Below are 144,179 nucleotides of genomic sequence, written 5' to 3' on the forward strand. Positions count from 1 at the left end.
TGCGCCTGCGTCTTCTTCCTGGGTCTAGTCCCCTGGCTTAGAGCGCTCGAGAGCCGCGATTGCGCCTGCGCGACCTCTCTTTGGTCGTAGGTGCGGATCTTGTGGCTCAAGGCAGCACTGTATCCCCTCGCATGGCCTTGCCCAGGTCCCGCTGCCCTTACCGTGTAATAGCCAAAGGAGAGGGTGATGACGGTGACCCAGAACAGACTGCTCCTCTGGAAGTACGTCTCATCTCCTCCTGCCTTCCCCATCGCTGCAGCACGTCCCAGGGAATGCCGAGCAGGCCACCTCTGCTCTGGAGGAAGGCAAGGACGGGGGCGGGGCCATGGCAAACACTCCTCCCTCCTCTCACCTACCTCCCCAGAGGAAGAAGAGTCTGTGGGCCTGGAACTCTGAAAACGAGTCTCCATCGGCTCTGGCCTGGTGGGCTGGTTATCACCTTGCAGGGGAGACCCCTCACTGAGTGTCACTTTCTGGGGCTTAAGATAATGGTGTTGGAATAGATGGTGCTTTATGCTCTTAATGACTATGGATCTAATTTTTGAACTTCAGCTCTGCTGTGCTCTATGGGAAATGTAAAAAAAAATTAATAAATAGAAACTGCAATTAAACAGACTTGGGATACTGGAAGGGGGAACTCTCACACTCTGTGACGTTAGCAGAGGCTGATAGGGAGAAGACCAGTCTTCTTTACTGGCAACGACTCAGCCAAAGAAGACCCAAGGACCCTTTTGTTTTTTATAGCCCTCCCAACTTCCTTTTCTTCTTACAAGTGTTGTAAGAAGAACAACAATGTCCCTGGGGGGGGACACACGATTTGTGCTGTGGCTCACTGTGGTTGCAGACCCTAAAGTGTAATTCTTTGCTTATCGCAGAATAAACCCATCTTTCCTGGAGAAGTATTTGGCAGTCTGTTTGTTTCAGGTCAATAGAAATAATGCTCTTTCTCTTCATTAGTAAAGATGTATGGACCGATATGGTACAGCACTTAAGAGAAGGGGCTGTGGAACAGATACCTGGGTTTACTTTTACCTCCTGGCTCTGCCAGTAACTTTTTGTGCAAGCTTACACTAGTTACATTACCCACCTGTGCCTTAATTTCTCTATCTGTAAAGTGGGGATACATTGGTTCCTACCTCAGAGCTTTTGGGTGGATTAAATGAGTTAGTACTTGTAATAAAACCGCTGTAAAGCAAAGAATGTTTCCCACCATCCAGTTGTACGAGGAGCAAGTCATTAGCCACTGCAGTTGCTGACCTACAGGACACCCTGAAAGGAATTCAGGATGAAGAATAGCATGACGCACTCAGTGCTTTGGGAAAACAGGCAAAACAGGCCCTTAGATGGTTAGATATATTTCAGGAAAAAAATTTTATGAACTCAGATTCTTGCATTTTCCCATACTTAGAAAAGCACTACAATCATTAACTGAGATATCTGTTCCTCTTGACTAGCAGTAACCTTCTACTGAGAGGTGTGCTTGATTGCATGTGCTCATTACCCAAAATCATATATGCTGGCCTCTCCCCCTACCTCCTCAGAGCTATCTGAGAGGCTGTCTCTTGGTCTGTAGTCCCCAGTAAAGCACTGCATAAACTCAACTCGTAGCTCTTACATTGTGCATTTTTCTTTCAGTCAATAGCACTCACAAAAGTGTCCAGCCCATAGTGATTTATAAGTTTTGGTTATTAATATTACTGAGCCTTTGGCGTCTTTGCCAGGCCCCTGTGCTAAGTGCTGTATCATCAGTGCTAGGTGGTAGGCACATCAAGCCAAAGTGTTCTGATGAGACTTCAGGAGAGAAAGGTGGTTTCACCTGGGCTTTAAAAGCTATTGTGAAAGCAATAGCTGATATTTATTGAGCACTTACTATGTTCCAGGCATTGTTTTAGAAGTATTAGCTCACTTAATTCTCAAAACAGCTCTATGCTGTAGACTATTGTCCTTCATTTGAAAGACAGGAAATAGCACAGAGAAGTACCCGAAGTCATGTAAATGGGTAGGTATACTGGAAGTCAGGTGGTAGCTGAGTGTTCCAGTACTCTTAAGGACTACTCTATATATAACGTATGGGATATTTCCAGAACTTTTTCAGTTGACATGGAAACAGCCAAAGTTGTTTCCTAATTTTTCTCATGACTGTATTTGGCTATGTTTTAAAGAATGGTTTCCAGAATGTGTGACACAGTCCATTTCCCAGATAAACCACAGTGCCTGTCAATATCAGGTTTACCAGGGCTCAGCAGCTTTGCCTAGTTCTAATCTTTCTTCATCACATCACCCTCTTGGTTCTCCTCCCTCTCTGAATACCTCTATTTTCTCAGCTTTTCTTTTACTGCTTGTCCCCTACATACAGGTGTTTCCTATTATCTTCTCTGTGTTTACAGTCTTTTTGAACTTTTTCACCTCCGGATGACTAAAGCAATCTCTCCAGGCTCAGCCTCTCTTCAGTTGCCTGCTGGTCACCTTTACTAGGTACGGCACCACACCTTACAGACAAGAAGTCCACTATTATCCACAGAGTCAGTCCTCGCCAAGACTCCCCTATTTACATTAATATCATCTTCATTCTTCCAGGCAACCAGACTCTTCCCTTTGGCTGCCCTCATATCTAGTCATCTGTCAAGAGTTCTGTTGATTAAGTAACATGATATCTCATCTTTCTGGATTAAACTGAAGCCAAGTGCCCCTAAAATCAAGTTACCTTGATGAATTTATGATTTTTTTATTTTTGAAATTTTTATTGAAATATAATTGAGTTATAATGTTGTTTCAGGTGTACAGCAAAGTGATTCAATTATACATATATATTCTTTTTTAGATTCTTTTCCATTATAGGTTATTACAAGATACTGAATTGAATTTATGATTAATCTCTCTATCCAAAACTTTATTTCTTTTCTTTTTCCCATCTGACCATTAATCTAATGAACTAACTAACTGAACACTAATCAACCAGAGTCAGATGACTAAAATTGCTGTTGTAGATATCACCGTTAACGTACAAACTCAGGTTGTTTCTCCAGGATGAGATAAGCTAATACACCCCAGAGCCATGGACCACTTGTCTGAGAATCGTAAGCCAGGGACATCCTGATTCCCCAAACTATGATTAAGAAATGTTACAGAAATATCACAGAATGATGATTAATCCCAGCCTCTCTGTTCTTCCCCTTTAAAAAACCCGTCACTCAGGGCTTCCCTGGTAGCGCAGTGGTTGAGAGTCCGCCTGCCGATGCAGGGGACACGGGTTCATGCCCTGGTCTGGGAGGATCCCACATGCCGCAGAGCGGCTGGGCCCGTGAGCCATGGCCGCTGAGCCTGCGTGTCCGGAGCCTGTGCTCCGCAACGGGAGAGGCCACAACAGTGAGAGGCCCGCATATAGCAAAAAAAAAAAAAAAAAAAAAAAAGTGGAGTGGTTCTGAGACTTGTAATAAATCCTGACTTTGCTGCAAACACCTGCTGCCAGAGTTTGGCTTTCTATGCCACAGGCACATGAGCCTTTGCTGGTTACAAAACCATGGTTTAATTTTTACTGCCTCCCTGGGTCATCCCAAGTGAGGTATGTTCTACCACTTCAAAAATCTCTTTTTCAAATTTGTCCTACAAGTGACAGGGTAATCTTCCACAAGTACAGTTTTTTTAAAAAAAATAAATTTATTTATTTAGGGCTGCATTGGGTCTTCGTTGCTGCATGCGGGCTTTCTCTCGTTGCGGCAAGCGGGGGCTACTCTTCGTTGTGGTGCGCAGGTTTCTCTTTACGGTGGCTTCTCTTGTTGTGGAGCATGGGCTCTAGGTGAGCGGGCTTCAGTAGTAGTGGTGCGTGGGCTCAGTAGTTGTGGCTCGCGGGCTCTAGAGCACAGGCTCAGTAGTTGTGGCACACGGGCTTAGTTGCTCCGTAGCATGTGGGATCTCCCTAGACCAGAGCTCGAACCCGTGTCCCCTGCATTGGCAGGCGGATTCTTAACCACTGCGCCACCAGGGAAATCCCCACAAGTACAGTTCTGATCAAGCCTTTACCTTACCAAAACTTTTCAAGAAATTCCCTAATTTCAAGCTATTTTTGTTTAGTATTTCTCTTCAGGTGTTAAATCTGCAGTGAGGAAGTTATTGGAAAGTAACTCATGTTAGAATAAAAGTTGTTGAAGACAAAATGGCTTGGATCAGAGGACTATTAGAAGCTAGGTTTCATATCTTCCACCACTTTTCTCTGAGCCCAGCAAGTTACTTAGTGTCCTGTGCCTCCTCTTACTATGAAAGGGAAGAGTAGTACAGCCCATGACCAAAGGGTCTTACCATTAACCCATCATGCACACATAAGGAATCCAGAAGAAGGAGCCAGAAGATCTTTACTCAGACGTGAGTAGTTTATGTCAATCTATAAGAAACCCACAGTCAACTGGAGATGTCAGCTGGAGATTCAGAAGGTGTTTCTCTCTTGTATTTAACTCACCCGCTCCCCATGTAACAGGAGTAGCTAATTTTTTTTATCCTCCAGGTATCCTAGACCTCCATCCCCTACGGGTTGGCAGAGAAATCTTTCACTCCTTTACATTTTCTCTCTCTCTCTCTCTCCCCTTTGGGTGTATTAATGACCTAAACATTGAAAACAATAAAGAAAATATGAGAGAAGAATTTTACAACCTTAGAGAATAGGGAAAGAGACTTCTTAGCAAGATATTAAAATTATACACTGTAGAGGGAAAGAAAAAATTTAACTGCTTCTCAATTTAAAACTTCATTCCTTATTTAGAGTTTATAATAAATAACAAAGTTACTTGTTTTACTCTCTTATGTATCACTTACATCTGGTTCCTTGATAACCTCTGAAGTAGTGTTCAGCATTCCCTGCCAGATCCTAGAAAGATCTCGAAGGTTAAAAATGTAATGGAATTTTGCAGGGGTAGGGAGCATTTGAATCTTAGTCATCTGCCATCGTCGGAGTGTCAGGGGAACCAGTTTTGTCACTGAATCTCTCACTTCTTCTGAGAAGCCCCTTTGGGTACAGTAGTATCCTATCCCAATCACACCTGAAAGGGGAAAAAAGTCATAACATTTTGAGTAACAGTTCAAATCACCTAAATGAAAATGAAAAACATTATAATGTAGAGTACAAATATAATTAAACATTTTAATAGTTAGCCACATATTAAAGAAATTTCTATTAAAAATAAAATAAAATAAAACTTCATTCTTCTGAAAGGCACAATAAATAAAGTTGAAAGACCTGGAAGAGGAATTCTTCAATATATATGATAGATAAATAAGTAAAAGACATGAATTGGAAATCCTTAAGAAGGAAGCTTGAACAGCCAAGGAACATGAAAAGGTGTTCAACCTTAATGGCAATTTGGGATGTGCAAAATAAAGCAAAAATAAGATACTTTTGTCCCCCATTAGATTGGCCTACTAGGTATGAAGACACACGATGATAAACTATAATAATTAAAAGCATTTGGTATTCGACATGCGAATCAAATAAACCAATGGAAAATGATACTCTGGAGACAGATCTGATATATACTCAAGCATTTATTTTATGATAAAGATAATGTGCGGGCAGAAAAATATTCTCTTCTTCCCTTCTAGGTTTTTTGGCTGATCTAATAATTTAAACTGATTTAAAACAGATTGTCACCCATATCAGCCCCTGAGGGCTAAAGGATCCTTGCCTTGATTTATCTCTGTGTTTGTTTCAAAAGCACCTGGTATTTGAGAGAGATGTTTTGCAGCTGTGCTTAGAGATATGTAATGGTCAGCCACCCTGAACTGGCTCTGACTTGACCACAGGAACATATCTGCATAGATGAGACCTGGAGGTGTCTGGAAAGTTACCTTTGCTTCATTGCCATGCTAAGATCTCTGCCCCAAGTGGGAGATCTATACTCTGCTAGGCACAATTCATGCATTGTGCAAAGAAGCATGGAAGACTGCGCATGCTCCAGCTGCCCCAGGCTGGCTCTGGAAATCTCTGCCCCTTTCCTAGAGCCCTGATGATATGCCTGCCTCCTACCCCTTAAAATTCCCTCCCTCTCTTAGAGAGAGAAGGTGTTTTGAGAGCATGAGCTCTCTCTTCTCCATTCCTTGATCAATGAATAAAATTTCTCCTCTGCTATACAGAAACTGGTTTTGTTTGATTGGCCTTTGTGACTCTGGGCAAAGAAAGAACCCACTGAGGGGTCACTGACCTGTTGGGGATTGGTAACAAGATTAACAGGATAAAAAAGCAAACAAAATTATACAAGTCCCCGTACAGATTTGAAAACTCAAAGGGTAGTCAGGTCATTGAAACTCACATAACATCCTGACATGAGGAAAGGGGCAGGGGTTTGGGGATACAATGGTGAGGAAGGCCATTCACAGGAAGGCAGAGGAGATGTTTGGAAAACCAAGGCTGCCCTGTTACACAAATAAGTTTCCTGGTAAAAATATGTCTCTGGTAATAGCTCTCTTTCTGGTACAGTCTGCCTTGCCAGTGTAAATTTAGGCAGTTGAGGGAGAGGAAAAGAACTTTTCCTGAATCTTCGGAAATTTGATTGCCTTTAGCAGAAAATAATCCTTGTGCCAAGGTGGCATATTTTGGGGTGACAAATTCTGCTCCCCTTCAGCAACATTTCAAATTAAGGAGGAACAAATAAACTATTGATTGGTTATCTATTTGGGAAAAAATATTTTAAACTCTAACCCCCCCCAATACAAATACACAAGTAATGCAGTATCACAAGGTACAGAGATAATAGTACCCCTAGGCAAGTTCTGATGACATGGCTGTAGGGTAGAATGAGCATGTGCTGATATAGGAAACCCCTCACACTTTCCCAGGATCATGGGGAACAGAGGAGAGCAATATAAACAAATCTATGGAAATATGAATAGAGTATTGTGTATCCAGAGAATTAGGAGCAGTTTGTTGTTGCAAGAAGGAACAATGTGAAATTGAATGAAGGAAGGTGAGGCTGGAAGGGCAGGTAGGGTCTGATCATGAATGGCATTAGGTGTCAAACTGAGGAGTTTTGACTTGATCCCTTAGCCAAGGTGAGTCAGTGATGATTTTTTTTTAAATCAGTGGAGCAAAAATGCCTGGTGTACATTGAAGGTAAAATTTGAAGCAGGGAAAGCAGAGAAGATGAAAGATTGATGGAGCAATACAAAGTGAATAGAGAAAAGTTTGCATCGCTCATTCGAATATTCAATAAACATTTGGTAGGCCCTGGAGATACACCTGTGAACAAGACAAGTGCAGTCCAGGCTTAAGGTTGGGCACAGTGTAGTTCTGATGACAGGCAAATCAATAGGGATGTACTATGAGCAGCATAATTTAATGTTTTAGTACAACCATTTTGACCTTATGAGATCATGCATTCAAGGGTTGCAAACAGAAATATCCTCATGACATTAAATTAAATGAATGAAGGAGGTAGAAGTAACCTAGTAGGGTGTGGTAAACACTGGGGGAGCCAGGGTGTGTTTGTCCTCACCTAAAAAATCTTCAAATTCAAATAATGGTGATGATTGATGATGATGATGGTGGTGGTTATGATGATTAGATTTTTTTTGCAGGATTTTGGCCTATAGGACACTGATTTTTTTTATGTGCTTGGGAGGTGGTTAGTTTAGAGGTAGCGTAAAGTAAAAAATAAATGTTAGCTATTGTTCTTCTTTTGATTGTTCAGTGAACCATCTATTGGTTCTTCTATATGAGAAAAAGAAGCAAGCAAATGGCTAGAATTCAGTCTGAGAAAATCCAATTCATTCAATGGGCAATTTACATAAAATCATCTCAACAAAACCCAGTGTGCTCAGAGCCAATTTGCTGATCATCAGTTTGCCAAATTCACCATTTATGGCATGTGGCTTTAATACTTCAATAGGGCCATTAGATAGCTCTGTCAGACATGTTTATTTTTGGTCACAGATGAACTTTTCTGTTTATACTAATATTTTGTGAATCTTTTACCATGTCATTTCCTGTTTTGTTGACTTTTAGAATTTTTAAGGGATTTTAAAACCAATTTCTCAGACAGTACATTGTATTTGTTATTACGATTAGATTTGGCTCTCACAAATCGAGGTGTGGACTTCCAGGGCTGGTTTGGGGGCTCCCATGGGGCCCTTTGGCCTGTTCTCAGTTGACCCCACTAGGCTTGTGGCCTTGTGATTAACCTCCCCAGACAGCCTCATGTCTGTGTGAATAATTTTACTCCTTTTTGTTCAATATTGCTGCACATGGCATACAGTTTGACAGAGATCAACTCTCATCATGAATAACCAATATTTCAGAATAGGGTAAGGGGTGAGAGAAATTGAAATTGTCTGAAAATTTCCCTTTGATCACATACATTGAGAAAGAAAAAAAGTATTGTCTAGAGGCAAACGCAACATCCTTGTAAAAATAAAAACAGAAAAAAATGAATTTTCTTTTGGTTATTTTCTTCTAAAGTCACCTGGAGCTCTTCATAGCACTTGAAGCAGATGTATAGGCCAGGAGGGCAGAGGGTATCTCAGTGCCTGGAAATGGCCTAGCCTGGTTGGAGCTAAGAGTTTGCAGGACACCACGGAGTCTCAGAGGTGAGGCTGAAATGGAAGTTGTGGCCAGGTCATGAAACTCCTTTTTAGGCATTCTAGAAAGTTCTGACATTTCCTTGCAAGTGATCATTGGGAGGTAAGTACTTTTAAAAGTTCAACCTGAATGTTGGTTTTTTGAGAGCAGAGACTGCATTTGTGCTGTTCACAGCTGTTCTGCAGGACCTTGTATATGTTGGGCTCTTACTGTTATGAGGTGTTTTTTAAAAGTATAAAAGTCTCAGTGGATATCCCTTGAAGCCAAGGTTAATTTAGAGAATTTGAAGTAAGAAAGTTTAAGAATAAAAAAACAATGGCCAATAATGTTTGATGACTTAGTGGGGAAGATTAACCAAAAGCTTGGGCATTTTAGGCGCTGATTTGTTGGCTTTTGCCAGCAACCTCTAAATAATGGAGTGGGAAGGGAGGCAGGATTGACTGGAATTGAGAAAAAAATGTAAAGCAAGGAAGTGAAGGTGTCTGGTAAAAATGGTTTTTGGAAGCAGCTTCATGGAGGAGGCCACCGAGTGTGAATTCAAGCTTCTGAGAGAAAAAATAAAACCAAAAAAAAAAAAAAGTTGAACTGGGGGGCTTCCCTGGTGGCTCAGTGGTTGGGAGTCCGCCTGCCGATGCAGGGGACGTGGGTTCGTGCCCCGGCCCGGGAAGATCCCACATGCCGCAGAGCGGCTGGGCCGTGAGCCGTGGCCGCTGGGCCTGAGAGTCCGGAGCCTGTGCTCCACAGCAGGAGAGGCCACAACAGTGAGAGGCCTGCGTACCGCATTAAAAAAAAAAAAAAAAGTTGATCTGAACTTTGAATTATTGGGGGAAAAAAGTCAGAGAAATCTGGTTAGGTCCACCTTATTTTGGTTTGCTCTGCTCTCTTGGTCTCCAAACTTCTTCAACACTTCCAGCCCCCAGAATATTCTCTTCAACTACCTCAAAGCACCTGGTACCGCCCAAATGGACTGGTTGGGCTATCAATGCCTCTGACTCCAAACAGACGGCATAGAACCCAACTATAGTCATAACTCACTAATGTGACCGCCCAGGATTTCATCTGCCCATCAAGTCTGTTCCTCGTGCTTTTTCTTTATTTTGGTTGGTGAGTCATGATCTATTTTGGAATCAAATCAGAAACACGGTCTCTCCCTCTGCCTGCATCTCAGTTATTAACTTGCTTATTTTAAAAAACCTTACTTTTATCTGCTTTATGGTCCTCTAGGAATTTTCCTCTTCTGAGAATCGATGGGTATAAATGCTATATATCTATATAGGGCAGCTATAAGATTTAAGTAAGGTTATGTGTGAAAGATTTATTCTTTGGGCTTGCCACATAAATTTGTAGTGATTTATTTAAATAGAAAGGGGGACATGTGAATCCTTCTGAAGTCAGATGAATTAATGTGAAACAGCTGTCAAGCATATGATGTTTTTTTTTTTTTTCCATACCTAGGGTATAAAATAACCTCCCACACATTTGGGAAGAAAACCCCAAAGGCCTGAAGTTTCCTCATCTTTAAAATGGAGGTTTTGATTATTTCAAAGTGTTGTCTAAACCTCTCTGCCCCCAGTGTTCTCAAGTCTAACTGGGGATAAAATAATACCTAGTTTATAAGGGTATAATAGGGATTAAATAAGAAAATTAGATTCAGTTGGTCATCAATGAACAGAAGCTGGGTTTTGAAAAGGTGGATTAGGTGGGGTTTTGAAGAGGTGGTTCCAGTAAAGTGATTGAGAGGCGTGTCTGAGGCGGAGCCATGTCTGGGGCTGCATCTAAGGTTTATATACGGTGCGCACCTCCAGGGTGTATTGGTGCTGCTCCAGAGCTCATCACTTTTTCACTCCAAAAGACCCTGGATTAGAGATTCAATATGGGTTCCAATGGTGAGTTTCTTTGGTGGGAGGCGGCCTACCTGGTGTACTAGTGTTTTGCAGGGGTCTGAGCTTTCTTCTTTAAAAAACATAGATTTATAGGCTGGGGACAGCTCATGTCACTGATGCAATTGTCTGTGGTTTCTGTACAGTGGAATTTGGCAGTAGGACTTTCTGAGAGGCTCGGGGATTTAAAGATGAACTTTCTGTTACATTAAAAGGGATTTCTTGGGCTTCCCTGGTGGCGCAGTGGTTGAGAGTCCGCCTGCCAATGCAGGGGACACCAGTTCGTGCCCTGGTCCGGGAAGATCCCACATGCTGTGGAGCGGCTGGGCCTGTGCGTCCGGAGCCTGTGCTCCACAACGGGAGAGGCCACAACAGTGAGAGGCCCACGTACCGCAAAAAAAAAAAAAAAAAAAAAAGGATTTCTTGTCAACTATAGCTCAAAACTGGAAAAAAAGAAAAAGTAGAACAACCTAAATATTCAACAACATGGAGCTGGTTTAAAAAAGATTTCTATATTATATATATATATATATGGAAGTATTTTTGAGTGAAATGATATGTCTGGGATTCACCTCAGAATAATGGGGGCGGGCGGTTGTTGAGGAGATGAGTGGAATGGGTGGGTGGATGAAGTGAAATTGGCCAGGTGTTGCTATATATCAGAGTTGAGTGATGCGGTCATCAAGGTAATTATTTTCATCAGCTCAGCAAAGTAGAAAAAGATACAGGCCTCCCTAACTTGGTCTGAAATAATCCCAAAGCAGTCGACAAAGACTTAAAGATTGCTTAATGGGAAAAATTACCCTGGAGTTTCCAAATTAAGACTTCTTCATGAAGAGCTCCTCTTCACTTTGTGCAAGCAGAGATCCGGATTTGGAGTCTCTCAGTCTGCAGTGAGGGGACTGCCCAGTGAGAACAGCTCACAACCTAAAATAATACTCAGACACTTCAACTTGCTGGAGTGTGAAGATTAGATTAGTTACTGTATGGGGACAAAAATCCAGACAGTGGTCAAGGAATGTCTCAAACACAAATAATGGTAATTTCCTTCCCATTCCCCGTAAATGTTTCCTCAATGAAGACTAGGAAATGAGAATAGTATAGAGTGAACTCTGCACAAACTGGAGGTTAACCCTCCAGTTTGTGCAGAGATGTGGCAGGGAATGTTGTTAATCTCATCTGGGTTGAGCCCAATCCCACAATCAACAGGAAGGGTCAGAAGACAATTAGGGAAAGAAGCCTCAGTTTTGTAAAGTCCATCTCCTTGGGACAAACCTTTTCTGTCTTTTTGTGACCATAAGCATGTCATTTCACCCCTTGGAGACAGTGCCGTAAGTTATACCTCCTTTACCTTGGGACGTAACAGAAGTTGGAAGACAGTAAGTGCCTTGCCCAAGGGCATGAGCAGAAAGAGACAGAGGCTGGAGGTCAAATCTAACTTTCAGACCAGACGGGGCAGTGTTCTGCTCTGCACCTCAGCTGAGGAAGAGCCTCAGCTGAGGAAGGAGGCCAATTCCCCCTCGGCTCAATATAACGTCTTTAGTTCACATATTCTTTCCTTAAGTTTCTTGAAAATCCTGTGCTAACATTGCCTTAACTTGTATGTTTTTTATAAATCCAATATTCTATATAAATTCCCTTTAAAAATTTTTTCTTTTTTCCTGGAAGCACTGAGGAATTTTTTTTTTTTTTTTTTTGCGGTACACGGGCCTCTCACTGTTGTGGCCTCTCCCGTTGCGGAGCACAGGCTTCAGACGCACAGGCTCAGCGGCCATGGCTCACGGGCCCAGCCGCTCTGCGGCATGTGGGATCTTCCCGGACCGGGGCACGAACCCGCGTCCCCTGCATCGGCAGGCGGACTCTCAACCACTGCGCCACAAGGGAAGCCCCCACTGAGGAATTTTTATCTTTACAGTCTAACCGTTTTTTTTAGGATATGTCTTGGTGTTAATCATCCGGAGTTAATTTTCTTCAGTACACTTGATTCGTTCAGTAGATTCAGGTCTTCTATTTCTGGAATATTTTCTTGGATTACTTTATTATGATAAAACACATTAACAAAATTTACCATCAAAACCGTTAAGTGTTCAGTTCAGTGGCATTAAGTATGTTCACATTGTTGTGTTACCATCATCACCATCCATCTACAGAACTCTTCTTGAAAAACTGAAACTTTGCACTCATTAAACAATAACACCTCATTGTCCTCTTCCCTCAGCTCCTGGCAACCAACTCTACTTTAGGTTTCTATAAATTTGATCACTCTAGATACCCCATGTAAGTTGAATCATACAGTGTTTTCTTTTTGTGACCGGCTGATTTCACTTAGCATAATGTCCTCAAGGTTTGTCCGTGTTGTAGCATGTGTCAGATTTTTTTCTTTTTCAGGCTGAATAATATTTCATTTTATGTATATACCACATTTTGTTTATCCATTCATCCGTTTATGGACCCTGGGTGTCCATCTATTGGCTATTGTGAATAATGCTGCTGTGAACATGGGTGTACAAATTTCTGTTCAAGTACCTGCTTTCACTTCTTTTGTGTATATGCCCCAAAGTGGAATTGCAAGATCATATCGTAATTTTATTTTTAATTTTTGAGAAACTGCCATACTGTTTTTCATAGTGGTTACACCTTTTTAGAGTCCCAATGACGGTTCACACGGGTTCCAATTTATCCATGTCCTTGCCAACACTACAGTTATTTTCTATTTTTTTTTGATAGTAGCCATCCTGAAGGGTGCAAGGTGGTATCTCATGATGGTTTTGATTTGCACTTTCCTAATGATTAGTAATATTAAACATCTTTTCATGTACTTAATAGCCATTTGTATATCTTTTTTTGAGAAATATTTATTCAAGTGATTTGCCCATTTAGAAAATCAGGTTATTTGTTTTAATGTTGTTGAGTTGCAGGAGCTTCATGTATTCTGAATATTAACCCCTTATCATATATGGAGATATTTTCTCCCATTCCTTAGGTTGCCTTTTCAATCTGTGGATTGTGTCTTTTGATGCACAGTTTTAAATTTTGATGTAGTCCAACTTATTTTTTCTCTTGTTGCCTGTGCTTTTGGTGTCTAAGAAATCATTACCAAATCCGATGACATGAAGATTTTGCCGTTTTTCTTCTAGAAATTTTATAGTTTTAGTTCTTACATTTATCCCTTTGAGCCATTTTTGAGTTGATTTTGCATATGATGTTAGTGTCTGACTTCATTCGTTTGCATGTGGATATCCAGTTTTCCCAGCACCATTTACTGAAAAGACTAATCTTTCTCCATTGAATGGCCTTGGCACCCTTGTCAAAAATTATTTGAATATATATGTGAGGGTTTATTTCTGGGCTGTCTGTTCTGTTCCATTGGTCTATATGTCTGGGTTTTTTTGTTTTTTTAAATTTTTATTTATTCATTTATTTATTTATTTATTTGTGGCTGTGTTGGGTCTTCGTTCCTGTGCATGAGCTTTTCCAGTTGTGGCGAGCGGGGGCCACTCTTCATCGCGGTGCTCAGGCCTCTCACTGTCGCGGCCTCTCCTATTGCGGAGCACAAGCTCCAGACACGCAGGCTCAGTAGTTGTGGCTCACAGGCCTAGTTGCTCCGCGGCATGTGGGATCTTCCCAGACCAGGGCTCGAACCCGTGTACCCTGCATTGGCAGGCAGATTCTCAACCACTGAGCCACCAGGGAAACCTCTATATGTCTGTTTTTATGCCAGCACCACACTGTTCTGATCACTGTAGCTTTGGGGAGGGAGAAGGGTAAGCTGTGTAATAAGTTTTGAAATCAGAAAGTGTGAGATCAAGTTCTTATTTTTCAAGGTTGTTTTGGCTACTCAGGGGCCCTTGAGATTCCAAATGAATTTTTCTTTATCTGTAAAAGAAATCCCATTGGGATTTTAGTAGGGATTGCATTGACTCTGTAGACCACCTGGGTAGTATGGACATCCTACCAGTATTAGTCTTCCAATCCACAAACACGTATATCTTTCTATTTATTTGTGTCTTCTTTAATTTCCTTCAGCAATGTTTCGTAATTTTCAGTGTATACCTCCTTGGTTAGATTTATTCATAATTTATTCTTTTGATGCTGTTGTAAATGAGATTTTTTAAAAATTGTTTTTGGGTTGTTCATTGTTAGTACATAAAAATGCAAGTTATTTTTGTGCATTGATTTTTGTATCCTGCAATTTTGCTGAATTTGTTAGTTTTAACACTGTGTGTGTGTGTGTGTGTGTGAGTGAGTGTGTGTGATCTTTAGGTTTTTCTGCATATGAGATCATGTCATCTGTGAACAGAGATAATTTTACTTCTTCCTTTCTGATGTGGATGCCTTTTTAATTTATTTTTCTAACCTAATTGCTCTGGCTAGAACTTGCAGTACTATGTTGAATAGAAGTGAAAGCAGGCATCCTTGCCTTGTTCCTGATCTTAGAGGAAAAGCTTTCAGTCTTTCACCCTTGAGTATTATGTTTGTTGTGGGTTTTTCACATATTGCTTTTATGTGGAGGTAGTTTCCTTCTATTCATAGTTTGTTGAGTGTTTTTATGATGAATGGGTGTTGAAATTTGTCAAATGCTTTTTCTGCATCAGTTTAGATGATAATATGTATTTTATCTTTCTGTTAATGTGGTATATTACATTGATTTGGGGGGGTATATTAAACCATCCTTATAAATCCCACTTGGTCATGGTGTAAAACTGTTTAATGTGCTGTTGAATTTGGTTCATTAGTATTTTAAGGATTTTGCATCAATATTCATTAGGGATATTGTTCTGTAGTTTTCTTCCAGTGTTTTTTTTTGGGGGAGTGGGGTGGTCTGGTTTTGGTTTCAGGGTAATGCTGGCCTCTAAAATGAGTTTGGAAGTGTTCTCTCCTCTTTGGTCTTTTTAGGAAGAGCTTGAAACAGATTGGCATTAATTTTTTAAATGTTTGGTAGAATTCACCAGTGAAGCCATCTGGAGATGGCTTTTCCTTTGTTGGGAGATTTTTGATTATTGATTACTTATTCAGTCTCATTACTTGTTATTGGTCTGTTCAGATTTTCTTCATGATTCAGTCTTGGTAGGTTATGTGTTTCCAGAAATTTATCCATTCTTCTAGGTTATCCAATTTGTTGGTGTACAGTTATTCATAGCATCCACTTGTAATCACTTTCATTTCTGTGACATTAGTTGTAATGCTCTCATTTCTGATTTTTATTTGAATCTTTTTTATCTAGTCAAGGACTTGTCAATTTTATTCCTTCAAAAAACAACTACAGTTAACCCTTGAACAACATGAGTTTGAACTGTGTGGGTCCACTTATCTGTGGATTTTTTTCAGTAAATATACGGTTGGCCCTCCATATTCATGGGTTTTGCTTCATGCTGTTCTACATCATTTTGTATAAAGTATTGAGCTTCCTCGAATTTTGACATTTGTGTGGGTTCCTGGAACCAATCCCCTGTGGATACTGAGGGATGACTGTATTAGTTTTGTTGACCTTTTCAATTTTTAAAAAATTCTCTATTTTGTTTATCTCTCTCTGCTTTGTTATATCCTTTTATCTTCTAAGTCTGGGTTTAGTTCTATTTTCTAGTCTCTTGAGGTATAAAGTTAGATTGTTGATTTAAGGTTTTAAAATATTTACAGCTATAAACATTCACAGCTATAAAACTTCCTTTAGCACTGTTTTCACTGCATCCCATAATTTTTGGTGTTATGTTTTTCATTTTCATTTGTCTCAAGGTATTTTTTTTTTTTTTTTTTTTTGCAGTATGCAGGCCTCTCACTACTGTGGCCTCTCCCATTGCGGAGCACAGGCTCCGGATGCGCAGGCTCAGAGGCCATTGGCTCACGGGCCCAGCCGCTCCGCGGCATGCGGGATCCTCCCGGACCGGGGCATGAACCCGCGTCCCCTGCATCAACAGACGGACTCTCAACCACTGCACCACCAGGGAAGCCCTGTCTCAAGGTATTTTCTAATTTCCCTTGCAACTTCTTTGACCCATTGATTGTTTAAGAGTGTGTTGATTGATTTCCACAGATTTATGGATCTTCCAGTTGTCCTTCCGCTATTGATTTTTTTAATAGAAGGGAATTTATTATTTATTATTTTTAAAAGTTTATGACTTTTTTGAATTTTTAATTTTTTATAAAATGTTTAAAGGTTATACTCCGTTTACAGTTATTACAAAATATTGGCTATATTCCCTGTTTGTACTACACATCCTTCTAGCCTATCTTACACCTAGTAGTTTTTAAAAAATTTTTTATCGGGGTATAATTGATAAACAATGTTGTGTTAGTTTCAGGTGTACAGTAAAGTGAACCTGTTATACAAATACATATATCCACTCTTTTATTTATTTTATTTTTTTAACTTTTTTTAATATCTTTATTGAAGTATAATTGATTTACAATGTTGTGTTTTCTGCTGTACAACAGAGTGTATCAGCTATATGTATACATATATCCCCATATCCCCTCCCTCTTGAGCCTCTCTCCCACCCTCCCTATCCTACCCCTCTAGGTCATCACAAAACATCAAGCTGATTTCCCTGTGCTATGCAGCAGTTTCCCACTAGCCATCCATTTTACGTTTGGTAGTGTATATATGTCAGTGCTACTCTCTCACTTCGTCCCAGCTTCGCCTTCCCCCTCTGTGTCCTCAAGTCCTTTCTCTATGTCTGCGTCTTTATTCCTGCCCTGCCACTAGGTTCATCAGTACCATTTTTTTAGATTCCATATATGTGCATTAGCATACGGTATTTGTTTTTCTCTTTCTGACTTACTTCACTCTGTATGAGAGACTCTAGGTCCATCCACCTCATTACAAATAACTCAATTTCGTTTCTTTTTATGGCTGAGTAATATTCCATCGTATGTATGTGCCACATCTTCTTTATCCATTCATCTTTATAGATTCTTAGATTTCTTGTTTCATTCCATTGTGATTGGAAAATATACTTTGTATAGTTTCAGGGTTCTTGAATTTGTTAAACCTTGTTTTGTGGCCTAACATGTGATGTGTTCATGTGTAGTTGAGAAGAATGTATACTCTATTAGGTGGCATGTTTTGTATATGACTGTTATGTTCAGTTAGTCTGTAGTGTTGTTCAAGTTCAGTATTTCCTTATTGATTTTCTGGGTTTTTTTAATCCATTATTGAAAGTGGGGCATTGAAGTGTTCTACTATTACGTTGTTGCTTATTTCTCCCTTCAATTCTGTCAATATTTGCTTCATATATTTGGGAGCTCTGAAGTTTGGTGCATAAATATTTTAAATTGTTATATCTCCTTGGTGAATTGACCCTTTTATCATTATATAATGTCCTTCTTTGTCTCTAACAACAGGTTTTAACTTAAAGTATATTTTATTTGATTAGTATAGCTACCCTTGTTCTCTTTTGGTGACCATTTATGTGGAATATCTTTTTCCATCTTTTCACTTTGAGCCAATGTGTGTCCTTAGATCTAAAATATGTCTCCTGTAGACAGCATATAGTTGAATCCTGTTTTTTGTTGTTTTTATCATGCATATATAAACTTACTACAGAACTTTCCTACTGTTTTCAAATGCCCTTTATTTGATTGCTGTGAAGGGTATGCTACATTTTGAATTTGATTTTGTATAATAAAATTACTTCCAAAATGGTTCTAACAGTTGATACTAACCCTGACACTAGTTTCCTGTTTCCTTTCATCTTTGTCATTCTTCTCCCATTTCACCCCCACACATATAAATTGTTAATTATCAGATGGGTGTGAGCTGGTTTACTTCAATTACACTTGAGGCTGAGCATCTTTTCATCAGTCCTTTCCCTTTATAATGTGTGACTTTTTGTTAGACTAAAGAGATCTTTTCCTACTTTGAAGATCATAAATCTCATTTTTTTCATCATAATTTTAAAGATAGACCTTTAACCCATCGTTAGTTTTATTATGAATAGGTATGAGGTAGGGCTGTACTTTAAAAACATCTTTTACGAATGGTTAACCATCTTTTTCTAGATATTACCAGTATTCCCCAATGCTTTTCTCTTTCCATTTATACATTTTTCATGATCTCCAATTAAAGAAAGTGGTCATCATGAAATAAAAGGAACAAAATGAAGAGAAGAAAAAGAATGTACATTTACTAACGATGAATTGTGCATCCCAATCAGACATTTGAAGACAATCCTTACCCTAGTTTTACCATTTGAAAATAACTGGCAAAACTACAATGCAAAGTATATGTAATTGATGTAAGTGAAATAGTGAAAGCTATGCATTCATATGTGTTTTTGTTGATATGCAACTATTTTTTAAATTTTTTATACAATTTAAAAGTTACTTTCCATTTACAGTTATTGCAAAATATTGGCTATCTTCCCTGTGTTGTACAGTACATCCTTGAGCCTATTTTACACCCAATAGCTTGTACCTCCCACTCCTCTACTCCTGTATTGCCCCTCCTCCCCCACACTGATAACCACAAGTTTGTTCTCTATATCTATGAGTCTGATTCTTTGTTATATACGCTAGTTTGCTGCATTTTTTAGATTCCACATATAATTGATATTGTAGAGTATTTGTCTTTCTCTGACTTCTTTCACTTAGGATAACGCCCTCCAAGTCCATCTATGTTGCTGCAAGTGGTAAAATTTTGTTCTTAGCTGAGTAGTATTCCATTGTGTGTGTGTGTGTGTGTGTATGTGTATGTATGTATATATACACACACCACATCTTTATCCATTCATCTGTTGATGGACACTCAGGCTGCTTCCATATCTTGGCGATCGTACATAATGCTCCTAGGAACATCGGGAGGCATGTATCTTTTCGAATTAGTGTTCTTGGGTTTTTAGATATGTACCCAGGAGTGGAATTGCTAGATCATATGGTAGATCTAGTTTTAGTTTTTTGAGAAACCCCCATATTGTTTTCCACATTGACTGCACCAATTTACATTCCCACCAGCAGTGTACAAGTGTTCCCTTTTCTCCATATCCTCACCAACATTTGTTATTTGTGTTCTTTTTGATAACCATTCTGACAGGTGTGAGGTGATATCTCATTGTGTCTTTGATTAGCATTTCCCTGATGATTAGTGATGTTGAGCATCTTTTCATATGTCTTTTGGCCATCTGCATTTCTTCTTTGGAAAAATGTCTGTTCTTCTGCCCATTTTTTAATTGAGTTGTTTGCTTTTTTTTTTTTTTTGATGTAGAGTCGTATGAGCTGTTTGTAAATGTGGTATATTAATCCATTATCAGTCATATCATTTGAAGAGATATATTCTCCCGTTCAGTAAGTTGTCTTTTCAATCCGTTTTGTGGATGGTTTCCTTTGTTGTGCAAAAGCTTTTAAGTTTAATTAGGTCTTATTGTTTATTTTTGCTTTTATTTCCTTTACTTTAGGAGACAGATCCAAAAAAATATTGCTGCAATTTATGTCAAAGAGTGTTCTGTCTATGTTTTCCTCTGGGAGTATCTGGTCCTACATTTAGGTTTTAATCCATTTTGAGTTTGTTTTTGTATATGGTGTTAGAGAATGTTCTAATTTCATTCTTTTACATGTAGCTGTCTAGTTTTCCCAGCACTGCTTATTGAAGAGGCTGTTTTTTCGCCATTGTATGTTTTTGCCTCCTTTGTTATAGATTAATTGACTGTAAGTGCATGAGGTTATTTCTGGACTCTCTGTCCTGTTCCATTGATCTATGTATCTGTTTTGGTACCAATACCATACTGTTCTGATTACTGTAGCTGTGTAGTATAGTCTGAAGTCAGGGAGCCTGATTCCTCTAGCTCTGTTTTTCCTTCTCAAGATCATTGTGACTATTTGGTGTCTTTTGTGTTCCCATACATATTTAAAAATTATTCCAGAGACTTCCCCAGTGGTCCAGTGGTTAAGACTCCACACTTCCAATGCAGGGGGTGCAGGTTCAATCCCTGGCTGGGGAACTAAGGTCCCATGTGCTGCACAACACGGCCACAAAATAAAAATAAATAAAATAACAATAAGAATAATAAAATAATTTAGAAAAAGGAAATAGTTTTTAAAAATTATTCTAGTTTTGTGAAAAAAGCCATTGGTATTTTGATAGGGATTGTGTTGAATCTGTAGATTGCTGTGGGTAGTATGGTCATTTCAACAAAATTGATTCTTTCAATCATAGAATACAGTATATCTTTCCATCTGTTTGTGTGGCCTTCAATTTCTTTCATCAGCATCTTAATAGTTTTAGGAGTATAAGTTTTTTTGCCTCCTTAGGTAGTTTTATTCCTAGGTATTATTTTTTGATATGGTGGTAAATGGGATTGTTTCCTTAATTTCTCTTTCTGATATTTCATTGTCAGTGTATAGAAATGCAACAGATTTCTGTATACTAATTTTAGATCCTGCAACTTTACTGAATTCATTGATGAGCTCTAGTAGTTTGCTGGTAGCATCTTTAGGATTTTCTATGTATAGTATTATGTCATCTGCAAACTTCTTTCTTTCCCACTTGGATTCCTTTTATTTCCTTTACTTCTCTGATAACTGTGGCTAGGACTTCCAAAACTATGTTGCGTAAAAGTGGTGAGAGTGGGTTCCTTGTCTTGTTCCTGATCTTAGAGGAAATGTTTTCAGCTTTTCACCGTTGAGTATGATGTTAGCTGTGTGTTTGTCACATATGATCTTTATTATGTTGAGGTATGTTCCCTCTATTCCTGCTTTCTGGAGAGTTTTTATCATAAATGAATGTTCAATTTTATCAAAAGCTTTTTCTGCATCTATTGAGATGATCATATGGTTTTTATTCTTCAATATGATATACCATATTAACAAATTGATTGATTTCTGGATATTGAAAAATCCTTGCAACACTGGGATAAATCCCACTTGATCATGGTGTATGATCCTTTTAAAGTATTGTTGGATTTGGTTTGCTAGTATTTTGTTGAGGCTTTTTGCATCTATGTTCATCAATGATATTGGCCTGTAATTTTCTATTTTTGTGATATCTTTGTCTGGTTTTGGTATCAGGGCAGGTGATGGTGGCCTCATAGAATAAGTTCAGAAGTGTTCCTTCCTCTGTAATCTTTCGGAATAGTTTCAGAGGATAGATGTTAACTCTTCTCTAAATGTTTGGTAGAATTCACCTGTGAAGTCATCTGGTCCTGGACTTTTGTTTGTTAGGAGTTTTAAAATTACTGATTCAATTTCATTACTAGTAATTGGTCTGTTCATATTTTCTATTTCTTCCTGGTTCAGTCTTGAGAGATTGTACCTTTCTAAGAATTTGTGTTGTGAATTTGTACCTTTCTAAGAATTTGTCTATTTCTTCTAGATTGTCCATTTTATTGGTATAGTTATTTGTAGTAGTCTCTTATGATCCTTTGTATTTCTCTGGTGTCAGTCGTAACTTCTTTTTCATTTCTAATTTTATTGATTTGGGTTCTCTCCCTGTTTTTCTTTTTCTTTTTTCTTTATTAATTTTTAAAAATTTATTTATTATTTATTTTTGGTTGCATTGGGTCTTTGTCACTGTGCATGGACCTTCTCCATTTGCGGCGAGCAGGGGCCCTCCCCGTTGCAGTGCACAGGCCTCTCACTGAGATAGCCTCTCTTGTTGTGGAGCACAGGCTCTCGGTGCGTGGGCTTCAGTAGTTGTGGCACACGGCCTCAGTAGTCGTGGCATGCGGCCTCAGTAGTTGTGGCTCGTGGGCTCTAGAGCGCAGGCTCAGTAGCGGTGGCACACGGGCCTAGCTGTTCTGCAGCATGTGGGATCCTCCCGGACCAGGGCTCGAACCCGTGTCCCCTGCACTGGCAGGCAGATTCCCAGCCACTCTGCCTACCAGGGAAGCCCCCTCCCTTTTTTTCTTGATGCATCTGGATATGTCTTTTTTATAGACAGTATGGAAAATGTAAAGAATTATAGAAGTTTAATAACATTTTATCATGTAGAACAAAGTGTTGATATCTGGTCACTTTCCTTGTTCATCTCAATGTGGGTAGAATATGTTACGTATGAGTTTTATGGGAGAATATACTATTATGAGGCAAGTCTGGAAGCAGAAATCAGTTAAGAATCTATTGTAACTATCTGGGATAGGGACAATCATGGTTTGGACTAGGGTGCTGGCTGTAGAAGTATAGAGAACTGGGAAGATTTTCATTATTTTGAAGGTGGAGATGATAGCTTGCTGAGAGATCTCTGCATTCTCTCACTGCATATCCAACAAAGACAGCTCCAAAATTTTGGCTTAAGCAAACCAAAGATTGGAGTCACTTTTAAGATAGGGTGGCCTGGGAATGGAGTCATTTTTTACCAGAGGCATTAGGAGTTTCACTTTGAACATACTAATTTTAGTATGCCAGTTAGACCTCCCAGAGGAGATAGAAAGTGAACAGTTGGATTCACAAGTCTGAAGTGCTAGAGAAGGGACTAGGTTTGATAGTGTCCCACCATTTGGCACAATACCTCACAGCTTTAGTATGTATGTGCTTCATGACTCTTTGTTTGGAGAACTCTGATACAATTGTTTTTGGAAATGATTGGCAGTAGCTACATGAAATTTCATTAGAGTTGTACTTTTTTTATTATATACACAATTACGAATTTCCATATTTCTTCTATAATTGTTTGTAGGTCATTGAATTGGTTGCTTGACAATAGGAATAAATTATCTTAGTGGAAATAAGAAAGGGCATGAAAGGGTAGCTTTGGAGGATAAAAGTATAGGCAAATACTATGTATGTAATGATGTAATCATATTATAAAAGTTTCATGAACTGGAAACATTTCAAGGAAAATAATCTTTGGTATTATGTTTTTCATTTTCATTTGTCTCAAGGTATTTTCTACAATTTATACAAATAAGTAGAAAATCTGAATAAGGTAATGTACTTAAACACTGTTAATACTATACATTTTCAGATTTATGATCATTTGGGTTTCGCAAGGTCAAACTGCTTTTTAAATCATTTCTTAATCCTCCATACTTATTAGAGAGAGAGACTTATAACAGGAAGTTCACAGATACAGCCATCCAAATACGTTCAATTGAATTGAGTTCCATGTGTTTAGAGAAAGTGCCCAGGATGTGTTCAGGAAGCAAGCACAACTGGGGGGAGGATCATGGGAGCCTGTTAGATCAGAAAAAGTGAGCACGTGTTTTTCAGTTGGGTCCTCATGAGATCAACCTTCTAATTGGCTCTGTAACATTTGATAAATTGGGTTGAAACTCAACTTTTGCAACTCAACTTTTTGTAAAATTATCTATGTTGTGGAGTTGTGAAGAGAAAATGAGAGCGTGTTTGGAGGTGTCTGGTTCATTGTTCCCACTCAGAGTTTTGCCTTAAACAGTCATCATGAGTGTATTGGAAATCCTTCTAGCTTCAGTGCTACTCCCAGCCTAAAGCAGTTCTGAACTTGGAGATGGTGGGAGGGGGTGCAGTTCCAGGAGTGAACAAATTACAAAAGGCCCTCTGACACTATGGCCTATGCTTCTTGACTCTTAACTGCCTTATAGCAACCATGGCTTATTGGGATGGATTGTCCAAAAGAGAATTTTATCATTTCCACTTCCCACAAAGTCCTAGTGATTATGGTTGGCCTGTATAATCATCCTCATTTTAGGGAGGATAAAAAAAAAATGGAGACTAGAGATGTTAAATGAAATACTTAGGGTCACGTATAAAATAAACAGTCAAATTATGACTCAGTCTCTTGCTTGTTTATATGTAGCCTTTGAAAACAATGGATTTAAGAACATAATTTAGAATACATTCAGTCATGAATTCATTCTGGTGAAGCAGCCTGAGTAAAATTTCAAAATTGTGGGGAAATTTTGCTGGGTTTAGAGAACAGCTGGGAGTCAGTTTTGTCTAAATTCAGAGGATTACAAACAGGTTGAAGGGAGATTTTGAAAGGCCTAGGTTTGCAAGTACAGAAGGACCACTACATATGGTGGAGGGGGTGGGATTTTGGAACTGTGTACAGCATGACTTCCATAATCACATGTGCAGCCGCAGGAAAGATTGCTATTATTTTTTGTCTTACTCAAGGTCAGGAGGATAGTCAGTGATAATGCTGAGCCTAGGCTTAACTACAAAATCCTCTCCTACATTATGGAAATACATTGTGGAATATAAGCAGATAAGTAAATTTGATAAAACACTATTCTCTTCAGAACTGGTTCCAGAACAAAAATGCCCAACTACCACCTAGAGAGAGACACAGAATGTTTGCTGCTAGGAAAGCATGTGAGTTCCTTCTCCAAGGTCATTCACTTTTAAGCCTCCAGGTAGAATCTCCCAACTACATCACTGAACAGACCTTCTCTTCCACCCAGGAGGCTCTGCTGGGTAGAGCTGACTATCCTTCTCTGGAGACACAGGGAGTTACCAGGCAAAAGGATGGCTCATGTGACACTCTGGTCCCAGGTATTAAAAAGGAACCAAGCTGTGCTTTGGACTACCAAAGTGACATGGGAAGTAAACTTGGTCCTGTCTATCCATTTGCCAGTTACAAATCAGCACTCCTTCTTCATCCTCCTACATCTTCTGTGCAGTGTTTTGAGAGGGACTGGCCTGAGAGAGGGGAAAGCCAGCATACAAGGCCCTTCATTCTGCACCATGTTTGTACTGTGCAGGGAGAGGCAGCAGCAACAGAAGCAGAAGGTCCATTGTCATTACTCACTATTTCAAGGACAGCAGCAAAATGGTTTGCTTATATTCTCTACAGCTGCCTCAACAGCCTCAGAATCACCAAGAGAAACGGTAGTCCCAGGACAGCGTCTAATGCACCTGAATCATGGGAGTTTAGGGCAGCAGGTGCCCGCGCTTCAGTCATAACAGCCTGGGGGGGGGGGTGTTCCCAGACTAATGGAGAGCCTCTCTGTTCTCAGCTTCAGCATGTACCTCGGCAAATAATGGTCAGGTCTCTGCCAATACCTCTTGGGCAAGATATACAGCAAGGAGCTGCAGAGCAACCCAGTTCCCAAATGCAGCAGCTTTGGAATGAAGGGTCTACAAAGGTCAACTGCTGGGACCAAGAATGTGGCTCTAGGAAATGATTCTAAGTTTCTGAAATAATAGCCATAGGTCATCCCATAGTCATCCACACAGCAGCTGAAGGCAAAGCCCTCTCCAGAGCCCGCAAATACTGTCTTTGGGAAAGCTCCAAGAGCTGTTGATCCTTTCTGGTAGGGTAGCCATGCCCAGCAGTGTTATAGCCCCTAACCAACAGCTTATAGCAATGTGTAGAAAGCTGGGCTGGAGTATGGAACACAAAACCAACAAACACAATAGCAGCAAGACAACCATCCAACAGAAGTTGCTGAATCCAAAGCAATTACAAGCAACATGAAGGGAACAACTGCAGTAGCCTTTGGATGAGAGGCCTACAAGGCTGCTGTTGCAAAGCTCTCTACTCTGTGGAGCCAGGGCAGCAGCTGCATGTCTTCCTGCAGCCAGTTTCACTGAAGCCCTGACTGTGAAGGACCAACAACATCAGTTGGTCTCCATACATCTGGAAGCAGCCCCTTCACTGAGGCCTCTTGAGCTTTCTCCAGTTAAGGTAGGAACTTCCAATGGAGCTGCAGGCCCAGCTGTTGCACTCTAAAGAGCCCCAGGAGGATGTTGGATCAGCTGTGCAGCCCACAGCATCCCTTTAGCTGAGAGCTGGTGCATGGGACTCAGGTGTTGTGACCAAGTCACCTGTGGATGTGGAGCAACAATATGTCACAAGATCTGAGAGTACCCAGTTGAGCATCTGAATACCACATTGGTAACCTGAGTTCTTGAGGAAAAGCCTGGCGTCTGTGAACCTCTAGCTTTAAAATGGTTTTCATAATTTTGAGCTTTAAGATACAGAATCATGTTCAGTGAAACATCAAGTTGCCTAAATAGTTTTATAGTATGATAATTATGAAAATAAGGGATAAAATAGTAAATAATACTGATTATTCTTGGATACAAATACATGTATACATACACAGCAAAAATTTTAAAAATGTAGACTGAGTTTATATTCACTAGACAGTTGCATTTGGGCAAGTAGGAAAAGCAAAGGTATAAAATATACCTTTTAAGTTATGAAACAGCTTATATAAATGTGAATAAATCTAGCATCTGATTGAATGATGGCATTTTAATTTTATTTTTTATGTTGGTCTAATTAGTATATTTTCTTTAAAAATTTTTATTGAAGTATAGTTGATTTACAATGTTGTGTTAATTTCTGCTGTACAGCAAAGTGGCTCGGTTATAGATCTCTATATATTCTTTTTCATATTCTTTTCCATTATAGTTTATCACAGGCTATTGCATATAGTTCAGTATCCCTATTGAATATAGGACCTTGTTGTTTATCTATCTGATGTATACTACTTTGTATCTGCTAATCCCAAACTCACAATCCTCCCCCCAACCCACCTTGGCAACCACAAGTCTGTCTCTATGTCTGTGAGTCTGTTTCTGTTTCATAGATATGTTCATTTGTGTCATATTTTAGATTCTACATGTAAGTGATATCATATGGTATTTGTCTTTCTCTTTCTGACTTACTTTGCTTAGTATGATAATCTCTAGGTCCATCTATGTTGCTGCAAATGGCATTATTTCATTCTTTTTTATGGCTAAGTGATATCCTATTGTATATATATATACCACATCTTCTTTATCCGTTCATCTGTGGATGGACATTTAGGTTGTTTCCATGTCTTGACTATTCTAAATAGTGCTGCTATGAACATAGGGTGCATGTATCTTTTCAAAATATAGTTTTGCCTGGGTATATGCCCAGGAGTGGGATTGCTGGATCATATGGCAACTCTATTTTTAGTTTTTTGAGGAACCTCCATACTGTTTTCCATAATGGCTGCACCAATTTACATTCCCACTAGCAATGCACAAGGGTTTCCTTTTCTCCACATTCTTGCCAATACTTGTCATTTCTTGTCTTTTTGACAGTAGCCATTCTGACAGGTGTGAGGTGATACCTCATTCATTGTGGTTTTGATTTTCATTTCCCTGATGAGTCATGATGTTGAACATCTTTTCATGTGCCTATTGGCCATCTGTATGTTTTCTTTAGAAAAATGACTATTCAGGTCTTCTGCCCATCTTAAATCAGGTTGTGTTTTTCTGATATTAAGTTGTATGTGTTCTTTATATATTTTGGACATTAACCCCTTATCAGACATATTGTTTGCAAATATGTTCTTCCATTCAGTAGGTTACCTTTTTGTTGGTTTACTTGGCTGTGCAAAAGCTTTTAAGTATGTTTTCCTCTAGGAGTTTTATGTTTCATATCTTACACTTAGGTCTTTAATCCATTTTGAGTTTATTTTTGTATATCATGTGAAAAAATATTCTATTTTCATATATTTACATGTAGTTGTCCAGTTTTCCCAACATCACTTATTGAAGAGACTGTCTTTTCCCCATTGTATATTCTTGCCTCCTTTGTGGTAGATTAATTGATGCCTTGGTTTATTTCTGGGCTTTGTATTTTTTTTAAAGGATAGTTGATTTACAATATTGTGTTAGTTTCAGGTGTACAGCAAAGTGGTTCAGCTATATATGTATTTTTTCCAGATTCTTTTCCATGATAGGTTATTACAAGACATTGAATATAGTTCCCTGTGCTATACAGTAAATCCTTGTTGTTTATCTATTTTATGTATAGTAGTTTGTATCTGTTAATCCCATATTCCTAATTTATCCATCCCCTGCCTCCCTCCTTTCCCCTTTGGTAACCATAAGTTTGTTTTCTATGTCTGTGAGTCTGTTTCTGTTTTGCATATAGATTCATTTGTATTATTTTTTAGATTCCATGCATAAGTGATATCATATAATATTTGTCTTTCTCTGCCTGATTTTCTTCACTTAGTATGATATTCTCTAGGTCCATCCCTGTTGCTGCAAATGGCAATACTTCATTCTTTTTTATGGCTAAGTAATATCCCATTATATATATGTGTGTGTATATATGTATGTTTATATGTGTATGTATATACCACATCTTCTTAAACCAGTCGTCTGTTGATGGGCACTTGGGTGGTTTTCCATGTCTTGGCTATTGTAAATACTGTTGCTATGAACTTTGGGGTGCATGTATCTTTTTGAATTAGTTTTCATCTTTTCTAGGTATATGCCCAGTAGTGGGATTTCTGAATCAGATTGTAGCTCTATTTTTAGTTTTTAAAGGAACCTCCATACTGTTCTCCATAGTGGTTACACCAATTTACATTCCCACCAACAGTGTAGGAGGGTTCCCTTTTTTCCACACCCTCTCAAGCATTTATTATTTGTACACTTTTTGATGATAGCCATTCTGACAGGTGTGAGGTGATACTTCATTGTAATTTTGATTTGTACTTCTCTAATAATTAGTGATGTTGTGCATCTTTTCACGTGCCTGTTGGACATCTGTATGTCTTCTCTGGAGAGATGTCTATTTAGGTCTTCTGCCCCCCCCCCTTTTTAAAGCATACAGTTCCCTGTGCTACACAGCAGGTCCTTGTTGTTTATCTGTTTTACTTATAGTAGTATGTATGTTAATCCCAAACTCCTAATTTATCCCTCCTCCCCCTTTCCCCTTTGGTAACCATAAATTTGTTTTCTGTGTCTGTGAGTCTGTATCTGTTTTGTAAATAAGTTCATCTGTATCATTTTTTTAGATTCCACATATAAGTGATATCATGTGATATTTGCCTTTCTCTGTCTGATTTCACTTAGAATGATAATCTCTAGGTCCATTCATGTGGCTGCAAATAGCATTATTTCATTCTTTTTTATGGCTGAGTAGTATTCCACTACACACACACACACACACACACACACACACACCACCACCACCACCACCACCACCACAACCACCACCACCACCACCACCACCACCACCACAACCACCACCACAACCACCACATCTTCTTAATCCATTCCTCTCTCGATGGACACTGAAGTTGCTTCCATGTCTTGGCTATTGTAAATAGTGCTGCTATGAACATTGGGGTGCATATATCCTTCCGCCCGTTTTTTGATTGGTAGTTTCTTTTTTTGACATTGAGTTATTGAGCTGTTTATATATTTTGGATACTAACCCCTTGTCAGTCACATCCTTTGCAATACTTTTTCCCCTTCCGTAGGTTGTCTTTTCATTTTGTTGATCATTTCCTTTGCTATGCATAAGCTTTAAGTTTGATTTGGTCCCATTTGTTTATTCTTTCTTTTAATTCCTTTGCCTTAGGAGACTGATCTAAGAAAATATTGCTGCCATATGTGTCAGAATATCTTGCCTATGTTCTCTTCTAGGAGTTTTATGGTGTCTTATATTTAGGTCTTTGAACCATTTTGAGTTTATTGTTATATATGGTGTAAGGGAGTGTTCTAATTTCATTGATTTACATGAGGCTGTCCAGCTTTCCCAGCACCACTTGCTGAAGAGACTGTCTTTTCTCCATTGTATATTCTCACCTCCTTTGTTAAAGATTAATTGACCATAGGTGTGTGGGTTTATTTCTGGGTTCTTTATTGGATTCCATTGATCTATATGTCTGTTTTTGTGTCAGTACAATACTGTTTTGATTACTGTAGCTTTGTAGTGTTGTCTAACATCTGGGAAGGTTATGCCTCCAGCTGTGTTCTTTTTCCTCAGCATTTCTTTGGCAATTCTGGGTCTTTTGTGGGTCCATATAAAGTTTAGGATTATTTGTTCTAGTTCTGTGAAAAATGTCATGGGTATTTTGCTAGGGATTGCATTAAATCTGTTGATTGCTTTGGGTAGTATGGCCATTTTAACAATATTAATTCTTCCAATCCAAGAGCATGGGTTATCTTTCCATTTCTTTGAATCATCTTCAGTTTTTTTAAAACAATGTTTTATAGTTTTCAGGTTATAGATCTTTTACCTCCTCAGTTAAGTTTATTCCTAGGTTGTGGTTTTTTTTTTTTTTTTTTTGACCCAGTGGTAAACAGGATTGATTTTTCTACTTTCTCTTTCTGACATTTCATTGTTAGTGTAAAGAAATTCAACAGATTTCTGGATATTAATCTTATATCCTGCTAGCTTGCTGAACTCATTTACTAGTTCTAATAGTTTTTGTGTGGAGTTTAGGATTCTCTTTAGAGTATCTTGTCATCTGCAAATAGTGACAGGTTTACCTCTTCCCTTCCAACTTGGATACCTTTTATTCCTTGTCTGAGCACTGTGGCTAGGACTTCCAACACTATGTTGAATAGAAGTGTTGAGAATGGGCATCCTTGTCTTGTTTTTGAATTTAGTGGGAAGGCTTTCAGCTCTTCACCATTAGTATTATGTCACTGTGGGTTTGTCATCAATGGCCTTTATCGTATTGAGATATCTTCCCTCGATGCCCACTTTGGTGAGAGTTTTTATCATGAATGGTTGTTGTATTTTGTCAAATGCTTTTTCTGCATCTGTTGAGATGATCATGTGTTTTTTTTCTTTTTATTAACATAGTGTATCCCATTGATTTGCAAATATTGAAACATTCCTGCATCCTGAGAATGAATCCAACTTGATAATGATGTATGATCCTTTTTATATGTCATTGGACTTGGTTTGCTAACATTTTGTTGCAACGTTATTTACAGTAACTACGACATGGACGCAACCTAAGTGTCTATCAATTGTTGCAACGTTATTTACAGTAACCACTACATGGACACAACCTAAGTGTCTATCAATGGATGAATGAATAAAGAAGATGTGATCTATCTATCTACAATGGAATACTACGCAGCCATAAAAAAGAATGGAATCTTACCATTGGTGACAACATGGATGGACCTAGAGGGTATTATGCTAAGTGAAATAAATCAGACAGAGAAAGACAAATACCACATGATTTCACATATATGTGGAATCTAGAAAACAAAACAAACAATAAACAAAACAAAAACAGACTCATAGATACAGAAAATGGATTGGTGTTTGATAGAGGACAACAAGAGTGCTTCTGGGCAATGACATATAAGAGCTGCAACCTGGGATGGGTCTTGGAGCTCAAGGGAGCAGAAGCATTGTTGCAGCAATGATGGGTCAAAGCCATGACCTGGGACCTAGGTGTAGGGCTCAGGGCAGCAGCTGGCTAGTCCCAGCAATGATGGTTCAGAGCTGCTACTTGGGATGCAGGGAGTGGGGCTGAAGGAGCAGAGGCTGCCCTGTAATGGGACAAAGATATGACCTGGGGATGGGGTACCAAACCATGACAGCTCCAGACCATATATGGTGAGGTGCTGTGGTGTTCTGATCCCAGAGAATGGGGCATAGCAGAGACTGGGATCCCTGAGGGCAAATCTCACCAGAGTCGGTTCTAGTCAGGAGGAGTAGATGCAGTTAAAGGAACACCAGGCAGCTCCATCAGTTGGGCTCAGTGTTGGTGAAGACTGTCAGAGACCTCTATAGCAAAGGCTGCAAATGTCCATGATGGTGAGGCCTTCTGGGGTCTTCTGCTCTCCATTTCCCCTGATGTGAAATTCCTCTGAGGGCAACCCTTGTGGTGCCATGCTGCTTTTGACTGTATAATGGGATGACACAAAGTAATATGATTCCTATACTTTTCTAAGTGAACTTCCTCAATTTTTGAGCTCCAAAGGGGTTTTGATGCTTCTGCTTTGTAGTTCAGTGCTTTCTCTGGACTATTTTCTTTGGCCTGTAGTTATATGTTGTTTTTGTTTTTTTCTGGGGGAGATGAGCATTGGGACCTTCAAGCCCTCTCTCTTGCTGACATCCTCTTTGACTTTTGGTTTATTTTTTCTTTTTTAAAAAATTATTTATTTTTATTTATTTTTGGCTGCATTGGGTCTTTATTGCTGTGTGCCGGCTCCCTCTAGTTGTGTTGAGCGGAGGCTACTCCTCGTTGTGGTGTGCTGGCTTCTCTTGTTGTGGAGCACGGGGTCTAGATGCATGGGTTTCAGCAGTTGTGGTGCATGGGCTCAATAGTTGTGGCTTGTGGGCTCTTGAGCGCAGGCTCAATTGTTGTGGCGCACGGGCTTAGTTGCTCCGTGGCATGTGGGATCTTCCCAGACCAGGGATCAAACCTGTGTCCCCTGATTGGCAGAATCAAGTCTGATTCTGATGCTTACTCTGTGTTTTCAAATTGAGGGGGGTTGTTTGGTTTTGGTCTTTTGGCATCCTTTGTATTTTTTTCTAGCTTTTTTTGAGATAAATTTACAGGTTTATATGTTAATTATATGGTATACAATGATGATTTGATACATGTATATATTGGGAAATGATTACCAAAATAAGGTTAGTTAACACATCCATCACCTCATAATTACCATTTTTTGTTGTGCCAAGAACATTTAAGATTTACTCTCTTAGAAAATTTCAAGCATATAATACAGTATTAATAATATAGTCACCATGCTGTACATTAGATCCCTAGAAGTTACTCTTTTTATAACTGGAAGCTCGTTCCCTTTGGCCAACATCTCCTCATTGCCCCCACCCTCCAGCCCCTGGCAACCAGTTATCTACACTATGTTTCTATTTGTTCAGCTTTCTTATGATTCCACATGTAAGTGAAATCATACAGTATGTAATTTTTTCCTTAATAGCTGGAAATGATGTACTGAGTAAAAGAACTCCTGTAGATAAACCTTTAGTAATGTGGTAATAGGGTATGGAACTAGGGGGAGCATTCTATCATCCTAAGGTCTCAACCTTTTAGTAAGCCTATGCCTCTGGACTGTGAGCTTCACAATTTCTCAGTTTCTTTTGTTCACCTTTCGGTAGGAGAGGATGGGTAGAGTGGGCTACAGTTGGTATTTCCCTTCTCCCACATGGAAGGCTAGAGTTGGCTTTAGTTAGGGATTTGTCTCCCCCCAGGTCACTTAGGTCTTGATCATACCTCAGCAGGCTAGGATCTGGTTAACTAGTTTCTCCTGAGTGCAGGCCTTATTAAGAATAACAGAATGCTCTAGTGTATTTCAAAATGATTTCCTTTGCCATCCTCCTGGCAAAAGCACAAGGAGATTTTTCTATATTTATTATGGGAACCTGACTGAGCTCCTGGAGGTAAATCTCACAACACTGTGGTGCCCCTCAACAAAATACCAGCAAACCAAATTCAACAGCATATTAAAAGGATCATACACCATGATCAATTAGGATTCGTCCTTGGGATGCAGGGATGATTCAACATACACAAATCAATACATGTGATATACTACCTTAACAGAAGAAAGAAAAAAATCATATGATCATCTCAATACATTTGACAAAAATTTGACAAACATTGCATTTGATGAAACACGACATTATTTCTTGATAGAGACTCTCAACAAATTAGGTGTAGAAGAAATGTACTTCAACATAATAAAGGCTGTATATGACAAGCCCATAGCTTAAATTATACCTAAGAGTGAAAGGGTGAAAGTTTTTCCTCTAAGTTCAGGAACAAGACAAGAATGACCACTCCCACCAATCCTATTCAACATAGTACCGGAAATTTTAACCAAAGAAATTAGGTAAGTAAAAGAAATAAAAGGCATCCAAAATGGGAGGGAATAAGTAAAATTTTCTGTTTGCAAATGGCATGATCTTATATAAAGGAAACCCTGAAGACTCAAACAAAAAATTGTTATCAATAATAAATTCAAGGGCTTCCCTGGTGGTGCAGTGGTTAAGAATCCGCCTGCCAATGCAGGGGACACAGGTTCGAGCCCTGGTCTGGGAAGATCCCACATGCCACAGAGCAACTAAGCCCGTGTGCCACAACTACTGAGCCTGTGCTCTAGAGCCTGCGAGCCACAACTACTGAAGCCTGTGAGCCTAGAGCCCATGCTCCGCAACAGGAGTAGTCCCCGCTCACCACAACTAGAGAAAGCCCGCATGCAGCAACAAAGACCCAACGCAGCCAAAATAAATAAAAATAAAATAAATAAATTTATAAAAAATAATAAATTCAAGAGTAGACCTCAAAAGTTCTCACCACAAGAAAAAAAAATAACTGTGTGTTATAGAGGATGTTAATTAGATTTATTGTGATAATTTTGCAGTGCATACAAATATCAAATCATTGTGTTATAACTGACTTACATACAACATACAGATATATATGTTAATTAAAAAAAAAGATTCTGCATATGCTCCAGTGTTCAGAAAAATGTCTCATCACTTAAAACAAAAGCCCACACTGTTACATGGGCATTGTTATATCTATAACTTTTACAGAGAAAATGACTTATTTTCTAGGAGGGAAAAACCCTTAAAATTCAGTGAAGTTGCAGGATACGAAATCATCATATACTTCATTGTTATAGAAATGCATTTTATCTGAAAAAGAAATAAATAAAACAATCTCATTTACAATAGCATCAAAAAGAATAAAATACTTTAGGAATAAATTTAATCAAGGAGGTGAAAGACCTGTACATTGAAAACTATTAAAAGTAGTGAAAGAAATTGAAGATACAAATAAATGCAAAGATATCCCATGTTCATGAATCAGAAGAATTAATATTGGTAAAATGTCCATACTACCCAAAGCCATCTACAGATTCAATGCAATTCCTTTCAAAATTCCAATGACACTATTCTTAGAAATAGAAAAAAAAATCCTAAAATAAAATAAATACAGAACCATAGAAGACTCCAAATAGCCAAAGCAATCTAGCACAAGAAAAATAAAGCTGGAGGCATCACAGTGCCTGATTTCAATATATACTACAGAGCTATAGTAATCAAAACAGTATGGTACTGGCATTAAAAACAGACACATATAACAATGGAACAGAATTGAGAGCCTAGAAATAAACCCATGTATATAAGGTAAGTTAGTATTTAAGAAGTAAGCAAAGAAAAGTCAATGGGGAAAGGATAAATTCTTCAATAAATGGTTTTGGGAAAACTGGATACCCACATGCAAAAGAATGAAATTAGACCCCTAAATTACACCACTCACAAAAATTAATTCAGTGGGTTAAAGACTTTATTGTAAGACCTGAAACCTGAAAACCCCTGAAAGAAAACATAGGAAAAAACCTTCTTGATATTGGTCTTGACAATAATCTTTGCACATGACACCAAAAGCACATTGCAATAAAAGCAAAAATATGCGTGTGGGACTACAGTAAACTACAGTCCTTCTGCGCAGCAAAAGAAACAACAAAATGAAAAGGCAACCTACAGAATGGGAGAAAAATTTTCAAAACATCCATCTGATAAGGGCTTAGTAACCTAAATATATAAAGAACTCATACAGCTCAATGGTTAAAAAGAGTAACTTGAATAAAAAATGAGCAAATGACCTGAATAGACATTTCTCCAAAGAAGACGAGCAAGTAACCAATAGTACATGAAAAGATGTGTAACATTACGAATCATCAAGGAAATGCAAATCAAAACCACAATGAGATATTACCTCTCACCTGTCAGGATGGCTATTATAAAAAAAATACAAGAGATAAATAAAGCTTGACAAGGATGTGGAGAAAAGGGAACCCTTGTATGTGGTAGATGGGAATGTAAATTGGTACAGTCATAATAGAAAACAGTATGGAGACTCTTCAAAAAATTAAAAATTGTCATTTGATCCAGCATTTCCACTTCTGTGTATATATCCAAAGGAAGTGAAATCACTATCTCAAAGAGATATCTGCACCCTGATCTTCATTACAGCATTATTTACAATAGGGTAAGACATGGAAACAACCCCAGTGTCCATCAATAAAGAAAATGTGATATTCCATTGTGGGTGTGTGTGTGTATGTGTACTAATATATATATATAAATATATATATATATAATTTATCTTTAACAATTAAGGAAATCTCACCTTTGCAGCAAGATGGATGAAGCAGATGCTTAAGTCAGACAGAGGAAGACAAATACTGTGTGATATCACTTATATCTGGAATCTAAAAACAAAAATTGAATTTATGGAAACAGAAGAATGATGGTTGCCAGGGGCTAGGAGCATGGAGGAAATGAGATGTTGGTCAAAGGATACAGATGTTCTATTATACATAAATAATTTCTGATGCTCTAATGTACAAAAGGGTAACTATAGCTAATAATAGCTAATAATACTGTTTTTTTGTTTTGTTTCGTTTTTTTTTGCAGTATGCGGGCCTCTCACTGCTGTGGCCTCTCCCATTGTGGAGCACAGGTTCTGGACGCGCAGGCTCAGTGGCCATGGCTCATGGGCCCAGCCGCTCTGGGGCATGAACCCGTGTCCCCTGCATCGGCAGGCGGACTCTCAACCACTGTGCCACCAGGGAAGCCCGTGTGTTTTATTTTTGAAACTTGCTAAGAGTAAATCATAAGTGTTCTTACAGTACACACGAAAGTAACTATGTGAGATGATGGATGTGTTAATTACTTTAGTTGTGATAATCATTTCACGATATATACCCATATGAAATTATCACTTATAAATGTATACAATTTTATTTGTCAATTATATCTTAATAAAGCTAGAAATACAAATAAAACAATAGAAAATTTTTCTTTTTAAAAAAATTTTATTGAAGTATAGTTGATTTACAATGTTGTGATTAATTTCTGCTGTACAGCTAAGTGAGTCAGTTATACATATATACTTTTTCATATTCTTTTCCATTATGGTGTATCACAGGATATTGAATATAGATACTTCCCTGGGCTATACAGTAGGACCTACAAAAATTTTTCTTCATTTTTAAAGGTAAATAATATACCATTGTATGTTTATATGACATTTCATTTATTTATCCTTCAGTGGAAACGAGGGTTGCTTTGATCTGTTGGTTACTGTGAATATTGCTGCTACAATCATGGGTGAACAAATATTATTTCAAGTCCCTGTTTTTTGTTTTTGCTTTCCTTGGTTTCTGTGCCAGTTTTTTAAATAGATCTTTATTGGAGTATAATTGTTTCACAATACTGTCTTAGTTTCTGTTGTACACCAGAGTGAATCAATCATATGAATACATATGTCCCCATATCCCCTCCCTCTTGAGCCTCCCTCCCATCCTCCCTGTCCCACCCCTCTAGGTCATTGCAAAGCACCGAGCTGATCACCCGGTGCTATGCTGCTGCTTCCCACTAGCTATCTCTTTTACATTCGGTAGTGTATATATGTTGATGCTTCTCTCACTTTGCCCCAGCTTCCCCCTCCCACCCCGTGTCCTCAAGTCCATTCTCTTATGTCTACATCTTTATTCCTGCCCTGCAACTAGGTTCAGCAATATCTTTTTTTTTAGATTCCATATATATGTGTTAGCATACGGTATTTGTTTTTCTCTTTCTGACTTCCCTCCATATGACAGACTCTAGGCCCATCCACCTCATTACAAATAACTCAATTTTGTTTCTTTTTACAGCTGAGTAATATTCCCTTGTATATATGTGCCACATCTTCTTTATCCATTCATCTGTCAATGGACATTTAGGTTGGTTCCATGTCCTGGCTGTTGTAAATAGTGCTGCAGTGCACACTGTGGCACATGTCTCTTTCTGAATTATGGTTTTCTCAGGGTATATGCCCAGTAGTGGGATTGCTGGGTCATATGGTAGTTCTGTTTTTAGTTTTTTAAAGAACCTCCATACTGTTTTCCATAGTGGTTGTATCAATTTACATTCCCACCAACAGTGCAGGAGGGAAACACTTTTCACCACACACTTTCCTGCGTTTATTGTTTCTAGATTTTTTGATAATGGCCATTCTGACTAGCGTGAGGTGGATACCTCATTGTAGTTTTGATTTGCATTTCTCTAATAATTAGTGATGTTGAGCATCTTTTCATATGCCTCTTGGCCATCTGTATGTTTTCCTTGGTGAAATGTCTATGTTTTCTGCCCATTTTTTAACTAGATTGTTTGTGTTTTTGATATTGAGCTCCATGAGCTGTTTGTATATTTGGGAGATTAATCCTTTGTCTGTTGTTTCATTTGAAAATATTTTCTCCCATTCTGAGAGTTTTCTTTTTGTCTTGTTATGGTTTCCTTTGTTGTGCAAAAGCTTTTAAGTTTAATTAAGTCCCATTTGTTTATTTTGTTTTTATTTCCATTACTTTAGGAGGTGGGTCAAAAAAGGTCTTGCTGTTGTTTATGTCAAAGAGTGATTTTTCCTTTGTTTTCCTCCAAGAGTTTTATAGTGTCTGGTATTACATTTAGGTCTTTAATCCATTTTGAGTTTATTTTTGTGTATGGTGTTAGGTAGTGTTTTAATTTTATTCTTTTACATGTAGCTGTCCAGTTTTTCCAACACTAATTATTGAAGAGGTTGTCTTTTTTCCATTTTATATTCTTGCTCCTTTATCATAAATTAGGTGCCCATATGTGCGTGGGTTTATCTTTGGGCATTCTATCCTATACTGTTGATCTATATTTCTGTTTTTGTGCCAGTACCATACTGTCTTGATTACTGTAGCTTTGTGGTATAGTTTGAAGTCTGGGAGCCTGATTCCTCCAACTCTGTTTTTCTTTCTCAAGATTGCTTTGGCTTTTTGGGGTCTTTTGTGTGTCCATTTGAATTGTACAATTTTTTGTTCTAATTCTGTGAAGAATGCCATTGGTAGTTTGATAGGGGATTGCATTGAATCTGTAGATTGCTTTGGGTAGTATAGTCATTTTCACAATATTGATTCTTCCAATCCAAGAACATGGTATATTTCTCCATCTGTTTATGTCATCTTTGATTTCTTTCATCAGTGTCTTATAGTTTTCTGCATACAGGTCTTTTGTCTCCTTAGGTAGGTTTATTCCTAGGTATTTTATTCTTTTTGTTGTGATGGTAAATGGGATTGTTTCCTTAATTTCTCTTTCTGATTTTTGGTTGTTGGTGTATAGGAATGCCAGAGATTTCTGTGCATTAATTTTGTATCCTGCAGTCTTACCAAATTCACTGATTAGTTCTAGTAGTTTTCTGGTGGCATGTTTAGGATTTTCTATGTATAGTATCATGTCATCTGCAAACAGTGACAGTTTTACTTCTTTTCCAATTTGTATTCCTTTTATTTCTTTTTCTTCTCTGACTGCTGTGGCTAGGACTTCCAAAACTATGTTGAATAAGAGTGGCGAGAGTGGGCAACCTTGTCCTGTTCCTGATCTTAGTGGAAATGCTTTCAGTTTTTCACCATTGAGTATGATGCTTGCTGTGGGTTTGTCATATATGGCCTTTATTATGTTGAGTTATGTTCCCTTTATGCCCATTTTCTAGAGAGTTTTTTAAATCATAAATGGGGGTTGAATTTTGTCAAAAGCTTTTTCTGCATCTATTGAGATGATCATATTGTTTTTATTCCTTAATTTGTTAATGTGGTGTATCACATTGATTGATTTGCATATATTGAAGAATCCTTGCATCCCTGGGATAAATCCCACTTGATCATGGTGTATGATCCTTTTAATGTATTGTTGGATTCTGTTTACTAGTATCTTGTTCAGGATTTTTGCATCTATGTTCATCAGTGATATCGGTCTATAATTTTCTTTTTTGTGATATCTTTTTCTGGGTTTGGTATCAGGGTGATGGTGGCTTTGTAGAATGAATTTCGGAGTGTTTCTCCCTCTGCAATTTTTTGGAAGTGTTTGAGAAGGATGGGTGTTAGCTCTTCTCTAAATGTTTGATAGAATTCGCCTGTGAAGCTGTCTGGTCCTGGACTTTTGTTTGTTGGAAGATTTTTAATTACAGTTTCAATTTCATTACTTGTGATAGGTCTGTTTATATTTTCTAGTTCTTCCTGGTTCAGTCTTGGAAAATTGTACCTTTCCAAGAATGTGTCCATTTCTTCATGGTTGTCCATTTTATTGGCATATAGTTGTTTGTAGGAGTCTCTTAGAATCCTTTTTATTTATGCAATGTCAGTTGTGACTTCTCCTTTTTGATTTCTAATTTTATTGATTAGTGTCCTTTCCCTTTTGTTCTTGATGAGTCTGGCTAAGGGTTTATCAATTTTATTTATCTTCTCAAAGAACCAGCTTTTAGTTTTATTGATCTTTGCTATTGTTTTCTTTGTTTCTATTTCATTTATTTCTGCTCTGATCTTTATGATTTCTTTCCTTCTACTGACTTTGGGTTTTCTTTGTTCTTCTTTCTCTAGTTGTTTTAAGTGTAGGGTTAGATTGTTTATTTGAGATTTTTCTTGTTTCTTGAGGTGAGATTGAATTGCTATAAACTTCCCTCTTAGAACTGCTTTTGCTCTGTCCCACAGGTTTTGGGTCATTGCGTTTTCATTGTCATTTGTTTCTATGTATTTTTTAATTTCTTCTTTGATTTCTTCAGTGATGTCTTGGTTATTTAGTAGTGCACTGTTTAGCCTCCATGTATTTGTGTTTTTTACAGTTTTTTTCCTGTAATTGATTTCCAGTCTCATAGCATTATGGTCAGAAAAGGTGCTTGATACGATTTCAATTTTCTTAAATTTTCTGAGGCTTGATTTGTGACCCAAGATGTGATCTCTCCTGGAGAATGTTCCATGTGTACTTGAGAAGACAGTGTATTCTGCCACTTTGGGGTGGAATGGTCTATAAATATCAATTAAATCTATCTGGTCTACTGTGTCATTTAAAGCTTGTGTTTCCTTGTTTATTTTCTGTTTGTATGATCTGTCCATTGGTGTAAGTGGGGTATTAAAGTCCCCTACTATTATTGTGTTACGGTCAATTTCTCCTTTCATGGTTGTTAGTATTTGCCTTATGTATTGAGGTGCTCCTGTGTTGGGTGCCTAAACATTTATGATTGTTATATCTTCTTCTTGGATTGATCCTTTGATCATTTTGTAGTGTCCCTCCTTATATCTTGCAACTGTCTTTATTTTAAAGTCTATTCTATCTGATACGAGTATTGCTACTCCAGCTTTCTTTTGATTTCCATTTGCATGTAATATCTTTTTCCATCCTTTCACTTTCAGCCTGTATGTGTCCCTAGGTCTGGAGTGGGTCTCTTGTAGACAGCATATACATGGGTCTTGTTTTTGTATCCATTCAGCCAGTCTGTGTCTTTTGGTTGGGGCATTTAATCCATTTACATTCAAGGTTATGTTCCTATCACCATTTTCTTATTTGTTTTGTGTTTGTTTTTGGCGTCTTTTTCTTCTGTTGTGTTTCCCGCCAAATAAGTTTCATTAGCATTTGTTGTAAAGCTGGTTTGGTGGTGCTGAATTCTCTTAGCTTTTGCTTGTCTGAAAAGCTTTTGACTTCTCCATGGAATCTGAATGAGATCCTTGCTCGGTAGAGTAATCTTGGTTGTAGTTTTTTCTCTTTCATCACTTTAAGTATATCCTGCCACTGCCTTCTGACCTGTAGAGTTTCCACTGAAAATTCAGCTGATGACCTTTTGGGGATTCCTTTGTATGTTGTTTGTTTTTCCCTTGCTGCTTTTAATGTTTTTTCTTTGAATTTAATTTTTGTTAGTTTGATTAATATGTGTCTTGGTGTTTTTTTCCTGGGGTTTCTCCTGTATGGGACTCTGTGCTTCCTGGACTTGGGTGGCCATTTCCTTTCCCATGTTAGGGAAGTTTTTGACTATAATCTCTTCAAATATTTTCTCAGACCCTTTCTTTTTCTCTTCTTTTTCTGGGACCACATAATTCGAATGTCGGTACATTTAGTGTTGTCCCAGTGGTCTCTGAGATTGTCTTCAATTCTTTTTTTTTTTTTTTTTTTTTTTTTTTTTTTTTTGCGGTACCTGGGCCTCTCACTGTCGTGGCCTCTCCTGTTGCGGAGCACAGGCTCCGATGCTCAGGCTCAGCGGCCATGGCTCACGGGCCCAGCCTCTCCACGGCATGTGGGATCTTCCTGGACCGGGGCTGTCTTCAATTCTTTTCATTCTTTTTTCTTTATTCTGCCCCTTGGCAGTTATTTCCACCATTTTGTCTTCCAGCTTACTTACTCGTTCTTCTGCCTCAGTTATTCTGTTATTGATTCCTTCTAGTGTATTTTTTATTTCAGTTATTGTATTGTTCACCTCTGTTTGTTTGTTCTTTAGTTCTTCTAGTTCTTTGTTAAACATTTCTTATATTTTCTCAATCCCTACCTCCATTCTATTTTTGAGATTCTGGATCATCTTTACTATCATTACTTTGAATTCTTTTTCAGACAGATCACCTATTTCCTCTTCATTTATTTGGTCTTGTTGTTTTTAACCTTGCTCCTTCATCTGTGACATATTTTTTTGCTGTCTCATTTTTTTTTTTAATGAGTGGGATTGTGTTTCTGTCTTACTGGTTGTTTGGCCTGAGGCTTCCAACACTGGAGTTTGTAGGCTGTTGGGTAGAGATGGGTCTTGGTGCTGAGATGAGGAACTCTGTGAGACCTTACTCCATTGAATATTCCCTGGGGTCTGAGGTTCTCTGTTAGTCCAGTGGTTCAGACTCGAAGCTCCCACTGCAGGAGCTTCGGCCTGACCCCTGGCTCATGAACCAAGATTCTGCAACCTGCGTGGGTTGGCCGAAAAAAAAAAAAAAAAGAGATAGCAAGAGAACAATAACAAAGTAAAAAAAAAAAAAAAAAAGAGAGAGAGAGAACAATAACAAAGTAAAAAACAAAATTAGACTAGGAAACTAACAGATGTGTTAGAAAGAATATAAAAATGAAAATATAGATGAATGAGCAGCCAGAAGGTACATCAGTACCACAATCGTAAAAAACAAAAAAAGGAAAAAACAGGGGGGGAAAGACCTTGGCTGTGGAGTGTGGTGCCTAAGCAAGGGTGAGGTTTGGGTGGTGGGTGAGGCCTATGCTTAGGACTCACAGGGCTGGAAAAGGCCCTGGGGGCTGTGGGGTGTGGAGCTTAGGCTTAAGGAACAGCAGAGGCCCAGGCATGCCCCCCAACCCTGGTCTCAGAGGACAGGGGACCTCACCTGGGAGCACAACAGGCTTCCTGGGCTTGAGTGGTCAGGGTAAATGCCCTCCTCTCCTCTCTTGCTCCTCCGGCCTGGGAACACCCCACCCACCTGCCTCTCCTGATCTCCCCGGCCTATGCCCCAGAACCAATTCGGCCGGAGGGTGGGTGGGGGGAGGTCTTGGAGGGCAAGGAACTGGCCTGGGAGCTCAGCAGGCTCCCCGGGCCTGAGTGGGTGGGGTAAACCCCCTCTGCTCATGTCCTGTTCCTCCCGGAGGGCCCCTCCTGCCTGCCTCTCCTGTTCCCCCCTTGGCCTCCTTCCTGTGCCCCCAAGGACCCATGCAGCATGGATGGGGCTTGGGGGGGTGGCGGGTACTGGCTTGGGAGCTCAGCAGACTCCCCGGCCTGAGTGGGCCAGGCAGTCACCCTCCGCTCCTCTCCTGCTCTTTCCAGAGAGTCCCTTCCACCTGCCTCTCCTGATCTCCCCAGCCTCAGGGGGGCCGATTCTGTCTGGCCTTCACTTCTCCTCCCCTGTCAGTCCCCCTACAGTCTACTGGTTCACTTTGGGGTTCCTCCCATCTCCTTGGGCATTAGAGTTCCCCACAAGTGGCCGGCAGCCGCCCTAGTTATGGGGAGACGCTAACTCCATGTCTTCCCAGGCTGTTACCTTGATTCCGTCTCCTCTGCTTTAGTTTTGAAAGGAAATGTAATGCTAGTAAACTTAGTAGTTTCACAGTTGAAGATATTTTTACTACTTACTTTTTTTAAAGATACCATTTTATTTTTCATTTTAACTTTCTTACTGACTTTGTGATATGTAACCTAAGGCACTTCTACTCATGTAATTTAGAAAGTACCACTAATTAAATCACAGAGAAAAATAATATTTTTCTTGGCAGAAGCATTTGGCAAGAATACTGTTTCTTCCTTTCTATTATTTTTTATCTAAGGGACAATATCATTTAAGGAAAGTTTTATTAATGGATGTATAGTTGATTTACAATGTTGTGTTAATTTCTGCTGTACAGCCAAGTGATTCAGTTATACATATATATATACATTGTTTTTCATATTTTCCATTATGGTTTATCACAGGATATTGAATATAGTTCCCTGTGCTCTACAGTAGGACCTTGTTGTTTATCCATTCTATATATAATAGTTTGCATCTGCTAGCCCCAAACTCCCACTCCATCCCTTCCCCACACCCACTAAAGAAAGTTTTAAATGAACAAATTCATGGATCACCTACAATCAGAAATATTATACATTTTCCTTGGTCTATAATAACTTGGATGTATATTGTCTTAAATAATGATAATCAACATTTAGACTTTAGAACCTATTTTATGTTTTGCTTTTAACACTAATATGTCATTTATTTATTTTATAAAAAGATTTTATTTATTTAACTTATTTTTGCCTGCATTGGGTCTTAGTTGCAGCACACAGGATCTTTGTTGAGGCATGTGGGATCTTTTGTTGCAGCTCAGAGGCTCTTCCTTGTGGTGTGTGGGCTTCTCTCTAGTTTTGGCATGCGAGTTTTCTCTTCTCTAGTTGTGGCGTGCAGGCTCCAGCATGCAAGGGCTCTGTAGTTGTGCCACACAGGTTCCAGTGTGTGGGCTCTGTAGTTTGTGACATGCGGGCTCTAGTTGAGGCGCATGAGCTCAGTAATTGTGGCATGCTGGCTTAATTGCCCTGCAGCATGTGGGATCTTAGCTCCCTGACCAGGGATCGAACCCACGTCCCCTGCCTTGTAAGGCAGATTCTTTACACTGGACAACCAAGGAAGTCCCTAATATGTCATTTATTTTCATTTATATTGTCTTCTTAAATAGTAGTTTAAAATATTACATTGTATTCCATTAGGTTGGTATGCTGAAACTTACTAGTTAATTTATTCTTTCACCAGAAGAATTCTCAGTACTTGATTTCCATTCCTCTTTCATATCCCTGATTTTCTGTTAATGCCATGTTTATTTCTGGAAAAGTTTGTATCCCTAGAGGATTATTTTGCCTTGGCAGCTAATTGTCACAATAAAGCATTAGTAGAATAATTTGCTGCAGCAAATATAATTTATTTTTTTTAACACCATCTCAGTGATTCACCCTAGAGTCTGTCATGGCCAGTGCAGGTAACATGGTAATCGCATCCCAAATGGGAAATGAGAACACCACCTATTCCTTATAAGCATGGGCCTGATGGTTCCTCACCAGAACTAGCCTGTCATTCACTTCCCACCTGCACGGGGGAGAGGAATCCCATTCAGATGAGTCACTTCTGCCTCAGCTCTTAAAGGGAATGATAGAGACAGACTCTTCTGAAATTTTTTCTTTTTTCTCCTTTGATGCTTATTGTCATGTTTTTCTTTTTTCCTTCTATTTTTTCTATATATGTCATCTTCTTTACCATCAGTTATCATTGATCTGTCCTGTTTTCTTTCCTCTTTTTCTCGTTTTTTTATTTCATTTTTTTTTTACCACATTGCATATCTTTTCTTAGTCTCTTTCATGCTTCCTTTTCTCATCCACATCTCTCCATCATTTTAAAATTTTTTTCTGATTTTATCTCATTCTCTTTTCTTTGAGGTGTCATAGCACAATATTAGAAGAGCTGTATCTAGCGTCAGGTTTTCTGGGTTAAATCTCACTTCTACCACTTACTAGATGTATGACCTTGGGCAAGATATATGTTCTTATCTGTAAAACAGGAATAAAAACAGTAATTCTCCCCTAAAGTTGTTGTGAAGATTAAATAAATTATTACAGATAAATTGTTTAGAAGTGTGCTTGTCCCATAAGGGTCTACTATTAATATTCTCATTACTTTACACCCTTTATTTGTAGCTCCTTTTAATTCTCTTCAGCACCTCTGTCATTTTCTTCAGCTACACCTTTTTTTCCTCTGTTGATAGCCTAACATGGGTTTATTTTTTAAATTGCTTTGCTTTTACTTGTGTTCTATTACACTCTTTTTTGCTCTTTTAATTCATTTCTATCTTTTCCTGTGCACAGAAAACTTTTACAGTTATAATTTCCTTTCCCTAATTTATTTTTAACAGGTTTGTGGGGGTTTTTGTTTGTTTTTTTAAATTTATTTATTTATGGCTGTGTTGGGTCTTCGTTTCTGTGCGAGGGCTTTCTCTAGTTGTGGCAAGTGGGGGCCACTCTTCATCACGGTGCGTGGGCCTCTCACTATCGCGGCCTCTCATTGCGGAGCACAGGCTCCAGACACGCAGGCTCAGTAATTGTGGCTCATGGGCCCAGTTGCTCCGCGGCATGTGGAATCTTCCCAGACCAGGGCTTGAACCCGTGTCCCCTGCATTGGCAGGCAGATTCTCAACCACTGTGCCACCAGGGAAGCCCTTTCTCTAATTCTTTACCTCTCTTTAATGTCCTTAAGTCCATTTTATTCATCATAGGAATGCAGCCTTCTCTAGGTTTTACATTTACTATATTGTTTGTTTTTAAATCTCTTCTTTTATTGTTTATCCATCATTTAGTAATCTGGCTTAGTTATCCTTAGAGGTGACATTTTTTCACATATTCTCTTGTGTGTTTTACATTTCATTTCTGCTCCCCCATCTCCCATTCCCTTTATAGTTTTATAATGTTATATATCTTCTATTATTTTACATTTTTATTGATGTTTTTCTTCTTTCATTTATTTATCTTGAGATATTTCTATGTATGAGTACTTCTATCTTCTTTATTTCTTTGAATATAAGTTTTCTTCTATCATTTGCTGTGTTTTTTCCCCAAATCACTCTTGATCACTTTATCCTATCTTATTTTCAATTCAATAAATTTGTTTCTCTAGAGAATCTATTTTTTTCTTATCTCACAAACCCCCTTTACCTTATATTCTTTACCCATATTCCCCCTATATTTTCACATTCTTTTCTCTCCTCTTTTTTCTCCATTATAATTTGACTTCCCACTTGCTCTCAATATTTGCTCTTAAATGTTTTAAATTATCACCTATATTTTTTCTTATTATGTTGACAGGTTAAAAAATATCTTCTATGGGATAATCATATCCCTGTTAGCTCAGAAACAGATCTTTCCTATATGGAGCTCAGTTTCCAGTAGAAGCAGCAGAAACCTCAGATACATTTAGTAGTGTGATAAATGCTATGGGAAAGATAGATGAAAATTCCTCAAGAAGATAAGTCTTACATGGAACAGTTTCTAACTTTTAGTGTTAAATTATTTCACCTAATTTATTTTCCTTTTTTATACTTATTTTTTTCCATTAAATATTCCATTACCCTAGGAGTAAATATTTCTATTCCATAGAAGAATATCTATAGTGCTATAGAAATTTATATTAATAACATTCTAAATTCTAAATAAAGATATATTCTATAGACTGCATAGAGGACTTTGTGAATTACTGTTACAATTGAAATTATCACACTTTTTAAGGAGATGAAATTCATAATACAGTATTGTTCTTAAAACTTTGAAAGTAAAATGTAAATGTGAGGATTACTATTTTAAAAAACTAAAAGGAAATTTTCAAATTTGATAACTTACCCTGCCAGATATTTGACTACATTTAAGCAACAATAAATAAACATGTGTAATGATGATTAGCTAACAATTCAATTATTCAATGGAAAGAAGTAGTTCATTAAGAAGGAGATCAGAGGAATTATAAGCAACCTGTATATAATAATTTAGCATTAAGTATTAGGAAAGGATAGTCTCTATATGTGTGCTGTCCAGAATGGTAACCACTAGCCAGTGAGTACCTGAAATGTGGCTAAATCAAACCAAGATGTGCTTTCAGTATAAAATACACACTGAATTTTGGAGACTTAGAATTGAAAAAGAATCTAAAACATCTCTATTTTTATATTGATTATATGTTGAAATAATATTTGGATATATTGAGTCAAATAAAATACATGGTTAAATTATTTTATTTCCACTTATTTTTTCCCTTTATTTTTTAATTGAAGGATAGTTGATTTACAATGTTAGTTTCAGGTGTGCAACAAAGTGGTTCAGTTATACATATGTATTTAAATCTATTCTTCTTCAGATTCTTTTCCATTATAGGTTATTACAAGGTACTGAATATGGTTCTTTGTGCTATACAGTAGGTCCTCATTTATCTATTTTATACATAGCAGTCTGTATATGTTAATCCCAAACTCCTAATTTATCCCTCCCCCCGTTTCTATTTATGTTTTTAAATGTATCTAGTATAAACTTAAAATGACAATATAACTTACATATTTTATTATTGAATAGTGCAGTGCTAGATAATTGTAGGTGAGGTGATGTGTCTCTATCTCCTTTGTATTGGGTTCACCATCATATGCCCCACTTTAAGCACACTGCTTTCATCAGTCCAGAAGTATGTGCAGACATCTACATATTAATACATAATCAGTTCCCGTAAATTCATTCCTCAAATCCTTTTCTCTTGTATAGTAATTCAGAATTCTATTTAATGTGCACGAATTTTGTGTGATATTCCTTGGTCTGATTTTGTCTTTTTATTCGGTGCTATTTTTTCAGATCTTTATATATTAATGATTTAAGTCTAAATCATTCTAACTTCTGCACATTTTTTATTTGCAGCATTCACACTTATATTCATCTATATCTGAATTGGTGAATAGTTGTTTCATGTCCTTGTAAAGCTGTCTATACTGAATATACATTCAAGCATAAAACTGATGTATCAGATGGTATGTACATATTAAATTCAATAAACACTTCCAAATTACACTCTAGAATTAACATACTAGTTTACTACACCACTAATAGTATCTGACAGTTTCTATTTTCCCACATCCTCACTAGCTCTTGAGATTATCTGACTGATGTTCTTGTCAGCATGATGATGAAGTACAATATCTTCCTGTTCTTCTAATACGCATTTTTGTAATTGCTACTGGAGTTAAATATAGTTTCAAAGCTTATTTGGTCATTGGGTAACCCCTTCTATGAATTATTCCATAGATTCTCCAGTTGTCTTTGGGTACCCTGTCTTTCTCTTATAGATTTAAAGGAGATATTAGCATATTGAGGAGATAAGAATAATACATTTTCAGTTCAGGATGCATTGCAAATATTTCACTGTGCCTCCTACTTTTTGATTTTCCATTGCATAACTCTTGGTAGGGGATATTTTATATGAACATATACATACACAAATATATGTACATATATACACATAAATATATCTATATGTATGTATATGTACACATATATACTAATATATACACACACTAATAATTCCAGATTAAAATCAGGTTAATTGTTACTAAATAACTGATAGAAATCTTAGAAATAAATCTCAGAAGTTAGCAGGTAACTTTCTTATTTTAAAATCAACAAATGCCAAAGGACAAAATAATTTTGTGTATAGTAGATTAGGTTCAATAACTTAGAAAAAATATATGAACAAAATTTAATGGCAACATATATTGAAATATATAAATTGAATTGAATATATTTATTCAATAAATTGAATATATTTATTGAATTGAATATATTTATTGAATTGAATATATTCATAAATTGAATATATTTAATAAATTTATTTGATTAAATATGCAAAATATATCAGCCATACAAATGTGCAAATCATTTAAAATCAACACTGTTTTTAAAATTTTTTCACACACACACACACACACACTATATTTTATTTTTACAAGAGACAAATAAACTGACACCAAGCATTGTAAATAGATGACCACAACAAAAGCAACAATGATTGCAATTACCAAACACAAAACACACTCATACTATGTCATAATATTGACATTCAGTCCAGTAATCCTCCACTGTAACAGCTCCTTTACTTTGCAGTAAAATTGATTTGTATATTTTTTGCCTCTGAGTCCTTATGGGATTTTTTTTTATTCAAACAGAAAGTCACAAAAATTATAATCATCCTCATCAGTTCACTCAGTCCCATGTAATTAATTTTTTTTATCTTGATCTTTTGTTAGCACTTTTATGAATTCATCAGTTTTCCATTAGAGTTCTGAAAATGCTTATTCATTCAGTTCAGCAGTATAGTCAGTTACCAGAAACCTGTACTTGTCAGAGTCTTTTCCATCAATTCCTTGAAGATGAAACACTTTTATAGAAACATTTTTTCAAAAACATCAGAGTACACCCAGAACTGTCTGTAAATGCCAAAAGACTTAAAAATGACTACGGTTAAAGATTTGATGAAAGTTCATAATAATGCAATTGACAAGGAAATTTAGTTATTTCTGAGGTATACATTTTAAAGTAATAACTAGAATTATAACTTATTATACCAGAACACATAAGATTTTTAGAAATTTCATGTAATGTCTGAAACATATTAACATATTTCCATACAAATAACCCAAAGAAAGTTTAGTATTAGTTGTTTTTTGTTTGTTTTTTTATACTGCATGTTCTTATTAATCATCAGTTTTATACACATCAGTATATACATGTCAATCACAATTGCCTGATTCAGCACATCACCATCCCCACCCCACCATGGTTTATCCCCCCTTGGTGTCCATACGTTTGTTCTCTACATCTGTATCTCAACTTCTACCCTGCAAACTGGTTCATCTGTACCATTTTTCTAGGTTCCACATACATGCGTTAATATGCGATATTTGTTTTTCTCTTTCTGACTTACTTCACTCTGTATGACAGTCTCTAGGTCCATTCACGTCTCAACAAATGACTGAATTTCGTTCCTTTTTATGGTTGGGTAATATTCCATTGTATATATGTACCACATCTTCTTTATCCATTCATCTGTCAATGGGCATTTAGGTTGCTTCCATGACCTGGCTATTGTAAATAGTGCTGCAATGAACATTGGGGTGCATGTGTCTTTTTGAATTATGGTTTCCTCTGGGTATATGCCCAGTAGTGGGATTGCTGGATCATATGGTAATTCTATTTTTAGATTTTTAAGGAACCTCCATACTGTTCGCCATAGTGGCTGTATCAATTTACATTCCCACAAACAGTGCAAGAGGGTTCCCTTTTCTCCACACCCTCTCCAGCATTTGTTGTTTGTACATTTTCTGATGATGCCCATTCTAACTGGTGTGAGGTGATACCTCATTGAAGTTTTGATTTGCATTTTTCTAATATTTAGTGATGTTGAGCAGCTTTTCATGTGCTTCCTGGCCATCTGTATGTCTTCTTTGGAGAAATGTCTATTTAGGTCTTCTGCCCATTTTGGATTCGGTTGTTTGTTTCTTTAATATTGAGCTGCATGAGCTGTTTATATATTTTGGAGATTAATCCTTTGTCTGGTGATGCGTTTGCAAATATTTTCTCCCATTCTGAGGGTTGTCTTTTCGTCTTGTTTATGGTTTCCTTTGCTGTGCAAAAGCTTTGAAGTTTCATTAGGTCCCATTTGTTTATTTTTGTTTTTATTTCCATTACTCTAGGAGGTGGATCAAAAAAGATCTTGCTGTGATTTATGTCAAAGAGTGTTCTTTCTATGTTTTCCTCTAAGAGTTTTATAGTGTCCGGTCTTACATTTAGGTCTCAAGTCCATTTTGAGTTTGTTTTTGTGTATGGTGTTAGGGAGTGTTCTAATTTCATTCTTTTACATGTACCTGTACAGTTTTCCCAGCACCACTTATTGAAGAGACTGTCTTTTCTCCATTGTATATCTTTTCCTCCTTTGTCATAGATTAGTTGACCATAGGTGGGTGGGTTTATCTCTGGGCTTTCTATCTTGTTCCATTGATACATGTTTCTGTTTTTGTGGCAGTACCATAGTGTTTTGATTACTGTAGCTTTGTAGTATAGTCTGAAGTCAGGGAGTCTGATTCCTCCACCTCCGTTTTTATCCCTTAAGACTGCTTTGGCTGTTCGGGGTATTTTGTATCTCCATACAAATTTTAAGAGGATTTGTTCTATTTCCATAAAAAATGCCATTGGTAATTTGATAGGGATTGCATTGAATCTGTAGATTGCTTTGGGTAGTATAGTCATTTTTACAATATTGATTCTTCCAATCCAAGAACATGGTATATCTCTCCATCTGTTGGTATCATCTTTAATTTCATTCATCAGTGTCTTATAGTTTTCTGCATACAGGTCTTTTGTCTCCCTAGGTAGGTTTTTTTTGTTTTGTTTTGTTTCTGCTTTATAACAAAGTGAATCAGTTATACATATACATGTGTTCCCATATCCCTTTCCTCTTGCGTCTCCCTCCCTTCCACCCTCCCTATCCCACCCCTCCAGGTGGTCACAAAGCACCGAGCTGATCTCCCTGTGCTATGCGGCTGCTTCCCACTAGCTATCTACCTTACGTTTGGTAGTGTATATATGTCCATGCCTCTCTCTCGTTTTGTCACAGCTTACCCTTCCCCCTCCCCATATCCTCAAGTCCATTCTCAAGTAGGTCTGTGTCTTTATTCCTGTTTTACCCCTAGGTTCTTCATGACATTTTTTTTCTTAAATTCCATATATATGTGTTAGCATACGGTATTTGTCTTTCTCTTTCTGACTTACTTCACTCTGTATGACAGACTCTAGGTCTATCCACCCCATTACAAATAGCTCAATTTTGTTTCTTTTTATGGCTGAGTAATATTTCATTGTATATATGTGCCACATCTTCTTTATCCATTCATCCGATGATGGACACTTAGGTTGTTTCCATCTCCTGGCTATCGTAAATAGAGCTGCAGTGAACATTTTGGTACAGGTCTCTTTTTGAATTATGGTTTTCTTAGGGTATATGTCCAGTAGTGGGATTCCTGGGTCATATGGTAGTTCTATTTTTAGTTTTTTAAGGAACCTCCATACTGTTCTCCATAGTGGCTGTACCAATTCACATTCCCACCAGCAGTGCAAGAGTGTTCCCTTTTCTTCACACCCTCTCCAGCATTTATTGTTTCTAGAGTTTTTGATGATGGCCATTCTGACTGGTGTGAGATGATATCTCATTGTAGTTTTGATTTGCATTTCTTTAATGATTAATGATGTTGAGCATTCTTTCATGTGTTTGTTGGCAGTCTGTATATCTTCTTTGTCTATTTAGGTCTTCTGCCCATTTTTAGATTGGGTTGTTTGTTTTTTGGCTATTGAGCTGCATGAGCTGTTTATAAATTTTGGAGATTAATCCTTTGTCAGTTGCTTCATACGCAAATATTTTCTCCCATTCTGAGGGTTGTCTTTTGGTCTTGTTTATGGTTTCCTTTGCTGTGCAAAAGCTTTGAAGTTTCATTAGGTCCCATTTGTTTTTGTTTTTCTTTCCATTTCTCTAGGACATGGGTGAAAAAGGATCTTGCTGTGATTTATGTCAAAGAGTGTTCTTTCTATGTTTTCCTCTAAGAGTTTCATAGTTTCTGGCGTTACATTTAGGTCTTTAATCCATTTTGAGCTTATTTTTGTGTATGGTGTTAGGGAGTGATCTAATCTCATACTTCTACATGTACCTGTCCAGTTTTCCCAGCACCACTTATTGAAGAGGCTGTCCTTTCTCCACTGTACATTCCTGCCTCCTTTATCAAAGATAAGGTGACCATATATGTGCGTGGGTTTATCTCTGGGCTTTGTATCCTGTTCCATTGATCTATCTTTCTGTTTTTGTGCCAGTACCATACTGTCTTGATTACTGTAGCTTTGTAGTATAGTCTGAAGTCAGAGAGCCTGGTTCCTCCAGCTCCATTTTTCGTTCTCAAGATGGCTTTGGCTATTCGGGATCTTTTGTTTTTCCAAACAAATTGTGAAATTTTTTGTTCTAGTTCTGTGAAAAATGCCAGTGGTAGTTTGATAGGGATGGCATTGAATCTGTAGATTGCTTTGAGTAGTAGAGTCATTTCCACAATATTGATTCTTCCAATCCAGGAACATGGTATATTTCTCCTTCTATTTGAATCATCTTTAATTTCTTTCATCAGTGTCTTATAATTTTCTGCATACAGGTCTTTTGTCTCCTTAGGTAGGTTTATTCCTAGGTATTATATTTTTTTTTGTTGCAATGTTAAATGGGAGTGTTTCCATAATTTCTGCTTCAGATTTTTCATCATTAATGTATAGTAATGCAAGAGATTTCTGTGCATTAAGTTTGTATCCTGCAACTTTACGAAATACATTGATTAGTTCTAGTAGTTTTCTGGTAGCATCTTTAGGATTCTCTATGTATAGTATCATGTCCTCTGCAAACAGTGACAGTTTTACTTCTTCTTTTCCAATTTGTATTCCTTTTATTTCTTTTTCTTCTCTGACTGCCATGGCTAGGACTTCCAAAACTATGTTGAATAACAGTGGTGAGAGTGGACATCCTTGTCTCATTCCTGATCTTAGAGGAAATGCTTTCAGTTTTTCATCATTGAAAATGATGTTTGCTGTGGGTTTGTCATATATGGTCTTTATTATGTTGAGGTAGGTTCCCTCTATGCCCACTTTCTGGAGAGTTTTTATCATAAATGGTGTTGAATTTTTTCAAAAGTTTTTTCTGCATCTATTGAGATGATCATATGGTTTTTATTCTTCAATTTATTAATATGGTGTATCACATTGATTGATTTGCATATATTGAAGAATCCTTGCATTCCTGGGATAAATCCCACTTGATCGTGGTGTATGATGCTTTTAATGTGTTGGATTCTGCTCGCTAGTATTTTGTTGAGGATGTTTGCATCTATATTCATCAGTGATATTGGTCTGTAATTTTCTTTTTTTGTAGTATCTGTCTGGTTTTGGTATCAGGGTGATGGTGGCCTCATAGAATGAGTTTGGGACTTTACCTTCCTCTGCAATTTTTTGGAAGAGTTTGAGATGGATGGGTGTTAGCTCTTCTCTAAATGTTTGATAGAATTCACCTGTGAAGACATCTGATCCTGGGCTTTTGTTTGTTGGACGATTTTTAATCACAGTTTCAATTTCATTACTTGTGATTGGTCTGTTCATATTTTCTGTTTCTTCCTGGTTCAGTCTTGGAAGGTTATACCTTTCTACGAATTTGTCCATTTCTTCCAGGTTGTCCATTTTATTGTCATAGAGTTGCTTGTAGTAGTCTCTTAGGATGCTTTGTATTTCTGCGGTGTCTGTTGTAACGTCTCCTTTTTCATTTCTAATTTTGTTGATTTGAGTCCTCTCCCTCTTTTTCTTGATGAGTCTGGCTAATGGTTTATCAATTTAGTTTATCTTCTTGAAGAACCAACTTCGTTTTATTGATCTTTGCTATTGTTTTCTTTGTTTCTATTTCATTTATTTCTGCTCTGATCTTTATGATTTCTTTCCTTCTACTAACTTTTGGTTTTGTTTGTTCTTCTTTCTCTAGTTCCTTTAGATGTAAGTTTAGATTGTTTACTTGAGATTTTTCTTGTTACTTGAGGTAGGCTTGTATAGCTATAAACTTCCCTCTTAGAACTGCTTTTGCTGTGTCCCATAGGTTTTAGATTGTCGTGTTTTTATTGTCATTTGTCTCTAGGTATTTTTTGATTTCTTTAGTGATCTCTTGGTTATTTAGTAACGTATTGTTTAGCCTCCATGTGTTTGTGTTTTTTACATGTTTTTCCCTGTAATTCATTTTTAATCTCATAGCCTTGTGGTCAGAAAAGATGCTTGGTATGATTTTAATTTTCTTAAATTTACTGAGGTTTGATTTGTGACCCAAGATGTGATCTATCCTGGAGAATGTTCCATGAGCACTTGAGAAGAAAGTGTAATCTGCTGTTTTTGGATGGAATGTCCTATAAATATTAATTAAGTCTATCTGGTCTATTGTGTCATTTAAAGCTTTTGTTTCCTTATTTATTTTCATTTTGGATGATCTGTCCATTGGGGTAAGTGAGATGTTAAAGTCCCCCACTATTATTGTGTTACTGTCAATTTCCTGTTTTATAGCTGTCAGCAGTTGCCTTATGTATTCAGGTGCTCCTATGTTGGATGCATATATATTTATAATTTTTATATCTTCTTTTTGGATTGATCCCTTGATCATTATGTATTGTCCTTCCTTGTCTCTTGTTACATTCTTTATTTTAAGGTCTATTTTATCTGATATGAGTATACTCCACCTTTCTTCTGATTTCCATTTGCATAAAATATCTTTTTCCATCCCCTCACTTTCAGTCTGTATGTGTCCCTAGGTCTGAAGTGGGTCTCTTGTAGACAGCATATATATGGGTCTTGTTTTTGTATCCATTCAGCAAGCCTGTGTCTTTTAGTTGGAGCATTTAATCCATTCATGTTTAAGGTAATTATGGATATGTATGTTCCTATGACCATGTTCTTAATTGTTTTGGGTTTGTTTTTGTAGCTCCTTTTCTTCTCTTGTGTTTCCCACTTAGAGAAGTTCCTTTAGCATTTGTTGTAGAGCTGGTTTGGTGGTGCTGAATTCTCTTAGCTTTTGTTTGTCTGAAAAGCTTTTGATTTCTCCATTGAATCTGAATGAGATCCTTGCCACGTAGAGTAAACTTGGTTGTAGGTTCTTCCCTTTCATCACTTGAAGTATATCATTCCACTCCCTTCTGGCTTGTTTTTAGTTTCTGCTGAGAAATCAGCTGTTACCCTTATGGGAGTTCCCTTGTATGTTATTTGTCATTTTTCCTTTGTTGCTTTCAATAATTTTTCTTTGTCTTTAATTTTTGCCAATTTGATTACTATGTGTCTTGGCATGTTTCTCCTTGGGTTTATCCTGTATGGGACTCGCTGCGCTTCCTGGACTTGAGTGGCTATTTCCTTTCCCACGTTAGGGAAATTTTCGACTACAATCTCTTCAAATATTTTCTCTGGTCCTTTCTCTCTCTCTTCTCCTTCTGGGACCCCTATAATGTGAATGTTGTTGCATTTAATATTGTCCCAGAGGTCTCTTGGGCTGTCTTCATTTCTTTTCATTCTTTTCTCTTTAGTCTGTTCCACAGCAGTGAATTCCACCATTCTGTCTTCCAGGTCACTTATCCATTCTCCTGCCTCAGTTATTCTGCTATTGATTCCTTCTAGTGTAGTTTTCATTTCATTTATTGTATTGTTCATCTCTGTTTGTTTGTTCTTTAATTCTCCTAGGTCTTTGTTAAACATTTCTTGCATCTTCTCGATCTTTGCCTCCATTCTTTTTCTGAGGTCTGGGATCATCTTCACTATCATTATTCTGAATTCTTTTTCTGGAAGGTTGCCTATCTCCACTTCATTTAGTTGTTTTTTCTGGGGTCTTATCTTGTTCCTTCATCTGGTACATAGCCCTCTGCCTTTTCATCTCGTCTATCTTTCTGTGAATGTGGTTTGTGTTCCACAGGCCGCAGGATTGTAGTTCTTCTTGCTTCTGCTGTCTGCCCTCTGGTGGATGAGGCTATCTCAGAGGCTTGATGGGAGGAAATGGTGGTGGGTAGAGCTGACTGTTGCTCTGCTGGACAGAGCTCAGTAAAACTTTAATCTACTTGACTGTTGATGGGTGGGGCTGGGTTCCCTCCCTGTTGATTGTTTGGCCTGAGGCAACCCAACACTGGAGCTTACCTGGGTTCTTTGGTGGGGCTAATGGCGGACTCTGGGAGGGCTCTCGCCAAGGAGAACTTCCCAGAAGTTCTGCTGCCAGTGTCCTTGTCCTCACGGTGAGACAGAACCACCCCTCCACGCCTCTGCAGGAGACCCTCCAACACTAGCAGGTAGGTCTGGTTCAGTCTCCCCTGGGGTCACTGCTCCTTCCCCTGGGTCCCGATGCACATGCTACTTTGTGTGTGCCCCCCAAGAGTAGAGTCTCTGTTTCCCCCAGTCCTGTCAAAATCAATTCCCACTAGGCTTCAAAGTCTGATTCTCTAGGAATTCCTCCTCCCTTTGCCAGACCCCCTGGTTGGGAAGCCTAATGTGGGGCTCAGAACCTTCACTCCAGTGTGTGGACTTCTGTGGTATAAATGTTCTCCAGTCTGTGAGTCACCCTCCCACCAGTTATGGGATTTGATTTCACTGTGATTGCGCCCCTCCTACCATCTGATTGTGGCTTCTCCTTTGTCTTTGGATGTGGGGTATCTTTTTTTGTGAGTTCCAGTGTCTTCCTGTCAATGACTGTCCAGCAGCTAGTTGTGATTCTGGTGTTCTAACAAGAGGGAGTGAGAGCACGTCCTTCTACTCTGCCATCTTGGTTCCTCTTCTAAAATCAACACTTTGAATTGACATTTAACAAGATGCAAGGCAAATCAACAAGTTTGTTTTAAAAGCTCAACCTAATACAAAATTAATCAAATTACAGCAGCAAAGCCATATTTTTCTTCAAAGAAAAATTGGCAAAGATTATCAAAAGTTACTCTATGCCAGTTTGTTTAGAGTTAGTTAGATACTTTGTTGAATATGAGTTTATTTGGGTATAACTTTTCTGGAAATAACTTGGCAATTATTGCCATTTATACATAAAGCTTTGTACCTGAAGAACACAGCAGTATTTCTAGTGAGGAAATTTCAAATATGAAAACAGTGTCAGAAATTATGAAATATTAAATATTTATTTTAAAAATATATTTAAAATTATGTTTACAAGGCACTCTACATGGAGAACTCTTCTGTTCTCAATTACAAACATGATACAAAATTCTATGTTATGTTATCATTTCTTTAAAAAATTATAAAAAGCTGCAGTTAAGTATCAAATGTTAAATGTGTTTACCTCTATATGGGTAGGATTATGTAGATTTTAAAATATCACATTATAATTCTTTTTTCCCCAAATTTCTGCAATTTTAATTTTAATAACTCTTAGAACATAATACTATTTTAATCCATGCATTGATCACAAATGTTTGCTTTTCTCTGTAGTCTGCTTTCTTGTGGAAGCAAATAAAATTGTGTGATATTTACAGATCTAGTTATTTCTGATTATCTTATACTCTGGTCCTCTAGTGATCTCACAAATGCCAAAAAACATGTTCCCTTATGTAGCATATAGTGTTTCAAGATCTGGGATAGTGTTTCCTTTAGTCTTAGTACAATTTTCCACTATTTTATTTTCTGTGTATCAATTGATTTTATCAACTTATATCTAATTCTACTTCTAGGTATTTGGGCATTGTTTTTAATCCTAACAAAGGCACAAAAAAATGTTTTCAAGCAATGTGATCCTTGGAATTTTGTTCCTCTCCGAAACCTGCATTGGAGTTGTAGGGAACTCATTGTTCACTGCATATGCTTACATTTTCTTCAACACATGTCAGAAGAAGGCCACAGATAATATTCTCATCCATCTGACTTTTTGTAATGGTTATCATAATTTGTAGAGGCATTCCAGAAGTGATGTTTATTTTGGAATTAAACATATTCTAGATGATGTTGGATGTAAGGCAGTGCTATTCATTATTATAGAGTTGCATGTGGACTTTCTATCTGCTCCACATGTCTCCTGAGCATCTTCCAGGCCATCACCATCAGTCCCAGCCACTGCATGCTGCTATGGCTCAAACTCAAAGCATCCAGTTTAATTTTATCTTCTTTCCTCTTCTTTTGGACCTTCAACATCTTGCTCAACATCCAGATCATAAGAGGTAGTATGGCATCAAAAAATGTCCCTTTTCTTGGGCACGGATTTCCTCTGAAATACTGTACAACATTTGGATCTCGTGTTGCATTTATAAGAGTTATTCTTACTAATGACATTCTCTTTGTGTTCCTTATGGTCTGGACCAGTATTTACATGGTGACTCTCCTACACAGACAGCAGAAGAAAGTCCAGGTTTGGCCCAAGAGCAAGAAAACCCAGAAAATCTCCCCAGAGTGGAGAGCCACTCAAACAATCCTTTACCTGGTGACATGGTTTTTTTTAAAATTAATTCTTTCCTCATTATGCACATTTCCTTTTCACATCACAAAGATTTTAATCAATAGGGCATCAGTGTCTTTTTCTCATCCTCAGTGCTCTGCCTTTTGGTGCTGATGAATAGTGACAGCAGGGTTTTCAAAGTGCTCTGTGCTCTTCCAAAGAGGAGAAGGTAGCGTCAAAAGTAGATAAAGATTTTGAATATCATTCATCAGTTAAGTTGCATCTAAGGGGTCCATGAGGAGCAAAATTCTTCTTTATCATGATAAGGAAAGTTTCAGCACACAGAATTGTAATAGACATACCTGTTCTCTTATGTCTCTAATTCCTGTAGAGGTGTTTTCAGGAGATTTTTCACTCACCAACGGAATTGAAGGTAAAGTTTTGGAATGGTACAAGCAATAGAGTCTGGGTAGACTCTTTGAGGCAACTGAATGAGACATTTAAAGGTGTGATTATTTTATGTCAATGAAAGACTACCTTAAATCGTTGAATCAATTGTTAGCTTTGGTGTTAAATTTACCAATGCAATGTTTTCTAATCCTACCACATAGTATAAGTGATTTAATTAACAGCTAATGATAATTTAACAGAAAACGATGAAAAATAGAGGTGCAGGCCATATCAATAAAAATTACTGGAAGTTTATGAAAGCTACAGAACAGCCTGTCTTCAATACTGAGAATTTCAGTACTTCGTTATATCTCTTCCTTATTTAAGTCTTCCTTAATCTTACTAAGTGACGTTACCTAGTATTCAGTATAGAAGAGAACATCAGTTCTGGATTTATACCTAAATATGTTTAGTTTTATCATTGTAATTAGCACCTTTTTTCAAAATAATTTTAAAGTATAAATCTTCCCACTTTACCTAGTTCCCTGTTAACTTTTTAAAACTTTTTTTTAAACTGAAGTATAGTTAGTTTACAATGTTGTGTTAAGTGTACAGCAAAGTGATTCAGTTATACATACGTACATATATACATTTTTTTTTCAGATTCTTTTCTATTATAGGTTATTACAAGATACTGAATATGGTTCTTTGTGCTATACAGTAGGTCCTCGTTTATCTATTTTATACATAGCAGTCTGTATATGTTAATCCCAAACTCCTAATTTATTCCCCCCTCCCCTGCCATGCCTCCTCCCTTGCTATTCCCCCAGTAACCATAAGTTTGTTTTCTATGTCTGTGGGTATATTTCTGTTTTGTAAATAAGTTCATTTGTATTGTTTTTCTAGATTCCATATATAAGTGATATCATATGATATTGGCCTTTCTGTCTGGCTTACTCATTTAGTATAATAATCTCTAGGTCCATCCATGTTGCTGCAAGTGACATTATTTCGTTCTTTTTTATGGCTAATATTCCATTGTATATATGTACCACATCTTCTTTATCCACTCCTCTGTCAATGGACATTTAGGTTATTTCCATGTCTTGGCTATTGTAACTAATACTGTAATGAACATTGGGGTGCATGTATCTTTTCGAATTATAGTTTTCTCTGGATTTATGCCCAGGAGTGGGATTGCAGGATCATATGGTAGCTATTTTTAGGTTTGTTTTTAAGGAACCTCCATACTGTCCTCTATAGTGGCTGTACCAATTTACATTGCCACCAAGAGTTCAAGAGGGTTCCCTTTTCTCCACACCCTCTTCAGCATTTATTGCTTGTAGATTTTTTGATGATGGCCATTCTGACCCGTGTGAGGTGATACCTCATTGTGGTTTTGATTTGCATTTCTCTAATAATTGGCGATGTTGAGCATCTTTTCACGTGCCTCTTGGTCATCTGTATGTATTCTTTGGAGAAATATCTGTTTAGATCTTCTGCCCACTTTTTGATTGGGTTGTTTGGTTTTTTGATATTAAGCTGTGTGGGCTGTTTGTATATTTTGGAAATTAATCCCTTGTTGGTTGAATCATTTGCAAATATTTTCTCCTGTTCTGTAGGTTGTCTTTTCATTTTGTTTATGGTTTCCTTTGCTGTGCAAAAGATTTTAAGTTTAATTAGGTCCTATTTGTTTATTTTTGTTTCTACTTCAGTACTCTAGGAGATGGATCCAAAAAAATATTGCTGTGATTTATGTCAAAGAGTGTTCTGCCTATGTTTTCCTCTAGGAGTTTTATAGTATTTGGTCTTACATTTAGGTCTTTAATCAATTTTGATTTTGTTTTTGTATATATGGTGTTAGAGAATGTTCTAATTTCATTCTTTTACAAGTAGCTGTCCAGTTTTCCCAGCACCACTCACTGAAGAGACTGTCTTTTCTCCATTGTATATTCTTGCCTTCTTTGTCATAGATTAATTGACCATAAGAGTGTGGGTTTATTTCTGGGGTTTCTATCCTGTTCCATTGATCTATGTGTCTGTTTTTGTGTCAGTACAACAGTGTTTTGATTACTGTAGCTTTGTAATATAGTGTGAAGTCAGGGACCCTGATTCCTCCAGCTCTCTTCTTTCTCAAGACTGTTTTGGCTATTCGGAGTCTTTTGTGTTTCCATACAGATTTTAAAATTTTGTTCCAGTTCTGTGAAAAATGCCATTGGTAATTTGATATGCATTGCATTGAATCTGTAGATTGCCTTTGGTAGTACAGTCATTTTAACAATATTGATTCTTCCAATCCTAGAACACAGTATATCTTTCCGTCTGTTTGTATTGTCTTCAGTTTCTTTCATCAGCATCTTATACTTTTCAGAGTACAGGTCTTTTGCCTCCTTAGGTAAGTTTATTCCTAGGTATTTTATTCTTTTTGATGCAATGGTAAATGCGATCATTTCTGTAATTTCTCTTTCGACATTTCAATGTCAGTGTATAGAAATGCAGCAGATTTCTATATATTAATTTTGTATCCAGCAACTTTACCCAATTCACTGATGAGCTCTAGAAGTTTTCTGGTGGCATCTTTAGGACTTTCTATGTATAGTATCATGTCATCTGCAAACAGTGACAGGTTTACTTCTTTTCCAATTTGGATTCCCTTTATTTCTTTTTCTTCTCTGATTGCCATGGCTAGGACTTCCAAAACTATGTTGAATAAAAGTGGCAAGAGAGGACATCCTTGTCTTTTTCCTGATCTTAGAGGAAATGCTTTCAGCTTTTCACCATTGAGTATAATGTTAGCTTTAGGTTTGTCATATATGGCCTTTATTAAGTTGAGGTAGTTTCCCTCTATGCCCACTTTCTGGAGAGTTTTTGTCATAAATGGGTATTGAATTTTATCAAAAGCTTTTTCTTCATCTATTGAAATGATCATATGGTTTTTATTCTTCAATTTGTTGATGTGGTGTATCACACTGATTGATTTGTGGATATTGAAAAATCTTTGCATTCCTGGGATAAATCCCACTTGATCATGGTGTATGATCCTTTTAATGTATTGTTGGATTTGGTGTGCTAGGAGTTTGTTGAGGATTTTTGTGTCTTTGTTCATCAGTGATATTGGCCCGTAACTTGTGTGTGTGTGTGGTATCTTTGGTTTTGGTATCAGAGTGATGGTGGCCTCAGAATGAGTTTGAGCTTGTTCCTTCCTCAGATATTCTTGGAATAGTTTCAGATGGATAGGTTTTAACTCTTCTCTAAATGTTTGATAGAATTTGCCAGCGAAGCTATCTGGTCCTGGATTTTTGTTTGTTGGAAGTTTTTAAATCACAGTTTCAATTTTAGTACTTGTGATTGGTCTGTTCATATTTTCTATTTCTTCCTGGTTCAGTCTTGGGAGATTGTACCTTTCTAAGAATTTGTCCATTTCTTCTAGGTTGTCCATTTTATTGGTATATGGTTGCTTGTAGTAGCCTCTTATGATCCTGTGTATTTCTGTGGTGTCCCTTGTAACTTCTCCTTTTTCGTTTCTAATTTTATTGATTTGAGCCCTCTCCTTCTTTTTCTTGATGTATCTCACTAAAGGTTTATCAACTTTGTTTCTTTTCAAAGAACCAGCTTTTAGCTTTATTGATCTTTGATATTGTTTTCTTCATTTCTATTTATTTCAGCTCTGATCTTTATGATTTCTTTCCTTCTACTAACTTTGGGTTTTGTTTGTTCTTCTTTCTCTAGTTCATTTAGGTGTAAGGTCAGGTTGTTTATTTTAGATTTTTCTTATTTCCTGATGTAAGATTGTACTGTTATAAACTTCCCTCTTAGAACTGTTTTTGCTGCATCCCATAGGTTTTGGATCATCATGCTTTCATTTTCATTTGTCTCTAGGTATTTTTTGATATCCTCTTTGATTTCTTCAGTGATCCATTGGGTGTTTAGTAGCATACTGTTTAGCCTCCATGCGTTTGTGTTTTAACAGTTTTTTTCTTGTAGTTAATTTCTAATCTCATAGGACTGTGGTCGGAAAAGATGCTTGATATGATTTCAATTTTCTTAAATTTGTGAAGGCTTGCTTTGTGGTCCAGCATGTGATCAATTGGGGTGAATGTTCCATGTGCATTAGAGAAGTGTGTTCTGCTGCTTCGGGATGGAGTGCTCTATAAATATCAATTAAGTCCATGTGGTGTAATGTGTCATTTAAGGCCTGTGTTTCCTTACTGATTTTCTGTCTGGATGATCTGTCCATTGATGAAAGTGGGGTGTTAAAGTTCCCCAGTATTACTGTGTTACTGTTGATTTCTCCTTTTATGGTTGTTAGTATTTGCCTTATGTATTGAAGTGCTCCTATGTTGCGTGCATATATATTTACAATTGTTATATCTTCTTGGATTGATCCCTTGATCATTATGTAGTGTCCTTCTTTGTCTCTTGTAACAGTCTTTTTTTAAAAAAAACGTTCATTTTGTTTTTTGGCTGTGCTGTGTGGCATGTGGGATCCTAGTTCCCTGACCAAGGATGGAACCCCTGCCCCCTGCGTTGGAAGCACGGGGTCTTAACCACTGGACTGCCAGGATAGTCCCATAACAGTCTTTATTTTAAAGTCTATTTTGTCTGAGTGTTGCTACTCCAGTTTTCTTTTGATTTCCATTTGCATGGACTACCTTTTTCCATACTCTCACTTTCAGTCTGTGTGTGTCCCTTGATCTGAAGTGGGTCTCTTGTAGACAACATATATGCAGATCTTGTTTTTGTATCCATTCAGCCAGTCTATGTCTTTTGGGTGGAGCATTTAATCCATTTACATTTAAGGTAATTATAGATATGTATGTTCTTATTGCCATTTTGTTCACTGTTTTGGATTTGTTTTTGTTGGTGTTTTTTCTTCCCTGCCTCTTTTGTTCTCTTCTCTTGTGATTTGATGACCAACTTTAGTGTTGTGTTTGGATTCCTTTTTCTTTTTTGTGTGTACCTACTGTAGATTTTCAGTTTGTGGTTACCATGAGGTTCCGATATGGCAGTCTGTACATAAACAAGATTCTTGTAAGTTGCTGGTCTTTTAGTTTCAAATGCATTTCCAATATCATGCATTTGTGCTCTCCTCTTCTCATAGTACCTGGTTTTGATATCATATTTGTGGGAAGATAATTTCCTACCTTTACTGTATGTTTGTCTTTACTGGTGAGCTCTTCCATTCGTAATTTTTAAATTTATAGTTGTTACCTTTTCTGCCTAGAGAAGTTCCTTTAGCATTTGTTACAAAGCTGGTCTGGTGGTGCTGAATTCTCTTAGCTTTTGCTTGTCTGCAGAACATTTGTTTTCTCCATCAAATATGAATGACAGCCTTGCTGGGTAGAGTATTCTTGGTTGTAGGCTTTTCCCTTTCATTGCTTTAAATATATTGTGCCACTCCCTTCTGGCCTGCAGAGTTTCTGCTGAGAAATCAGCTGATAACCTTGTGGGAGTTCCTTTCTATGTATTTGTTGTTTTTCCCTTGTTGCTTTTAATATTTTTTCTTTGTCTTTAGTCAGTTTGATTACTGTGTGTCTCAGCATGTTCATCCTTGGGTTCATCCTGCCTGGGACTCTCTGTGCTTCCTGGACTTGGATGACTGTTTCCTTTCCCATGTTAGGGAAGTCTTCAGCTATTATCTCTTCAAATATTTTTTCAGGTCCTTTCTCTTCTCCTTCTGAGACCCCTATAATGTGAATCTCCAGTGTCCCTGTCCCCACAGTGAGCCATAGCTGCCCCCCCCGCCTCCACAGGGCACCCTCCAACACTCACAGGTTAAGTCCAGCCCAATCTCTTATGAGGTCACTGCTTTTTTCTCTGGGTTCTGATGTGCACGAGACCTCACATGCACCCTCCAAGAGTGGAGTTTCTATTTACCCCAGTCCTGTGGAATTCCTGCTGTCAAACCCTGCTGGCCTTCAAAGCCAGACTCTGGTGACTCGTCCTCCTGTTGCCATACCCACAGGCTGGGAAGCCAACGTGGGGCTCAGAACATCACTCCTGTGGGAGAACTTTTGTGGTGTAATCATCTTCCAGTTTTTGGGTTGCCCACCTGGTGTGTATGGGATTTGATTTTATCGTGATTGTGCCCCTCGTACCATCTTGTTGTGGCTTCTTCTTTGTCTTTGGATGTAGGGTATCTTTTTTGGTAGGTTCCAGCATTTATTTTGTCAATGGTTGTTCAGCAGTTAGTTGTGATTTTGGTGTTTCCATAAGAAGGGGTGAGCTCACATCCTTCTACTCTGCCATCTTTCCTCCTCCTCAATCATAAATTCTTGCAACTTTGTATGAATGTTTACAAAGTTCAAAATGCTTAGAAAAATTTTTGCGCTCATTCAATACAAAATAAGATAGGAGAAATAAAGGAGTAAGAACAAAGAAGATAAATAGAAAAAGAACTTCAAGTATGAAATAAAACCAAAGGAAGTAGAGATAAACCAGAGATCAATGAAATAAAAAATGAACAGGAAATCAAAGAAAAGTAGGCTCTTTAAAAGTTTAGTAAAATTTATAAGACTACCAAGATTGATTGAGAAAAAGGACAAAAACATTACTAATATCAGGAATAAAACCAGAACCATTAATTATTCTACAGAAACTAAAAAATAAAGAGTAATCTGAACAACTCCATGTCATTAAATCCAACAACTTAAATGAAATAGATAAATTCTGTGAAAACCCAACTTATGAAAACTGAGAGAAGATGAAAAAGAAATCTGAATTGGCCTATACCAATAAGAAATACTACTTTTATAAACTTTCTACAAGTAAAATTCTAGGATAAGATCCTTTTACCAGTGAAACCTATCAAAAGTTTTAAGAAATAAAGAACAGTCTTATAAAAACTCTTTCATGAAATAGATGAGAAAGGAGTATTTTAACTTACTTTATGAGGCCAGTGTCACTCTAAAAACAAAGCTGGATGCTGAAATTTACAAGACATTGTTAAGAGAAATTAAAGACAATCTAAATAAGTGGAGAAATATACCAGGGTTACATATTGGAAGACTCAGTACTGTTAAGATGTCAATACTCTTCAAACCAGTTTATTGATTCAGTGAATAAAATCCAAACAGCCTTTCTAATAAAAATTGGCAAGCCTGTTCTAAAAATTATATAGAAAATTTTAAATCTCAGCATTGTCAAAAGAATCTTGAAAAGTCAGAGGTCTTACACCACCTGATTTCCAGTCTTTTAAGTTTGTTGGAATCAATTCAGTCTGGTTTACTTGTAAGCATAGACATATGGATTAATGTAACATAATACAAAGCCCAGAAATACACATGGCCAGTTGATTTTGACAGTGTCACCAATATAATTCAGCAGGAAAAGAAAATTCTTTTCAATTACCTGTTAACTAGATGTCCATTTGAGAAAAAAAAAAATTTGCTTTCACCATATTTCAAACTGTAAACAAATTAATTTGAGATGGATCATAAAATTAAATGTAAAGGCTAAAACAACATAATGTAGAATTAAACATAAAAGGATATTTTTGTGACCTTGGAGTACTCGAAGAATTTTTTTTAGCAGGATGCTAATGTACTAACAATAAAGAAAATCTGCATAAATTTACTTTATCAAGATTTAAAATTTCTGATCATGAAAATACAATGTTAATAAAATGAAAAGACAAGGCACTGACTAGGAGAAAATATTTGTGATATATATATCTTTATAAGGGCATGTATTCAGAATATATAATTACTACTTCAAATCAGTAATAAATAGGTGAAACCAGTGAAACATTATAATTTGAACACATACTTCATAAACAAGATATACAAACTGCTAATATGCACATGGAAAGTTCTCAACATTATTAGGAAAAGTGAAAATAAAACCACACTGAAATTCTGCTGCCTGCTTATAGAATAGCCCAAATTAGAAAGACTGACAATACCAAGTGTTGATGAGGGTGTAGAGCATCTGGGGCTCCCATACACTTCTTTTGAGAGTATGAAGTGTTACAACCACTCTGAAAAACTTTACAAGAAACTATCCCAAAGTTAAGTGTACACTTTCACTATGAATCTGTGAAGATGCCTATAAAAAATGAAAATGTGAAAAGACTGTACATCATTCATAACACTTTTATTCATAATACTCCACACTGGAAAAAACCTAAATGTCCATTAACAGATGAATGGGTAAGCAAATTGTGCAGAATACTCCAAAATCAAAAGCAATGAATAGAGGTAAATATATCAATTTAGGTGAATCTTAGAAACCTTATATTAAGCAAAAGAAGCCTTGCACACAAAGAACAATGCAAGATTCTATTTGCATAAAGTTTAAGTACAGGGTAAATAAATCTGGTGGTGACAAAAATCATAACAGTGGGTGGAATATCTAGACACTTCTCCAAAGAAGACATACAGATGGCCAGAAAGCACATGAAAAGATACTCAACATCACTAGTTATTAGAGAAATGCAAATCAAAACTACAATGAGGTATCACCTCACACTGGTCAGAATGGCCATCATCAAAAAATCTACAAAACAATAAATGCTGGAGGAGGATATGGAGAAAAGGGAAACCCCCTACACTATTGGTGAAATCTAAATTGGTACAGCCATTATGGAGAACAGTATGGAGGTTCCTTAAAAAACTAAATAAAGAACTAATATATAATGCAGCAATCCCACTCCTGGGCATATATCTGGAGAAAACCATAATTTGAAAAGATACCGGCAACCCAATGTTGATTGCAGCATTATTTACAATAGCCGAGATGTGGAAGCAACCTAAATGTCCCTCAACAGAGGAGTGGATAAAGAAGATGTGGTACATATATACAGTGGAATATGACTCAGTCCTAAAAAAGAATGAAATAATGTCATTTGCAGCAACATGGATAGACGTAGAGATTGTCATACTGAGTGAAGTAAATCACACAGAGAAAGACAAATATCATATGATATCACTTATATCTGAAAACTGAAACAAATGAACTTATTTACAAAACATAAATAGAGTCACAGATGTAGAAAACAAACCTATGGTTACCAAGAGGAAAGCAGGGACAAGGGATAAATTGGAAGACTAGGATTGACATATATACTCTACTATATATAAAATAGATAACTAATGAAGACCTACTATATAGCACAGGGAACTCTACTCAATACTCTGTAATGACCTATATGGGAAAAGAATAACTGATTCACTTATACCTGTATACCTGAAACTAACACAACGTTGTAAATCAACTATATTCCAATAAAAAAATCATAACAGTGGTTGCCCTGGACGGGGAATGAACTGGAAAAGGTTAAGGAAACTTTCTGAGGTTATAAAAATGTTCTAATTATTGAGCCTGACCTTCTTACATAAGTGTACATGTATGTCAAAACAAACTGTTTGGTTAAATGTATTCATTTTATTGTATGTAAATTATATCTTAATTTGGAAAGGGCAAAAAGAAAGAAGAATATTTATAAAAAATAAAAAGATAATACTTTATACCTATTAGGTTTGCAAAAATAGGAAATCTGTAGTACCCCATGTTGGTAGACATATGAGGATATAGGCATCCTCATATACTTCTGGTGGAAACGTAGATTGGTATAGACATTCTGAAAAGCAAACTAGCGCTACTTAGTCAAATTGAGTCTAAACAGAAATCATGACCTGACATCTCTAATCCAGGGGAAAATATGCAATAACAGAAGTAAAAATATTCACTGGAGGGAATGAATGGAAATAGCAGAGGAAAGAGTCAATTAACTTGCAGATGGTTTACTAAGAATTATCCAATCTGAGCAAACAGTAAAAAAACTAAAAAAAAAAAAAATGAACAGAGCCTAAGGGACACATGTTAAATTATCAAAAGTCTAATATTCATGTCATTGGAGTCACAGAAGGAGAGGAACAATACTAATGCAGACAAAAAATACTTGAAGAAAAAGAAGACTTCTGATTTCAAAACCACCATGTAAAGAACTTGGAAGTAACCACAAGAAAAATAAGGCAGTCAAACTGAAAATCAACAACTTCCTTGTACCCATCAGAGAACTGAGCATTCAGAGAAACCAGAATCTGAATCTTGACAGAAAGATAGATCCAGAGTTACAGCCAAGATATGCTTACTTGGAGCATATCTATGCAGCCTATTTATTACTGGAATTATAAACTGGTAGGAACACTTAAATGATAATGTTGAGGAATTTCTGGAACTGTGTGTGAGCTAAAGTGAGAGTGAGAAAACTCCTAGATGCCATAGTCTTAGGCAAGATCCCACATAGACATGGGCTGTACCTTAGGGAAACACATCAGGTTCTCAGAGTAAAGACCAGAGAAAGATCCTCTCATGGCTCTGGAAAGCGATATATACCCAGAATCTTCTCCATACAAAGGTCTATACTCCAGGGTAAAAGACTTTGCCAGAACTTTATCCCAATTGAGAAAAAGGTATTTTCTCACTCTAGATGCTAGCATCCCTATCTCACCTAAGGGGTAGAGGGCTATACAGGAAAAAATGCTTGTGAAGGTCACAGACACAAAAGAAAGGATTTAATTAGATAATAGGGTGCCTCCCCCCCATTCATCTTACCACCACATCAACAGAGCTTCAGTATAACAATAGTGGATTACAGCTGAAAGAGCTGCAAAAAACTGACACTTTCTAAAGAGGAGTACTTGAAGAAGCTCAAAGTCAAGAGGGGAGACAGAAAAAAAAAAACACTGGTTGAATTTGGAGTTTATGGAACCTAAGTCTGCAGGAAACATGAACAAAGCCAAACTCTTAGACAGTTTAACATAATTAACATAAATCAGGTGTGAGAACTTATCAGTTTCTATTATCTGATAGAACATGTTTGTCTTTCAACCAAATGTAACAGGGCATACCCAAAGGCAAGAAACCAAGCTGAAGAGACAAAGCAAGCAACACAACAAGATTCAGTTATGACACAGATCTTATAACCATAAGGCATGAAACTTAATTATGATTAAAGAGAATGATGTCAGCAAGATGTCAGACCAGGAGGTCCTAACCCTCATACTCCCATGAAAACAATATAACTATGTAGGTCAAAAAATACCTCTTGTATGTCAAAAATCTCTCTTGGAGAGCTCTGGATTACAATTAAAATGCTGCATCAGACCGATGAAGCACAAACATTGAGGATAGTTATATAAAAAGTGTAGGAAGCACTCTACTAGCATCAACCTATCTTCCAAGCTGGTATTGCTCAGTGCCATGAGGGATTCCCCTCAGCCACTACTTCCTCATTTGAGGGAAAAGGAGAACAGGGGGACTGAAAGAGCCTTTAATGACATAGGCCTGCAGTAACCCATGGCATCACTGTGGACACCCACAGCTTTTGCCACTGAGGACTCCCATACGCCTTCACGATCCAGACCTGAGCCAATGTAATTCCCTGTAGTCCTCACTGGGGCACTCTCCTGAGAGCTGGAGCCACTACTGTGCATACCTGGGGCCTGGGCCACCACACCCATCCACTCCAGTCCTAGTGCTGCCTAGGTCAGGGCACGCATGTGCCCAGACCCCAGTGCAAAGACAGGTCCCTTTCACAGTGAGTTCCCCGTGCAGGGAGAAGGAGAAAAGGAGACTCTCAGTGTCCTTTGCCACCAAGGACTTAAAAGCCCTAGTCATCACCATGGCCTCCCTCAGTCAGGACTGGTGAAGTCTTTGCCAGTGCTGATGCCAGCTGATGGAGATGCCCAGAGTCTAACTGCTGCACCTCCCCAGGAGTGAGAGTCACCAATGTGCCCCCGTTGGGCCTGGAGCTGCTGCACCCCACGCATCTGGTTCCCTCACACCCAATCATAAGTGAAGGTCTTTCTGTACTGAAACTGGACGATAATGTCTGTATGAGGGGGCCCTCCCTTCAGATGCATGGACACAAGTAACACACACACACAAATCAGGGAAATATGACACTACCAAAAAAACACATTAAGTTTCCACTGACTGACCCCAAAGAAATGGAGATCTACAAACTGCTTTGCAAAACCTTCAGAATAACTCTTTTAAAGGAGTTCAGTAAATTTTAAGAAAACACAGACTGCTCGATGGAATCAGGAAAACAATGCGAACCAAATGAGAAATTCAAAGAGAAGTTATAACACGAACCAAACAGAAATTCTGAAGCTGACGAATACAATAAATAAAATGAAAAATGCAATGGAGAGATTCAATAGCAGACTCAATCAAGCAGAAGAAAAATATCTGTGAACTCGAAGACAAGTAATTTGAAATCATCCAAGCAGAGGAGAAAAGAGAATAAAGAAAAGAAATCTTGCATGATTTATGGAATACCATCAAAGAACTGCTGCACATTATGGGAGTCCCAGAGAGAGAAAAAGGAGATGTTTATTTAAAGGGAAAATGGTTGAAAATTTCCCAAATCTTGGGAGGAAAAATGGACAAGCAGACTAATGAACCTCAAATGACCCCAAATAGAATCAACCCAAAGAAGATTACACGGAGACATATTGTAATCAAATTGTCAAAGTCAAGGACAGAGAATTTTGAAAATAGTAATAGAAAAGCTATGTGTCATATATAGGAGAACCCCCATAAAACTATCAGCAAATTTTTCAGCAAAACCTTGCAGTCTAGGAGAAAGTGGCATGATATACTCAAAATACTGAAAGAAAAAATTTTCAACCAAGAAGACTATACCCAGAAAATAATCTTTTCAAAGGAAAGAGATAGTCTTTCTCAGACAAATAAAAACTGAGGGATTCCAGGAATGCAAGGATTCTTCAATATACGCAAATCAATCAATGTGATACACCATATTAACAAGTTGAAGGAGAAAAACCATATGATCATCTCAATAGATGCAGAGAAAGCTTTCGACAGAATTCAACACCCATTTATGATAAAAACCCTGCAGAAAGTAGGCATAGAGGGAACTTTCCTCAACATAATAAAGGCCATATATGACAAACCCACAGCCAACATTGTCCTCAATGGTGAAAAACTGAAACCATTTCCACTAAGATCAGGAACAAGACAAGGCTGCCCACTCTCACCACTCTTATTCAACATAGTTTTGGAAGTTTTAGCCACAGCAATCAGAGAAGAAAAGGAAATAAAAGGAATCCAAATTGGAAAAGAAGAAGTAAAGCTGTCACTGTTTGCAGATGACATGATACTATACATAGAGAACCCTAAAGATGCTACCGAAAAACTACTAGAGCTAATCAATGAATTTGGTAAAGTAGCAGGATACAAAATTAATGCACAGAAATCTCTGGCATTCCTGTACACTAATGATGAAAAATCTGAAAATGAAATCAAGAAAACACTCCCATTTACCATTGCAACAAAAAGAATAAAATATCTAGGAATAAACCTACCTAAGGAGACAAAAGACCTGTATGCAGAAAATTATAAGACACTGATGAAAGAAATTAAAGAGGATACAAATAGATGGAGAGATATACCATGCTCCTGGATTGGAAGAATCAATATTGTGAAAATGACTCTACTACCCAAAGCAATCTACAGATTCAATGCAATCCCTATCAAACTACCACTGGCATTTTTCACAGAACTAGAACAAAAAATTGCAAAATTTGTTTGGAAAAACAAAAGACCCCGAATAGCCAAAGCAATCTTGAGAACGAAAAACGGAGCTGGAGGAATCAGGCTGCCTGACTTCAGACTATACTACAAAGCTACAGTACTTAAGACAGTGTGGTACTGGCATAAAAACAGAAAGATAGATCAGTGGATCAGGATAGAAAGCCCAGAGATAAACCCACGTACATATGGCCAACTTATCCTTGATAAAGGAGGCAGGAATGTACAGTGGAGAAAGGACAGCCTCTTCAATAAGTGGTGCTGGGAAAACTGGACAGGGACATGTAAAAGTATGAGATTAGATCATTCCCTAACACCATACACAAAAATAAGCTCAAAATGGATTAAAGACCTAAATGTAAGGCCAGAAACTATCAAACTCTTAGAGGAAAACATAGGTAGAACACTCTATGACATAAATCACAGCAAGATCCTTTTGGACCCACCTCCTAGAGAAATGGAAATAAAAACAAAGATAAACAAATGGGACCTAATGAAACTTCAAAGCTTTTGCACAGCAAAGGAAACCATAAACAAGACCAAAAGACAACCCTCAGAATGGGAGAAAATATTTGCAAATGAAGCAACTCACAAAGGATTAATCTCCAAAATTTATAAACAGCTCATGCAGCTCAATAGCAAAAAAACAAACAACCCAATCCAAAAATGGGCAGAAGACTTAAATAGGCATTTCTCCAAAGAAGATATACAGACTGCCAACAAACACATGAAAGAATGCTCAACATCATTAATCATTAGAGAAATGCAAATCAAAACTACAATGAGATATCATCTCACACCAGTCAGAATGGCCATCATCAAGAAATCTAGAAACAATAAATGCTGGAGAGGGTGTGGAGAAAAGGGAACACTCTTGCACTGCTGGTGGGAATGTGAATTGGTACAGCCACTATGGAGAACAGTATGGAGGTTCCTTAAAAAACTAAAAATAGAACTACCATATGACCCAGCAATCCCACTACTAGGCATATACCCTGAGAAAACCATAATTCAAAAAGAGACATGTACCAAAATGTTCATTGCAGCTCTATTCACAATAGCCCGGAGCTGGAAACAACCTAAGTGTCCATCATCGGATGAATGGATAAAGAAGATGTGGCACATATATACAATGGAATATTACTCAGCCATAAAAAGAAACGAAACTGAGCTATTTGTAATGAGGTGGATAGACCTAGAGTCTGTCATACAGAGTGAAGTAAGTCAGAAAGAGAAAGACAAATACCGTATGCTAACACATATATATGGAATTTAAAAAAAAAAATATCATGAAGAACCTAGGGGTAAAACGGGAATAAAGACACAGACCTACTTGAGAATGGACTTGAGGATATGGGGAAGGGGAAGGGTAAGCTGTGACAAAGGGAAAGAGAGGCATGGACATATATACACTACCAAACGTAAGGTAGATAGATAGTGGGAGGCAGCCGCAGAGCACAGGGAGATCAGCTCGGTGCTTTGTGACCGCCTGGAGGGGTGGGATGGGGAGGGTGGGAGGGAGGGAGATGCATGAGGGAAGGGATGTGGGAACAGATGTATATGTATGACTGATTCACTTTGTTATAAAGCAGAAACTAATAAAAAAAAAAAAAAAAAAAAAAAAAAAAAACTGAGGGAAAACTGAGCCTCGACGTGCTGGCAAGAAAGGAACAACAAAACAGTAGCAAAAAAAAGTAAGAAAATAATGAACAAAATGAAAGAAATAAGTCCATATCTATCAATAATTATTCAATGTAAATGGATTAAATTCTCCAACCTAAACAAAGAATGACTGAATGGGTTTTAAAAAAACAAACCACAAGAGCCAACTATATGCTTCCTATAAGAAACTCACTTTAGCTTGAAGGGCACATCCAGGGGAAAGCGAAGGAACGTAAAAAGTTATTCCAAGCAAATGTTAATAAGAGAGAGCAGGGTAGTCATAATTATACTGGATAAAATAGAGTATGAGTCAAAAGCTGTCACAAGAGACAAAGAAGGTCATTATATTTATGATAATGGGGCAATTCATCATGAGGGTATAAAAACCAAATAGCTGAGTACCAAAATACCTAAATATTAACAGAACTGAAGGGAGAAATAGGCAGCAATACAATAATAGTAGGGGACCTTAAATACACCAGTTTCAGCAATGGATAGATCATCCAGACAGAATAATGAGGAAAAAAATGGACTTGAGTGACACTATAGACAAAATGGACCTAACAAACTATACAGAACATCCATGCAACAGTATCAGAATACACATTCTCAAGCACACACAGGACATTCTCCAGCATGGATCATATGTTAAGCCATAAAATAAGTCTTAACAAATTTCAAAAGATTTATATTATACAGAATAACTTCAACTACAGTGGTATGAAACTAGAAATGAATAACAAGGAAAAACTGAAAATTCACAGTAGGTTAAAATTGAACAGCATACTCTTGAACAACCACTGGGTTAGAGAAAAATCAAAAGGGAAATTGAAAAGTATCTTGTAATGAATGAGAATGAAAACAGAACATACCAAAACTTATAGAATGCAACAAAAACAATTCTAAGAGGAAAGTTTATAATGATAGACACTTACATTAAGAAAAAACCCAAATACTTTTACTAAAACACAAAAACTTTACACTTTGAGAAGCTAGAAAAATATAAACTCAGCCCAAAATTAGCAGAAGGTAGGAAATAATAGAGGAGAAATAAATGAAATAAAGATTAGAAAAATAGAAAAGGTCAACAAAACTTAAAGTTGGCTTTTAAAAAAAATAGACAAAAATAACATTTAGCTGAACTAAAAAAGAGAATACTCAAAATTATAAACAAAAGGAGAAATTACAACGGATACCACAGAAATACAGAGGGTCATAAGGGACTACAATAAAAAATATATTCCAACAAATTGAAATAATTTATTGAAATGGACAATGAAGAAATGGATAAATTCCTGGAAACCTACTAATGCTGAGTCACGAAAAAGAAGTCTGAACAGACCAATAAAGAATAAGGAGGTTGAATCATTAGTCAAAAACCTCCCAACAAAGAAAAATCCCAGGACCAGATGGCTAGAGTGGTGAGTTCTACCAAACATTTAAAGAAGAATTAATACCAATCCTTTTCAAAGTCTTCAAAAATTGAGAAGGAACTCTTCCACAATCATGTTAAGAGGCCTGCATTACCCTGATACCAAAGCCGTATAAGGACCGAAAGGAAAATTATAGGCCCTAATGAACATAGACACAAAAATCTTCCAAATACTAGCAAACCTAATTCAGCAGCACATTAAAAGGATCGTACACCATGATCAAGTGGGATTCATGCCTGGAACGCAAGGATGGATTGACATTTGTAAGTAAATATTAACAGAATGTAGAATATATTATAACAACAGATGGAGATGAAGCACTTGACAAAATGCAAGATCCTTTAATGATACAAACTCTGAAGAAATTAGGCATATAAGGAGTGCACCTCAACGTAATAAAGGTTTTGTATAACAAGCCTACAGCTAACATTATACTGGACAGTGAAAAGCTGAAAGCTTTTCCTCTAAGATTATGAACAAGATAAGACGCTCACTCTAGCCACTTCTGTTCAATATGGTACTGGAAGTCCTAGCTAGATAAGTTAGGCAAGAAAAAAAGGAATAAAAGGCGTTCAGATCAGAACGGAAGAAGTAAAACTGTCTGTTTGCAGATGACATGATGTTTTATGAAGAAAAAACCCAAGACTCCACCGAAAACAGATCTAATGAATGAGTATGGTAAAGTTGCAGAATAGAAAATCAATATACAGAAATAAGTTGTTTCTATACACTAAAATGTACATTATAAACAATAATTTAAGAAATCTTTCTCAGTTACAAAAACTTTAAATAGAATAAACTACATAGGAATAAATTTAACCAAGGAGGTGAAAGATCTGTAAACTGGAAACTATACAACGTTTTAGGAGGATACAAGTAAATGAAAAGTTATCCTGAGTTCTTGGATTGACAGAATTAATATTGTTAAAATGTCCCTGCTATCCAAAAGTGATTTACAGATCACAACAATCCTTTTCAATATTACAATGGCATTTTTCACATCCATAGAAAAATCCTAAATCTTTATATGAAACTGTAAAACACTCCAAATAGCCAAAGCAAACTTGACAAAGAACCAAGGTCAGGGGCGTCACACTTCCTGATTTCAAATTATATTGCAAAGCCATAGTAATTTTTTAACCTATTTTTTAAAAAATTTAAGTATATTTGATTTACAATGTTGTGTTAGTTTCAGGTGTGTAACAAAGATATAGAAATTTTTAAAAAGTGTTCTACTGTCATAAAAATACTTACATAGACCATTGGAACAGAACAGAGAGCCTAGAAATAAACCCTTACATATATGGTCAACTAATCTTTAACAAGGGTGCTGAGAATACACAATGGGGACAGGATAGTCTCTTCAATAAACGGTGTTGGAAAGACTTGGATATCCACATACAAAAGAATGAAAGTGGACACTTAACTGACACCATTCACAAAATCATCTGAAATGTATTAAAGGCTTAAAACATAAGACCTGAACCATAAAACTCCTAGGAAAAACACAGAAAAATTTCCTTAACGTTGGTTTTGGCTATGATTTTTTGGTTATGTTGCTAAACTCTCAGGCAAAGAAAGCAAAACTAAAGTGGGACTACATTAAACTAGAAATATTCTGCACAGCAAAAGAAATAATCAAAAAAGGGAAAGGCACTCTATGGAATGGGAGAAAATGTTTGCAAACAATGTATCTGGTAAGGGGTTAATATCCTAAATACGTAATCAACTCATACAACTCAACAGCTAAACGAAAGAAAACATTTAACCCAGTTTAAAAGTGGGCAGAAGACCTCAGTAGGTATTTCTCAGAGGAGATATACAAATGAACAGCAGATATGTGGAAAGATACTCAACATCACTAATCAACAGGAACACACACACACACACAAACAGGAGATCAACTCACACCTGTTAGAATGGCTATTATCAAAAAGCAAAGATAATGATGGTGGTGGACAGGGAAACTTTGTATACTGTTTGTGGAAATGAAAATTAGTAAAACCTTTAGGAAAAAAACAGTTTCTTCAAAACATTTAAAAAACTGTTACATGATCTATCAATATCACTTCTGGGAATTTAAAAGAATTGAAGTCAGGATGTTGAAGAGATATCTGTACTCCCATGTTCGTTGCATCATTATTCACAGTAGCCAAAACAGAAACTACTTAAATTCTCATTGATAAGTGGATAAAGAAATGTAGTATATACATAAAATGGATTATTAAGCCTAAAAAAAACAGGAGAGTCCTACCATTTGCAAGAACTTGGCTGGAACTGGAGGGCATGATGCTAGGTGAAAATAAGCCAGATACAGAAAGACAAATGCTGCATGATCTTAGTTATAAATGGAATCTAAAATAGTCAAACACGAAAGAAACAGAGTCGAATGGTAGTTGCCAGGGAATAGAGATAGTGAGAAATGAGGAGGTGAGGTGATGGTTAAAAGGTACAAAGTTTCACATATATAATATAAATTCTGGAGATCTATTAAACAACAAGAGCGTTTAAGCTAACAGTACTGTATTGTATACTTCAAACTCGCTAAGAAGTAGATATTATAATGTGTTCTTACCCTAAAAAAAAAAAAAAATTGTGTGGAAGGAAACTTTGGCAGGTGATGGATGTCTATATACTTGATGGTGGTGATATGTATCCACCATGGATGTATACTTATCCATGTATCCATGGATGTATAATTCTCTCCAGTCTTATTTCATTGAATACATTGAAGATATAATTACATGTCAAACATACCTAAATAAAGTGCTTTAAAAGAACCCAAAATGTTGGCAAAAAGTAAACAATGAGAAGATTTTCCATCATGCAGCTCCTCAACACACAACTTACACAAACATCTCTCTTTTCTTAATAGAGGGGCCTCAAATTTTCCATTAAAAACGTTTATTACAACCTGCTTAGAGGCCTCCCACCCACAGGACTTGCTGTGCTGTAAGCATCATTTAAACAAGCCCCAGCTGAAAACTAAGTTTGGAGAGTGACCTACTGGTTCCAGCGGACATTACTTCAAAAAAAATTTTTTTAACATCTTTATTGGAGTATAATTGCTTTACAATGTTGTGTTAGTTTCTGCTGTATAACAAAGTGAATCAGCTATACGTATACATATATCCCCATATCCCCTCCTTCTTGTGTCCCTCTCCTACACTCCCTATCCCACCCCTCTAGGTGGTCACAAAGCACCAAGCTGATCTCCCTGTGCTATGCAGCTGCTTCCCACTAGCTAGCTATTTTACATTTGGTAGTGTATATATGTCAGTGCCACTCTCTGACTTCGTCCCAGCTTACCCTTCCCCCTCCCAGAGGACATACTTTTATTTAAACTAATAATGTTTCCTTCAGTTAAAGCAGGGGCTAATTCTGGTACTTAAACACACACCCACACACACCCCTAGCATTACTGTAATCTAATGGAATACATTTAGTCCCTGGTGTAATTAGTCCTATCCCCAACTGATTCTGGATATGTTTCCTTGTATTCATCTTAGTACATGTAACTTGAGTTTCTCAGTTCTCTGGGGCAAAAGTATACACACCATGTTATTTTTCTAATTTTCTGGAGCTCGTGCACCACAACTACTGAGACTGCATGCCACAACTACTGAAGCTCATGTACCTAGAGCCCGAGCTCTGCAACAAGAGAAGCCACTGCAATGAGAAGCCCATGCACCACAACGAAGAGTAGCCCCCACTCGCCACAACTAGAGAATGCTTGCGCACAGCAACGAAGACCCAATGCAGCCAAAAATAAACAAACAAATAAATTTTTTAGAAGTTGGTACTCTACATACAGAGAACAGGACATGATTATCAACATTTTAAAGTTTATAAAAATACAAGTTTAACTTCATAAACCATATTTTATAGTTTCTTAAAAATTTAAACTTGTTACATTTTCCTTTCATTGATGGCTTTTCTTTTTGCTTCCCTTTTTCTTTCCATGTTACTTTATGGACTGTTTGTTAGTGGTTGGTATCAATACCTAGTTCACTGATAGTTACCCTTTCTAATATACATATATCACACCCTGTGTGCAATTCAGCATGACATAAGGTGTATCCATACAGTAAAAATAGATTCCATTAGAGTTTGAAGGTTTCCACATGGCATAAATAGAAGGCATGGGCTCACACCACAAATTTGAATAGATATCAACTGAAGTCTTTCTAATAATCTTACCTTTTCTTTAAAACAGGCTCACTCCCGAGAAGATCCTGATGAAGGAAGATTGTTTTGAAGTTTAACCAAAGAGCACTCTGCAGCATTATTTCACAGAACCCCTACCCTGGGCTATCTACCAGAGAATGATTGATCAAAGAAATGGGCATTCCAAAGGACTAATGTCAGCATCATGTGGCATAAATCATTTTCCCTCTTCTTTTTTAAGCAAAACATTAAATGTCCATAATGAAACAAAAGTGCCTCCACATATTGCACCAATGGATCCTTGAGGTTTCTAGCCTACCTGTGCATCCAAAACTAAATAAGACCTCAGAAAGGACTGTGGATCCAAAGGAGTTGTTGAACCTGTCCTACCCCAGCTCACCAGGCAGCCAGGAAAAAGAAATGTAACCTACAAAGGAACCCCTATTAGGCTATCAGTGGATTTCTCAGCAGAAATTCTACATACCAGGGGAGAGTGAAATGACATATTCAAAGTGCTGAAAATGAACATTTTCACCCAGGAATACTTTATCTGGCCAAATTACCCTTGATATATGGAGAAATAAAGGTTTTCCTAAACAAAAGCTAAGGGAGTTCAGCAACATTAGATTTGCCATGCAAGAAATTCCGAAAGGAGTTCCTTGAATTGAAATAAAAAGATGCTAATTAATAACATGAAAACATATGAAAGTACACAACAATCTGATAAAGGAAAAATACAGACAGAATCTGAAAACTGTTTTTCTATATTAGAATGGTATCTTAAGTATATAGTATAAAGGTTAAAAAAGTATTAACAACTACAGTTATTATAATTTGTTAACAAATATACAACATAAAGAGGCAAATTTTGATATCAATTTATAAATGGAGAGGAGTAAAAGGATGGAGACTTTATAGGTGAATAAAGATAAAACTACATTTTATGCTGATAGCAATTTATCAAGGAGATGTTTTATATTACCCCTCATGGTAACCAAAAGCAAAAATGTAGAGTAGATTCATGAAATGCAAAAAAACAGGGAGGCAGAGCATACCACCATGGGAAACCACCAATGTATAAATGTAGGCAGAAACAGAGGGGAAAAGAAACAAGAGATGTGAACCAACCAGAAGAAAAACAATAAGATGGCAGTAGTTAGTCCTTACGTATCAAAATAACTCTAAATATAAATCGATTCAATTTATCAACCAAAAGTCACAGATTGGCTGGCTGAATGAAAAAGAGGGAGAAATAGAAAACAATATAACAATAGTAGGGGAGGAATTCCCTGGCAGTCCAGTGGTTAGGCCTCCACACTCCACTGCAGGCGGTATGGGTTCCATCCCTGGTCAGGGAAATAAGATCCCACAAGCTGTGTGGTGCAGGCAAAAAACAAACACAAAACCCCAAAAAAACAAACAAACACAATAGTAGGGGACTTCTGTACTGCACTGTCAGCAATGGATAGACCATCCAGACAGAAAATTAACAAGAAAACATTGGAGTTGAACCACACTTTAGACCAAGTGAATGTAACATATATAGAGCATTCCATCCAACAGGAGCAAAATACACACACTTCTCGATTGTACATGTAACATTCTCCAGGGTAGAGCATATGATACGACACAAAACGAATCTTAGCAAATTTAAGAAGTTTGAAATTATAAAGAGACCTTCAAGATGGTGAAGGAGTAAGCCGTGGTGATCACTTTCCTTCCCACAAATACATCAGAAATACATCTACATGTGGAAAAACTACAGAACACCTACTGAATGCTGGCAGAAGACCTCAGACTTCCCAAAAAGCAAGAAACTCCCCACATACCTGTGTAGGGCAAAAGGAAAAAGAAAAAACAGAGACAAAAGAATAGGGACAGGACCTGCACCTCTTGGGGGGAGCTGTGAAGGAGGAAAAGTTTCCACACACTACAAAGCCCCTTCACTGGCGGAGATGGAGGGTGGGTGGGGGGGAAGCTTTGGCGCTACGGAGGACAGCGCAGCAACAGGGGTGCAGAGGGCAAAACAGATTCCCGCACAGAGGATCGGTGCCAATGAGCACTCACCAGCCTGAGAGGCTTGTCTGCTCACCTGCGGGGGCGGGTGGGGGCTGAGAGCTGAGGCTTCAGCTTCGGAGGTTAGATGCCAGGGAGAGGACTGGGGTTGGCTGCATGAACACAGCCTGAAGGGGGCTAGTGCACCACAGCTAGCTGGGAGGGTGTCCGGGAAAATGTCTGGACCTGCCTAAGAGGCAACAGACTGTTGTTTCAGGGTGCGCAAGGAGAGGGGATTCAGAGCACCACCTAAACGAGCTCCAGAGACGGGCATGAGCCATGGCTATCAGTGTGGACACCAGAGATGGGCATGAGATGCTAAGGCTCCTGCTGCAGCCACAAAGAAGCCTGTGTGCAAGCACAGGTCACTATCCACACCTTCCCTCCCGGGAGCCTGTGCAGCCTGCCACTGCCAGGGTCCCATGATCCAGGGACAACGTCCCCGGGAGAACACACGGCGTGCCTCAGGCTGTTGCAATGTCATGCCGGCCTCTGCCACCACAGACTCGCCCCGCATTCCGTACCCCTCCATCCCCTAGGCCTGAGTGAGCCAGAGCCCCCGAATCAGCTGCTACTTTAACCGCGTCCTGTCTGAGGGGGGAACAGATGCCCCCTGGTAACCTACACGCAGAGGCGGGGCCAAATCCAAAGCTGAATCCCGAGAGCTGTGCGAACAAAGAAAAGAAAGGGAAATCTCTCCCAGCAGCCTCACGAGCAGTGGATTAAATCTCCACAATCAACTTGATGTACCCTGCATCGGTGGAACACCTGAATAGACAACGAATCATCCCAAATTGAGGTGGTGGACTTTGGGAGCAACTGTGGACTTGGGGTTTGCTTTCTGCATCTAATTTGTTTCTGGTTTTATGTTTATCTTAGTTTAGTACTTAGAGTTTATTATCATTGGTAGATTTGTTTATTGATTTGGTTGCCCTCTTCCTTCTTTTAAAAAAAATACAGATATATATATTTTTTCCTTTTTCTCTTTTTGTGAGTGTGTATATGTATGCTTCTTTGAGTGATTTTGTCTGGATAGCTTTGCTTTTACCATTTGTCCTAGGGTTCTGTCTGTCCATTTTTTTTCTTTTTTTAATTACTTTTTAATTTATTTTTAATTTTTTTATTTTAATAACTGTATGTTTTCTTTCTTTTCTTTTCTTTTCTTTTCTTTCTTTTCTTTCTCCCTTTTCTTCTGAGCTGTGTGGCTGACAGGGTCTTGGTGCTCTGACTGGCTGTCAGGCCTGTGCCTCTGAGGTGGGAGAGCTAAGTTCAGGACATTGGTCCACCAGAGACCTCCTGGCTCCATGTAATATCAAACAACTAAAGCTTTCCCAGAGATCTCCATCTCAATGCTAAGACCGAGTTCCACTCAATAACCAGCAAGATACAGTGCCGGACACACTATGCCAAACAACTATCAAGACAGGGACACAACCCCACCCATTAGCAGAGAGGCTGTCTAAAATCATAATAAGGTCACAGACACCCCAAAACACACCACCAGATACGGTCCTGCTCACCAGAAAGACAAGATCCAGCCTCATCCACCATAACACAGGCACCAGTCCCCTCCACCAGGAAACCTACACAACCCAGTGAACCAAACTTAGCCACTGGGGGCAGACACCAAAAACAATGGGAACTACGAACTTGCAGCCTGCGAAAAGGAGGCCACAAACACAGTAATTTAAGCAAAACGAGAAGACAGAGAAACACACAGCAGATGAAGGAGCAAGGTAAAAACCCATCACACCAAACAAAGAGGAAATAGGCAGTCTACCTGAAAAAGAGTTCAGAGTAATGACAGTAAAGATGATCCAAAATCTTAGAAATAGAATGGAAAAAATACAAGAAACGTTTAACAAGGACCTAGAAGAATGAAAGAGCAAACAATGATGAGCAACACAATAAATGAAATTAAAAATTCTCTAGAAGGAATCAATAGCAGAATAACTGAGGCAGAAGAACGGATAAGTGACCTGGAAGATAAAATAGTGGAAATAACTACCACAGAGCAGAATAAAGAAAAAAGAATGAAAAGAATTGAGGACAGTCTCAGAGACCTCTGGGACAACATTAAACACACCAACATTCAAATTATACAGGTCCCAGAAGAAGAAGAGAAAAAGAACGAGACTGAGAAAATATGTGAAGAGATTATAGTTGAAAACTTCCTTAATATGGGAAAGGAAATAGTCAATCAAATCCAGGAAATGCAGAGAGTCCCATACAGGATAAATCCAAGGAGAAGCACACCAAGACACATATTAATCAAACTATCAAAAATTAAATACAGGGCTTCCCTGGTGGCGCAGTGGTTGAGAGTCTGCCTGCCGATGCAGGGGATGCGGGTTTGTGCCCCGGTCCGGGAGAATCCCACATGCTGCGGAACGGCTGGGCCCATGAGCCATGGCCGCTGAGCCTGCGCATCCGGAGCCTGTGCTCCACAATGGGAGAGGCCACAGCAGTGAGAGGCCCGCATACCACACACACACAAAAAAATTAAGTACAAAGAAAAAATATTAAAAGCAGCAAGGGAAAAACAACAAATAACATACAAGGGAATCCCCATAAGGTTAACAGCTGATCATTCAGCAGAAACTCTGCAAGCCACAAGGGGGTGGCAGGACATATTTAAAGTGATGAAAGGGAAAAACCTACAACCAAGATTACTCTACCCAGCAAGGATCTCATTCAGATTCTACAGAGAAATTAAAACCTTTACAGACAAGCAAAAGCTAAGAGAATTCAGCACCACCAAACCAGCTTTACAACAAATACAAAAGGAACTTCTCTAGGCAGGAAACACAAGAGAAGGAAAAGACCTACAATAACAAACCCAAAACAATGAAGAAAATGGCAACAGGAACATACATATTGATAATTACCTTAAATGTAAATGGATTAAGTGCTCCAACCAAAAGACATAGACTGGCTGAATGGATACAAAAAATAAGACCTGTATATAGGCTGTCTAAAAGAGACCCACTTCAGACCTAGGGACACATATAGACTGAAAGTGAGGGGATGGAAAAAGATATTCCATGCAAATGGAAATCAAAAGAAAGCTGGAGCAGCAATTCTCATATCAAACAAAATAGACTTTAAAATAAAGACTATTACAAGAGACAAAGAAGACACTACATAATGATCAAGGGATCAATCCAAGAAGAAGATATAACAATTGTAAATATTTATGCACCCAATATAGGAGCACCTCAATACATAAGGCAAATGGTAACAGCCATAAAAGGGGAAATTGAGAGTAACACAATCATAGTAGGGGACTTTAACACCACACTTTCACCAATGGACAGATCATCCAGACTGAAAATAAAAAAGAAAACACAAGCTTTAAATGCCAATAAAATGGACAACCTGGAAGAAACGGACAAATTCTTAGAAAAGCACAAACTTCCAAGACTGAACCAGGAAGAAATAGAAAATATAAACAGACCAATCACAAGCACTGAAATTGAAACTGTGATTAAAAATCTTCCATCAAACAAAAGCCCAGGACAACATGGCTTCACAGTTGAATTCTATCAAACATTTAGAGAAGAGCTAACACCTATCCTTCTCAAACTCTTCCAAAGTATAGCAGAGGAGGAACACTCCCAAACTCATTCCACGAGGTCACCATCACCCTGATGTCAAAACCAAAGATGTCACAAAGAAATAAAACTACAGGCCAATATCACTGATGAACATAGATGCAAAAATCCTCAACAAAATACTAGCAAACAGAATCCAACAGCACAATAAAAGGATCATACAACACAATCAAGTGGGGTTTATCCCAGGAATGCAAGGATTCTTCAATATATGCAAATCAATCAGTGGATACACCATATTAACAAACCAAAGGATAAAAACTATATGATCATCTCAATAGATGCAGAAAAAGTTGTTTTGTTTTTTGGGGGGAGGGGGAGGTACATGCGCCTCTCACTGTTGTGGCCTCTCCCATCGCAGAGCACAGGCTCTGGACGCACATGCCCATTGACCATGGCTCACGGGCCCAGCCGCTCCGCAGCATGTGGGAATCTTCCCGGACTGGGGCACGAACCTGTGTCCCCTGCATTGGCAGTCCTCAACCACTGCGCCACCAGGGAAGCCCCAGAAAAAGCTTTTGACAAAATTTAACACCCATTTATGATAAAAACCCTCCAGAAAGTAGGCAAAGAGAGAACTTACCTCAACATAATAAAGGCCATAGATGACAAGCCCACAGCCAACATCGTTCTCAATGGTGGAAAACTGAAACCATTTCCACTAAGTTCAGGAACAAGACAAGGTTGTCCACTCTCACCATTCTTATTAAACATAGTTTTGGAAGTTTTAACCACAGCAATCAAAGAAGAAAAAGAAATAAAAAGAATCCAAATCAGAAAAGAAGAAGTAAACTGTCACTGTTTGCAGATGACATGATACTATACATAGAGAATCCTAAAGATGCTACCAGAAAAGTACTAGAGCTAATCAACGAATTTGGTAAAGTAGCAGGATACAAAATTAATGCACAGAAATCTCTGGCATTCCTATACACTAATGATGAAAAATCTGAAAGAGAAATTAAGGAAACACTCCCATTTACCACTGCAACAAAAAGAATAAAATACCTAGGAATAAATCTACCTAAGGAGACAAAAGACCTGTATGCAGAAAACTATAAGACACTGATGAAAGAAATTAAAGATGATACAAACAGATGTAGAGATATAGCATGTCCTTGGATTGGAAGAATCAACATTGTGAAAATGACTATATTACCCAAAGCAATCTACAGATTCAGTGCAATCCCTATCAAACTACCAGTGGCATTTTTCACAGAACCAGAACAAAAAATTTCACAATTTGTATGGAAACACAAGAGACCCTAAATAGCCAAAGCAATGTTGAGAAAGAAAAACGGAGCTGGAGGAATCAGGCTCCCAGACTTCAGGCTATACTACAGAGCTACAGTAATCAAGACAGTATGGTACTAGCACAAAAACAGAAATATAGATCAATGGAACAGGATAGAAAGCCCAGCGATAAACCCATGCACATATGGTCACCTTATTTTTGATAAAGGAGGCAAGAATATACAATGGAGAAAAGAGAGCCTCTTCAATAAGTGGAGCTGTGAAAACTGGACAGCTACATGTAAAAGAAAGAAATTAGAACACTCCCTAACACCATACACAAAAATAAACTCAAAATGGATTAAAGACCTAAATGTAAGTCCAGACACTATCAAACTCTTAGAGGAAAACATAGGCAGAACACTCTACAACATAAATCACAGCAAGATCCTTTTTGATCCACCTCCTAGAGAAAAGGAAATAAAAACAAAAATAAACAAATGGGACCTAATGAAACTTAAAACATTTGCACAGCAAAGAAAAACATAAACAAGATGAATAGACAACCCTGAGAATGGGAGAAAATATTTGCAAATGAAGCAACTGACAAAGGATCAATCTCCAAAATTTACAAGCAACTTATGCAGCTCAATATCAAAAAAACAAACAACCCAATACAAAAATGGGCAGAAGACCTAAATAGACATTTCTCCAAAGAGGATATGCAGATTGCAAAAAAACACATGAAAGAATGCTCAACATCACTAATCATTAGAGAAATGCAAATCAAAACTACAATGAGGTATCACCTCACACCAGTCAGAATGGCCATCATCAAAAAATCTACAAATAAATGCTGGAGAGGGTGTGGAGAAAAGAGAACCCTCTTGCACTGTTGGTGGGAATGTAAATTGATACAGCCACTATGGAGAACAGTACGGAGGTTCCTTAAAAAACTACAAATAGAACTACCATACGACCCAGCAATTCCACTACTGGGCATATACCCTGAGAAAAGCATAATTCAAAAAGAGTCATGTACCACAATGTTCATTGCACCTCTATTGACAATAGTCAGGACATGGAAGCAACCTGAGTGTCCACCAACAGATGAATGGATAAAGAAGATGTGGGGGGGACCCGGAGGAAGATGGCGGAAGAGTAAGACGCGGAGATCACCTTCCTCCCCACAGATACATCAGAAATTCATCTACACGTGGAACAACTCCTACAGAACACCTACTGAACGCTGACAGAAGACCTCAGACCCCCCAAAAGGCAAGAAACTCCCCACATACCTGGGTAGGGCAAAAGAAAAAAAAGAATAAACAGAGACAATAGGATAGGGACGGGACCTGCACCAGTGGGAGGGAGCCGTGAAGGAGGGAAGGTTTCTACACACTACAAGCCCCTTCGCGGGCGGAGACTGCAGGTGGCGGAGGGGGAAAGCTTCGGAGTAGCGGAGGAGAGCACAGCAACAGGGGTGCGGAGGGCAAAGCGGAGAGATTCTGGCACAGAGGATCGGTGCCCTCAGGCACACACCAGCCCGAGAGGCTTGTCTGCTCGGCCGCCGGGGCGGGCGGGGCTGGGAGCTGAGGCTCGGGTATCGGCTTTCAGTCGGAGCGCAGGGAGAGGACTGGGGCTGGTGGCAGGAAGAGAGCCTGAAGGGGTTAGTGCACCACGGCTAGCCCGGAGGGAGTCCGGGGAAAGGGTCTGGAGCTACCGAAGAGGCAAGAGACTTTTTTCCCTTTTGTTTCCTGGTGCGCGAGGAGAGGGCATTAAGAGGGCTGCTTGGGGAAGCGCCGGAGACAGGCGCGAGACTCGGGTAAGGCGCGGACCTCGGAGACGGGCGTGGGACGCTGGGGATGGGGCGGCCGCCGCCGCCGCCGCGGCCGCCGCCGCCGCCGCCGCCGCCGCCGCCGCGCCTGTGTGCGAGCGCGGGTCACTGTCCGCCCCGCCTTCCGGGGGGCCTGTGCACCCCGTCACTGCCGGGGTCCCGGGACCCGGGGACGGCTTTCCCGGGAAAGCGCACGGAGCGCCACGGGCTGCTGCAACGTCACGCCGGCCTCTGCCGCCACAGGCCCGCCCCACACTGCGCGCCCCTCCCTCCCCTCGGCCTGAGTGAGCCAGAGCCCCCGAATCAGCGGCTCCTTTAAACCCCTCCTGTATGAGCGAAGAACGGACGCCCGCCGGCGACCTACGCGCAGAGGCGGGGCCAGGTCCAAGGCTGAGACCCGGGAGTTGTGAGAGCAGAGACAGGGAAATCTCTCTGTGCAGCCTCGGAGGCAGCGGATTAAAGCTCCACGGTCCATTTGATGTGCCCTGCGTCTGTGGAGTGCATGAATGGACAGCGAATCATCCCAAATTGAGGAAGTGGACTTTGAGGACAAGATTTAAGACTTTCCCCCCTTTTTCCTCTTTTTACAACGAATTATCCCAAATTAAGGAGGTGGACTTAGCAAGATTTCAGACTTCTCGCCCTTTTCCTCTTTTTACAACGAATTATCCCAAATTGAGGAGGTGGACTTGGAGAGCAAGATTTTTGATTTTTCCCCCTGCTCTCTTTTTGTGAATGTGTATGTGTAATCTTCTGTGTAAGATTCTCTCTGTATAGCTTTGCTTCCACCATATGTCCCAGGGTTCTATCGGTCCGTGTTTTTCTTCAATAATTACTTTTTAATTTTAATAACGCTACTATATTTCATACTTTATTCTATTTTACTTTACCTGCTCTTTCTTTTTTTCAACCTTCCCTTCCTCCCTCCCTCCGCTCCTCCTTTCCTTCTTTCTTTTTCTTTCCTCCCTCCCTCCCTCCCACCCTTCTTCTTTCTACTTTCTTTTTCTTTCCTTCCTCCCTCCCTCCCGTCTTTCTTTCTTTCCTTCCTCCCTCCCTCCCTTCTTCCATTCACTCTTCCTTTTGCTTTCATTCCTCCCTCTCTCCCTCCTTTCTTTCCTTCTTTCTTTCCATCCTTCCTCCCTCCCTCCCTCCTTTCTTTCTTTCTTCCTTCCTTCCTTTCTTCCCTTCTTCCTTTCTTTCCCTCTCTCTTTCTTTCTTCCACTAATTCTTTCTTTCTACTTTTTCTCCCTGTTATTCTGAGCCGGGTAGATGAAAGGCTCTTGGTGCTGCAGCCAGGAGTCAGTGCTGTGCCTCTGAAGTGGGAGAGCCAACTTCAGGACACGGGTCCACAAGAGACCTCCAGGCTCCACATAATATCAAGCAGCGAAAATCTCCCAGAGATCTCCATCTCAACACCAGCACCCAGCGTAAGTCAACGACCAGCAAGCTACAGTGCTGGTCACCCTATGCCAAGCAACTAGCAAGGCAGGACCACAACCCCACCCATTAGCAGAGAGGCTACCTAAAAACATAATAAGGCCATAGGCACCCCAAAACACACCACCAGACGTGGACCTGTCCACCAGAAAGACAAGATCGAGCCTCAACCACCAGAACACAGGCATTAGTCCCCCCCACCAGGAAGCCTACACAACCTACTGAAACAACCTTAGCCACTGGGGACAGACACCAAAAACAACGGGAACTACGAACCTGCAGCCTGCAAAAAGGAGACCCCAAACACAGTAACATAAGCAAAATGAGAAGACAGAAAAACACACAGCAGGTGAAGGAGCAAGATAAAAACCTACCAGACCTAACAAATGAAGAGGTAATAGGCAGTCTACCTGAAAAAGAATTCAGAATAATGATAGTAAAGCTGATCCAAGATTCTATTTCCAAGATCCATAATCTTGGAAATAGAATAGACAAAATGCAAGAAACAGTTAACAAGGACCTAGAAGAACTAAAGATGAATCAAGCATCGATTAAAAACACAATAAATGAAATGAAAAATACTCTAGATGGGATCAATAGCAGAATAACTGAGGCAGAAGAACGGATAAGTGAGGTGGAAGATAAAATAGTGGAAATAACTGCTGCAGAGCAAAATAAAGAAAAAAGAATGAAAAGAACAGAGGACAGTCTCAGAGACCTCTGGGACAACATTAAACGCACCAACATTCGAATTATAGGGGTTCCAGAAGAAGAAGAGAAAAAGAAAGGGACTGAGAAAATATTTGAAGAGATTATAGTTGAAAACTTCCCTAATATGGGAAAGGAAATAGTTAATCAAGTCCAGGAGGCACAGAGAGTCCCATACAGAATAAATCCAAGGAGAAATATGCCAAGACACATATTAATCAAACTGTCAAAAATTAAACACAAAGAAATCATATTAAAAGCAGCAAGGGAAAAACAACAAATAACACACAAGGGAATCCCCATCAGGATAACAGCTGATCTCTCAGCAGAAACTCTACAAGCCAGAAGGGAGTGGCAGGACATAATTAAAGTGATGAAGGAGAGAAACCTGCAACCAAGATTACTCTACCCAGCAAGGATCTCATTCAGATTTGATGGAGAAATTAAAACCTTTACAGACAAGCAAAAGCTGAGAGAGTTCAGCACCACCAAACCAGCTTTACAACAAATGCTAAAGGAACTTCTCTAGGCAAGAAACACAACAGAAGGAATATACCTACAATAACGAACCCAAAGCCATTAAGGAAATGGGAATAGGAACATACATATCAATAATTACCTTAAATGTAAATGGACTAAATGCTCCCACCAAAAGACACAGAGTGGCTGAATGGATACAAAAACAAGACCCATATATATGCTGTCTACAAGAGACCCACTTCAGACCTAGAGACACATACAGATTGAAAGTAAGGGGATGGAAAAAGATATTCCATGCAAATGGAAATCAAAAGAAAGCTGGAGTAGCAATTCTTATATCAGACAAAATAGACTTTAAAATAAAGACTATTAGAAGAGACAAAGAAGGACACTACATAAGGATAAAGGGATCGATCCAAGAAGAAGATATAACAATTGTAAATATTTATGCACCCAACATAGGAGCACCTCAATACATAAGGCAAATGCTAACAGCCATAAAAGGGGAAATCGACAGTAACACAATCATAGTAGGGGACTTTAACACCCCACTTTCACCAATGGACAGATCATCCAAAATGAAAATAAATAAGGAAACACAAGCTTTAAATGATACATTAAAGAAGATGGACTTAGTTGATATTTATAGGACATTCCATCCAAAAACAACAGAATACACATTTTTCTCAAGTGCTCATGGAACATTCTCCAGGATAGATCATATCTTGGGTCACAAATCAAGCCTTGGTAAATTTAAGAAAATTGAAATTGTATCAAGTATCTTTTCTGACCACAATGCTATGAGACTAGACATCAATTACAGGAAAAGAGCTGTAAAAAATACAAATACATGGAGGCTAAACAATACATTACTTAATAACGAAGTGATCACTGAAGAAATCAAAGAGGAAATTAAAAAATACCTAGAAACAAATGACAATGGAGACACGATGACACAAAACCTATGGGAGGCAGCAAAAGCAGTTCTAAGGGGGAAGCTTATAGCAATACAATCCCACCTTAAGAAACAGGAAACATTTCGAGTAAACAACCTGACCCTGCACCTAAAGCAATTAGAGAAAGAAGAACAAAAAACCCCCAAAGTTAGCAGAAGGAAAGAAATCATAAAGATCAGATCAGAAATAAATGAAAAAGAAATGAAGGAAACGATAGCAAAGATCAACCAAACTAAAAGCTGGTTCTTTGAGAAGATAAACAAAATTGACAAACCATTAGCCAGACTCATCAAGAAAAGAAGGGAGAAGACTCAAATCAATAGAATTAGAAATGAAAAAGGAGAAGTAACAACTGACACTGCAGAAATACAAAAGATCATGAGAGATTACTATAAGCAACTCTATGCCAATAAAATGGACAACCTGGAAGAAATGGACAAATTCTTAGAAATGCACAACCTGCCAAGACTGACTCAGGAAGAAATAGAAAATATGAATAGACCAATCACAAGCACTGAAATTGAAACTGTGATTAAAAATCTTCCATCAAACAAAAGCCCAGGACCAGATGGCTTCACAGGCGAATTCTATCAAACATTTAGAGAAGAGCTAACACCCATCCTTCTCAAACTCTTCCAAACAATATCAGAGGAAGGAACACTCCCAAACTCATTCTACGAGGCCACCATCACCTTGATACCAAAACCAGGCAAGGATGTCACAAAGAAAGAAAACTACAGGCCAATATCACTGATGAACATAGATGCAAAAATCCTCAACAAAATACTAGCAAACAGAATCCAACAGCACATTCAAAGGATCATACCCCATGATCAAATGGGGTTTATTCCAGGAATGCAAGGATTCTTCAATATACACAAATCAATCAATGTGATACTCCATATTAACAAGTTGAAGGAGAAAAACCATATGATCATCTCAATAGATGCAGAGAAAGCTTTTGACAAAATTCAACACCCATTTATGATAAAAACCCTGCAGAAAGTAAGCATAGAGGGAACTTTCCTCAACATAATAAAGGCCATATATGACAAACCCACAGCCAACATTGTCCTCAATGGTGAAAAACTGAAACCATTTCCACTAAGATCAGGAACAAGACAAGGCTGCCCACTCTCACCACTCTTATTCAACCTAGTTTTGGAAGTTTTAGCCACAGCAATCAGAGAAGAAAAGGAAATAAAAGGAATCCAAATTGGAAAAGAAGAAGTAAAGCTGTCACTGTTTGCAGATGACATGATACTATACATAGAGTATCCTAAAGATGCTACCGAAAAACTACTAGAGCTAATCAATGAATTTGGTAAAGTAGCAGGATACAAAATTAATGCACAGAAATCTCTGGCATTCCTGTACACTAATGATGAAAAATCTGAAAGTGAAATCAAGAAAACACTCCCAGTTACCATTGCAACAAAAAGAATAAAATATCTAGGAATAAACCTACCTAAGGAGACAAAAGACCTGTATGCAGAAAATTATAAGACACTGATGAAAGAAATTAAAGAGGATACAAATAGATGGAGAGATATACCATGCTCCTGGATTGGAAGAATCAATATTGTGAAAATGACTCTACTACCCAAAGCAATCTACAGATTCAATGCAATCCCTATCAAACTACCACTGGCATTTTTCACAGAACTAGAACAAAAAATTTCAAAATTTGTTTGGAAAAACAAAAGACCCCAAATAGCCAAAGCATCTTGAGAACGAAAAACGGAGCTGGAGGAACCAGGCTCCCTGACTTCAGACTATACTACAAAGCTACAGTAATTAAGACAGTGTGGTACTGGCATAAAAACAGAAAGATAGATCAGTGGATCAGGATAGAAAGCCCAGAGATAAACCCACGCACCTATGGCCAACTTATCTTTGATAAAGGAGGCAGGAATGTACAGTGGAGAAAGGACAGCCTCTTCAATAAGTGGTGCTGGGAAAACTGGACAGGGACATGTAAAAGTATGAGATTAGATCATTCCCTAACAGCATACACAAAAATAAACTCAAAATGGATTAAAGACCTAAATGTAAGGCCAGAAACTATCAAACTCTTAGAGGAAAACATAGGTAGAACACTCTATGACATAAATCACAGCAAGATCCTTTTGGACCCACCTCCTAGAGAAATGGAAATAAAAACAAAGATAAACAAATGGGACCTAATGAAACTTCAAAGCTTTTGCACAGCAAAGGAAACCATAAACAAGACCAAAAGACAACCCTCAGAATGGGAGAAAATATTTGCAAATGAAGCAACTGACAAAGGATTAATCTCCAAAATTTATAAACAGCTCATGCAGCTCAATAGCAAAAAAACAAACAACCCAATCCAAAAATGGGCAGAAGACTTAAATAGGCATTTCTCCAAAGAAGATATACAGACTGCCAACAAACACATGAAAGAATGCTCAACATCATTAATCATTAGAGAAATGCAAATCAAAACTACAATGAGATATCATCTCACACCAGTCAGAATGGCCATCATCAAGAAATCTAGAAACAATAAATGCTGGAGAGGGTGTGAAGAAAAGGGAACACTCTTGCACTGCTGGTGGGAATGTGAATTGGTACAGCCACTATGGAGAACAGTATGGAGGTTCCTTAAAAAACTAAAAATAGAACTACCATATGACCCAGCAATCCCACTACTAGGCATATACCCTGAGAAAACCATAATTCAAAAAGAGACATGTACCAAAATGTTCATTGCAGCTCTATTCACAATAGCCCAGAGCTGGAAACAACCTAAGTGTCCATCATCGGATGAATGGATGAAGAAGATGTGGCACATATATACAATGGAATATTACTCAGCCATAAAAAGGAACGAAACTGAGCTATTTGTAATGAGGTGGATAGACCTAGAGTCTGTCATACAGAGTGAAGTAAGTCAGAAAGAGAAAGACAAATACCGTATGCTAACACATATATATGGAATTTAAAAAAAAATGTCATGAAGAACCTAGGGGTAAAACGGGAATAAAGACACAGACCTACTTGAGAATGGACTTGAGGATATGGGGAGGGGGAAGGGTAAGCTGTGACAAAGCGAAAGAGATGCATGGACATATATACACTACCAAACGTAAGGTAGATAGATAGTGGGAAGCAGCCACAGAGCACAGGGAGATCAGCTCGGTGCTTTGTGACCGCCTGGAGGGGTGGGATGGGGAGGGTGGGAGGGAGGGAGATGCATGAGGGAAGGGATGTGGGAACAGATGTATATGTATGACTGATTCACTTTGTTATAAAGCAGAAACTAATAAAAAAAAAAAAGAAGATGTGGCACATATATACAATGGAATATTGCTCAGCCATAAAAAGAAATGAAATTGAGTCATTTGTAGTGAGGTGGATGGACCTAGAGTCTGTCATACAGGGTGAAGTAAGTCAGAAAGAGAAAAAGAAATACCGTATGCTATATATATATATATATATATATATATATATATATATATATATATATATATATATGGAATCTAAAAACAAAAACGGTTCTGTAGAACCTAGGGGCAGGACAGGAATAAAGACACAGATATAGAGAATGGACTTTAGGATGGGGGAAGGGGAAGCTGGGATGAAGTGAGAGAGTGGCATGGACATATATACACTACCAAAAGTAAAATAGATAGTGCGAAGCAGCTGCAGAGCACTGGGAGATCAGCTTGGTGTTTTGTGATCACCTAGCGGGGTGGGATAGGGAGGGTGGGAGGGAGATGCACGAGGGAGGGGACATGGGCATATATGTATACATATAGCTGATTCACTTTGTTATACAGCAGAAACTAACACAACATTGTAAAGCAATTATACTCCAAAAAAGATGTTAAAAAAATTATACCAATTATATTTTCTGACACAGTGGTTAGAAACTAGAAATCAACAACAAGAGAAAAGCTGGAAAATCTACAAATATGTGGAAACTAAACACCAGCTTTCTGAACAACCAATGGGCCAAAGAAGAAATAAAAAGGGAAATAAAAAATTATCTCCAAAGAGATGCAAGTGGAAACACACATATTGAATCCTTGGGGGTGTGGCAAAATCAGTTCTGAAAGGAAAGTTTTAGAGATAACTGCAAATATTAAGAAATTAGAAAGATCTCAAATAAACAAGCTAACTTTACACCTCAAGGAACTAGAAAAGAACAAATTAAGCTCAAACTTAGTAGAAGGAAGGAAATAATAAAGATCAGAGCAGAAGTAAATGAAATAAAGACCAGAAAAACAATAAAAAGGGTCAACAAAACAAAGATCTGGTTTTTCAAAAACATTTTAAAAAATCAATAAACATTTAGTTAAAGTAAAAAGACTAAACTTGTAAATGAAAGAGAAGACATTACAACTGACACTATAGAAATACTTAGGATCATAAGAGGCTATAAACAATTATATGCCAACAAATTAGATAACCTAGATGAGTAAATCCCTAGAGACACACAACCTACTAAGACTGAATCAGGAGGAAATAGAAAATTTAAACAGACCAGTAATAAGAAACTGAAACAGTAATTTTTAAAAACCCAACACAGAAAACCCCAGGACCAGATGGCTTCACTGATGAATTCTACCAAACATTTAAAGAATTAATGCAAATCTTCTCAAACTCTTCCAAATGATTGAAGAGAAGGGAATACTCCCAAACATATTCTACAAGGCCAGCATTACCCTGATACCAAAGCCAGATAAGGACAGTACAAGGAAAGAAAACTACAGACCAATATCCCTGATGAATATAGATGCAAAGAATATTAGTAAACCAAATTCAAGAACACATTAAAAGGATTATACATGATGAGCAAGGGAGATTTATCCCTGGGATGCAAGGATGGTTCAATATATACATATCAATAAATATGATACATCCCATTAATAGAATGAAAGATAAAAATTACATGATCACCTCCATAGATGCAGGAAAAACATTTGACAGAATATAACATCCTTTCGTGATGAAAACCCTTAACCTACTGTGTATAGGAGAAATACACCTTAACTTAATAAAGGCCGAATATGACAAACCCACACCTAACAATCTACTCAATGGTGAAAAATTGAAATTTTTTTCTCTAAGATCACTGTCAAGGCAAGGATACCCACTCTCATCACTCTTATTCAATACAGCACTGGAAGTCCTAGCTAGAACAATTAGGCAAGACAAAGAAATGAAAGGCTTCCAAATCAAAAAGAAGTAAATTGTCACCATTTGCAGATGATATAATTTTACATATAGAAAATCCCAAAGACTCAACCCAAAACTGTTGGAAATAACAAAATCAGTAAAGTTGAAAGATAAAAAAAGAGAAAAAATCAACATACAGAAATCAGCATTTCTATATATGAATAATGAAACATCTAAAAAAGAAATGAAGGAAACTAGCCCATTTTAATAACTTTAAAAACAATAAAATGCCTAACAAAGATTTTAACCACTTAAGTGAAAGATCTGTACAATGAAAAGTACAAGACTTTATTGAAAGAAATCAGAGGGAAAAACAAATGGAAAGACATTTGATGTTCATGAATTGAAAGATTTAATATTGTTAGAATGGTCATAGATTTAGGTATAGATAACAGATTTTAGATATAGATAACAGATTTATAGATATAGGTCACCATCGATAGATTCAATTCTATCCCTAAAAGAATTCTAATAGCATTCTTCACAGAAATAGAAAAAAAAATCTCCAAATTTGTATGGAACCACAAAACACCCTGAATAGCCAAAGCAATCCTGAGAAAGAAGAACAAAGTTGGAAGTATCACACCTCCTGATTTCGAAATACACTACAAAGCTATAGTCATAAAAACTGTATGGTACTAGACTAAAAATAGACACACAGACCAGTAGAGTAGAATAGACAGCCCAGAATGAAACCCTCCTAATATGGTCAAAATATTTGACAAGGGAGCCAAGAACACTCAATGGGCAAACGATGGTCTCTTCAATCAGTGGAGTTTAGAAAACTGGATCAACACATGCAGAATAATGAAATTGGACCCCTATCTTACAACACTCACAAAAATTAACTTGAAATCAATCATAGACATAAGACCTGATATCATAAAACTCCTGGAAGAAAACATAGGATAGAAGTTCCTCAGCATCGGTCTTGGCAATGATTTTTTAGATATAACACCAAAAGCACAAATGATAAAAGCAAAAAAACAACCGATGTGACTACATCAAACTTAAAAGCCTCTGCACAGCAAAGGAAACAATTAAATGAAAAGGCAACCTACAGAATGGGAGAAAATTTTTGCAAACCATGTATAGGGGTTAATAGCCAAAACATATAAAGAACTCATACAACTCAATAACAATCTGATTTTTAAATAGGCAAAGGGATGAAACAGACATTTCCCCAAAGAAAACATGCAAATGGTTAATAGGTACATGAAAAGATGTACATGAAACATGTACATGTTAATAGGTACATGAAAAGAGAAATATAAATCAAAAGCACAATAAGCTATCACCTCACACCTTTAAGAATGGCTATCACCAGGAAGACAAGGGATAGCAAGTGTTGGCAAGGATGAAGAGAAAAGGGAACACATCGTGTCCACTGGGAATGCAAGTCGGTTCAGCTACTATGGAAATCAATATAGAAGTTTCTCAAAAAAATAAACAGATCTATGATATAGCAATTCCATTTCTGGTTATATATCATAAGGAAATGAAAAGAGGTTTTTTAAGAGATATATGCACTCCCATGTTTTTTATAGCATTATTCTTAATAGCTCAGATATAGAAACAACCTAGGTGCCCATCAACAAATGAATGGATAAAGAACATGAGGTATACACATATGTGCAATGAAATACTATTTAGCCACTTGCAACAACATGGATGGATCTTGGGGACATTAGACAGAATGACATAGTCAGACAGAGAAAGACAAATACTGTATGACAATCACTTATACATGGAATCTAAAAAAAGCCTAACTCATAAAAACAGAGTAAATGGTTACTAGGAGATAATGAGGGGGGAGTTAGAACATGTTTTTTTAAGTGTACAAACTTGCAACAAGCAGTAAATACATCCTTGAGATCAAATACATAGTATAGTGAATATAGACAACAGTATATTGTAATCAAACATGCTAAGAGACTAGAACCTAATATTCCATCCACTATAAAGAAATTATAATTATGGTTTATGTTAAAGGGGCTAATTATCACTACAATGGTAATCATATTACAATATATAAATGTATCAAATTAACATGTTGTACACCTTAAATTTATACAATGCTGTATGTTAAGTATATTCCAATTAAAAAAAAAGAAATTGGCTTTCCAGAAACTAGAATCCAGGTATGCTTGAATTTCTCTTTCATTATGTCTCAGGGTCAAGGTAAAGAGACAACCTGGGCTAGCAATTTTGACTCAATACCTTATATCAGGTATTTTGCTAAGAAATTTTTGCATGTTATATCATACAATGTAAAGGATTAAATACAAAAAATAAATTTGTCTATATCTTCTACCAATGGAGGAAAACTTGGTTTGGGGCATTCACTGATGGGGGAAGGGAATTGTACTGGATATTCACTTCACAATAGAAAATTAAGTCATATGTGGACACTGTAGAGAATGTAAGCAATAGGGTCAACTTGATCATGGTACATTGTCATTGATCACTGCAATCAATACTACAGAATAATGAACAATATATAGTATAAGGACTCTGGATGAAAATAATACCCATATTCCCAGTTTTCAGACCAGGATTCCTTTTTTGTACTACTTTTTTGACACAGGACAGTTTACAGACCAGTAGAATAATTTTGAATGGAATAATCAATATAAAAAAGAAAGAAAACAATACATCTAGAGATCAAAGAGACAGCTGGAAAGAAAATAGTTATTCTAGGAGAAGCCATATTCAGACTACCAACAAATAAAGTAAAGCAACTTATTAGAGATAGGGTTTTTTCAAATGTTATAGTTCTCAATAAGCTACGGGTTACAGGAACTTCAATCTGAGGGCATGCTGGGGAGAAGACATTTCTGGTTTTTGTGTTTTTTTGGGGGGTGGGGTGGGGTTGCACCACGAGGCTTGTGGGATCTCAGTTCCCTGACCAGGGGTTGAACCCTGGCCACAGCAGTGAAAGCCTGGAATCCTAACCACTAGGCCACCAGGGAACACCCAAGATGACGTATTTCTCTTCATGTTCCCCTTTTGGGTGTCTGAGACAGCATTTACTCAAATCCTAGTAGTGAATGTGTATCCCTTGGGAACACATGGCCATAGGTGGCTGAGTGGCTCCAGGCCCATTTGAATGGATGGTCCAAAAGGAAGGTCCATGAAATCATGAAGGATTAGACTCGTTAGGAATAAAGAAACAAACAATATGTCCATCTCCAAGGTACTACCTGTGCTGAAGACTGCATCTCTGGTAAGTTCTGAAGTTATTATGGAAGCAGAGGTAATATTTGTTTATCAGCATCTTGGGCCTGAGGGGCCTAGGGGCCCATACAGACCCTGCCCAAAATCCACATCCATCCTCCCCTACCCCTAATAACCTAATCATGTAGGGTCATTGACCTTATCCTTGGTTGGGGGTGGAGACACAGTTGCCCCTGGTTGAGAATATTTGTTCTCCATAAGTTATGAAGATAGTGGTTTTGGGTATATCAGAGTCTCGAAAGACTCATTTGTATCCAAGAACCTGTGATTGTGCTTCAACTGGCTTGCAAGACCAGGTGTCCTTACCTCTGTTCTCCATGGATGGAGAGGAAATTCAACCTCATCAGGAGAGCTCCTTTCCCAATACAACCCTGAAAGAAGAGTGTTGATTCTATACTCAGGTGTTTTTCATCTGGACTTGGTGGCTGCCTGTGTCTGAACGTCTGTCCGTAAGAGATGGGCTTGTAGTCATATCAAGTGGGCACATTCACTGAAGGCATGAATTTCAACCATGCCTGAACCGGGACATCCATCTGAGCCAGAGAAGGTGATTTTTCATTTGGATCACAGCTCTTAGCAGACGGGGGAAAGGTTTTAAGGAATGCTTCTATACCTGAGGACTTGAGTATTCTGGGTAGGGAAGGGGAAGCAGATCACTATTTGCCCTAGGACTCATTAAGTGGGAGATATTAAGACATCAACTTTCAGGAAACGAAAGGGCAAGAGAGGTAATAATGTATGAGGAGCCCGGCATTCTAGCCAACCAATGTAGGAGCCACTCCTAGCCAGGTGTGGAGAGTTGCCCTGAATTTGCACCTAGTTTGCAAGGACCAGGTGAAAGATATAAATACGATCCCCAAGATTAGGCCTAACAGACATTGCCCTCTGCCTGACAGATCAGAGGGCAACTGAGCTGGAATCTTACTTCTTCTGAGGTCCATGTCTCCTTTTTTCTACACTAGATATGGTTTCAGAACCAAAGAGCTCAGCACCCAGAGCAGAGCAGAAGTGGGTCCGTGAATGCCCCGGCAGAAGGCCACAATGCCAGACCTCCCGTGACTGTTCCCTGGGACCCAAACCAAAGCAACCTGTCCACCATTGTTGGGCTGTACCTCACAGGCCTGCAAGCCTTGTAGATACCCAGCCTTGAGACTCAAGAAAGAGCCAGAGACAGTGACAAAGACATCAATGGTTTATTGGACAGGGGATCTTACACATCCAAAGCAGAAGTGTCCTAGAGCAACACCCCACCATGTACGGCAGCAGGACATGGCTGCAATCTTTGACACTGGGGGAGAAGGAGGCTACCATTTATAGGGGGAATTGATGTCAGGTTGGCTTATCAGTTACTGTGGAAACCAGCAGCTGGGCAGGGGCAAGCATGTAGGCAGATACTAGTTAAGCCCTATAATTAAGAGGATTGGATAGTCATGTGAGTGAAGCAGGGACTGTTGGAGCAGGGGGACGTAGAGAGAGCAAGAGAACAGCCATCTTGAATGACCTGCCCATACACTCCCCGCCTACATATCCCACATGACCCTTGTAATCTTAGTCCGCCCCTCTTCCACAATATCCCTGGGGTCAGCTATGTAGAGGTGCACTGCTACCAGATACCACAAATTCGATACAGACAACAGCAGCTAGAGAGTACTGAGAGTCCAAAATGTGGGTAAACTTTGGGGCCAGGCGCTTATCGGGTCAGTTGTTCATGGAATTCCAGAGGAGGACAACAGTGGTATCTCACTGTAGACCCACCAATCAGACTCATTTTGCAGTGAGGCCACCGTTGTCACCCAGTCTGCAAACAGATTCCCTCCGCTCAGACTAGAGACGAAATGTAAGATGTCTAACCAACTCGATACAGGGAAGATCATGACCATTAAGCAAAATACAAGTGGTAACAGCATTCTGACATAACAGCACCCCTGCCTGTGGGTTTTTTGTTTGTTTGTTTGTTTGTTTTTTTGCGGTACGTGGGCCTCTCACTGCTGTGGCCTCTCCCGCTGTGGAGCACAGGCTCTGGACGCGCAGGCTCAGCGGCCATGGCTCACGGGCCCAGCCGCTCCACGGCATGTGGGATCTTCCTGGACCGGGGCACGAACCCATGTCCCCTGCATCGGCAGGCGGACTCTCAACCACTGCACCACCAGGGAAGCCCCTGCTTGTGGTTTTTGTCCTGAGCTGCAGTACCATACCACCTGTCCACCCTCAGTCCCCACGGCCGGTGCCAAATACTGGAGAGGGGGTTTAACAGACCATAGGGTTAATATAATGGCGCCTTTCTACAGTAAGTGGCCTGGATTTATTACCTTAGTAGTCTTAAGTGGGGCTGGGTAGAAGAAAGGTGAAATCTATAAATTCCTTTCTAGTCCTAATCTCCATGGGCCGGCAAACCCAAACCACCGGGGACTTAGCTGCCAGTCCCAGGGCCATTTATAATATGTTCCCCTGGGGGCAGATCCTGTGGGAAGGGCAAAAGTGAGTTACTGTCCTGATCATTAGTTGGCAACGGTCCTGGGGTGCTCAACAGTTGAACTCGTATAGTATTGACTAGTTGCCTCTGGGTTAACACGGCATAGGCACTGGGATGATTGCTGCTGGGATGTTTAGCTATAAATTTGTGTGAGCTGAGTTAGCCTCCTGGTCCACAGGTTGAGACAGCAGGTCTCCTGTCTCAAATGTTGTTTAAGTAGGTCGCTCATCCTTCAATTAGCCTGGCAGCAGTGGGGTTGAAGAGCAGCTGAAAATGCCAGTGTATGGCATTTTATCAGCCCAGGCCTGAACTTCATGGCCGCTAAAGTGGGGTTTTTTGCATTGGTTGACAACTCGGGTAGGCCTTTTGTAATATCTTCCACCTGTTGTAAGGCCTTGTAGGCTGCATATAGCTTTGCTCCATCACCCTGTATCGCTGCTCTGCCCCCTGCCATAGCTGGGACCAGAAGCCCAAGAGAGGGCCTACCAAAAACCACAAGCAGGGGCTTCCCTGGTGGTGCAGTGGTTGAGAGTCCGCCTGCCGATGCAGGGGACACGGGTTCGTGCCCCGGTCCGGGAAGATCCCACATGCCGTGGAGCGGCTGGGCCCGTGAGCCATGGCCGCTGAGCCTGCGCGTCCAGAGCCCCTTATTGTTTTGCCATTGTCACAGGTCCCAAACAAACCCTTCAGGGTAACTGGCCACTTCCAATTCACAAGCCTGTCCCTCAGTTAATATCCTTAAAGCCTGTGTCTGTAATTGTTTGGGGGTGGCAGATCAGGGGTATGTTTGTATTTTGTAGATAACAACAACAACAAAAACCCCAGAAAGGCTCTTGCATTTTGTCTGTATGCACCAGCCCTCCTCATGCAGTCAGATGAACCACAAGCACTGGGCTGCTGCTTTTAAACTGGAAAGAGACTCTAAGGTTAACAGGATGTCATCAATACAATGCAACAGAAAGACAACTCTCACAGTAGTCAGCTGCCATGGGGCCCCACACGCTGGTGGACGGCCACCCCAGGATTACCCCCGCAACTTTCCATTCCCTGTCCTTTTTTTTTTTTTTTTTTTGCGGTACGCGGGCCTCTCACTGCTGTGGCCTCTCCCGCTGCGGAGTACAGGCTCCAGACGTGCAGGCTCAGCGGCCATGGTTCACGGGCCCAGCCGCTCCGCGGCATGTGGGATCCTCCCGGACCGGGGCACGAACCCGTGTCCCCTGAATCGGCAGGCAGACTCTCAACCACTGCACCACCAGGGAAGCCCCCATTCCCCGTCCTTACTCCCCAGCATCTCAGCTCTCCCGGGAGTTTCCTCGGCGTTTTGGCTGACTCACCATTTGTTGGGCTGCACCCCGCAGGCCTGCAAGCCTTGTTGATGCCCAGCCTTGTGACCGAAGAAAGTGCCCGGAGATAGTGACAAAAACATCAGTGGCTTATTGGACAAGGGATCTTACACGTCCAAAGCAGAAGGGTCCCAGAGCAACAACATACCGTGTTCGGCAGAGAGCAGGAAAGACATAACAATCCTCACTTGGGGGAGGAGGCTACCATTTATAGGGGGATGTTGGCTCATCAGTTACCAAGGAAACCAACAGCTGGGGCAGTGGGTAGGCAGTTACTAATTAAGCCCTATAATTAAAAGGATTGGATAGTCATGTGAGTGAAGCAGGGACTGGTCGAGCAGGGGGAATGTAGAGAGAGTGAGAGAACAGCCATCTTGAATGGCCTAACCCTACATGGACCCACTGAGCTGGGTGTTTCAACAGTGATGTGGACAAGCAGCCGGTAAAATACCAGAGGCTACAGCTTAGCTCTGGCAAAAGTGCAGCTGGTGAAGTCCACCATGGGGGTGCAGATATTTCTGCGGCTGCAGTACAGCACCAGTGACCAGCTCCCAAAGAAACTGTGCAGTCAGCCTGGACTTTGTATTGGGAAGAGAGCGTGGTCCAGTGATCCTCTGCATGAAAGCCATTGTGATTCTTCTCACCTGTGTTGGTGGAACGAGAAAAGCAAAGGTTATCATTGCAACACAAGTGTCTGGGCTGGATCATAAATAGAACTGGATTCTGTTGGAATGTGAAGTTAGACAAAGGAAACACCATATTCTGTGCTATAATGGGGCCTGAGGGCATCATGAGGGATGTATTTGACAGTCTAGGAGGTGGCAGTTAATAGAAGCCAGCTTGCAGGAAGAGACAAAGTATAGGACTCCTGAAATAAAAGTCACCATAAATAAGGAGAGTTTGTCTAGCCACCGGGATAAGACTTGACAATTAGGCTTTGTGGGGAGAGAAGAGCAAATGTTCAGTTCAACCTCCATGCTGACCTACATCTCTAGGGGGCACATGAACACCCTAGAATAGAGAGGGCTGTGTGTTAATAATGGAAGAGCTCAAGCATTAGGGGCCCAGGTTCTCTACTATGGGATCCTCCTTCAAAAAATTGCAGTATGGAAAAGAGAAGGCCTTTCCTTACCAACTGAGGAAAGCTGGCATTATAGATTCCATAATCTACACGGATCATCAAAACCCAGGAGCAAGTCAGCACCTCCAGTGGGGTGGCCAAAGGAGAGGATTGGAGACCTGGGGTTGCTGGTGTGTAGACCTAGACGAAGGGTTGATGGAAGAGATAAAGTCACAGGGATCTAAAAGCAAGCAGAGATGCCAGCAACTGCCCCACAGTCACTGGAAGTTAGAGTTTCCTTGGGGATGGTTACAACAGTATATCAGCAGCTCAGGGATCCAAACTGGCCACTAGAGCCATGTAATGGACAAACACTGGCTAAAAAAGTGGAGAGATTCGGGCAACCAAGTTAAGGGAAGGCCATCCCATAAAAGGCAAGTGGGAGGCTGTCCTACATCTACAGCAGGAAGCAAAAGAGTGACCCCTGCCGGGTGGCAGCTCTCCCAGCCACCGACTCCCACAGGCTGCTGCCTTGGCAGCCCTTCCACCTGCCCCACCCCTGCTCAGATATGCCAAGGAGCTCCCACCTCTTTGCTAATATCTGAGACGTAATGTGGACATGAAGGAGAAAGAGAAGTGGGCACAGCAGGTGCTGGCTCTTGGACTCTGTAGATGCAAGCTGCTTTTGCAAGAGGTGGAGGTAATTGTACAACTTGCTGGTCTTCTCTGGACCTTGGATTCCTGGACATCTGTGAATACAGACACTGATGCTGCCACTTAACTCACAGGGCTGCAGTGAGGTGCAGATGAAATCGTGGGCTGAGGGTGCGCTATGAACTCTAAGGTGATGTGTGTGTAGTTTTATCAACATGAGTGGCAGGTGTCCGGAACCCAGGTGGGGTGAAATTGAGTGTGTCAACAAGAAAGTAAATTGCCCTACTTCTTGATGAGAGTTCTCAGGAAACCGGGGCTGGGAGGCTTACGTTACAGGGCGTGAATAAATAGCCAGTGCCTGCCCAGGGAACTCTAATTTGCCTGGAGATTCTGGAGCCCTAGAGGATGCAACTGTGAGTGTGTCTGTCCTTGCCTCTCATTCTGTTTTCCCAATGTCTGGTGAATATCTTCCTGCCTGTCTGGGTGGTTTACCCTAGTGGTGTTGAGGAAGGCAGGTCTGTGTAGCTGCTCCCGTCTCGGAGGGTAGCTGTTGGGGTACTAAGTAGCATTCTTCATTCTGCTCCCTTTGCTCGGTAGGAGATGTGTTTCCTGGGCTGGGAGAGGTTGGGTGAGTTGGATGTAACAACCAACCAGACCTCAGATGCCATTGTCTGGAAGCCCCTGTGGAAAATGCAATTCATCTTCCTCTTGGAAGGAGACACTTCTCTGTCCAGGAAGCCTCTCCCCTTCCTCTACCTCAGCCTGCCTGGTGACCCCCTGTCCTTTGCACAGGTCCTCAGGCTTTGTTCCCAGCCTCTGCAACTCCCATGAGCCCTTACCATGCTCGTAACTTTACAGTTTCTGAGAGAGGAAAGAAGCCCAATATTGGGAGTGAGCCAGGTCCTGCACCCACCCTGACCTCACTTAGTTTCCGAGTCCCTTTCCGATGGTAACCGGGTGCACTCTTGGACATCTGCTCTTTCCTCCCCCAGACTAGCCTTCCCCTGACTGTGCCCGTCTCACACGTCCCCTTCCTCCATGAGGCCCCTGTTCCAAGTCCTCTCAGGAGGCCTGGACAGGACTCTAGGTGTCCCATGGACTTTCCTCATGGAGCCCGGGAATGGCAAATCACCTGGCAAACATGCAGTCATGCACCCATCCAGTGCTCGGGACTCTGGCTTTTTCTCAGGCAGCACTTGAGACCACCAGTACTAGTCCATCCAAGGCAGCAAGTGAGAGGAAACAAGTTTGCCTTGTTGGAATTAAGTCAACCAACTTACTGGTACAGAAAGGGAGAAGGAGGTCCAGAGATGGGAAGGGTCCCTCCCGAGAGCTCTCAGTGAGTCCTTCCTGGTGTGACAGATGGCCTCAGTGAGGAATTCTACATCCTTGCCACAGTGCCCATGGCATTGCCCGAGGCAGTGCCCAAGGGGAGGCACAAGAAGGGATGACACAGAGCATCTAAGAATAGGTTCTTGCTGCTGGTCACCCCTGTCAGAAGTCCAGCTGGTCAACTCATGCCCTCTCAGTCCAGACCTTATGCCCACCTTGTCCCTAAACTGCTTTCAGAGCTCTGCTGCTCTTGGCCCCAGAGCAGAGGAGAGGAGGTGGAGGAAGTGCTTCTCCTCACCTCCAGGAGCTAGGCCAAGCCCTAAAATCCACATCCTCGCACCAAAAGCATGTCCCCTTTCTTTCTGTTCCTCTGCCTAGGACATGCTTCTCCTCCCTCTCTCCATGCTGATCCTGCTCTCACAGCCCCCAAGGTCTCTGGGGGCAGAAATGAAGACCTATTCTCGGGAAACACTGGCCAACGCCTGCACCCTGGTCATGTGTAGTCCCCTGGAGAATGGCCTGCCTGGTCGTGATGGACGAGATGGGAAAGAAGGCCCCCGGGGCGAGAAGGGGGATCCAGGTAGAGCTGGGACCATGGGCTTGTCCTGGTGGGAAGGGGTGGGCATTGGAATTGTAACCAACCCAGAAACTCTGGATTTTCTGCTGTGTAGACCTTGGAGATGGTCTTCTTCATCCCGCATGGGGGGTTTCCCCCAGATATTCAGCCCACTTAAAACACAGCCTTACTGGTTGGCAAAGACGGGCTGCCCCGAGTCCCCAGCTCCATCAGCAGCTGCCCTGATTCCTCCCCTAGGATCTTGACTCCACCCACCCCAAGAATGAGCAAACAGTGAGTAAATGACTGGTATTTGGGGTCCTCTAGAACCGTACTCCAGAACTTAACTGTTGTTCATTCTGCTTAAATGGTGCCTCTGCAGGATGTTAAATATTTTTAATATGCAATTAAACTGTACTCCATGAGGGGTGGGAAAGGATGAGGCTCTGTGGCCCCATACTCAGGCCTGGTCAAAAGGATTTTCCCTAAATACATTATGGAGAGAGGAGAGAAGGAAAGGCAGCTGACATTTCTTTGTTCAGCCCCGTGCTTGGGTGTTCACTTGAGCGGTTTATTTAATCTCACCGAAAGTCTTATAAGGGATGTATTAATCTCATTTGATAGGTAGGAAAATTGTGACACAAAGATGCTACGTGAAACCCAAACTGGAAAATGAAAAGGACATGGGCTTCTGCATCAGACACATCTGTGCTTGACTGCTAGCTCCAGCTCCACAGCAGGGACCCCCAGAGACAAGCCACTCAGTGTCTCTGAGTCTCAGTTTGCTCATCTGTAGATGGGAATAATATCTACCATACAGTGACAAATAATTGAGCCAAGGCTTCATTTTCCTGTTGAGTCTTCAGGATAAAGTTGCATCTTCTTGCTGTACCAATCAGGTGAATTCTCCTGAGGTTTCCAAAGGTACTGATTATTAAGGGAATTGTCCAAGAAATACTGCCCCACCGGGGAGGATCTGGGTCTTACTGGCAAGAAGTGAGAATTCAGTGAACCAGCAACAAGAACAAGGGGCCACTAGGCCAGGGTTATGCAGGGATCAACTGAGGTCTTTATCTTTCTGGAGTTTGCATTTTGGCTGGGGAGGAAGAACATGAACAGCATTTAAGCTGGAGAGAATAGGTAACATCCCCAGGCTTTGTAGGATAAGGGATAATTATCGGTCTGTCCTTAACAGACAGAAAGTAGTTTCCAACATAACTGGGCTGGGGCTTGGAGGTTGCCTGGAAGTGAACTCAGGAGAAGGGTGGTATTCAAGGTGCCAGCTCTCTCTAGCTCCCAGTGGGGCCCTGAATTGAATCCTGGGCAGGGTGTGGGGTAGGGAGCCTTTCCTACAGTGGCCCTCTGAGCAGCATGGATGTGGCTGAGCCCTCCCCTTCTTGTGCATTCCAAGCCTGGCCTTGAGTTGGTGCTTGGAGAGAGAACACTGCACAGCTGGACCAAGGACCAGGCTCCGCTCTGGCTCCTCAGTCCCAGGCACTTTAGTTATTCAACTGTTATGGGTCTGAGGATTTCCTGGAGATCAGAGCATCCTCAGAATCCTGACCCAGTAGGTCTGGGTGGGACCAGAGTCTGCACTGGTGACAAGATTCTGATGCACGTGGTCCCAAGAACCTGCTGTAAAGGACAAGATGGGCCTGAGAGGAGAGACCCTTGGGCAGAGGTAGAGGGTGGAGCTGGATCACTTGGTGATGCTCCAGACATTTCATGCAGGGCCAGTAAGACCTGGACCCTGCGTGGGGGGCTGAATTTCCAAGGACCATTCCCTCATTCCTCAGCACCTCCAAGACCCCCGCCCGAAAGGATTCAGTGAGAGAGTCCTTCCAGGGGTGCACATCTCTCTTGGAGTAAAACCTCACACCCCACAGCAGTCCCCAAGACCACCCTCCACCCCCGCTGATCTCTCTGATCTCACTTCCTTCCACTCCTCTCATTCTCCCTGGGCTCTGACCACACTGGCTTGTCGCTGGTCCTTAAGCACGCTTGGCCCCCTGCCTCCTCAGGACCTTGCTCTTTCCATACACATCCCCATGGCTCACTCCTCACCTCCTTCATGGCTTTAGTCACAGGCAGAGTCCTTCTCTGGCCCTCTTATTGGAGAGAGGACACTGCAAAGCCCCACTAATACTCTATGCTTTATTTTTCCTCTGTGGCACTTATTCTGATCTGATAAATTATCATATGTTGTACATTTTAATTTTGATTATCTATTTCTATGCAGTTGAGTTTAAGTTCCATGAGGAAGGGATTTGGTTTTTGTCTGTTTTTTTCACTAATAAAATCCCAGCATTTAGGACAGTGCCTTGTACCTAGTAGCAGCTCAGTGAATACTTGTGGAATAAATGAATGTAAATTGCCAAGAGAGGAGGAATTTTAATACAGTTAAGACTGGTCAAATCGGCGGTGCATAAAGCTTCACTTCGGGTGGCAGTAAGGTACAGGGCTAGGACTTCGGGGGATGCTAGGATGCAAAATGAGTGCTTTGGGAGGCATGGTGCTTGCTGCTGAAAAGGGTGCTCTCGTGGCCTCCACAGTTTGTGCACAAGGATGGGCAACCTCTAACGCTCCCCTCTAAGGAGTGGCTTTTTTCCCATGTACCTGCTGCCACCCCGGCCAGTGGGGAGCCCAAGAGAGGCTTGGCCTGGGACCAGGGTATCTCTGCCTGAGCACGGCGCACTGTGGGATCGGGATGTGGGGCCCACCCTCTATGCTTCCATTTCACGCCTAGTGAGGATCGTAACTAAAAGCAGAACACAATGCCCAGCACAGAAGCTCTCAGCCACCCATCAAATGCACAGTCTCCCACCACCAGCACATGCTTGGCCCAGGCAGGCCCTGGCCTTTCTTACCCTGGAGCATGGTTTCCAAATCTGAAATGTCACCTCTCTTCTCCAAGTCTCTCTAAATCCTCTTCAGCCTTGAAGTCCTGTTTCCTCCGACTATGTGTGTGTGCTGGGGTTGGAGGTGCTGGGATGGGATAAGGGACGTCTCATAAACTGTCTTCCTTGCTCGTTACCAATGCCTCACAGTTTAAAATTCAGTGACAAATCCCCTGCAGACCAGGACCTTGTGCTAACATTTACATCCTGCTCAGTGCTAAGCAGAAAGTTATGTTCCATAGTTCGTTTCCCAGCGAACAAATAAATGAAACAATGAGGACATGAACAAATAAGTGAATGAATAAGTTAGCAGCACCTGACATGTGTCACTTCTTCTCTTGTCTTTTTGCACATGAATGCTTTATTCACAACAGCCAAAGGACGGAAACAACCCATGTGTCCATCAACGTTTATCCGTGGTGAATGGATAAACAAAACGTGTTGTGTTCATACACTAGAACATTGCTCAGTCACACAAAGGAATGAAGTGCTGAGACGTGCTACGAATTGGATGAGCCTCAAGAACGTCACTCCAGGGCTTCCCTGGTGGCGCAGTGGTTGAGAGTCCGCCTGCCAATGCAGGGGACGCGGGTTCGTGCCCCAGTCCAGGAAGATCCCACATGCCGTGGAGCGGCTGGGCCCGTGAGCCATGGCCGCTGAGCCTGCACGTCCGGAGCCTGTGCTCCGCAACAGAAGAGGCCACAAAAGTGAGAGGCCCGCGTACCGTAAAAAAAAAAAAGAACATCACTCCGAGTTAAAAAAGCCAGACACAAAAGCTCATATATTGTATGTATTTACATAAAATATCCAGAATAGGTAATAGAGACAGAAGCAGAATAGCGGTAGCCAGGCCTGGGAAGAAGCAGGAACAGAGTGATAACAGATATGAGGTCTTCTTTGGGGTTGATGAAATATTTTTGAACTAAATAGAGGTGGTAGTTGCACACCGTTGTGAATGTGCTAAACGCCAATGACTTGTAAAATTTAAAAAGGTTAGTTTTAGGGAATTCCCTGGCGGTCCAGCGGTTGGGACTCAGCCCTCTCACTGCCGGGCCCCAGGTTCGATCCCTGGTCAGGGAACTGAGATCCCGCGAGCTGCACGCGCAGCCAAAAAAAAAAGGTTAATTTTATATTATGTGAATTTCATCTCAATGAAAAAATAACCAAACTCACAGAATTGAGTGTAAAATTCTTAAATTGAGGTAGATCTCATATAATTTCAGACTTAGGCAGTCTTTCTTGAGGTAACAAGTTTAAAATATTTGGTCATTTTTCCAATAAAAAATAATATGTGTAAAAAATAATAATATGTGGTCACTAAAGATAAAAGGAAGAAAATTAAAAATACTTTAATTGTACCACTTAGAAACAACAACTGTTAACACTTTTGTATGTGCTGTTCTTGTGGTTTTTCCAATGTGTTTTATGTGTACACACACCCTACACATTCATGGACATATTTAGGAAACAGAATCATATTAAATAGAGTGTTTATAGCATACTTTTATCACTTAATGATGCATAATAATTTGGTCTAATTTCTATAGTTTTAAGAGCATGTTACATAGTTTTTTCTCTTCTTTTTATTACAGTATAATTGATATATAATATTATATTACTTTCAGGTGAACAACATAATGATTTTATATTTGTATATATTGTGAAATGATGATGACCATAAGGCTTACCAAAATCCATCAACACACAGAGCTACAATTTTTTGTGTGCATGATGAGAACTTTTATGATCTATGCCGTTAACAACTTTCAAGCATGCAACACAGTATTATTTACTATAGTAACCTCACTGTACATTACATTCCTAGGACTCATTTATTTTATAACTGGAAGTTTGTACCTTTTGGCTACTTTCACCCGTTCTGCTCACTCCCCAACCCCACCTCTAGCAACTACCAATCTGTCCTCTGTATCTATGAGCATGCTGTTTTTTAGATTCTACATATAAGTGAGATCATATGGTATCTTTCTCTGTCTGACATATTTCACTTAGCATAATGCCCTCAAGGTTCACCCAGTTTGTTGCAAATGGCAAGATTTCATTCCTTTTTACAGCTGAATAATGTTCCATTGTATATATGCCTTGCATTTTCTCCATCTATTCATCTATCCATGGATACTTAGGCTCTAGGCCACCTCCAGGTCTTAGCTACTATAAACAATGCTGCAATGAACTTGGAGGCACATAAATCTTTTTGCGTTAGTGTTTTCCTTTTCTTTGGTTAAATATTCAGAAGTGGAATTGCTGGATTGCATGGTCGTTCTATTTTTAATTTTTTAAGGAACTTCCATACTGTTCTCCATAGTGGCTGTACCAGTTTACATTCCCACCAACCGTGCAAGAGGGTTCCCTTTTCTCCACATCCTCCAACACCTGTTATTTGCTGTCTTTTTGATAATAGCCATTCTCACAGGTGTGAGGTGATAGCTCATTGTGGTTTTTATTTATATTTCTCTGGTGATTAGCATCAGGTGTCATTTCTGATATAAACTTTGGTTCTGGGAAGGGGGAGGGCAAGGAGTCCATGATCAAGGGCAAAAGCTAACAGACTTGCCTGCCATAAATACTGTGGCCTTGGGGCAGGGGAAGGTGCATTGTATGGAAAGTCAGGCAGGTCTTAGTTCCATCTGCCTCCAACTCTGGCAAGCCTGTTTCTTCACCTGTAAAATGGGGATGTGGACGCCCATTTCCTGGATCACCACTGGACCGGGTCTTGTGGAGGCGAAGTGTCTACACCTTATAGAACCCTGAAGGAATGTCATCTGGCTCCTCCGGGGCCTGGGGCCAGGTTTATGCCCATTTCTTCTGCTGCCACAGGTTTACCAGGACCTGTGGGAGGAGCAGGGATGCCTGGACCAGCTGGCCCAGTTGGGCCCAAAGGGGACAATGGCTCTGCTGGAGAACCCGGGCCAAAGGGAGACACTGGACCATCTGGTGAGCAGCTGGGCATGGAATGCAGATGTCTGCAGGTGGTGTGCTGTCGCTAGGACATACCGGTAGGCATGCACAGATTCTACCCCAGGAAGGAGGCAGAAGGTTGTTTTCAAGGTGGCACTGGGTTATTTCAGGGAAGACTGGAGCTGCTGTGGTGCAACACCTTTAGGAGGATGCTGCCTCTCAGACTTCTATTACTGCCCTCACCTTTTATGCACTCCCACTTCCAAGGAGATTCAGTGTCACTAACTGGGCTGGTCCTTTTCCCCAGGGCCTCCAGGACCTCGAGGTATGCCTGGTCCAGCTGGAAGAGATGGTCCCTCAGGGAGGCAGGGGAACATAGGACCTGCAGGTGCACCAGGCCCCAAAGGCGAGACTGGACCCAGTGGTAGGTGGCTGGTATGTGACAGGTGTGGGAAGGAGGCGTGGCAGTCTGTGATGGGGCCTAAGGCATGCGCACAGTGCCTGGAAAAGCCCGGACCACCTGCAGCGGGTAGGCCTTGCTAGGGCCTCTCCCCGCAGATTCCCACACTAACCGTATTTCCCTGATACCCTCCCCAGAGGAGGCCAGGCTGTAAGGAGCACCGTCTCCCAGTTCATTCTCTCACCTGGAGCTGTGGGTGAAAAGCTCCACTTCCGAGGCAATGATAAGTGCTGAGCGCACTCTCAGCCTTGTTCGTCCCAATTTGTTCCTTCCTCAGGAGAAGTGGGTGCCACAGGCATGCAGGGCTCCCCAGGGACACGAGGCCCCGCAGGTCTTAAAGGAGAGAGAGGTGCCCCCGGTGAACGCGGAGCCCCTGGAAGTGCTGGGGCAGCGGGTGAGAGGCGGAAGCTGGGCTCCTGTTCCCCTGTGCCCCCCATCACCACCCGGCAGGTCAGAGCTAGCACTCCAGGGCCACAGCCAGTGTTGGGCTCTGGGAACTGTCTGTCTCTAGGGAGAGGGTAGGGCGAGTAGCAGGGACCGTCTATGTACAGGGAAGGTTGGTTGTTGGGTGACGGGGACAGTCAGTATACAGAGAGGATGCAAGGCTGGGTTCAGGGCACAGAGGGACATATGTATATGGGGAGGGTGTATTGCTGGGTGATAAGATAGTCCATGTACTGGGGGAGGTGAAAGTGCTAGAAAATGTGGTCAGAACTCACCCAACTCTTCGTCTCTGATCCCAGGGCCTTCTGGAGCCATGGGTCCACAGGGACCTGCAGGTGCCAGGGGCCCCCAAGGACTGAAGGGGGACAGAGGTGCTCCTGGAGACAGAGGAGCGAAGGGAGAGAGTGGACTCCTAGGTAAGGAAGCTCTGGGGGCCACACCAGGGCGCGGGTGGGGACGGAGGGTGGGAGGAGGCCCTCCCAGGCCCTCCTCTCAGGCGTCCCCCTTAGTTACAGGTGGGGGGCTGGAAGTCAAAGCAGACGCTGGTCTTAGCCTCTATGACTCGCTGGAGGGCAACCTGAGCAGTTTTTCCGTCTGATCTTTGGGACGAGCACACCTCCCTTCCCAATTCATCAGATAGCTTTGAACTTCAAATAACCCAGTGGATGGGAAGTACTTGAGCTACATGTATTCCTCTACTCCCACCCCCCAAAAGGAAGTGTTATCAGGTTCCTAGAATTTGGAATTACAGTGTCACCTGGTTCAGTGTCAGTGTGGTGCAGGGACCTGCTCAGAGAAGAGTGTTCATAGCAGAACCACAGAAAATCCTGTGGGCAGCAGAGGCCCACCTACGTCAGCAGATGTGGGCTTCCTAGGGGTCCATCCCAGTTCTTTACCCCCACCCCAATATGTGTCTGCAACTGGGCACCCTTCCCTTGAGGCCCGGGCTCTGAGCTGATCCCAGGCTGTGCTGGACCTGTCTTCACTCGACCTCTCTGCCCTGCAGACATCACTGCTCTCTGGCAGCGGGTGGAGACCTTACAGGCAGCTACAACGCCTCCAGAATGCTTTCTCTCAGTATAAGAAAGGTGACTTTCTGGACCTGAACCTGAGCCGGACTCCAAGGGTGGGCCTCATACTAGGTCTGGGTCTTGGCTTGGAGTTGGCTGGGCTTGGGTCTAAAATTGAACTTGGCTGGGACCATGTTTAGGACTGGACCTGGAAATGGGGCAGGGAGTGGGGCTAAGGATGGGCTGGGACACAGCATTGCAGCCACATCATCCAGGAGCTGCAAGTAGATGCAAGGGAAAAGGAGGAGGATGCAGTCCTTGTCACCAGTGCAGTAGACCTTCACCCCTGCCTACTCTGGGCATGTCCCTGTGATAGACAAGGGGACACCCAACCCATGATGCATCTCTTCCCTCTGTGGAGCCAGGTATGCAAGTACCCAGAGATGCAGCTGCACAGCCCAGGCAGCAGAGAATCCAGACATAGTCCTGTGAGCAGGGGCTGGGATGCTGCTCATGGGGTTCAAGTCTGGTGGGGCCCAACCTTGCTGTGTGGCCACTGAGTATCTCACCCTAAAGATGCCCCTGGGTCTGGCAGGGGCAGGCTGCCTCCAGTCTCTGGTCAGTGCTGGACACTCCCTGCATCTCCTTGGGTGTTTAAAGCAGAGATTCTTCCCTAAGCCTGGAATCCTAAGGAGGCAGAGGCCTCCTGGAGTGCGCACCTGAGTGCCCGGTGCCTTCGGGATTCTGCCTCAGGCCCCAACTGCCCCTCCCCCTTCTCTGCTCTCCCTGACATCATCAGCTTTGAGTCCACATCATTCATCAAACCTCATGATGCAAGAAAAGAAGACTTTTCTGAAGGAATAGAGCATAAAGGGGTGAGATATAGGGTTGGTTCCTAAGGACTCAAGCCAACTAAGTACCTAAGTAGTAAGGATGAGAGTTTCCAGCATTTGATGTTTTCCTCCCTCCACAAACATATTTGCATACCCATTCACTTGCTCATATGCACACTGATGCAAACAAAGGAGAACATGGGCATATGCACCGGCCACATGTGTGGGTACTTAAACACCATCACTCACTCCACACCATCTACATACATGAGCACACATGCACACGTATGCACACACAAATATGCACACCCATCCAGATGGACCTTAAGTCCACCCGCGTACCTTCAGATGGATATATGGACATATTCACGCATGCACATGCATACCCACCCAGATGCATGGGACGTAAACCCAATTATGGCACACGAACTTGCACTGACCTTGCCCAGGGCTGCTCTGGGTGCCATCCTGACCCCGTGGAGAATCTGGCCTCTGAGTCCTTGTTGAAACTACTCAGAGGAGAAGGGCAGTGGGTCAGGGTGTAGTCTGGGTTCCTACCCAGTCCAGTGAACCCTCTTAGGAGCCCTGAAGATTTCCATGCATGAGCCTAGAAGTCAAAGGGATGGGGATAGGATGGAGTAATAAGAGATATTTAACATGTCACACAGGTGATGCTTTTATGTAGTGTACACCTACTTTAGAAATAAGGAATGGGAAACCCTGAAAAGGGAAGTGACTTTCCCTTGCCCACCTGGACCGTCATTGTCAGGTTGGGGCTGAACACGTGGCCTTCTGACTCCCAAACAGGGGTCTCTCCAGCACCCATCCCACTCCTGCCCCCCATTCCCACACACACCTCTCAGATGCCTTCATCCCCTGCCCAGCGGTCCAGGGAGGCTGACTGGCTGGGGCATCACCCGTAAGCATATCAAGAGGCCACCACTGGGCTGTCCCCAGTGCAGAGATTAGCATGTCGCTGCTCTCAGATGCCCCACCCTCTCCTCTCCTTTCCCCTCACCCCTTCACACAGCACAGACCCCCTTCTGACAACCCCACATGCCCAGCCATCATGCAGGGGTGAGAGCGAGCCCCCTGCATGGTGTTTTCCACACTGTTAGGAACTGCCCTGGGCAGCACCGTGTCGTTTCCCTGACCAAAGTCATTCCAATCTACACAGTAATTGAGAAACCAATTCTGGCATACGACATAGGGAGGAACAGAAAGTGCACATCTAAGCTTTAGTGTTACATCCAACAAGGTTTGATCCTCACTCTACATTTGACAGCTGTGTGACTTTGGGCCTCTTATGTAAGCTTCCTGAGTTCCAGGGTCCTCACCTGTAACTGGAGACCACAGCACCACTCACAGGGCGCATCGTGGAGCCAGGGCTGCTCTGGAACCAGTGCCTCGCTTTCATCCTATCTGGTGCCCTGGTACCCTGGATGGGAGGCTGGGGGGCTCTGGTTGGAGCACAAAGGTCCAGGTGCTGCCACACCCCAACCTGACTATCCTCTTCCCCTAGCGGAGCTCTTCCCCAGTGGCCGGGGTGTCGGGGAGAAGATCTTCAAGACGGGAGGTTTTGAAAAAACTTTTCAGAATGCACAGCAGGTATGCACACAGGCCGGGGGACAGATGGCCTCCCCACGCTCTGCAGCCGAGAACGAGGCCTTGAGACAGCTGGTCACATACCAGAACAAGGCTGCTTTCCTGAGCATGACCGACGACAAGAAGGAAGGCACGTTCACCTGCCCCACAGGGGAGCCCCTGGTGTATTCTAACTGGGCCCCCGGGGAGCCCAACAACAGCAGAGACGCAGAGAACTGTGTGGAGATCTATTCCAATGGCAAGTGGAACGACAAGGCCTGCGGAGACCAGTGCCTCGTGATCTGCGAGTTCTGAGCCCCTGGGGAGGGTGGGGTACTGCTCAGAGCTGTGTGCTGCCAATGTCCCAATAAAAAGGTGACCCTCGGGCTTCCCTGGTGGCACAGTGGTTGAGAGTCCGCCTGCCAATACAGGGGACACGGGTTCCCACCTTGGTCCGGGAAGATCCCATGTGCCGCAGAGCAACTAAGCCCGTGAGCCACAACTACTGAGCCCACGTGCCACAACTACTGAAGCCCACACACCTAGAGCCTGTGCTCTGCAACAAGAGAAGCCACCGCAATGAGAAGCCCGCGCACCACAATGAAGACCCAACACAGCCAAAAATAAATAAATAAATAAATAAATTTTATAAAAAAGAAAAAAAAATAAGGTGACCCTCTGCTGGCCAGGGCTTCTCTACAGAGCCATGGGTGAGCCCAGAAGGCAGGGCTGCTATGGAACGCCTCCCTCAGAATAAAGTTTGAAACTGGCTTCACACCAGGAAGACCTATCAGAGGAAAAGGGGGGCAGCCTGCTTTCCCAGGGCAAGGGCTAAGATGAGGTCTCCGAGACCTCCCTGTTGCAAAATCCAGCGTCTCCTCCTCTGCCCTCCGCCTCCTCCGGCCATCGGCCGCATTTGACCCAGCTGATCACTGCCTCCTCCTTCCCTTTTCCTCTTCTGCTTGCAATTTTCTTATCCTTCTGGCTTCTCTGCATCAGTCTCATCCCTCCTCCTCTCCTGGACTGCTCCACAGAGGAGCACGGGAGCCTCAGCTCCAGTTCCCCTCTCTCCTTATTCTCTCTCCAGGCTTGGGCTCATTCTCTCCCATGGCTTCAAATCCTTTCTATTGATGCCTCCCCCATGTAGAACCCTGTTCAAGACCTCTCCCCAAACCCCAGACTCCTCCAGCCAATGCAAACTGGAGCCCCGGGGCTGGGAGGTCTCAGTGTCTGCCTCTTGCTTCAAGCCCTGAGCCTAGGAAGCTGCACAGTTACAGAGGGATGACCTGGCAGGGAGGCACCTGCCTCTCTGGCCAGATTGAGTGGCCTTACACCCAGTAGACTCCCCTCACCCTTGACCGCCTAGGATCTCTCTCTACCCATGACAGTGTGACTGTGGTTGGCTCAGGGGAGAACATACCATCTGCACAATCCTAATCCCTTCTGAAATGTCAGGCACAGAGGGTGCCCAGCCATGTTCAAATTCATCCCCAAACCTCTTCTTGCCTGGCAGTTCCGGGGATGGTCTTCTCCACTCTGCCGCAGAGATAATCTACTCAAACCCTTCTCATTTTACAGACATGGAAACTAAGACACACAGAGAGAGGGAACTTGCACAGGTAGTACCGGTGCTACAGCTTGCTCATGAAAAAGGCCATCTGACCCCAGAGCTTATACTTCTGGCCTGTAAATTTTTAGGCCAAAGGTCTCTGTACATTTAGTTGATTTTATTGACACACTGCTGCAAAGAAAGATTTAAATGACGTCTGTGCTTAAAAAATTGGAATGATGCCTGGATGAACCATAGGCTCATGTGAGGGGGCAACAAATACCCCTCTCCCAGACAGGAAAACTACCACTCTTTCCTTTGTTCCCAGGGACCAGGCGGACTGCCCTCTCTGGCCCTTTCTCAATGGGACCCCCGAGCCCTACCCATCTTCCCAACACTCTTGCAGCCACACTTCATATATGGGACAGCACATCTGAAAACAAAAGCCACACGTCTCAACAGCATGCAGCTCAGCCTCCCTGTTCATATCTCTCCCCTGTTACTTGAAAAAATCCCCAATTCCTGGTAGCCTCTGAAATATAAACAGTTACACAATAATGAGCAAACAACTCTACAGTACAAAGGCCTGGAGCTTAGAACAGACTGCTTTTATTGCAAATAAGAAAAACAACTGGATCTAGTTAAGCCAAAGAGAGGGTGTTTTTAAAGAACAGAGAATTCTGAATTGACTTACGAAGGGCTGGGGGTGCACAGGCACCGCTGTGCCACCTCCCTGGCTTCTGCCTCTCTCTGCCCATCCTCACCTCTTTCCCTCCTTTACACACCATCTTCCTCCACATCCAGGTCTCTCGTGTGTCCCAGAGGTCAGAAACTCTTGCTTGATATCAATTCAAAACTATGTAGAAATGCATCTACTTGTCTCAGATGCCCACCTCTGATCCAATCAACTCACCCTGGGGGCTGGGGAGGAGCCACATTGTACAATATGGCCACTGGGATCCTTGCGAGGTCATGGTGGTCTGGACAACGCTCTATGGGTGATCACTACTCATCCCAATATGTAAGCCAAGCTTATTTCTTGACAAGAGGGAAGGAAAGAGTGGCAGAACTATGTGACTCCATAGGAAGAAAAAAAAATCTCCTGTGTTGGTGAAGGCCAGGAATGCTGAGACCCCAAAGCCTAGGAAGAAGCTTCAGATCAACCTGCACCATGGGCCACGGGGGTCTGGTTTGCTTTCCAGCACAGAGAATAAGTAAGGAGGGTTCTTTGGGTGCTGCAGACACAGCCCAATTAAAGCAGAGGACAGAGGCGAGTATTTCAGAAAATGCAGGTCCTTACCCATTCTTGAGCACAGAGGTCTCTCCTACACCATTATTCATGGGCAAAGGTCAACATAGATCTTAAACAATGTCAGCCCCACCCCAACCATAGTAGCCGTGTCCCTAGTTTGGTAGCCTAGGTGCCAAATGAAGCCAGGGCTGTGTGACCCTTATTCTCAAGAGATGTTATGACACTCGCAATGCCAGGTGACCTCATGGGAGCAAGCTGGAGCCTTCCATACCTGGAGAGGGGACAACCACACAAGGAAGTCCCTGTTTTATAGTATATTCTCAAGTTGCCTCCTGGTTCTCAACCCTCCTGTCACCAGATCAGCCCACATCCCATACTGAACAGCCTATGGGAAGCCCTCTGATGTCTACTTTTCTAGGATTCTATCTTTGCTCTGAATTCCACTGACATAAAACACGGGTATTGGGATTTCCCTGGTGGCGCAGTGGTTAAGAATCTACCTGACAATGCAGGGGACACGGGTTCAATCCCTGGTCCAGGAAGATTCCACGTGCTGTGGAACAACGGAGCCCGCAAGCCACAACTACTGAGCCCACGCACTGCAACTACTGAAGTCCAGATGCCTAGAGCCCGTGCTCCGCAACAAGAGAAGCCACCGCAATGAGAAGCCCGCGCTCTGCAACCAAGAGTAGCCCCCGCTTGCTGCAACTAGAGAAAGCCCGTGTGCAGCAGTGAAGACCCAACGCAGCCAAAAAAATATATTAATTAATTAATTTAAAAAATACTTAACTTTAAAAAACAAATAAATCACTGGCATTTGAGTTGCTTACATTCAGAGCATTTTCTTTTTTTTTTTTTTTTTTTTTTTTTTGCGATACGCGGGCCTCTCACTGCTGTGGCCTCTCCCGTTGCGGAGCACAGGCTCTGGATGCGCAGACTCCAGATGCGCAGGCTCCGGATGTGCAGGCTCCAGACGCGCAGGCTCAGCGGCCATGGCTCACGGGCCCAGTCGCTCCGCGGCATGTAGGATCTTCCTGGACCGGGGCGCGAACCCGTGTCCCCTGCATCGGCAGGCGGACTCTCAACCACTGTGCCACCAGGGAAGCCCCATTCAGAGCATTTTCAATCACTATTACCTTCCAGATGTCCTTAATTCAAGTTTAATGGTGTACTGGACCTTTTTTGGTTACTTGTGTTTTATATAGTAGAGCAAAGATACCAGGTACCTATCAGAAGAAATAAAATATTAATTTATATGCCAAATACTTATCCAGGCACTGGATACACAGATGGAAACAGCTGGTCATGCCCTCACATATGCTACAGCCCTGAACTTCCTTAACATTAGAGATCAGCTGTAGAATTGTGCTTCAGCAACGGGCAGTGAAGGTGCTCAAGGGGTAGATTGGGAATGAGTGGATGGATTATAGAGCCTTTTAACCAGGAGAATAGAGGAGAGCCATCTTTTTGTGAAGGCACCAAGATACTCAGAGACCAAGACGCTTATTATTGTTCAATCTCATTGCCTGTGACTATTAGGCCTCTGTATAGCTAATAACTGGTATCTTTTGGTAGATTTTATTGTTTTTCACTGTTTCAATAAAAGAGGCCTTGTGGAGGCAGGCATTACCCTGTGACATGTATTCCTTCTGGATGGAAGCAGTTGAGGGCAAGTGCACATTTCTGAAATGCCCAATTTTCTGCTGCCCTGGTGAGCACAGAAGTGTTGGTGGTTATAAGGTTGGACGATCCAGGATTCTGGACACCTGAGCAAATGGATGGAAAACAACTGCCCTTGGGGATCACCCAGATCCACTTGGATTTTGAGTGGGGTTTGGGGGTTGTTACTGCAGCATGTGTAGCCCATCCTTACTGGATACATTTTGAATACTCACATATTTGACCTCCATTTACTTAAGCAGTATAGTCTCTTTCAGACTGCCTGGCTGAAACAACTTGGAGCCACAGAAGGGCTCAAGAGGGCCCTGCCTGAGCAAAATGATACTTTTCCTATTTATTTAGTAAGGAGACAGAATGAATGAAGTGAATAAGTAGAAGAGTTGAATGAATGAAATCCTTAATTCCTACTTATAAATCTATTCGTAGGCCTGAAGAAAGTGCCTTCAAGATGTTTCCAGGCTCTTTGATATGAGGAAATAGTGCCATGACCTCACTGCCAGACTTTCTGCACATTTATTAAACCCCTGAATACTTCATTCATTTCATGGGTAAGTGGCTGGGGCCAGGCCAGGGCCAAAAGGTCAGATGACAACTTCAGGCCAAGCAAACGCATCCTGTAACCAGAAGGATGGACCAGGGCAGGAAAGGGAAGAAAACCAGTGGTGGGTTTTGAGCAAACCTGGGATGCCTGGTCCCCAGCTACCAGAGAGTCTGAGAGGGATGTGAATTCTCCAAAGATTCAACCCCCCCAAAAAAGAGTGATTGAGGCTGTGAGGACTTCATCAAATGATTCCAAAGCTCTGATGAAAGAATAAACATCCTAGAACAGTCATAAACGTTAATTTAAAAACATAAGGAGAATGGACATGGTCATTTTATTTTAAAGGGTTTTAGAAAGCTAACATAATTACAACAGTGTATTACTGACACAGGACTAGATAAAACAATGTAAAAAACCACAGACTCCAAAAATGGGTCCAAATATACATATATACATATATAGCCTGATAGAAGATAGAAATAGAATACCCAAATTGTAGGAGAATAATGAATTGTTCAATTAGTAATGCTGAATTAAAAAGTTAAGCTTTTGGAAGAAAAATGAAATCAGATTCTTTTAGTTGTATATAAAAATCAAAATCAGAAGAAAATGTAAGTAATGATTTATGTAGTCTTAGAAGGGAAAAGAGCTATCTAAGACTGTCAGAGAAGAAAATCCAAATAAAATATTGATATATCTACACAAAAAATATATAAAAGGTCTCTGTCAAAAAGTAAAACACAACATAAAATCAAAATTAAAAGTCTGATTTATTTGCAAAGTACATAACAGATAAATCAATAAGAAAATATCTAAGTAGAAAAAATGGGATAAGTAAGAATGAGAAGAGGGAATTCATAAAAGAAGAAATACTGATGGCCAATAGTATGGAAACATGAAAAAATGCACAATCTTAGTAGTAATTAAAGAAACTCAAATTAATCAGTAATAAGTATCCAAAATCTATGAGCTATAGTTAAAGCTATAGTCAGAGGAAAATATACTTTACTTTTGTTATTAAAAATTAAAAAACCGAGACTTCCGGGTAAGATGGCGGAAGAGTAAGACGCGGAGATCACCTTCCTCCCCACGGATACACCAGAAATACAGCTACACGTGGAATAACTCCTACAGAACACCTAGTGAACGCTGGCAGAAGACCCCAGACCTCCCAAAAGGCAAGAAACTCCCCACATACCTGGGTAGGGCAAAGCGGAGAGATTCCCGCACAGAGGAGCGGTGCCGAGCGGCACTCACCAGCCCGAGAGGCTTGTCTGCTCGCCCGCCGGGGCGGGCGGCGCTGGAAGCTGAGGCTCGGGCTTCGGTCAGACCGCAGGGAGACGACTGGGGCTGGCGGCGAGAACTCAGCCTGAAGGGGGCTAATGTGCCACAGCTAGCCGGGAGGGAGTCCGGGAAAACTCTGGAGCTGCCGAAGAGGCAAGAGACTTTTTCTTCCCTCTTGGTTCCCTGGTGCGCGAGGAGAGGGGATTAAGAGCGCTGCTTAAAGGGGCTCCACAGACGGGCGCGAGTCACGACTGAAAGCGCGGAGCCCAGTGACGGGCGTGGGACGCTGGGGCTGCTGCTGCCGCCGCCAAGAAGCCTGTGTGCGAGCGCAGGTCACTGTCCACACCGCCCTTCCGGGAGCCTGTGCAGCCCGCCACTGCCGGGGTCCCGGGATCCAGGGGCGGCTTCCCTGGGAGAGCGCACGGCGCGCCTCGGGCTGCTGCAACGTCACGCCGACCTCTGCCGCTGCAGGCTCGCCCCGCACTCCGTGCCCCTCCCGCCCGCCCGGCCTGAGTGAGCCAGAGTCCCCGAAGAGGCTGCTCCTTTAACCCTGTCTTGTCTGAGCGAAGAACAGACGCCCTCCGGCGACCTACATGCAGAGGCGGGGCCAAATCCAAAGCTGAGACCCAGGAGCTGTGAGAACAAAGAAGAGAAAGGGAAACCTCTCCCAGCAGCCTCAGAAGCAGCGGATTAAAGCTCCACAATCGACTTGATGTACCCTGCATCTGTGGAATACATGAATAGACAACAAATCATCCCAAATTGAGGAGCCAGGAGTCAGTGCTGTGCCTCTGAGGTGGGAGAGCCAACTTCAGGACACTGGTCCACAAGAGACCTCCCAGCTCCACATAATATCAAACGGCGAAAATCTTCCAGAGATCTCCATCTCAACACCAGCACCCAGCTTCACTCAACGACCAGCAAGCTACAGTGCTGGACACCCTATGCCAAACAACTAGCAAGAGAGGAACACAACGCCACCCATTAGCAGAGAGGTGGCCTAAAATCATAAAAAGTCCGCAGACACCCCAAAACACACCACCAGACGTGGACCTGCCCACCAGAAAGACAAGATCCAGCCTCATCCACCAGAACACAGGCACTAGTCCCCTCCACCAGGAAGCCTACACAACCCACTAAACCAACCTTAGCCACTGGGGACAGACACCAAAAACAACGGGAACTACAAACCTGCAGCCTGCAAAAAGGAGACCCCAAACACAGTAACATAAGCAAAATGAGAAGAGAGAAAAACACACAGCAGGAGAAGGAGCAAGATAAAAACCCACCAGACCTAACAAATGAAGAGGTAATAGGCAGTCTACCTGAAAAAGAATTCAGAATAATGATGGTAAAGATGATCCAACATTCTATTTCCCAGATCCAAAATCTTGGAAATAGAATAGACAAAATGCAAGAAACAGTTAACAAGGACCTAGAAGAACTAAAGATGCATCAAGCATCGATTAAAAACACAATAAATGAAATAAAAAGTACTCTAGATGGGATCAATAGCAGAATAACTGAGGCAGAAGAACGGATAAGTGAGGTGGAAGATAAAATAGTGGAAATAACTGATGCAGAGCAAAATAAAGAAAAAAGAATGAAAAGAACAGAGGACAGTCTCAGAGACCTCTGGGACAACATTAAACGCACCAACATTCGAATAATAGGGGTTCCAGAAGAAGAAGAGAAAAAGAAAGGGACTGAGAAAATATTTGAAGAGATTATAGTTGAAAACTCCCCTAATATGGGAAAGGAAATAGTTAATCAAGTCCAGGAGGCACAGAGAGTCCCATACAGAATAAATCCAAGGAGAAATACACCAAGACACATATTAATCAAACTGTCAAAAATTAAACACAAAGAAATCATATTAAAAGCAGCAAGGGAAAAACAACAAATAACACACAAGGGAATCCCCATCAGGATAACAGCTGATCTCTCAGCAGAAACTCTACAAGCCAGAAGGGAGTGGCAGGACATAATTAAAGTGATGAAGGAGAAAAACCTGCAACCAAGATTACTCTACCCAACAAGGATCTCATTCAGATTTGATGGAGAAATTAAAACGTTTACAGACAAGCAAAAGCTGAGAGAGTTCAGCACCACCAAACCAGCTTTACAACAAATGCTAAAGGAACTTCTCTAGGCAAGAAACACAACAGAAGGAAAAGACCTACAATAACGAACCCAAAACAATTAAGAAAATGGGAATAGGAACATACATATCGATAATTACCTTAAAGGGAAATGGACTAAATGCTCCCACCAAAAGACACAGATTGGCTGAATGGATACAAAAACAAGACCCATATATATGCTGTCTACAAGAGACCCACTTCAGACCTAGAGACACATACAGACTGAAAGTAAGGGGATGGAAAAAGATATTCCATGCAAATGGAAACCAAAAGAAAGCTGGAGTAGCAATTCTCATATCAGACAAAATAGACTTTAAAATAAAGACTACTAGAAGAGACAAAGAAGGACACTACATAATGATCAAGGGATCGATCCAAGAAGAAGATATAACAATTGTAAATATTTATGCACCCAACGTAGGAGCACCTCAATACATAAGGCAAATACTAACAGCCATAAAAGGAGAAATCGACAGTAACACAATCATAGTAGGGGACTTTAACACCCCACTTTCACCAATGGACAGATCATCCAAAATGAAAATAAATAAGGAAACACAAGCTTTAAATGATACATTAAACAAGATGGACTTAATTGATATTTATAGGACATTCCATCCAAAAACAACAGAATACACATTCTTCTCAAGTGCTCATGGAACATTCTCCAGGATAGATCATATCTTGGGTCACAAATCAAGCCTTGGTAAATTTAAGAAAATTGAAATTGTATCAAGTATCTTTTCCGACCACAATGCTATGAGACTAGATATCAATTACAGGAAAAGAGCTGTAAAAAATACAAACACATGGAGGCTAAACAATACACTACTTAATAACGAAGTGATCACTGAAGAAATCAAAGAGGAAATTTAAAAATACCTAGAAACAAATGACAATGGAGACACGATGACCCAAAACCTATGGGATGCAGCAAAAGCAGTTCTAAGAGGGAAGTTTATTGCAATACAATCCCACCTTAAGAAACAGGAAACATCTCGAATAAACAACCTAACCTTGCACCTAAAGCAATTAGAGAAAGAAGAACAAAAACATCCTAAAGTTAGCAGAAGGAAAGAAATCATAAAAATCAGATCAGAAATAAATGAAAACGAAATGAAGGAAACGATAGCAAAGGTCAATAAAACTAAAAGCTGGTTCTTTGAGAAGATAAACAAAATTGATAAACCATTAGCCAGACTCATCAAGAAAAAAAGGGAGAAGACTCAAATCAGTAGAATTAGAAATGAAAAAGGAGAAGTAACAACTGACACTGCAGAAATACAAAAGATCATGAGAGATTACTATAAGCAACTCTATGCCAATAAAATGGACAACCTGGAAGAAATGGACAAATTCTTAGAAATGCACAACCTGCCAAGACTGAATCAGGAAGAAATAGAAAATATGAACAGACCAATCACAAGCACTGAAATTGAAACTGTGATAAAAAATCTTCCAACAAACAAAAGCCCAGAACCAGATGGCTTCACAGGCGAATTCTATCAAGCATTTAGAGAAGAGCTAACACCTATCCTTCTCAAACTCTTCCAAAATATAGCAGAGGGAGGAACACTCCCAAACTCATTCTACGAGGCCACCATCACCTTGATACCAAAACCAGACAAGGATGTCACAAAGAAAGAAAACTACAGGCCAATATCACTGATGAACATAGATGCAAAAATCCTCAACAAAATACTAGCAAACAGAATCGAACAGCACATTAAAAGGATCATACACCATGATCAAGTGGGATTTATTCCAGGGATGCAAGGATTCTTCAATATACGCAAATCAATCAACGTGATACACCATATTAACAAATTGAAGGAGAAAAACCATATGATCATCTCAATAGATGCAGAGAAAGCTTTCGACAAAATTCAACACCGATTTATGATAAAAACCCTGCAGAAAATAGGCATAGAGGGAACTTTCCTCAACATAATAAAGGCCATATATGACAAACCCATATCCAGCATCATCCTCAATGGTGAAAAACTGAAACCATTTCCACTAAGATCAGGAACAAGACAAGGTTGTCCACTCTCACCATTCTTATTAAACATAGTTTTGGAAGTTTTAACCACAGCAATCAAAGAAGAAAAAGAAATAAAAAGAATCCAAATCAGAAAAGAAGAAGTAAACTGTCACTGTTTGCAGATGACATGATACTATACATAGAGAATCCTAAAGATGCTACCAGAAAACTACTAGAGCTAATCAATGAATTTGGTAAAGTAGCAGGATACAAAATTAATGCACAGAAATCTCTGGCATTTCTATATACTAATGATGAAAAATCTGAAAGTGAAATCAAGGAAACACTCCCATTTACCATTGCAACAAAAAGAATAAAATATCTAGGAATAAACCTACCTAAGGAGACAAAAGACCTGTATGCAGAAAATTATAAGACACTGATGAAAGAAATTAAAGATGATACAAAAAATGGAGAGATGTACCATGTTCTTGGATTGGAAGAATCAACATTGTGAAAATGACTCTACTACCCAAAGCAATCTACAGATTCAATGCAATCCCTATCAAACTACCACTGGCATTTTTCACAGAACTAGAGCAAAAGATTTCACAATTTGTATGGAAACACAAAAGACCCCGAATAGCCAAAGCAATCTTGAGAACGAAAAATGGAGCTGGAGGAATCAGGCTCCCTGACTTCAGACTATACTACAAAGCTACAGTAATCAAGACAGTATGGTACTGGCACAAAAACAGAAAGATAGATCAATGGAACAGGATAGAAAGCCCAGAGATAAACCCACGGACATATGGCCAACTTATCTTTGATAAAGGAGGCAGGCATGTACAGTGGAGAAAGGACAGCCTCTTCAATAAGTGGTGCTGGGAAAACTGGACAGGGACATGTAAAAGTATGAGAGTAGATCACTCCCTAACACCATACACAAAAATAAGCTCAAAATGGATTAAGGACCTAAATGTAAGGCCAGACACTATCAAACTCTTAGAGGACAACATAGGCAGAACACTCTATGACATAAATCACAGCAAGATCCTTTTTGACCCACCTCCTAGAGAAATGGAAATAAAGACAAAAATAAACACATGGGACCTAATGAAACTTCAAAGCTTTTGCACAGCAAAGGAAACCATAAACAAGACCAAAAGACAACCCTCAGAATGGGAGAAAATATTTGCAAATGAAGCAACTGACAAAGGATTAATCTCCAAAATTTATAAGCAGCTCATGCAGCTCAATAACAAGAAAACAAACAACCCAATCCAAAAATGGGCAGAAGACCTAAATAGACATTTCTCCACAGAAGATATACAGACTGCCAACAAACACATGAAAGGATGCTCAACATCTTTACTCATTAGAGAAATGCAAATCAAAACTACAATGAGATATCATCTCACACCAGTCAGAATGGCCATCTTCAAAAAATCTAGAAACAATAAATGCTGGAGAGGGTGTGGAAAAAAGGGAACACTCTTGCACTGCTGGTGGGAATGTGAATTGGTACAGCCACTATGGATAACGGTATGGAGGTTCCTTAAAAAAACTACAAATAGAACTACCATATGACCCAGCAATCCCACTACTGGGCATATACCCTGAGAAAACCATAATTCAAAAAGAGACATGTACCAAAATGTTCATAGCAGCCCTATTTACAATAGCCTGGAGATGGAAACAACCTAAGTGTCCATCATCGGATGAATGGGTAAAGAAGATGTGGCACATATATACAATGGAATATTACTCAGCCATAAAAAGAAATGAAACTGAGCTATTTGTAATGAGGTGGATGGACCTAGAGTCTGTCATACAGAGTGAAGTAAGTCAGAAAGAGAAAGACAAATACTGTATGCTGACACATATATATGGAATTTAAGAAAAAATATGTCATGAAGAACATAGGGGTAAGACAGGAATAAAGACACAGACCTACTAGAGAATGGACTTGAGGATATGGGGAGGGGGAAGGGTAAGCTGTGACAAAGTGAAAGAGCGGCATGGACATATATACACTACCAAACATAAGGTAGATAGCTAGTGGGAAGCAGCCGCATAGCACAGGGAGATCAGCTCGGTGCTTTGTGACCGCCTGGAGGGGTGGGATAGGGAGGGTGGGAGGGAGACGCAAAAGGGAGGGGATATGGGAACATATGTATATGGATAACTGATTAAATTTGTTATAAAGCAAAAAAAAAAAAAAAGCAGCATTTAGCTTTGAAAAGTAGAATATTTAGCTTCATCACAGGCAGAGCACAGTTATTAAAATGGGCTTATGTGTGTTCAGTATTCTGACTTATTCAGGCACAAGCCAGTTACTCTTGTATCATCTCTGAAAAAGATATATTATTCTTGCAATAAAATGTAAGGTGAACTGAAAACCAGGAGAATGATTTGCTTAGATGAAATAAACTGTTTCCACACAATGTTAAAAAAAAAAAAATTAAAAAACCATAAAAAGGTGCACTGAAAATAATTGAATTGAGTGTTCATCTTTTTAAAACAAATTTTAAAAACAACAAAAAATAAAGGCCAAAACAAATAAATATAAAAGTGAAATTAATGAAATATTTAAAAAATAAAAGAAAGAAATGATAAACTAACCCAGAAACCAGATGTTTTAAAAGGCAAATTAGAAAAATGTATCCTGATAAATATATATAAAAAAACAAAAAGACACAACACCAACAGGCAGAATAGTAGAGATAAAACAGGTGCTATAACCACAAACATGAAAAAGATTAAAAGAACTTTAGAACAATATATTCATCTCCTTTCAGGCACTGGTCATAATTAAACAGGGCAAGGATGAAGGGAATTTGGCATCTCTCCTCAGCCCTCCCTTAACCTTTACTTTGTGGCCTGGGGTCAGATTTGACACCTGTTGCCTCGGGGCTCTAGGTGGTTTACAGCTCCCTGGTCCAGGGAGGAGGAAAGTGGCACTGCTTTTTCTCTTATCTGGAATTTAGCCCATAGCCTCAGTGCATTGATCTAGAATGACCATGTAACTGTGAGCATGGTCTTAAGCTGTCTGGGTCCAGGGTGCCGGAGACGTGTGGTCACCCAGCAGGCGAGGACATCTGGTCCTGCAGGGTAGGGACTTTTAGGGAAAGGCATTCCAAGGGAGTGTAGCAACCAGGGGAAAGGGGGAGGGGAGGAAAACAGGATCATCTGAAGTCGCAGACAAGGGCCTCACGGGACCCCACCTCTCACCTGGCTCGCCATATGATCTGTGAGTTTGCTGGCCCTGTCTTAGAGACACCAGCAGAGGGCAGCAGGAGGCTGTAGCTCGCGGGGTACAAAGCCACTGAACCCAGTAACCCGAGAACGGAGGCTGTGCCCACAGCCGTATTCCAAAATAAATTTGGCTGCTTCTCTCATTGATCCAGCTTGGAGCTGAGTCAAGCTCCAGAGAAGGAAGTTGGGTCACACACACTTCGGGGGAGGACTTAGATTCAGTCATTCATTTGTTCATTCTTTTATTTATTCAACAGTTATTGAGTGTGCATGTGGTTCCCAGTCCTTTTCTAGGCCCTGGGACTGCAGAGGTGAGTGATGGAATTTCATAATAATCACAAGAGCAGCAAGAATGAATGCCTGCATGGCAGTTACTGCAGGCCAGTGCTAACCTCAGTGCCTTATTTGTATCTTCATTTATCCCTCATGACAACCCTGTGGGGTGAGCACTATTATTATTCCAATTTTACCAAGAAGGCAACTAAAGCACAGAGAGTGTATGTGACTTGCCCAGGGTCACACAGCTACAATGTGGTAGAGCCAGCGTTTGAATCCAGGCAGTCTGGCTCTTCATTGACTTTGCTACACTGACATATCTTAAACAAGTAAATGGTCAAGATGATTTCAGGTGACCATAATTGCTAATAAGAAAATAAAATAAGGCATCATAATGGTGACTGGGGTTGGGTCAATCTTGATTCAGTGGTCAGATAAGGATTTTGGGGTGGGGGGTAGTGGTGACATACAATCCAAGACCTGGCAGGGGCGGAGGATCATATTAGCACCCAGACAGTCTCTGTTGAGCCCTAGCGGGCCCCAGCACACAACTCACAGCCACTTGTGGACCCTTTAGTCCATAACCAAGCACCCACACACCTTACCCAGAGCCCCTGGAACCACTCAGAGCCAGTGGTCCTCAGTGAAGGGTGTGCAGAGAGTAGCTTGGACACAGGCTGGGGCAGAGGCTGAGCCCCCTAACAATAGGATATTGGGAACTTCAAGCTCTGAGTCTGTTGGTTTTCCTACAGACGCTCACACATGCTCAAAAATACACGCGAATACCCCCAAGTCCATGTACACACAATTCCCCACTCAGAGTCTCACCTGCCCAGGGCCTCACCTTCTCTGACGCTCCCCAGGGCTGTTCCAGGCCCAGACCCACTCCCAAGGGTCACAAGAAGACCCTGGAAATGCATAGGGAAGGATTTCAGTCAGCAGCTGCTTTTTACCAGCGGCATCGATCAGCTGACAGGAGATTATTTCAGGTCCGACAATATAGAGTGAAGCACTATTTATATGTGATGATGGATGTTCCCTAGATTTGTTGTGGTAATCATTTCATGATGTATGTAAGTCAGATCATCAGGCTGTACGCCTTAAACTTACACAGTGCTATATGTCAGTTATATCTCAACAAAAATGGAAGAAAAAATATACAGAGTGAAGCAGGACGCCCTTCACCTCATGAAGGGTCTGCAAGGAAAGGAGAAACCTGGCTTCCTGCTTCTAGGCCCTCCTGCAAAAGTGAGGGGGAGGCAGAAAGCAGCTATGGTGACTATATTTCTTAGAGCAGTCCTTTCCCAAACTGACAAAAAACCCGGGTCACCTAGGGGGCTCGCGAAGGTAACAGATTTCTGAGATTTTGATTCACTGGGTGCAGGGTGGAGCTGAGAGCCTATGACTTTGGCTAGCATTCCAGGCAATTCTGCAGGTTGCTGCTCTGAGAGCTGCAACAGGTGGCATAAACGCTGTGCTTGCCAGGACAGGGCAGGCTGGATTTGGGGTCGGTGGTGGCTGGCCCAGCCCAAGGCGTTTGTTAGGCTGATAAATGGCTACTTGCATTTCACTGCTTTTGAGCATGACACTTGTATTTGCTTAGACAAATCACGGGTCCGTAGTTAGAGATACTGTTCTCCTCCCAACACAGGTTGCCACCAGGGCTAAGAGCACCCAGTCCAGGTGGACCCCGCCCCCAGAGATCCTCCTCGTTTCCCAGCACCCCACCAGCCACTTAGGGTTAGGAGGACAACATCAATTTTCAAAGTCCACTTCCCGGCATCTCCAGCCCACACTCCATGATAATGTTCAATCCCTTCCTGGTTAATGAGAAAAGAAAAGAAAAAACAAATCCCTGATTCCTGGAAGGTTCTAAAGCATAGTTCAGTTACACAATAATGAGCAAACCTTGACAGCAATGAGCAAACTGTGAATCCTGGTTCCCGCCCACCTCTGACAACCAGAGAAGGGAGGCAGGCTGGTCCTGGGCAGAAAGGGGATTTGAGGAGTGTGGATGCTAGGCCTTCAGCTGGTACCCCAAGCCCCTGTCCTCTGGCTTGGGCATGGCTAAAAAGTGAGAACAGTAGAGCTGGAAGACTCCAAAGAAAGACTGTCCTGTGGGAACAAGGCCTTGCCGTACCAGGATCCAGAATCCAGGCCAGAGCCCGGGCCTTGTATGTTGCGAGTTTTGGTAGTTATTTTCATTCTAGTACAGGAAGCAAATTTCAATCACATTGGCTGTATCTATATACCTTCATGGGAGACTGTTGACTTATAGACATAATTTAAACTCAAAGGCCCCATCTCAAGAGCAGGGTGTGTTTGCCATTCTAACTCACTCAGACTGACTTTCTATGGAACTGAGAAATTGGTGGTAAGTGTTCAGGGCACAGTGAGTTTGGAAAAAATTGGCAGGTAAAAAAACAGAAGACAGTTCTCAGATCCTGCAGCTTTGCCCCTGAAATGGGCCCTGCAGGTCTGCATCTGTGTGTGATCATTGATTCATCCAGCTTTAAAAGGGAGAAGCCATTACTGACCAATTTACAGATAGGGAAACTGAGGCCCAGGGAACCAGTATGCCATGGCGAAGACTCCTATTTCATGAGAACAAACAACGGGGCTCAAGAAGTTGCTCAGAGTCCTGAAGTCCCAAGGGGAATGTGCTGTCCGAGGCCCCTGAGGTCTGTCCTTGGAGCACCTGGCTTCATTAGGTCCCCTGTGCAAGAGATGTCAATCATCATATGTCCCTTAGCAAAGGAAAACAGCCTGCCCTCAGCCCTTGAGAGAGTGAAAGAGATGATCTGGACAGTATTCTTGAATCCATAATTTCCCTCTTGTTTTAGGTCTTGGGAAGCCTGAATGAACTGTAGTTTCTATCTTTGGACTCTCATGAGAATCCATTTTTAGGTTAACTCCACCTTCTCTTGAGCTGATTTGCCTGGGGCCCCACTGCTTGCTGATAAGAATTGGGAAGTAAATATAGGGAGGTTGTTGCCTCAATCCTAGACTGAGGGAAGAATGCCGGCCAGGGGATACATTTAGAGAGAGGAGATCTGAAAAGACGATCAGGTGCTAGATCAGGGGAAGAACAAACTCTACATGCCCAAGAGCCTGGGGAGAAAGCTTCATGTCCACTGGGGATGACTTAAGGGTAGGGGAGCAGGGTGAGGTCTTGGGTGGCATAGAAAGCTCTCAGAGTAGGAATGTGAGGCTCTAGTGATTGAGGGATGAAGGGAGAAGGGAGCACCATGGAAGGAACTAGAAGGAGAAGACTGAAAGGGAAATGGAAGAATTTGAGCTCATCCACACATTTTTATTGCATTTCCCTGACTGAGGGGGCACTCATTACATGCTGGGAAACAATTCCTGTGAAGCACATGACTGCGTCTTGTACGCTGACCTTTATGCACAGTATAAACAAAGGAGACAATCATCTCAGGGTAGATATGGTCCCCGCCCCCCCTTACATAAAATAGAAAGAATTATATAATGGTTACCTGTCCATTTCCTCATTTTTGTCTTGGCAATGAGAAAATTCAGGTGTAACTTTCATGCTTGATCATGATAATTCTCTTGTTCTGGGTTGTCTTACATGTATCTTCTTTCCTTCTAAAAACTTTCTGGTCTTTCCTTTTTCTATTTGCCATAACCTACGTTACCTAGGTTTCATATGTGCCTCTAAATTTTAGGCAGTTTCCCATTCCTTTGGCAAGCAGTCTGGATTTGAAGTGCAAATAGTGAATTGTTCTGCTGTACATCACAAAAGTACCCTTCCCACTGCCCCCAAGTGCAGTGCCTGAAGAAGAGCTTCATGAGGTTGAAAATTCAGTGATGTGACAGTCTAGGTGGGCCAGAGGCTGAGGACACAGGTACTGTCCCCCTCACCCTGCCAGCCCCAATGTCTTCAGCACATCCCACCCCCACCCGATAGCCTCACAGAAGAAGCACACCTCAGAGAGAACTGTACCCTATAATATTCAATTCGCAGTATCCCACCCACTCGTCCATTTGGTAATTCTTTGGTGCACCCATGCAACAAATACTCATCAAGCACTTACCAAGTGTGAGGCGCTCCCTCTGGTAGTTCGGATACAAAGAAAAATAAAATGGAAAACTAATTTAACAAAGATATTTCATTAAGTTAAAGTGGCCCTTAGCCCATTCATGAAATATTTTCAATCTTATTTTGTGATGGGCATACAGCTGGAACCGGAATTCACTCTCTTCCCCCAGTTTGCTGCCTGGGCTCCATATAATCCCAGCTCCATCCACCCTGAGATTGCTCAAGAACATCCACAGTCATGAGCTTGATTGTGGGTCAAGATGGTGTCAGAACTCTGCTCAGAGGGGAGGTTTTATTTGCTGACTGGATGGTGCTGCATGTGTGTGAAATACACCTTTAGGGAGATCTTCCCACTTGTCTCTATGAATAATGGACCCATTGACCTCTAATGGGATGAGGATGTCACAGAAGAAAGGGGATGTTGAACATGGAGGCATTAAGACCAATGATGCCCTGTAAGGAAGGACCCAGCCTGCCTGACCATTTGCCTCCACCCACGATACTGGCATAGGCCACAATATCCAAAGAGTCTCCTAAAAGTATGTGGGAAGAGAAAGCTGCCCTTTGTTCTCAAGAACACCCTAGTGACTATCGGGAGGCCACAGTCACTTGGGCAAGTGAGGGGATTCCTAGGACTATTTGCTGTCACCCACGTAGGACACTGCCAAGTGTTACAGTTTCAGTGTATAGCTCATGAACAGCTAAAAACAACGCTCATGTTGTAGACAGGGCTGGGCTAGCCATGGGAAGGAGACTCTGGCACCAGGTAGTGGCAACTTGGAAAAATGGGAATTGGATCTCTTGGAAGCTGAGACACTGCCTGCTCGGACACGGATGTGGTCCTCCATTGATCCATCTGCTGGGCTGCAGTGTCCTCACTAAAAAAGGAGAGGGTTTGAATGTGCTTTTTCTGAGATTGACTCTGACCCAATGCTGTGCTCTTTGGCAGGACAGAAGGTGTCCTTTGCCATGGACTGGACTGGACCAGAAACCCTCATGCCCCACTGTCAGTCTCTTTTCACTTCATCCTCCCACAGTCAAATATGTCCCCTTACTTTTGTCCCATCCCCAGGAAGGAATGAATAGACACTGGACATGGGGAAATTGGCACTGAATTCTCTTTCAGAGCAGCAGGGACCTCAGCAGGGAGGCAAGGAGGGGGCGGAGGAACCTGCCTCTTCAGGCTGGGAATTCACAGATGGCCAAGAAGGAGGAAGAGCAGGGGATGTCATTCCAGAGCCCGTCTCTTTGGAGGAGGACACAGTCCTCCCCTGAGCCACTGTTATTAGGCTCACCCTCCTTCCAGTTGCTGTAGCCCATCCTCCCTCCTGTTACATACATAAACTGGCCTTCGGTCACCTCATCTGTGATGCCCAGGAAAGCAATGTCAGGGGCCATGTCCTGGATGGCTTTGTTCTCCTCAGCATTCTTGGGGGTGGCCACGGTGGCCCCAAGCTCAGCGCACAGAGCCTTCACTTTGGAAAAAGGCATCTTTTCACCATTGGTCACGTACAGCATCTTTCCAGACTTTTTACCCAAGGAGAAGCTTTGCACTGAAATCACAAAATGTAGGTGAGGTTGACTTGGCTTCAAGCCCAGCCTGGGACAGCAGATGAAAAAGCCCTTCTCTGGGAACTTGGGAGTCTGGGGTTGAGCCCCATTCTCTACCACCTCTGGTGAGATCCTAGTAAGAAGGTGGAAGGCAAGTCCCTGGCAGCAAGCCGGAGCTCACCTGGCATATCCCATCCTTAGGACAAATATCTGTTAAAAACTGTCCCAGTACATGTAGACCTAGGGAAACATGCTTGAGCCCCACTGCCAGACGTGGGCACCAGGATGAGAAAGAGGCATGGACCGCCATCTGAGGCCCGTGGGTGCTAAGGAAGGAGCAAAGATTCCAGAGTCAGCAGACCTCCACGCCATCCTCCTTCCCACTTCCTAACTGTATGCTGTTGAATGAATTATCTATACTTCCTGGACCTATTTTTTTTCTCGCCTGTAAATAAAATGGGTGTAATACCCACACATAGGGATGGCAAGAGGATTGAATAAAACCACACCATGAGAAAATTCCAACCTAGTATATAATAAGTCGTCATAAGTGTAAGTTCTTTTCCACCGTCCCCCCAAAACCTAGAGCACTCTGGAGAAAAAAGAGTCAAGAACACATGCGGACAGAAAAAAAGCTTACACTTTTTGATGTGATCCAGTTGTGATTTCAGGCTCCTGATCTGTCCCTCTAAGTCAGCCAGCTTAGCCTCGGCAACTATAAAACAATAGGGAGAGGATATTTATTTGGAAGAAGACCCTCAATTGGAGAGCAGAGTATTTTGAAAACAAAAATTAGCTTACTGAAAAGTATTCTTATTCCAGAAACATAAGAAAACAAAAAGAAGCAAAAGGAAAAAACTGTATTCCTGCCTTCTCAGATATACTTAGTAACTACTGTAAACTATAACTCTGGAAATAATAATAATAATACCATAAACTATAACTCTGGGGGCTTCCCTGGTGGCGCAGTGGTTGAGAGTCCGCCTGCCGATGCAGGGGACACGAGTTCGTGCCCCGGTCCAGGAAGATCCCACATGCCGCGGAGCGGCTGGGCCCGTGAGCCATGGCCGCTGAGCCTGTGCGTCCGGAGCCTGTGCTCCGCAAGGGGAGAGGCCACAACAGTGAGAGGCCCGCGTAACAAAAAAAAAACAAACAAAAAAAAACTATAACTCTGGATCCTTTTCTTCATGTACTGCTTAAATATTGCAATATTATAATTATTTATAAGAAAAGGCCCAGCTAATTATTCTCCTTTTTGAAAATTTTTCTTAATCATATTTCATTTCCTATTCTAGGCAAACTCTTTAATACCTTTATTATTTTGATAGGCCAGTGGACAAATATAAGTAAGAGGTCATCCTTTTGGTTTTGTTGTTACTGAATTTATTTTTCTCTGAACTAAGTTGCTATGATGTCCCCCTCCTTTGAGGCCAACCCTTTTCATGCCACTCTTGTGACAACAGACATAATCCAACAACAGAGAGGACCAGTTTCCTCCCTTGCAGCCTGGAACCACGCACTGGACTGTTGCAGCTGAGGAAGGGCCAGGGCACATGTCCTACAGAGGTCTGCTGAGGGTGAGGCGGGCAGGGTTTGGAAGTCTATACCCGGGCACCAGTGGGAATCCCCTTGGGCCCCAAGGAACTGAGAGGAATGAGGGCGCTGGGTCAGGAAGCAGAGCTGAGAATGTTCCAGGGGGGCAGCAGGAGACGGGGCACCTCCCACCTGGCCCTGGAGTTCCCAGGTCCTGGGTCCCCTCAGCCCACATCACTTGCTGGGGTGAGCTCCTTACCCGAACTGTCTCCACGATCTCCTTTGTGGCCCTTTGGTCCTGGAAGCCCAGGATTCCCTATATTTCCTTGAGGCCCCATTTTCCCTGGAGGGCCCTGCAAGCCTCTGAGCCCTTGCCCTGTTGGAAGAGGAAGGAAATGTGACCCAGTGTGTGTCGCTCATTCTCTTTCTCCAAAAGCTCAATATTTGATTGACCCCAAGAAACCACCACTCAGCTAGTAGTGATCCAAAGAAGAAAGATCCTCCTGCGTCTCAGGGGATGGCCTGTCCTAAGGGCAAGCTCCCTGAGCAGAAAAGACACCCCTTCTCTAAGGACAACCATGCATCACCAATTCCTGGGTGGCAAAGAGGGATCCTGGAGAGCCAGAGAAGCATCTTTATTTTGGAGAGAATGCCCTTTTACAGGAATTTTTCTGAGTGAATCATCACCTACCGTAATGAAAGGTGAGCCTCCTCATGTCTCTGTGCTAGATCCCTTATAGAGAACACTCTCCCGTTGGGGTAAAAGATTTAAGAAGTCAGAGCGGCCTGTCCTATACCTGGTTCTCCCTTTTCTCCCTTGGGTCCATCTCGCCCATCTCTGCCTGGGGTGCCATTGGTGACCGGGATGCCACAGGTCACCACTGAACAGGTCTTCTGGGCATCCTCACAGGCTTTTATTTCTGAGCAGGATGCTGTCACCACACACAGAAGGAGGACAGGAAGTGACAAAAACAGGAACATGGTCCTTACCTTAGAGTGGAGAAAGTCAAAGAAAATAATTCCATCTCATTTGGTTTAGTCAGCGTTTGCTACCATCTCTGATGTGTTGGACCCTGTGCTCAGGGCAGCTGACACAGAGGGGGATATCACAACTCTTGGCCCTGAGTTGCTCCCAGGCTACTAGGAAAACTACTACTAGCACAAGCAAAATGTATTAGAGTCAGATCAGTGCTAAAACAAATATAGATGCAAGAGTAATATAATAGGGGCCCACTTTCCCTGGGGCTCTCATGCCCTGTGGGCTCAAGGCTTAGTTGGTTGGGCAGCCCTAAGCACAAAAGCCCACAGGGTCTACAAATGACACACAAGCCCTGGTCCTGATGGCCTGGCAAAAAGAGCTCATTTCTTGCATGACCTTTGGCTGCTCTCTTCTCAACTCCCTTTCTTGAGGGCCTAAGTAGCCTAAATTTCCCTCTTCTTCTCCTTCCTATGGACGCTAAAGGTAGACTCAAACTATAGCATGTGACCCATTGCTTGGCGGGACTTGTTTTACAACATCCATTGTCTCATGTCACATAAAAATCTCTGTTTTACACCTCAGGGCCCCAACCACCCCCAGAATCACAGCTGTTTCCCCAACAGCCTGTCAATCATCCTGTTTAATAAAGTCTCTACTTTGTGACAGGCACTTGCTGGGACTCGGGACCCAGAGTACCCTGAGGTATGGAAACTTATTCTGACCCTGAGAATGGAACCTTCTTTTGTCATTGATCCTGGCCAGTTGACACTTAGATTTACCTCCTTCCTTTGGTTTGAGATTTTCCACTGAGAGGCCATTTTTCCAACCAGAACCCAGGATCCTAAAATTTCTGTTCACCCTGGGCCCAGCAGGGTCAGCTCACACTCCTCCTCCTGGCAGGATTCTCCGCATGCTTCTGACATGCCTCTCCGGCTCTGTGCCCCCATCCAGCCATCAGATTCCCATCCAGCCTTTGCTTGAGCTGGTCCCCTTCCAGGAAGCCTCACAGCCCAGCCCCCATGGGCCTATCCCTCTGCTCCTCTTTGGCCTCTAATTCCAATGTCCCTGCCTTTGCTGCATAACTACTGCATCTGTCCTTGGCCACCCTGGCCTGTCAGCTCCCTTAACCCTTCCTTTCCTCCAGGACTCAGTGAGAAGTAGCAAGTTGGGAGGGAATTTTCTTTCTTTCCTTCTTTCTTTTTTTTTTTAGGACTTTTAATTTTTTAATTTACTTATTTTCTCTCTCTTTTTTGTTTTGGTTTTTTTTGTTGTTTGTTTGTTTATTTTGTTTTGGTTGCACTGTGTGGCATGTGGGATTCCAGTTCTCTGACCAGGGATGGAACACATGCCCTCTGCCGTGGAAGCACGGATTCTTTATTTATTTATTTTTTTTTGCCGTATGCGGGCCTCTCACTGTTGTGGCCTCTCCCGCTGCGGAGCACAGGCTCCGGACGTGCAGGCTCAGTGGCCATGGCTCACGGGCCTAGCCGCTCCGCGGCATGTGGGATCTTCCCGGACCGGGGCACGAACCCATGTCCCCTGCATCGGCAGGCGGACTCTCAACCACTGTGCCACCAGGGAAGCCCAAGCACGGATTCTTAACCACTGGACTGCCAGGGAAGTCCTGGATGGGAATTTTCTTGATCAAATCTTCTCCACCTTCCCTCTTTCTTAACCTCTCTTGATTATGTGGAAGGCCAAAGCCAGAGCTAAACATGTTGCTGGCATACACGCCCCACTTCCATTCTTCTGTTTGGCTGAAAAGACCACCTTTAGTTTGCAGATGGTAACCTGGATCCAGGAAGGGCACAAGGCCCCAGGTCAGAGAGACAGAGGCCCTCAGGGGGCCTGACCACCCCACCACAGCCCCTGCCTGGAACTCACCAGGATCAAGCCAAGTGGCCAGACTCTTGGCCGAGGCCTCCTCTTCTGTTCTCAGAAATGACTTACTAGGGGCCTCCTCAGAGCACAGAAGCTATGGCAGGGAAGCTGGTCCTCCAACCTAGGCCTCTGGCAGATGCCTCAGCAATGTCAGCCCCAATTAGTCTGGTGACCAGGGACAGTGCTGGACTGGCCTTCGGCCCCAGATTAATAAACAACCATCCTTAGAACCGCTGTATCCTGGGCAGTTCTCCAGGGCTGCTGGTGGGGTCTCCAGCTTAGCACTGGGCAGCTCTCTACTGCAACACCCCAGACTCCTCCCACTGCTCCCTTCCATGCATCTGTCTCTACAGCTCAGCTATCTGATCCTCTAGAATCACAGATTCTCAGATCATAGATCAGAATCCCAGAGGATAGTTCTTTCCAAATATTTGTCTCTGGAAGGGACGTGCATAGACATCCTACCAAACACATGCTCATGCAGACACACATGTACAGGAACACACCTGTGTATCAGTTGTTCTGCCTAGTTCCCCCTTCCATTCATATTTAATTTACTAGGAGCAGGAGGGAAGGGGTTAAACACCTACAACACTGAGTCACTTCATTCCTCCCTTGTCATTCAGAACATTCATCAGCTGTCCTCTCTGGGCACATCACAGCGCTAGGCACAAGGAAAGGAAGTGTTTGTAGACAACTCAAATTCAAAGCTGAACATGGGCATTTGCACTAGCTCTTCCAGCCTAGGACACTTCTCTCCATCTTTGCATAATTGCTTGTTGTCA

The 144,179-nt window shown here is 40.8% G+C and overlaps 3 protein-coding genes and 1 pseudogene across 4 annotated transcripts in view; 2 read left to right on the forward strand and 2 right to left on the reverse strand.

Moving 5' to 3' along the window:
- The window catches only part of TMEM254 (transmembrane protein 254), a gene marked incomplete at both ends in the record, with an annotated part of 5,379 nt that extends 5,128 nt beyond the window's left edge, over nt 1–251 (reverse strand). The window contains one exon of the mRNA XM_079718534.1: nt 162–251. Coding sequence (XP_079574660.1) covers nt 162–251 — 90 coding nt within the window. The remainder of the gene's footprint in view (nt 1–161) is intronic.
- Nucleotides 252–59,221: 58,970 nt separating this feature from the next.
- On the forward strand, nt 59,222–102,993 carry LOC307057624 (vomeronasal type-1 receptor 4-like; annotated as a pseudogene). Its single transcript has 2 exons — nt 59,222–59,850; nt 102,820–102,993. The product of its transcript is annotated as a vomeronasal type-1 receptor 4-like (transcript).
- Nucleotides 102,994–109,013: 6,020 nt separating this feature from the next.
- Nucleotides 109,014–119,734, forward strand: SFTPD (surfactant protein D; the record flags this gene model as incomplete). The annotated part of the gene is given in 8 exon segments (XM_079709576.1): nt 109,014–109,299; nt 115,008–115,124; nt 115,396–115,512; nt 115,826–115,942; nt 116,292–116,408; nt 116,999–117,035; nt 117,037–117,080; nt 119,358–119,734. Coding segments are annotated over 8 exon segments (1,125 nt in total). The 5' UTR covers nt 109,014–109,100.
- Nucleotides 119,735–138,629: 18,895 nt separating this feature from the next.
- MBL2 (mannose binding lectin 2) lies at nt 138,630–141,515 on the reverse strand (the record flags this gene model as incomplete). Its single annotated transcript, XM_079704053.1, has 4 exons — nt 138,630–139,003; nt 139,642–139,716; nt 140,794–140,910; nt 141,332–141,515. 4 exons carry the CDS (start codon nt 141,513–141,515, stop codon nt 138,630–138,632), a joined length of 750 nt encoding a protein of 249 aa, XP_079560179.1.
- Between the last annotated feature and the right edge of the window lie 2,664 nt (nt 141,516–144,179).

Source organism: Hyperoodon ampullatus, assembly GCF_949752795.1.
Source record: "Hyperoodon ampullatus genome assembly, chromosome: 1".
NCBI lineage: Eukaryota > Metazoa > Chordata > Mammalia > Artiodactyla > Ziphiidae > Hyperoodon > Hyperoodon ampullatus.